Source organism: Cydia strobilella, chromosome 8, assembly GCF_947568885.1.
Source record: "Cydia strobilella chromosome 8, ilCydStro3.1, whole genome shotgun sequence".
Classification (NCBI taxonomy): Eukaryota; Metazoa; Arthropoda; class Insecta; order Lepidoptera; family Tortricidae; genus Cydia; species Cydia strobilella.
The window spans coordinates 12,526,331-12,645,844 of record NC_086048.1 but is presented as its reverse complement, the minus strand read 5'-3'; the positions used below and the strand labels follow the sequence as shown (position 1 = coordinate 12,645,844).

At 38.8% G+C, this 119,514-nt stretch overlaps 2 protein-coding genes across 5 annotated transcripts; one reads left to right on the top strand and one right to left on the bottom strand.

The window, feature by feature from the left end:
* Positions 1 to 3,978: 3,978 nt before the first annotated feature.
* LOC134743649 (U3 small nucleolar RNA-associated protein 18 homolog) lies at positions 3,979 to 17,821 on the bottom strand. The gene is made up of 2 exons (XM_063677229.1): positions 17,616 to 17,821; positions 3,979 to 5,305 (listed from the first exon to the last, which is right to left on the bottom strand). The coding sequence occupies exons 1-2, from the start codon at positions 17,696 to 17,698 to the stop codon at positions 4,012 to 4,014; spliced, it is 1,377 nt and encodes a 458-aa protein (XP_063533299.1). The 5' UTR covers positions 17,699 to 17,821; the 3' UTR covers positions 3,979 to 4,011.
* Positions 17,822 to 18,524: 703 nt separating this feature from the next.
* Positions 18,525 to 111,118, top strand: LOC134743655 (uncharacterized). 4 transcript variants are annotated; one of them, XM_063677236.1, is made up of 9 exons: positions 18,525 to 20,055; positions 48,874 to 48,997; positions 83,902 to 84,040; positions 95,709 to 95,818; positions 100,550 to 104,629; positions 104,839 to 104,944; positions 105,532 to 105,903; positions 107,630 to 107,927; positions 108,570 to 111,118. In XM_063677236.1, the coding sequence occupies exons 1-9, from the start codon at positions 19,139 to 19,141 to the stop codon at positions 108,880 to 108,882; spliced, it is 6,459 nt and encodes a 2,152-aa protein (XP_063533306.1). In that variant the 5' UTR covers positions 18,525 to 19,138; the 3' UTR covers positions 108,883 to 111,118. The 4 variants fall into 4 exon arrangements, with proteins under 4 accessions (XP_063533306.1, XP_063533304.1, XP_063533307.1 ...); XM_063677234.1 differs by having other exon boundaries at positions 95,706 to 95,818; XM_063677237.1 differs by lacking the exon at positions 107,630 to 107,927 and having other exon boundaries at positions 18,528 to 20,055; positions 95,706 to 95,818; positions 108,570 to 108,713.
* The last annotated feature ends 8,396 nt before the right edge of the window (positions 111,119 to 119,514 follow it).

Here is a 119,514-nt window from a genome sequence, read left to right as displayed (position 1 = left end):
TCATCATTGGCCTTTGCGTCTATTGCAGACGATTTATGGTGTAACACCGGAGAGACACCGTTTTTGGTGGCTGAATAGACCGATGCGAGACCGACATGGTCTACCTGAGGTAGACGGTACATATTAATCATAAAATGATACGTAATATCCATATATCCAACGGGAAATACCTCTTTAACCCTTTAACTGCGCCTTTTCATCAGTTGGTATAATTTGTTTAGTTATTGACACAAAATATCAAGGTTTTATCCTCCAACTACGATATACCTTACTGATTTTTTTTGTACAATATACCACAAATCAGTGTTGGCCGAACGCTAATGCCATTAACCATTAAAAATTAACAATTAAAAAGGTTAATGGCCATTAACCATTAGCCATTTAATTCGGATTAAATTTTTGAGACGTTAATGGCCATTGAAGTTAATTCGGATTAACTTTAATTCGGATTAACTTCAATGGCCATTAAAGTTTCAAAAAATTAATTAGAATTACTCTCAAATGCATTAACGTCTAATAAAATTACATTCGTGATATTTTAAAATGCGACAGCAAAATGACCCTGACTGAACCCTGGCAGTAGTAGCAGTACCTACCTACTACCTAGTAGAATTCTGGTTTGGTGCAACACAGACATACGCGGTTTTGGTCATTTAAATCGTCTTGATGAGCACTTCGGAGAGCCGTACCCATGATAGAGCTGATGCTGAACCCTGGCAGTACCTAATGGATCTAAGGTTTGGTGCAACATAGGCACACGCTGTTTTAGTCATCCGACTCGTCTTGATGAGCACTTCGGAGAGCCATACCCATGATAGAGCTGATGCTGAACCCTGGCAGTACCTAATGGATCTAAGGTTTGGTGCAACATAGGCACACGCTGTTTTAGTCATCCTGCCAGGGTTCAGCATCAGCTCCATTATGGGTACTGCTCTCCTAAGTGCTCATCAAGACGAGTCGGGTGACTAAAACAGCGTGTGCCTATGTTGCACCAAACCTTAGATCCACTAGGTACTGCCAGGGTTCAGCATCAGCTCTATCATGGGTACCGCTCTCCTAAGTGCTCATCAAGACGAGTCGGGTGACTAAAACAGCGTGTGCCTATGTTGCACCAAACCTTAGATCCACTAGGTACTGCCAGGGTTCAGCATCAGCTCTATCATGGGTACTGCTCTCCTAAGTGCTCATCAAGACGAGTCGGATGACTAAAACAGCGTGTGCCTATGTTGCACCAAACCTTAGATCCATTAGGTACTGCCAGGGTTCAGCATCAGCTCTATCATGGGTATGGCTCTCCGAAGTGCTCATCAAGACGAGTCGGATGACTAAAACAGCGTGTGCCTATGTTGCACCAAACCTTAGATCCATTAGGTACTGCCAGGGTTCAGCATCAGCTCTATCATGGGTACGGCTCTCCGAAGTGCTCATCAAGACGATTTAAATGACCAAAACCGCGTATGTCTGTGTTGCACCAAACCAGAATTCTACTAGGTAGTAGGTAGGTACTGCTACTACTGCCAGGGTTCAGTCAGGGTCATTTTGCTGTCTCATTTTAAAATATCACGAATGTAATTTTATTAGACGTTAATGCAAATTGAGAGTAATTCTAATTAATTTTTTGAAACTTTAATGGCCATTGAAGTTAATCCGAATTAAAGTTAATCCGAATTAACTTCAATGGCCATTAACGTCTCAAAAATTTAATCCGAATTAACTTTAATCCGAATTAACTTTAATGCAATTGGTTAATGGCGGAACTAATGGTTAATAAAATTGATCAATGGTTAATTAAAATTAACAATTACGGCCAACACTGCCACAAATGATACGTAATATCTTGATATCGAACCCCAAGAAAGCAATATTGAAAATAGTTTCATTTAGTTTTTTTTTTTTTAATATTTTATATGTATATAATTTTTCAATATTACAAAGTGTAATGGAATTGTATTGGATTGTGCTGTTTTGTTTATTATTGGTGTTGATCTATCGATCTAATCGATGATTACGATCACAAATGATAAGGTCACAAATGATAAATGATGATATTATTTTCAAAATTGCTTTCTTGGGGTTCGATATCAAGATATTACGTATCATTTGTGGTATATTATACAAAAAAAATCAGTAAGGTATATCGTAGCTGGAGGATACAACCTTGATATTTTGTGTCAATAACTAAACAAATTATACCAACTGATGAAAAGGCGCAGTTAAAGGGTTAAAGAGGTATTTCCCGTTGGATATATGGGTATTACGTATCATTTTATGATTAATATGTACCGTATCTGCAATATAGTTCCATAAGTCTCGTGAAATAGGTATTGAAGTAGAACTGTGTCACTTTGTAAAATTTAAAAAAATGTTAATGATATTATTTTCAAAATTGCTTTCTTGGGGTTAGACATGAGGATATCACGTATCATTTGTGGTATATTGTACAAAAAAAAATCAGCCATATCGTGTCTGGAGGAGCCCAAACTTGGTATGTTTCGAAAATTCTTTTTGTTTTAATTAAAAAAAAAATGTCCGAAATGTAATGATGTGATATATTTTAGAATCGCCTCTAAAAGCCCTTTCGTATGATACCACACTCGATAGGTTTTGGATTTTTTGTATGAAAAAAAAATTTTTTTCCATACAAAGAAAAAATGTTTTACCACCCCCCAGCGAAATTTTTTTAGGAACTACGGGTCAAAAATTTTGTTTTGACCTCTAGTATGCGTGTGCCAAAACGGCTAACCTGTACATCGATTTGCGGTATTCCTTTGAAATTGGGGTCGAGCGGCTTCCGCTAATATTATACTTTTACGATTCTTCCTGATTTGGATAAAAGCCGCCTGTCAGACTAATCATGGCACGCAATAGTTATTTGTGCAACAAGAGAGGAAAGTTGGTTTTTCTTGCGAGTGTTTATTTCGAGTCCCGAGAAAGCGAAAGATTCTAAGTTGAGCGTAGCGAGGGACTTAAAAACACGAGATGTAAAATAACTTTGCTCTCGTGTTGCACATATAATCTTTCACCTCGGTAGTAAGAACATATTAAAGGTTAAAAAGGTATTTCGAATTACACACAATAATACTAAGAAAATAAATAAAACGAATTTGTAATAGAAGTATGAAGTGGCAGTTCATGGCCTTCACTAAATTAAAAAGCTACTTTGTTTCACTCCCTGGAGTAAGGAGTCGCACTTTCCTCGCTCAGCCCATGCCAATTCAATGGGGTTGGCAACTGTCAAAGGTTTGCAGAGATGGCGCCATGATAGCTTGCCCCTTTTTATATGTCCAGGGCATTAAAAAAACAAAAAATTACACAATTCTAGGGATCGACCGGCCAACCTCATTGGAATGTTGATTTTGCCAATTAAATAAGTAGAATTGTATATCTGGGAGCACGGAAGTGCCCCCGCCAAGTCAAGCAAAACAAAGCGACATCCTTTTCTCGAAGCCATTCAGGCCATTTTCAACATCCTGGAATTTTGTGCTGGCTAAAGCTTGAACCCTGAATTTTTAGTGACATATACGACATAATATGATTTAGATATACTCTCAATAATATTCAATTTGAACTTGTAGTTTGCACGTCAAAGTTCCTTACTTTTGTCACAAAAAATTCAAGTCATTATTTAAAAAACAATCTAACATTGATACGGGTTTAAAGTTTTAACACCCCCTGGCACTGACTAAAATAACTGACTTGGTTTCACACTACATCTCAAAATTTTTGTAGTAGAACTGTGTTGCAAGACTTGCATCTTTTTACATGTAGTGGTTTGATGGGATTGAATTGAAGATTTTCTGCAAACTAATAAGTAGTTGATAAATGAATGACAAAAAAATCGGAAAATGAAGTTCACATCAATGCCTGTTTCCTTTAAGGCACCCTTTTGGACATAAGAGGGTCAGTCTTTGGTCCATGGACAGGGAGCATGTTATGGATGAGGCAATGGGAAGAGAATACAAATGAGCATTATTTGTTTACAAACATTATATTGACAATATTGACATTAAGTTAATAATTTTTGTAATGTTTAAGCCTGTACAGTAGAGCACGCTGCTTGTCATTCCCAACGCCCATGTAACCGCTGTTAGGTGAAAATCTAATACAATTCAAGAGACTAATATCCTTTCCTTGAGTGGGAAAGTTCTGGAAAATCTTATATGAAGGTATGTGCACAAGTTTTGCAGCACTCGGTAGAACATTTGATATGATAGCCATTATCTCTGTACTTGGATTAAATTGGAGACCAGTTATCTTGGTACACAAACTGCTGACAACATGAAATGGCTCCGGGTTATATGTGGTTGACTCTTTCAGCGCTGAAGTTTGATAGATATTTACAATGCCCTCTCCACTGCCCATGGCTATCAGTCTCCCGCATGGACTGGTAGTGATAATGGAACCGTTCACACATCCTTGATCATAGAATTTCCTGTATGATCTAAATGTAGATAAATCCCACATTGTAACCTCACCTTGAACTCCATAACAATACAGTTGGTCACTAGTGCCTGAGAAACATATTGAAACAATGTCTGAATTATTTTTCAAACGTCTGATCAACTCCCTAGATGTTGCTGAGAAAATAAGTACTTCATCAAATCCACCACAAATGGCAATATACTTTCCATCTCTGGACAACTCAAAATTCTTAGTATTTTTTACAAGATTTGGCAGGTCAATAATTTCTGGCACAGCTTTTATAAGATCATAGTAACAGTACTGTCTGTGTCGGCTAGTTGATGTAATAAATGCATGAGTGCCACTGGGAGTGAATCTAGCATTATGAATTTCCCATTGTTTCAACTCAAAACTATGTAGTTTTTTATTTTGGTGTGCTGATAAAGAGAGCAAAGATACAACCCCCGCAGAGCCACCCACCAGTGCAACACTTAGCTTAGGATGAAACTCAACACAATATATGTTAGGGCCTTCATTTTTTGTGTCAGAATTTGCATCTTGAGCCGGCCTTATTTCTAAAACCTTTGGTTTTAACCCTGTACCAGCTTGTATCATCTTTTTGGACTCTAAATGTCCAACTCTGTTTGAAATTTTGTCTGTGTCCTCATCAGCTGTTTTTGGTTTGATTTTTGCCCAACTTGGTGTACCCATCATTGTCTCAAATTTTTGTTTCAGTTTGTCAGCATACTGTGCTTTGCCTTTGAACATGGGATTAGAAGCCACCTGGTTTTGGTCATCATCATCTGTCCATGCAGGTTTCAGGTCCAACTCTGAGTTTGAATCATCTTGAGACTTCAGTTTTTCTGACATATTTTTCGATTTGTGGAAGAGCAAGTGTGATAACCTGTAAATAAAATTGGTATTGGTACAGTTGGTAGGTACAATTTTTAAACTAAGGAAATAATAATGGGTGCTACATGGACAGGAGGCTTAGGGCCTCAACAATAATTATTGCATCAAAAGTATTTATTTATTTTATTTTATTTAATCAGGTAAATACACGGGAATATCAGAAAGAGTGGCCTTACTACAACTTAAATTTGATAACACAAATATCTTTATAATCCAAGTTTATGCCCCCACAAGTAGCGCAAGTGAAGAAGAAGTAGACATTTTCTACAACGATCTAAGAAAGGCTCACACAATGGCTACAGGTACTACGCTATTAATGGGAGATTTTAATGCAAAGATCGGGATACAAGATACAAGACATTTATTGGTAAAAGTTAATGTTTTACAGGTCGGTAAAATAGGTAGGTACATAGTAGGTACAACATTTCTAGAGTGAGTATTTATGTCACTTAAACTTAATAATTATTAAATAAAACATATTTTGAGCAAAGCAGGTTCGTAAACAGTAGACAATAGGGTCGCATATGGCGTAACAAGTCGTCATTTTAATTTATAAGGTATAAATTTGCTTATACATATTAATTAGGAGATAAATTACTTAGGGTTAGTACACGTTTCAACAAATTCGTCGACGCTGTAGCATGCTAAGTCAGTTAACATTGTTTTAAGATTTCGGTCAAACTTTTTATCCGTTTTAGCTAATTTTATTTCCTCAGGTAGCAAGTTATACAATTTTAGGCCTAAGATCCCAAGTGACTTTCGGGCCTTTGCAAGCCTGCACCGCGGGACGATTAGCCGGTTACTTCTACGGGCCAGGGAATGGGTAGCGTATTGATCCACGTTTGCCCTAACGTACTTACATGCGGTTAATATGTAAACACTCGGAAGAGTGAGAATCTTATGGTGTTTAAATAAACTTTTTGCGGGATGATCATATGGCTTTCCGCTAATGATACGAACAGCACGTTTTTGTAATTTGAAAGGCCTTTCGCGGTCAGCCGCCGTCGCCCACAGGTCAGCACCCATAATAAGAACAGAATGAAAATATCCGTAGTACGCTTTTATCACATTTTCATGTGTCAAGGTCGGTGCTATTCTTGAAAGCGCATAGCAAGCGGAAGACAGTTTGTCGCACATACGGTCGATGTGAGGGGACCACGTGAGACCGGAATCCAGGATGAAGCCTAGGTAACTTACCTCTTTAACTTGTGGTACCTCGATGTCATTTAGCTTTATAACTAATTTGTTGTTGATGTTATGTCTAAGCTGGAAATATAAAATATTGGTTTTTTCTAAATTTAATAGCATTCCGTTTGCAGCAAACCATTGAGATATTCGTTGCATAGCAATTTGGACCCTAGAATTCAAAATTTGAAGGTTGTCAGCACTTACCAGGATGCATGTGTCATCGGCATACGTTATGAACTCCAAATCGGGACTTGCCGATGAGATGTCGTTTACCAGGATCAAAAATAGGACATTTCCCATTGTCGATCCCTGCGGTACAGCAATATTACCAACATTTTCTAAGTTCGATTTAGAGTTCATAACGCATGTACTCTGTTTACGGTTATTTAGAAAGGAGCGTATGGTGCCATGAAACTGGCCTCCGACACCATACCTAGATAATTTTTCAAGGAGCAGAGAATGGTCGATCATCTCGAAGGCGCGCGACAGATCGCAAAAAATAGCAGCGGCCTGTCGCCCGGCGTCGAGATGAGACAGCGTCCGCGCCACGACGTCGCGCGTCGCGTCTGTCGTCGACCGCCCCGCTTGATATGCATACTGTTGCTTATTTAATAAACCATTTCCTATGAAGTATCTCATAAGTGACGAACTCATAAGATACTCGAACACTTTAGACATAATGGGTATTAGAGATATTGGTCGGAAACATTTCTCGAGCTCCATTTCGCCCTTCCCCTTATATATGGGTTGTACTTTTATAAGTTTCAATATGTCTGGGTATACTCCGTTAAGTAGGCACTCATTGAATAATAGCAGGAATAATGACACGACCACCGGCGGTAGATAATCCAGCACGCAAGTAGACATGTCATTTATATCTTGGGATTTTTTTCGTTTAATTGTTTTAAATGCATTAACTATTTCAGTTAGAGTATAGGGTTCAAACTGGAATGTAGGCACATACATTGGTAAATAGTTATACAAATAGATAAGAGCAGAGCGATTACACGGCTTTGTTTTGTTTACATTTGTTTGTGTATAGTACCGGTTTAGACGGTCGGCGGCAGCGGCGGCGCGTGCGTTATCGCTCTCACCAGCTGATTTAGAAATAAATACGTTTATGGCACTATTATTCTTATTTGAGTTTTTGCATGTTTCGGAGGCGATTATGCGCCATATGCACCGAGACAAGTTTTCATTCGATCTAGCTATCCGACTGTTTACATATTCACAACGAGTAGTTTTCAGCGTGGACCAATACAGTACTTCCATTTTTTCAAGGGTCGGGCGTATCCCGCTAGCGTTAGGCGCTTTAGATATTTCTAACTTAAGTTTGTGTATTCGGTAACGAATTTGTCGAACCGTTTCGGTAACCCAGGTACTCACATTGTTTTTTACCAACTGTTTTCTAAGTGGGAAACATATGTCAAAATAATGCTTAATTACGTTCATAACTAAACCTATCTTAGCACCAGGACATATATTTTTATCATAAATTTCAACCCAATTATATTGTTCCATATTTAAAATAAAATTATTTATGTTGCTATTTGAAAAGGTTCGCTTTAATACATGATTACTTGTATTCAAGTTATTTTTAATATTTACAGAGACATTTATGCTTACGTGGTCAGACAAGTTAAGCTCAATACAAGATACACTTTGGATGTCAGATTTCGGAACATTAGTAAAGGCGTGATCGATACAAGTGCTAGATAAAGTGCTTATTCTAGTAGGCATATTAATTAATTGTCTAAATCCATATTGTTTGATTATATCATTCATTTTACATGTCTGGCTACATTTTGTCAACAAATCTATGTTCATATCACCGACTAACAAGATCTTGTAATTTTGCATGATTGTCATATTTAATAATTCGGTTAGCTTAGAAAAATATAATTGTACGTCACCGCTAGGAGGTCTGTAAATGCACACCACAATGAGGTCGGCGCCGATGCACTCGACAGCGCAGGTTTCGAAGTGCATCTCAACTGACAGGTTTCCAACAAAAGAAGAAAATGCTATTATGGGTCATCATGGCTATGGGGAAAGGAACAGAAGAGGAGAGCGACTTATAGAACATGCACAAGAGTACCAACTTTCCATAACTAACACCCTCTTCAAAAAAAAGGATAGCCGCAGATGGACATGGGTCACAAAACAAAAAACGAAATTGACTACATTCTGTGTAACAAACAGCACCTAGTAAACAATATAGAGGTATTAAGCAAGATAGAGTTCCCGAGTGACCACAGGCCTATACGAGCGACACTCATACTATCAAGTCAGACGCTAAAAAGAAGAAGCTTTCATATGTTGCATAAAACTCTAAAATCCAGTGACGAAATAAATAACTACTTAAGAGAATTAGACACCAACTTGGACCCCCAAATGGAACCCAATAATGCGCAAGCCTACTACAATATGATAGAAACTGCCATCAAAACAAGCTTAAAGACAGAAGGAAAAACTAATGCAACCAAGGAGAACAAAATATTCAGCAGCCGTACTAAGAAATTAATAAAAAGAAGAACAGAGTTAATTCATACCAAAAATAAAAACAGAGCAATAAGGCATGAGCTTAGCACAATATTTAAGCAAGTTAGCAAATCAATCAGAAAAGATTACAGTAACCACAGAAAAGTTATAATAACCCAAAACCTTAAGAGGTTCAGAAGTACGAAACGTGCCTGGAAAGAACTAAAAACATATAACACATGGATACAAAAACTAAAAGAAGATCGAACTGAAACAAAATCGAGAGAAGATGTAATAGACACCGCAACAAATTTCTACAAAAACCTTTACAAAAGAAGAGAGAGTGATGGACAATCAAAACAAACCAGCTACGACAACACAACTTTCAGAGAAGATCTCTGTATACAGGAGAAAGAAGTGTATAACCACATAAAACTCCTAAAGAATGAAAAAAGTCCAGGCCCTGACTCCATAACTAACGAATCAATAAAAATAGGAGGACCGATACTCCTTAACTACCTAACAAGACTGTTTAATCTAATATTAGACACAGGCGAGATACCTAAGCAGTGGGGAAACTCAGACAATCCTTATATACAAAAAAGGTGACCCCTTGAATATAGGAAATTATAGGCCAATTAGCCTTCTAACTAGCACATACAAGCTATTTACTTCGATCATTCTAAGGAGAATAACCAAAGCAATCGACAATATGCAAGCGGTAGAACAAGCAGGCTTCCGCTCTGGGTTTAGCACTATGGATCACATACACACGTTGGAACAAATATTGGAAAAATACAAAGAGTTTAATGTACCAATTTATATATGCTTCATAGATTACAGCAAGGTCTTCGACACTATAAGCCACAACTCTATATGGAATGCACTGGAATCAGCTCAGGTCAACACTAGATACATCAACATACTCAAAAATGTATACAAAAACTGCACTAGCACAGTGAAACTTGATAGAAGAGGAGAAGAAATAAAAATAGAACGTGGGGTGAGGCAAGGTGACCCTCTCTCACCCAAACTTTTCATCGCTGTGTTAGAAGAAGTATTCAGGAATCTGGACTGGAGAAACACCGGAATAAGGATAAATGGTCGTTACCTAAACCACTTACGATTTGCGGACGACATAGTGCTATTCTCAGAATCCGCCACAAGCCTAGAAAATATGGTAAGGTCACTAACCGAACAAAGCTGTAAAGTTGGACTTGAGATGAATACTAGTAAAACTAAAGTAATGACCAATAGCTATGAAAAACCTATAACTGTGGAAAATAAAACAATTGAGTATGTAAATAGCTACATATATCTAGGAAAGCAGGTATCATTCTCAAAATCAAGCAACGAAGAAGAGGTTACGAGAAGGGCGAATATTACCTGGAATAAGTACTGATCACTAAAAGAAATTCTTAAGGGTGACTACAGCCTGAACCTAAAGAAAGTAGTGAGTGACACATGTCTTCTGCCATGCCTGATCTATGGTTCACAAACATGGGTGTACACAAATAAAGTAAAAGAAAAAATAAGATCAACACAGAGAGCCATGGAAAGGAGTATGATGGGACTCAGGAAGATACAAAAAATAAAACACACAACAATAAGAGAAAAAACAAAGGTTGCTGATGCCCTCACAAGTGCTTTAAAACTTAAATGGGGCTGGGCAGGACATGTAGCCCGAATGACTGACAAAAGGTGGACCAACATAACCACTAAATGGAAAGCACCAGCAGGCAAACGGTCCATAGGAAGACCAAAAAAACGGTGGACAGATGACATAGTCCATACAGCTGGAAAACAATGGATGGAGAAAGCGAAGCAGAGAGATGATTGGATAAAATTGGAGGAGGCCTACACCCAAAGAGGGATCCACATAGAAGATAACATTTAAATTACAAATACAAAAACCATATAAAACTTCTTATGGAATAAAGGGCTATAATAATAATAATAATAAACCCGCAGGGCAGCTTGTGGCGAGCTGTTGGGGAGTAACGACCCCACGGACCCGAGTGCTCCCGAGAGTCGGTCAGGGTCTCCGTCTCCGGCGTGTCTTCGTCGGTCGGAGTGGACCCCAAGGGGACCCGCAGGACTCTCAGCTCTGGCTTGCCTTCATTGGCTGTCCAGAGAGGAGTCGCTAGAGCTATATGCTCCAGGGGTGGAAGTGAAAGATGCATAAGACGCGAGTTGGCACAGTGGCTGGTAACAGCCACTGGGTAGAAAGCGGCGCACACCTCTCGACACCCCTGAGCCGCTCACACCGGTGTTGCTCCTGGTCGTCTTCACGACGGCAGTTTCAGGGGCCCATCTAGTCAGCGGCGAGTCACCGCCTGCCTCGATAACGTGTACAACATTGTTATGGCAGGTGTCCGGACCTCTCAGCAATAGCCCAATCTTTTGACCAGCCAAACTTCAACACCATAACCGGCACTCTTTTCCACTGTTTTTATAATAGCCCCTACGCCTGTTGGAACCGATTTACGGGTATCTATTTGTACCCGTGAATGGGTTCTAGCAGGTGTATTACATAACAGCAAACTTCTCCAAAGGGCCTCTACGTGTTGGATCTGTATCCCCACGCACGCCTATCAAATGAACGGGATGTATATACCCGTGAGTTTATATGAGATACAAATAATAATAATAACCCCCCAAAGGGATCACCTTGCCGTGGTGGGCGGGCTTAAGGGTTGGTGATACTATTATACCAGATCAAAACACCAAGATCACACCCCAATAAGGGAGATACAATGACATTTGCCAATTTCACCTGGGCTTACCCTTCCCAAACCAAGATCCCAACTTTCCTGTCCTTTCTTCTTTTTCCTTTCTGTTCTCTGTCCTTCTTCGTTCTTTATAATAGGTAATGCAGTTAAGATCAAGAAAACTACGTCCAGGGCCGCTGCCCGAGGGTAATCGTCGGGGCGCATCTGGAGCCGTTGCTGGATGCCACAGCATGCGATCCAACGGCGATGTGGAGTTGAGCAGGCGGGCTCCCATCGAACAATCTGTTACAGCCGGTCATCGGGAGCTGAGCAGGCGGGCTACCGATGTAGATGCTACAGCCGATTCAGGTGATGGTATGGAATCTTTGCAAGGTCCTATTTCAGTATCTGGCCGTAATAACAGGACTAGATTTACTCGAGCGAATCCTGATGCAGACAACAAGGACATGCCCGAAGCCATCACCGCCATCTCACATCCCTCATCACCAACTTCATCCATCCATAGCTTATTTCAATCACCCAGCTCATCTCATTACTCTGATAACTATCACCCCTCACAATCATTGCCATCATCACCAGCAACTTCTCTAGCGTCTGTAGATGTTGTGCAGGAGGCATACGCCGTTAATTCTGCACCCACTACAAATACGACGCGTACGCGAAAAAGGTGGACAGAAGAAATGAATAGGTTTATCTGGCGTACATATTTAATCACAAGCAAACTAGAGACACTTCAACGTGGATATTTAGAGCCATTACATAAACAGTTCCAAGAAAAATTCCCCGATATGAATGCATCTAGGCAGAGAGTAGGAGACCAACGCCGAGCAATATTAAGTAATAAATTACTACAACAAACAACTTTGAATGAAATCCGAGTAGAAGTCGAAAGACATTTAGAGACCATAAACGATTTTGATCGAACAAACTCCCTCACCACACAAATGTCCCGTAACCAGCCACTTAGCTCACAATCATTTTACCCCTCACTATGTGTTAGCAACATTCAAACAGGGGGGCGGATGGCATGGTCACCCGACGTTAATGAAATGATCATCAAGTTTTATTTCGAAGTTACTGAAGTAGAAACGAACATGACAGCCTACAGAAAAAAGTTACATAAAAAATTTACATCCCATTTCCCTCAATTATCACACTTATCAGAACAGCGCATAGCTGACCAAAGGAGAGCCATAGTCAATAACAAACTACTAAGCCTAGCGAGAATTGAAACGATTAAGAACCAGGTCAGAACTGAAATAGGAGCGACAGATATACTCGAATGCAATGACACACAAGACGAAGTCCAAACAGCAATGGATAGGTCCATAATTAATGTTGACACACAGAATTCTTTTGAGGGCTTAGATGCCGTACAGCAGGACGAAGGAAGCACACAAACCAATACCGAAACAGAATTGTTAGACCGAACACACACTATAATTAGGACAGACAGACAACAGACGACAAAATTTACTTAATATAGACGAAGAAGAAATTAGGGCAATATTTAGTGAGAACTTAAATAAGTTTAAAAACATAAATCCTACACATAGACCACATATTCCAAAACTAAGAGTATCTCGTAAGCTTACATCAACTGTTAAATACCTAGACAGCACTGTTATACCACAATATATTTCCCATGAGTCAGACTTTAGTTTGGTACAAAGTGTCATATACACTGCAGCATATACAGCAGCTACGTACATAGGAGTAAAACTTGATAGACCACCTGGCATCAATAACACAAGAAAAACTAAAAAACCTAGGTAGCAACTTAGATTAGAATCTAAGATAAGTAAGTACAGGGCAGACATAGGTCGCTTAACGCAGTATATTAGAGGCAATAGAAGTAGGAGAATACTTTTGGCAGTAGAGACAATTAGACACACTTTTCACACACACGCTACATTTGAAAATCCCAACACCGAACCAGAACACTTTTTGGATACACTCAAGCAAAAATTAAATACAGCAGCTAGCAGACTAAAAAGGTACGTAACTTGCACAGATAGAAAAGCGCAAAATGCGCTATTTGAAAACAACGAGAGCAATTTCTACAGGAAAATTTCATCAAACGATTCTACCTACCATAGTCTTCAACAGAGTACAGACACTCCACCTACAGAGACAATACGACAATACTGGGCGGACATATGGGAGAAGCCGATCCTGCACAACGACAACGCCACTTGGATAAACGACGGCAGTGTTGCAGAGAATACATCTGCCATCCCGAGCATGGAATTCGATCACATACCCATCGATACGTTTATACAGGTAATTAAAAGAACACACAACTGGAAATCTCCTGGAACAGATAATATACATAACTTCTGGTACAAAAAACTCACCTATACACACCCGTTTGTTCATAAATTCTTAAACCAGTTTATTCAATCTCCTCACACAATGCCTACATTTATTACACAGGGCCGCACCTACTTGCTACCCAAAGATAATGATACTTCTAACCCTGCAAAATACCGGCCAATTACCTGCTTACAAACCATTTACAAAATCCTAACAGCATGCATCAGTGAAACAATTTATACCCACCTATCACGAAATAGTATACTCAATGAGCAGCAAAAAGGCTGTAGGAAAAATAGCCAGGGGTGTAAAGAGCAATTGATCATAGATGCAGTAGCCATGAACTACGCTTCGAAACGTAAACAAAACTTTCACGCTATGTATATAGATTACCGAAAAGCATTCGACTCAGTACCCCATAGCTGGCTCATATACATTTTAAAACGCTATAAAATTCACCCTTCATTAATTCAATTCCTACAAACAGCTATGAACAATTGGCAGACTACATTAACTTTAAAGCAACAAGAACCATCAATTATTGAACCGATTCGTATTCGTAGAGGCATCTTCCAAGGGGATGCTTTGAGCCCATTGTGGTTCTGTATGGCCTTGAATCCACTGTCTGAACTGTTGGACCAGGCGAAGATAGGTTTCAGACTTAAATACGATGATTCGTATCACACATTATCTCATCTCATGTACGTAGATGACATTAAACTTTTTGCTGATAATATTACAGAATTGTTCCAACTGGCTGATATTACTCAAGAATTTTCTAAGGATATAGGCATGCAATTTGGTGTAGACAAATGCAAAGTTTATTCGATACATAGAGCCCAAATTCAAAGTAACCCTTATACCTTAGACACAGGAGATCAAATAGACCCCATGACCGAGCAAGATGTATATAAATACTTAGGTTTTCATCAATCCGGCCAGATTCATCAAAAGCAGACAAAACAGGAACTCACTCGGAAATTTAAACACAGACTTTCTGGTATCCTAAAATGTCACCTTAATTCAAAAAATACCATAAAAGCCATAAACACTTTCGTCATTCCGGTTGTTACATATTCATTTGGTATAATAAGTTGGGCACAATCAAACATTAAAAACCTGCAACGCATCATCAATACAAACCTAACAAAGCACCGAAAGCATCATCCAAAATCCTGTACTCAAAGACTAACTTTGCCACGGCAAGTAGGAGGAAGAGGCCTGATAGATTTACAGAACTTGCATAATAAACAAATAACGACACTCCGATGCTACTTTCATTCAAAAGCCGAACAATCACAGTTACACACATACACAGTTGAAATAGATAACCGTTATACACCCCTTAACCTACAAGACAGAACCACGCAGAGCAACGAACAAACAGTCAGTGTACAACAGAAAACATCAGACTGGGCACAGAAAGCGCTTCATGGTAGACATATAGCCGATCTCAACCAAGAATTTGTCGACAGAGAATTGTCAAATTCTTGGCTGAAATGAGGCAAACTCTTCCCGGAGACAGAAGCCTTTATGCTAGCCATACAAGACCAGGTCATTGCCACCCGAAATTACAGGAAACACATAACCAAAGAATTAGCCCATCAAAGTGATTCATGTAGACATTGCAATAGTGCCCCGGAAACGATCCAACATATAACAGGAGCATGCAAAACCATAGTTCAGACAGATTATAAACACCGCCACGATCAAGTCGCATCCATAATTCACCAGTACCTAGCTTATAAATACAAATTCGTAGAAAAACAACTACCATATTATAAGTATAAACCATCCATAATCCACGAAAATAGGCAACACAAACTATACTGGGACAGCACAATTATTACCGACCGAACAGTTCACTTTAATAGACCAGACATAACATTCTTTGATAAGACCACAAAAACCATCTTCTTAATTGACATAGCAATCCCGAACACACACAACATCCAGTCCACAATCAATGAAAAATTAGCAAAATATAGAGATTTAGCGATAGAACTCAGGCGCCAGTGGCAAGCCACCACTGTACATATAGTCCCCATAGTAATGTCGACCACAGGAGTTGTCCCTAAAACATTAAGTAACAGCCTGGAAACCCTGCACATGCCAACCCAAATCATACATACCCTCCAAAAAGCTACAATCCTAAACACATGCCGAATAACTAGGAAATTTTTGACTTCATCTACAATAACAGAAAACACCACTTAATAATTATTTCTTATGCTTGGCCGTGGCCCGCATAATAAATATAATACCCCCTAAAAAGGAGAAAAATCAAAACAAAAATAATAATAATAATAATACACACGTGCCACGCTCTATTGGGATCGATCTATCATCACTGACAGGACTATTGTAGCCAATAAGCCTGACATTGTGATAATAGATCGATCGCAGCGCCGGGCCGTGCTCGTCGACATCACCATCCCCCATGATGAGAATCTCGTGAAAGCCGAGAAGGACAAGTCCAGTAAGTACCTAGACTTGGCTCACGAGATAACCGTCATGTGGGATGTTGATTCGACAATCATTGTCCCGATAGTCGTTTCAGCGAACGGTCTCATAGCGAAGAGTCTCGACCAACACCTTGAGAGACTCTCGCTAGGTGGTTGGATCAAGGGTCAGATGCAGAAGGCGGTGATCTTGGACACGGCGCGGATAGTCCGCCGGTTCCTCTCTTTGCGGCCCTGACCACCGGCAGCTTGGGCCCTGCCCCGCTGCTGGCGGCACCCTAGGTTAGGTTTTTTATAATTTGTTTATATGTATTTTGTATTGTTTTGTAAGTGTTTTTATATTTTACTTTTATATGCATATTATAAAAAACCTAACATAAGAAAAAGAATAAATAAAGAGAATAATACACATAATATACAACTTAATTACTAAAGTACCTTTAAACCAGTAAGGTTTGTCTCGGTACACCATCCGCAGTAGATTTGATACAATAATAAAATATAACAACAACATAGGAAAGTTCATAACATGCTCAATTTAAGTAATCTATTATTTAAATTACAACAATCCGACACCGTTTGCACTGAGCGCATATTAACACATTTTTTCCTTATCCTATTGTTCTTCCGGCCGGCCGCTCTGTTCGGACCGGTTCTGCACTTGCTCGAGTACAGGATGCTCCAATTATGTTACGAAATTATTAAATATTATTATACAATAATGTAACTCTGTCTGTAATTTTACGACTAATATTCTTACAGCTGATCCAACAATGCTCTTTTAAGATAGCTTGCAATATTATTAGATGAAATTTCTGCCTTCCATTCAGTTGGGAGTTTATTTATGAGGTCTGGTATTATATATTGCGATGTCCTTCGTCCATAGAAGTTTTTAAATTGAGGTTTCTTTAGCACGCATAGCATGTTTTCATTCTTTGGAGTGCTAATAAAAATAGTAAATTACGCTCGAATTTGAAACATTGCACACTCCAATAGCCAGATACAGAAGTTTTCACCTAACAGTTAATAGTCTCCAAAATATAATTAAATTACTTTCCAAAACTAGTTTTCTTACCCTCAGAAACAACAAAATCGACGTAACCTATAAGTAATTCTAACTTACTTTGATTCTTCGGGATCTTCATCGTTATTCCGCATTTTCTTCATTCGTGCATTCCCACGAGGTTTACTCCAGTTTCTCTTCATCTTTCTGAATTTTATAATCAATTACACAGAATATTCACAGTCAACGAATATGCACGCTGCACGCAAAGAGCATATAATGTAATCAGTATTCAGTTGCTGCACGCTGCATGTATTTTAATTTTTCCATAGACATAGTATACACTTTTCACTCAGAAACTGACACAAGTTGACAGCTACGTTAGTTGACAGTGACACGTAAAGGTAACGTTCAGAAATAATCGATCGTGGCGTACGTGGAAAAAACACTTCTAAAATATTGTAGAAGCATATCTGTTCTATCACATATAGTTGGTCAAGCAAATCTTGTCAGTAAATAAGAACAAAAAAACTATACTCATCCTTTTCTTTTGGGTGCTTATACTAGTGTAAGACAAAGATAGTATGATTATCTCTGTCTACTCGGAAACTTTGACCTCTTGAAAAATAAAATTATCTCATAGCGATACATTTGGAATATATAGTTGGTCAAGCAAATCTTGTCAGTAGAAAAAGGCGCAAAATTCAAATTTTGTATGGGACAATATCCCTTCGCGCCTACGTTTTTAAATTTGCCGCCCTTTTCTACTGACAAGATTTGCTTGACCAACTATATCACGTTTGTTATAATACATAATTCTTCAAATTTGGAACGGTCCGCTTCGACGAGGCTTCGACAACTGTTCCATAGACAAGAGGGTTTTTTCTCGTACGTAACAGATGACGCTACTGAAATTGTCGATAAAGCAGGAAGTGATATGCAGACATTTTTAGTTCTTAATGCGGCCGACAGATGACAATTTATATCAGTGTTGCATCTCTTTTACTCTACCAGTTAATTTTTAATGCAAGAAAGATGTAGAGTTAGCCAACAGATATTCCTAGTATAGAGCTAGTTTCTTCATTCGTTATTCGCCGTGCTTCATTTCAATGTATTGCCGTCTTGTGATGAAATCGTTTTCAAAATGTTTTAAGTGATCGAATATTAGTTATACGGTGTCAAATTGTGTAGTGTTACCGATCAAAACAAAGTTTATGGAAGCCATATAAGTTTGTTGCTCGATTATGAAGCGAACTCTTTTTATTGTGTGACCTTTTTACATCCTTGGATAGTGTGGCAATGGTTTTACTAATGAATAAGAAACAGTTGTAAAAAGTGCTACCTATTTTATTATCTCTACTGAGGGGTCTATTAGGTTTTACAATGGGGCCGATAGGGGCACCCCCATAAAATATTAGGACCGTTCGTTTAGACCATCATAAAAACATCACAGATACGCTTCATGACAATCGAATCGAAACGTTCGGTCGAGGATGGTGCGGCGCCTCCGCGGTACGGAGAGGTCGCGGAGCGATGATCGGAGGCCCGACAGCGATGCTCGGAGCGGCGCCCGCTCCGGAGGGTCGCGTCCAGCGTTCAGCTAGTGAGCAGCCGGCTCGCGCGGAGTGTGATGTGCGTGCGGGATGGCCAGCAAGCCCGCGACTCCGGCGGCCACGCGAGGCGTGCCCGGCGCGCCGCGCGTGCTGGTGTACGTGGCGGACTCGCGCCAGCTAGAGCCCGGCGCCGCGGTGCCCGCCGAGCTGCCGCCGCTGTACCCGCACGACCTGCCCGTCGCGCTGCCCCGCAACGCGCTCTATAGAACGCAGAGCGACGCGGCGGACCGAAACCCGCCCAACACCATCTTCTACAAGCCCTTGAACAATGATGGCAAGCTTAGCACTTATGGCTCAGGTGATAGTTTGGTCCAGAGAACTGATTTCTTTCCTGTCGCTCAACAATTTCTGAAAGAAAGTTTAAAACTTGATGAGAACAAGTCAGTCGAGAGACAAAGTAATATTGTTGTGCGAAGAGACTGTAGTAATAGTTCAATTAATTCAGAAGTCTGTGGTGTAGAAAGTTACAATTCAAGAGTACCATTAGAATCAGGGGAGTTAGCGACATATCAAACCAGATGCCCCGTTCCTGGGGTGTCTGATAATGCTGTGCCGTTGCAACCAATTGTAGTACAGCATGGTTTCAATCAGTTCACGGAGAGTGGCTCGGTGAATAGTGAAGGAAGAAATAGTGACAGAGAATTAGTGGACAAGAGTTTTGTGAACTATCAATTTTTAGAACAAAGTGTATCTCACCAGTCAATAGTGAATCAAAGTATAAGTATATTGAATCAGCAAGTGGGTGTGAGCCGAGTGAGTGAGAGTGAAGGCCCGCAGTTAGTGCGGACACCGGACGGGCTGGTGTTGGCGGTGCTGCCATCGACAGCTCCACAACCAGACTCCTCAGAACTCAGCAGTAGGACTGCGCAAAGTGAATCTTCTCAAACAATTATAGTGCCTTTAGGTTGGAGAAGAATAGTGAGTGGCACATCAGTCCTGTATATAAGGTAAGTTCAGAATTTCATCTTTTCTAGTATAATTTTTTAGGTGCAAGTTGGGTTATCCTTTATTTTTGAATACTCATTTTTCGGCTGTATTGATTCATTTCTTGAGAATGATGAGATGATGAATGAGAGAGGTGGGATAAAAAGCATGCTGCTCTGACTCCAAGTGATGGAAAAAGGGCAAGCCAATGGTAATGGATTAATTTATAGTGCAAGTTTTTCAAGAATTACTGCAGACTCAAGGCGAATTTTTATTATATATACTAATAATTTATTTGTACAATTCCCTTCTACACCTTAAAACTAAATGAAATCAGCAAATTTACTGCTTACAGTTTGGTAATTAATGTTCCTCAGACGATGTTCCTGAGTCAGGGTCCCATTTTGTAGTCTACTATGTAGACCTCAATGACCTTAAAACAGAAACAACATGGAACTGAATTAAACATCATTTAAACAACACAGAATTTGTTGTTTAAAAGAGAATTTGTTGGATTTTATTTGTTCACAATCTTAAAAAACAAATTTATATTGGTACTAATTAGGTAATTTATCATAAATTGCTTACCCTATATCTTAGTTATCAGTACAGAGTAGGGCTCGCGGTCGAATCCGTGTTTCGTTTACACGTTTCGAATACCCGTTTCCGAATAATACGTAAACGGTTTTCTGGCCCGTTCCACACGTTTAATTAAGAAACGTGTAGTTAAGACCCGTGTACACGGATAAACGGGTATTCGAAGATACGTATCTTATTTATCCGTGGCTCCGGACACGTCCTTGACGATAGTAGCGAAGGAACGAACGCCAGCTACAAATGAATAGACAAAAGATTCATGACGAGTTTCTGTCATATTTAACCTTATTCCGTGGGTCATTGAGTCGAAATTCAATAAAACGGTTTAGAAACTCCTTTCTTGAGCATGTAGTTTTTGCTTGCAATAGGTATTAAGAGTATTCACGCTTCTTATCAAAGTATAGTATTTTATATAGCACTTTAAATAGCTACTTTTTTTTACGTTGCGGGTTAGCAATATAATATAAAAACCTGCTAGTACCTATTTAAAAAGAATATTAGAACCATCGAGTTCTGTATGTAGGCAGGAAGTCAAACTAATGTTCGAAATTGGCATTAAGTAAGTATTTATAAAAAAATACAATTTTAACTTGCTTCTTTATTTTAAGTTTAATTTAAGAACATGATATGAAATTGTATTTCTTGTCATATAATGTAGGTAAACCTTATAAAACAAAGTCCCCCGCCGGGTCCGTATGTCTGTCTGTATGTTCGCGATAACCAGACCTCACCTATGAATGAAGTTTTTCTTTGGGAATGTTTGTGTATATTTTGTTAAGGTTTTGTTTAAATTGGTAGAAATATGACGATGTTTGCTAATGAAGTTAGAAAAAATCACGCTGGCTTAATCGAAAACGCTGCCTAATCTATTTGATATCTATGTATGGTGGACTTGTCTCTCTTTCATTGGTCTACAAAAAAGTGCGCGATGGCTGTCTGTCTATATTTTAAGAATAATTAACACATTATTAACTTTTAAAAAAACCGGACAAGTGCGAGTCGGACTCGCCCACCGAAGGTTCCGTACAAATACATCTGTAAAAATTTCAACTGTCTAGCTATCACGGTTCATGATATACAGCCTAGTGAGTGGTGACAGATAAATGGACATTGAACTCTTAGTATGATTAGGCTTCCGAAGTGAATACTTGTTACAGAATGTATTTTATTATGCTTGACTCTCCATGCGAAGCCGGGGCGGGTCGCTATAGTTATTAATAAACACTTTAAATCAACTTGATAAAATTGCACCTTCTCAATAAATTCTAATTGTTTTTACTTTAGGTACCTCTTACCACAGTAAAACGCTTTTTAGTGCGGTGCAGCTACAAAACAATTAAAAACATTTTCTTGTGCAGATGTTTTGACCTTATTACAACGACATAAAGCTTGTAATTGGCGGTGACACTTGTGATAATAGTTTGGGAACCTACATGTTTTCGACGATGACAAACAAAAGGATATTGGAAAACAATGGATGGATGGACCACCGGTCGGCAACGTGCGCATTTAAGTTTATTACCTGAACGCTAGTGCGAAAGTGACCAAAGTGAATTATGAATGATTACCAATTTAAAGATCTATCTTAATGTAATTAGCAATATTTTCGCAAGTTATCCAAGGTAGTATGGGTTTTTATGGTTCTTGGGTAAAATTACTCGATAATCCCGCTTTTGTGTACCTACTTATAACTTTTTTGCGCCGTTGGCAGGTTTGTTGTTTTCGCAAAGCAGTAATAGATCCGAGATAAAAATAACCACCAAATAATTAAACTGTTATTTTTAATTAATATTGTATTCTGTCTGCACACCTATTATTAACGAAAATACTATACCATTATGTAATTATAAAAAAAAACTATGATCGATATCAAATTTTTGTAATTAGCTTAGAAGCAATCGGTTTTATTAAATGATATAAATAGTTTAAAATAAAAATTATGTATCCCTACTATTAAACATAGGAAGATTAGGAAGATGGCTCAGTACCTATGTTTTATCAATACGGTTAAAAACAATTTAAAAAAAAAGTAATTGTGCGGTTTTATGAAACCACGATGCAAGTGAAACTTTTTTCGGATTGTAGGCATTTAACTAAAAAAAATCGGAAATTAATTCGATTTACGGTATTAAAATCGCGGTTTTAATCTTAACTTAATAAATTGGGGCGATAGAATAAAAGCTTCACTTTAAACATCGTACGACAAACGAATTCATCTGAAGTCAACATAATAATAGTGGACCTTGTTACCATTGTACATTGGCTCAAACTGGTTCGGAGTATTTGGACCCGTTCGGAACGGTCTTAAGTACCCGTGTAAACGGAGATACGTGTCTGAGATACGTTTCTTGGGAACGTTCCTTCGAAACGTTTTCGAATCCCGGCGGTTCCGTGTAAACCGGGTTCTTAGTACCGCCGGGCTTAAGAACACGGGTATTCGTATCGGCGTGTAACACGGATACCGGGAGCCCTAGTACAGAGACAAGACAAGTTACCTAATAAGCTTTGCAAAATTATAGACAACCCAAGATAGTGATTACATTATCATTACCTAAATTTAGTATGCAGTATCATGTAATCATAAGAATATACATATTTGTTCACTTCCACAAATATAATAATATTTTAATATTACTTACACATTCAAATCTATAATTCTCACTGTAAGTAACTTCAATAGCACAGACCTTCAAAAAAAAAGGGGCACTGTATGCAATAACATGTACAACAATGACCATATACCTACCACATTATTGTTAAAGATACAAGAATAGGTATTCTTATTGAATAAAATAAGAAAGGACTGCACTTTAGCTGACGCGGAGTTCAGGGCTCATATTTTTTTTATAGAAAGTACTCATCATAAGGAAGGCTCGACTGCACTTTAGCTGACGCGGAGTTCGGGGCTCATATTTTTTTTATAGAAAGTACTCATCATAAGCAATCTCCCCACCAAGTCCTATGGTGCGGAACCCCATAGTTTTCGAGAAAAAAAATGTTAAAGTTGCCATACAAATTTCCCTCAACACGGCTCTGGCGCATTCAGTTGTCAGTACATTCCTAGCTATGCAGTGTAGGACAAGGACATATAGATAGACGATAGGCTGGCGTCAGCTAAAGTGCAGTTGAGCCTAAAAGGGAAAGTAAAATATGGTAGTAGTATGTTGATTCAACTAAAAAAATCCCAGTATAAGTAACTGGTTAATTTGAACAACAATTTTAAAGGGCATAGTAAGCAACCACCATTCCATTACCATTCTCATAATTTTTGGCATGATAACATTTCAAAATCCTTTTCGTTTTAGGATAGCAGAGATCAACATCAAAAAAAAATATTGTATAAGTATACAATGGTGTAAAGTTACACCATCTTATTCCAATGTAACAAGTAGGGAATGCTTTCGGTTATAACGCGGCGCGCTCATTCTTTCTTCCGTGGTTATAACCTTAACCGAAATATTCGGTGATAACCGATTATTTTGTCAAAAATTCATAACCGATTATTGGAAACTCGAATAACGGGTTACGGCCTTACGGCTAATTTATGACTTAAATTCTATGAATTGATCTTCTAATGACTACGAAATCTTACCTTTTTTATCTGTGACTATAACTTTTGTCATTTGTGTACTTTAGTAACGAAATATACCGAATTTACTTGCCCTATTTATGAAATATTTTGAGTGAATATTGTACCACGTCCAAGGTCATATTTTCAATTTTACTATATTTTGTGTGTTTTATTAAAAAACGAAGACTTATACTCACATTCCCTAATAAGGTACCTTTATTTTTGTAATTTTTTGATTACTTGGTTGTAAATTTATAATTTTTTGTCGAAAATAACCGTAACTGATTATAACCGAAACCGGTTATGAACTTTGGTCGGTTATTGCATTCCCTAGTAACAACTTAACAAGGCCAAAAATCTTTGACATTAACAGTTGTCAATTATCATAATTTAAGCAAAGTCATTGTCTTTCTTTTCTGTTTGAAGTCAAGACTTTTGGCACAGAATAAGTAATAGTACTACCATACAGAAAGGAAACTTCCTACAAAACCGAAGTTTGGCAGCGGTTCAGGGACGAATCATGCTGTCCCTTTCTTATGTATGGTACTATCTAGAGGTAGGTATCTATCTATTTAGGGTTGTCAAAATTCAAGTAATTATCTCATCTGTGGTCGTACACGCAAAAGGGCGTCAAGTTCAATGCCCGAAAGGAAGAGTTTCGCACCCCCCTGGTTAGTTACAAAAAGACAAAAGAAAATCGTTTTATCATTGGTTTAATGTTAGATCATCATTATAGCTGTTTCTCTCTATGAATATCTAGTAGAGCTAGGGCTACACTTAGGGTTGCCAACCGTCCCGCTATATGCGGGACGTCCCGTTTCTGGGGCCCTAGAGCATGCGTCCCGCAAGGGGTCCACGCGGGACGCCGATTGTCCCGTTTTCAGACTAGAATAGATTATCAGCACCAAAACGAGCGTTGAATTGCATGTTACAATAATTTTAAAGCGTGTAATTTTACTTGAATATACCGCGAGTAATGTGATCGTAAATGTACCGCTAATCTCTGGATCACAGTTGGCAACCCTAGCTACACTACACAGTATCCAGTAGGGAATGCAGTTGCTAGGAACAGATCGCTTTTTAGCTATTAGACCCCCTGGTGTTACCTAGTCATAATTTTCTTCTTAATTTCTTTGTAATTTTACATGTAAAATGTATTGTTATGGGAGCAATAAAAAATATTTACTCACTCATTCACTTAGGGCAGTGTACCTAATAACAAAATGCTTCTTTGGAAAGGAGTGGGTTTCTTAGTCCCGCGACTCCCGCGTATACCTAGTAGGTCGGTGTAACACCTACTAAAGTTTTTACCTAAAATTCTTAGTCCATAAATAGAGTTAAATTCATTGTTAAATAAAATAGGCACGTATTTCGATGCGATTACTGCCCTTACTTACGAGCATTTCTACCAATATAAATTGAACTTAATAAGACAACCATAAAGCGAATGCATAGTTGCAGAAACCTGTTTGCAACAGCAAATCGAATACGTTTATTGACGTCTCACTACTTGACGAGCACTTGCCATGATAAAACTAAAAACAAAACCCATTCGGTACAAAAATTTGAAGATGACTAAGAAATTATAAGGCTACTTTGTTGTAAATGCAATTTTAAATTTAATTTAATTAAACTTGACTGGTCAAAGTAAATTATTTTTAAGGTGATTGTTGAGCATTTTTTTAAATTGCATTTCCTACCATTTGGTTTAAAATTCCAAGTTTTCGACGGTTTTAAGACGCTGCGTAATACCTACCTAATAGGATGTAGTCTATAGACATGATTAGATAATACACGACACGACACGATGATAGACACACGTTTGAAAGTAATAATAATACTTTAATGGTTGGTAACCTATAGGTACTTGACGAAACATTCGCAGTTCGGCCGAATCCTAACGTAATTTTGCAAGTGTTAAAACAGTGTTAACGGTAGATATACCGTTCTGATCTGATTCCGTGCATGTAGAAATTTGATATTGTATTAACAAAATAGTTAAACACAATGATTCCCCGATAAATAGTTAGTGTTAATGAAGTACGCGACGCGAGCCTCGGATCGAGCGCTAACGTTAAATCAATCCTGCGCAAGTGGACAAACCAGTCGGGCAGCTGGGCGGACGTGGCCCGGCGCAAGTCAGAACCTTCCATAAGCATACATAGGGACAGACGGACAGACAGCGGAAAACGACTTTGTTTTATACTATGTAGTGATGCAGGGTTAAATGTAGAGACTTTAAAAAAATCCAGTCCAGACTTCAAGATGTTTCTGCGCATCAGGTAAATCGTAGAGTCGTTTGGTGTGTTAATTACAGGGAAAATGTCAACATACAAAGAAAAATTTATCAAATAAAGAACATTAAAACCCTCTGCAACTGTGGTGACTTTTTTAGAGAGACTCTACTGATGTGGAGTCTATCAGACCTCATTTTCGATAATTCATTAAAAATAAACTAATGGCAAAATGGTAACTATTGTTTTATCAATCGATTATTCCATTAATAATTTAATAAATTAAATTGTAAAATGGGTTTAAAAACAAAATACATAAGAAAAATATAATAAATTTTAATGAGCTTACAGTTTCTTACAATTTGTATTAAGGCTCACAAAAAAATTATAAAAAAACTAAACAATCAACCATTTCTAGTAAATTCAATAATTTTCCTACTTTTTAACATTGTATTTATACTTGAAAGAAAAATTGAGAAAATCTAAAGACGGAACAAGGTAATAATCAGTCCTGAAGTTGGTACTTATTTTAAAGGTTTTCCCTCGATCAGCCATCTAAAATATAATTATTTATGCGGTTAGGTATCTCAGACACTATAGAAACATTAATATTTTTATGTGTTGACGTCTGACAGACACTGTTCACACTATGGACAAGTACATAATTTTATGAGGTGAGGTCTCATGAAATAAAACTATGGAAACGGATTATATCACGTATATTGAATTTATAATACATCCCGACGTTTCGAACCCTTTACAGCGTTTGTGGTCAACGGGTGACTGAGGAAAAATTACAAAGTGCAAAAATACCCACATACTAAAAATAATGAACAATCATAGACTATAAACTTTAAGTCTGGTTGTACATGCAAAATCGGTTCATAAGGCTAGTTGTACACTACAATTATTTTCAAATAAAGATATATATATATACACGCGATAAAAACTACGCCGGCTCCAACCCTACACCACGGACCCGAGAAGATTTAATTCCTTCCTAAATTGTAGGAGGGTATCCCAATATGGGACCGGCAACAAACTCGGCGGGACACATCTTTTCAGACCCAGAGAGAGGTGAGGTCTGTCAGACCCAGGACTTATTGCTGTACTCACGTCTGTGGGACACCCACAGCTCATATCTCCCGGTGTGTGCACCGCATCGCCACACGGGCATCACTGTCCGATGCCGCAAGTCGTTTTAGGAAGGTAATGAGCGAGACAGAGCTATATCGCGCCATACGCCGACATACCAACAAAAAGTTTATTTGGCGGTGTCTGACAGACCGCACATCAGCCGCAGAGGGTTAACAAGTAAGGTTTCTTATTAACATGCAGTTTTACATCAATGCTTGTAGTAGATGCATATAAAACCCATGCATCGATTTAAGAATATCATTTGTGTTGACAGATGCTGCTCTCTATGTCTGACTAATTTTCTCTATTGGCCTTTCACTACCTTTTCGTGTACTAGCAAAACATTAGGTCATCTAAACCTGCTAGATCCATTATTCCTGTTTTCTATTATTGATAACATGATTCTTACCTATAAGTACTTGAGAGTCTTTAATGGTCCGTCCATTAGTGTTATATGCCAATGTGTTGAAAAACTATTTTCTCGTTTAAATGAGCCGCAACCGCCAACTCTTGCCCCTTGGACATGAAGCTCCAACAGGTCCTAAAAGAAGCTCCTTACGTCCGTCGGCAGTCGGCACCGTCCGCCGGAGACCTGTCTCCCGGGAATATCTCTTGATGCCTGACGATCTGAGACGCGTTTAAGATAACGCACAGTCAATGGCCGGTGGTTCTGGGCCTATCACGAACTTCACGATTCGTGCATCTCTGTCACTAATTAAAGAGCTTTGTTTTCGAATGTCGATGTTTGCGTTAGCCCTCTAACTACAATAAACGATATCTCCAGGGATGGTTGCGCTGGTTCAGGATTTTAAAACAGGAGTTCTATTCTCGGCTTTTGCCAAAAGATTTAAGTATTTTTTTTACCCTAAGCTTATCATCGAATTCCAACACCGTCTTTTTTCCCTTTGGAGTGGTTGGTATCTATGATTTTATTTATATTGCAAGTCCATTATTAGTAATTATGCTGGATTTTGGATACGACAAACACACCGTAGTGCTAAAAATATTGGAATATTATAATATTTAATTGTTCCAGAGTGAATAGTTGCCTTTCCATTAAACATAAAACCATCTCCACGAGCATTCTTTGTGTCAAGCACGATTAGAAAAGAAAGTTACGTATTCATATTTCATAGCGACTATGGGTGTGCCGAGGGAGGCTCTATTGTGCCTGCCTGTGCTCATTACCTGCCTCTTATCTGTCATTGGCAGCACAATGCAAATGCAAACAATGCTGTAAAACTCAGCCTGCCCGGTAATGGTTCCCCGTTAACAAACCATTGACTATAATACTCCTTATTAAAGTAACAAACGGGGTTACAAACGAATTCAATTGGCGCTTTTATGATAAAAAAGGAATAGGTGTTTACAAAGTCATCAGACCTATCAGTGCGACCTTTAAGGACAGAAGTTGTTGTGGTTTTAACATTTAGATTGGGGGCCAAAGGACCCCGAAAAGTCCCTAATCGTTAATAATGCTGTTGAATTAAGTTTGCCAGATAATAGGTCTGTTTACAAACCTTCAGCAACTACATATTAATTAACATACATCGGGGTTATCGATGCGGGAATGTTTGACATTAGCCAAAGAGTAGGTATTGACTTAAAAAAAAAGACTGTACTCTAGCAGGTTTCTACCTAATGAATAATGAATTGAAATTGAAATCATTTACTAGTCTCAGGGCGGGGCACCATTTAACTCAACCCTAGGAACTTCCTCCAGTTTCTTGTTGCCAGCCGTTCACTTTTTGTAGTGTTATACATCCCCATGCCCATCGTGTGTCTCTCCGCCCAATGCTCACATATTTTTAAGCGCTTCCTGAGCGCTCTGATTGAGGGAGCCAGCAGCACCATATCATCAGTGTTGTTGAGGCAAGTACCGCCAATATGTTGAATTAATTATATAAAATAATAAATAAAAAAATAATATTTTAAGGGTTCCGTACCCAAAGGGTAAAACGGGACCCTATTACTAAGACTCTGCTGTCTGTCTGTCTGTCACCAGGCTGTATCTAATGAACCGTGATAGCTAGACAGTTGAAATTTTCACAGATGATGTATTTCTGTTGCCGCCATAACTACAAATACATACTAAAAACAAAATAAAATAAATATTTAAGTGGGGCTCCCATACAAGAAACGTGATTTTTTGCCGTTTTTTTATATTTAAAAAAACTTTGCTACCAAGTGAAACACATTTTTTTCACCACACGTAGCGTATGCTGGGGAAATATTTACTATTAAACATTTCAAATGAAATTCAAATGAACGTTATTTAATACCTATGATCTATGATCCAAAATCATCATTTAAAAGTTAATTCTATTCGCTGACATCAGAAATCAACTCAAAATTTGCGTCAAACTACTTTGCCACTCTTGTGGATAAATTGCGACTTTCTCTTCCGTTTTTGAAAGATAAAGAGGGTCTTTACAAGCTTGTGGTAAAAAAAATAATTGTATCATAGTGTGTATAAAATTCACAGAGAGGTCGTTATTCATTAGGCATAATATGATGTTTTCTCAGACTAACCTAATGTTTATCTCTACTTCGTCTGTTCATAAGTTTTGAGACGCATGTAAACTCAAATAGTTCGATTACTGAAATGTTATACGATCACGTCGATTACATTCATATTTTTATTGAACAACTACACTAATTAATTAGAATAAATTGAGTTTATTTTAAATGGCCTTCTGTGCTTTTAATTATAGTCATTTAATATGTTGGCATTTAAGGGGTGCCGGCACGATCCCGAAAATAGTATGTTTACTAGCGGGAAAGTATCGGAAGTAAAAAAAAAACTAAAAGATGAAATATCAAGTTATACAGCAAAATATTGAGAAACGCTTCGACTATTATGCTGAATAAGCAATATTTAATTACCTTGCCTGTATTGTGGCGGGAAAGATATTTTCATGAGAAGGTAGTATTTTTCCTTATTTTTGAAGAAAACGTGCCAAATTCATAGTGCTGTTATGTAAAGTGATTTAAATGCCAACATATTAAATGACTATAATTAAAAACACAAATTAATTCAATTAATTCAAGTGTAGTTGTTAAATAAAAATATGAATGAATCGTATAACATTTCAGTAATCGAACTATTTGAGTTTACATTCGTCTCAAAACTTATGAACAGACGAGGTAATCTTACTCAAATCATTCCCGCACCGAAAACCCCGATGGTGCCCCGATGTATACATGTTAATTAGGGTAATATACGAATAATATGTGTTAGCTTTTTTGAAGAAAGAAGTTCTATACTAAAATATTTCGAAGTCTTGAGATTGTTGGTCTGAACTCTGACTCTGACCTTTTGGGACGGATGATGTATAAGATTTAATATTTATTTAACGAAAAAACTGTGTACAATATCATGTGCTGTCTGCTGTTTAATAACGGGTACCATCAGGGAGTCCTATTCGCGTTTGCAAAGAGCAGCTGACGAAGACACTATGCATACGGCTTTTGCCTCGTTGATTTACTGCCACTGCAAGATAAAGCCGAAACGAGGTGACGTCAAAAATCTGTTTTCTCTCGGGCCATAAACTCTGTTGGATTTCTCTGGCCTCCTTTGTAATGTATTGCACAATGACTCCGGGATGGTCCGTGCATCTTCGATACTTTACCTACGGCGTATTGTTTCGGCCGGCCGATGGGCGTCGTCGGCATTCTGATCCGATTTACAATTCGTTCCGACTTTCTTTACAATGTTAACAATAAGCCACATGCACAGTATCAAAGCTTTTTGTCATTTTCTTGCCAACCGGCGTGATTTGTTTCAATACTAAATTCTTGAAAGTTAAAATTAAAGAGCCGAACAACGCCTACTTTTACTTGCCTGTTAAATCTCTAAAATGTTTTAGCAAACGGCTTTTTAGTTGAAATATGAACTCTACCTGAGGCGGGCAGTCAGTAAAACTTTACAATGTCCCTAATTTGAGATTTATAGTCCCGCTCAGTGATGAATGGCTATTGTGAAATACGATATTGTGCTCAAGTAAAACAAAGAATACAGTCCTGGCTTGGAATTCAAATCTTTGTTTTTTATAAAATATACACACACGTTAATGATTGTTTGTTTTGATACTAAAATTGTATGATGCATTTAAGGATTTGGAAAATTATTTGTTTGAGAGTTGGTCCCATTATTAACTCTTAAAATTTTTAGACACATTTATAATTGTTTTATTTGAGTATATGTATTTCGTGGCGTTTGCTCTCGAAAAGCGCCTTTTGGTGAAGTGCAGTGAACAGAAGTACTCCAGAACACTTCTGCATTCTGGCAGTGTTTGGGCTAATTGTAATTGTTATGAGACTGCACTATTATAATTGATTATAATTTACACTTTAAAATGTTTTGTGCATTGGTTTTTTAATTTAAATTTATTGTTTTTGAAAATATATAACTATACATAAATAAAACCTTGTTGTTTTGTACAAATAATACCTTACTTCTGCTTATAAAATACAATCTTTATAGGCTCGTTAACGCGTAGCCAACAATGCTTATTTACACTATTGGTACCTATCCAATGTAGCGATACAAAGGTTTTCCTACCTACAATGATCGTTAATAGTTTTAAGATCATACGCGCGTTGACCTCCGCGGCTTCGACGCGGAAATAATTCGAATTACGTAAGCCGAGTCGAGCATTTTATATTGCTCCATTAAATGAGGCACGAGAGGTGGAGACTCGGAGAGCGTCTCACAACAAATAAACGAACTTCTCCGATGATACGGCTATTAGTCTTCCTACTGTGATTGCCACTCGAATTGGAGCCGTTTGGTCGTGACGAGTAATTAATTGTTAATTTATGTACCTACTTGGTATCCATAAAAGAATATGCGAGCCGCTAAATTATGTAGTCAGTTTAGTAACCTCATTCGGACTGCAATAAAACAGACATGATGACGTGAATACTAAAATTTAAACATATAGTAGTCGATATATTTATTACCAAATAAATTATATTTACAATAAGCTAAGTTAAGAAGCGCTGGTGGCCTAGCGGTAAGAGCGTGCAAATTGCAATCCGAAGGTCGCAGATTCAAACCCTGGCTCGTACCAATGAGTTTTTCGGAACTTATGTACGAAATATCATTTGATATTTATTTACCAGTCGCTTTTCGGTGAAGGAAAACATCGTGAGGAAACCGGACTAATTCCAACAAGGCCTAGTTTCCCCTCTGCGTTGGAAGGTCAGATGGCAGTCGCTTTCGTAAAAACTAATTCCTACGCCAATTCTTGGGATTAGTTGCCAAGCGGACCCCAGGCTCCCATGAGCCGTGGCAAAATGCCGGGACAACGCGAGGAAGAAAAAAAAAAGCTAAGTTATACACAGTGTTTTTCTAGTAAGAGTGTATTTTATAATAGCTGTATATATTGGGCAAACATTGCGACAATATGTTGTAACAACCCTTGACACCGGATGCGCTGCTCACATGTTCAGCAGACGGTCGAAGAAACGAAATGTGTGCTCCCATTCTATCTGTTCCCACAGCCAGTAACCGAGGGGATCGAGTCAAGGTTAGCTATGCGAATCTAATAAAAACACAACACAAAAACAAAACGTTGTTACATGTCTCAGTGTTCAAATGTATTTAGGTACTTGGTGATGCGATGCGGCGTTGCGTGCGGCAGGTGTTCGCGATCCTGAACTTATATTCGCATCGTACTGATACTTAGTTGTACGTAGAAACGAGTTTATTTATAGATGTGCCGCACAACCGCACAAAGCAGATAAATAAAAAAAAAGATTGTCGCAGACAAATTACGATAGCGTTTAATAGGCAAAAGGGAATATTAGATTCTAGACTTATTCTAGATTTTTGTAATGTATACTAAGTCTTTTTCTAGGTGTTACTGTTGACTTAATGTTTAAATTAATATAATAATGCATGCTGTGATTGCCTGTAAGTGGGGGATCAATAAAAAATGTGCCCTTTTTGTAACTTAATACTAGTATGTAAATTGTATCTTCTGTTGGTGATCCTAATAAACAAATAAACAAATTAGGTATACATACTTTGTAATTTCATCTATGTGATTTTAAACCACGTATTTAAATCGTTTTTCTGTTTCTTAGTACTATAGTCTTATCAGATTCAGATATTTTTTATTTGCGTGAATTATGGATGGCATTTTAGAGGTTATGTTTTGGCTGTCATAGGTTGGGAAATATTTAAAGTAAAACCGTTTTATAATACTTAGCTGTGAATGTTTTCACTTGATGTTTTCGTGTTTCCGTGTCATCACAAAAACCGGATCGACCAGTCCTCTTCTTAACAAAGTGACTGTACCGAATCGTTCTTCAACTCAAAACTTGTATTTCGACACAAAATTCAAACTCTTAAACAGTGTAGATTATTAAAACAACAAAAGCCTTGAAATGGCTAGGTTATGTTCATAATTCTCAGCAAGCAGCAAGTAGCACAAGTATATCAGTGAAGGTAACGCGTGGCTGTTACGCGTCAGAGCGGCCGTTCACCTGCCAATGTAATTGAACAAAAATGTACACCACTTATGTGTTTAAATACTTAATCCTTGTTAAATGTATCCTGGTCTTTTAACTCAAATGTAACTACAAAACGTTACACTTGATGCCCGACTGACGAAGGGAGCGTAATAATTGTCAAGTGTGCATATGTTTGAACCTTTTAATTTGGCAAGTTCTGTAGCACTATGTTACTACTGTTTTACTGTTACTATTGTGTCCATGAAAAATGATCAATAAGGACATAATGTAGCCTTAAACATACATATACCTGCATACATTCAACTAAACATACGTATGAATGATAATGTAAAACTTGTTGCGGTACGGTACGCAATATTAATAACATGAAACATGAACTGACTTCGTTTGAATTGACTTAATTACATGCTTTTGACACAGGTAAGACATGAAGATCGAAACCCGTTCGTATTGCCGAAGTGGTCCGAAGACAACCGAACAACATCATTTATTCAATACAACTTTCGTGACAATAAGGGTCTCTAAAGTTGTGACAGTAGACGTTTAAGCAAAATACTGACGCGCATTTTGGCACCTTTTGAAGGGTTCCAGAATTAGACGTCCCTTATCGAGCGACCCCGACCCATATCAGCTTTGCTCCCCTCGCATGAATAAATAAAAGCTCAATTTGTAGCTCACTCGTTTACGGACGCATTGATATAAATGCCTCCGGCCTAAAATGGACTGTCATACTTAACCCGCAACTTGAAAGAGCAGTATAAAGAAGTCGCTTTATAGTCTTTTAAGAGCTCTTTTATACTGGCCGTCAACAGGTTATGAAAAATCAATCACCCGCTTTTAGTGGCCAGTCCTGTTCAATTTATTCAATTATGTGATAAGTATTTACGAGGGGCGACTGAAAAGTTCTAAGCCTAAGGTAAGTACTTCGAGGTTGCATATACGTTAATAGCACTGACTACTAAAAAGACCAAAGTAAATTAATTAAAGAAACGAAATGTCATATTTCTTTTATTATTTCTCGAGATATTCAACGATATAGTTTTTCATGTGTGAGTTTTCAACGCATATTACAAAACCTTATTGAGCACCGGGTTGTAATTAAGTTCCTCACGAAAAATAACAAATCACCGCAAAGTATTTTTGAGGAAACGGCTTTTATTTACGGTGTATCTGGACCTTCTTATACTACTGTTAAAAAGTGGAGTTGACTTTTTAAACTTGGACGGGAGTCGATCGAAGATGACTCTTGCTCAGGGCGACCAACATCGCCTGTGACTGAAAAAAACATTGAAAGAGTCTAGAAATTTGTATTAGAGGATCGGAAAATTAAGATTTAGCAAATAGCTAAAACCTTAGGTATTAGGAAAAAAAGGGTTGGAGAAATTTTGGATCAACATTTGCACATGACGAAAGTTAGTGCTCATTGGGTGCCGAAAATGCTGACAGCTTTCGATAAAGAACGTCGTTTCCACACTTGTTAGGCATTTTTAGAATTGTACGAAGATGGTTTAAATGAAGTTTGTTCCCGTATAACGTCATAACGTAGTCCACAATCTATTATGAGACCTAAATTACGTGCCTCGTACACCCTCTCAACCGGCATGTTCATCAACATAACATCCGCTGATATACTGACACCAGCCAGTCCCTGCCTGCTGCCTGCTTGTGTTGTGCCTGCTGCCAAACACAAGGTATTTAGTTTTATTTGGGTTAAGTAATAGGCAGTTTTCTGTGGCTAATGATGCTATTGTGGAGAGATCTTGATTTAGTTTCTCTATAGCACTGTCAATGTCAGCTGGCTTACATGCTTTGCATGCTTAAATATTAAACTTAAAGCATCTGAAGTAATTCATTTGCTTGTTTGTACAAATTTCAATTAGGTTTTACGTGACTTTCAGAAATGCATGTACCTAAGTACGTGCACAGTGGTTGTCAATCAACACTATTGAGGCATTATAAAAATATGAATTCATAAGACTAGTCGAACAGGATCGAAAATAAACAAATATCCGTATCCTCAAGCGTCAACACGTTTTAGCTTATACATATGTTTACACAAACGGGGTGCGGGGTGCATAATAACGTAAAACATGTAAGACAGCCGGGAAGTGCTCGAATATCATGTATCGGGGGTGTTATTGTGTTCGCTAAAAATCCAATAATTGAATCGACTAAAAAACGTATAATAATTGAATCGGATAACAAATTTCATGAGAATCGGTTGAGAAATACGCTAGATATTAAGACCCCTACTCACCTTGCAACAAATAATACAAATATCATGCTATTTTTGATACATTGCGGCTTTTGATCGATCAATTGAATTTGTTGAACCTTCTTAGCCGGCAATGTACCTATCTAATAAAATATTACGCTATTAGTTGCAAATGCCTTTGGATGTCAAAGTTGACATTGGTCTGTCTTAGGAATCAAGTCGCATACACTTGGTAAACTAATAAAAAAACAGACTGTCAGGGAGTTCATTAGAGCCAATATAAGTGTATTCTATTCACGTATAGTGCATGATTGTTAAGGTTCTTGAGATCACTTGTAACTGGTCTAAGAACTTGATCACCCTCGCTCGTGAAATAAACGGGAACGGGAGTAGGTTTGTGTTTACCTCGCGCGGCTCATTCGGTATTAAAAGGGATCGACGTTGACGCGAGCTTTCGTCAAAGTCGGCATTTGGGGGTTTACACCTCCTACTGTGTAACCAAATTATGTTCATTTGCTCACAAATAATGTTAGAGCCAAGGGGTTGAAGCTTTTTGTTATTAATTTCAATTTAAGTTACAAAAGATATCAGTTGGGCTACTGTTACTAAAAAACCGGCCAAGTGCGAGTCGGACTCGCGCACGGAGGGTTCCGTACCATTACGCAAAAAAAAAAACGGCAAAAAAATCACGTTTGTTGTGTGGAAGCCCTACTTAAATATTTATTTTATTCTGTTTTTAGTATTTGCTGTTATAGCGGCAACAGAAATACATCGTCTGTGAAAATTTCAACTGTCTAGCTATCACGTTTCATGAGATACAGCCTGGTGACAGACAGACGGACAGTGGAGTCTTAGTAATAGGGTCCCGTTTTCACCCTTTTGGGTACGGAACCCTAAAAAGGGAAGTCATTAATGCTATGACGGGTGGATTTCATTGTTTTTTAACTAAGAAAATTTCCCGGTCTGGTTTGGCAGATCGACATGATTGCTGATAGACTGATAGTGCTACCCGATGCAACGCACGCAGTGTATTTCTAGACTCAAAATATTGTAAATGTGTGGTGATGGGCGTGCCATCGTGAGTTGGTGAGATGCACTGTGCACATCGTGTGTCTACCTAGTCGGCTCATAAGTTCTGTCACTGGCCTTTAAAATTTAAATTTGGAACTCCTAAAACAAAAACCGTTCTGCATTTGAATTTCGAATCTTTATTAAATATTTGAGTAGTATAATTTTGCAATTTTCTGTTTCCTTCAACATGGAGTGGACGCTTAAAGATAGCCGTACCGCAATAATTGCACTATATCGTTGTGGTCACTCGCCGACTAAAATTTTTAAGCTACTTGAAAATTTAAAATTCTCTCTAAGATTTATCGTACCATAGAAAGATACAGTGAGGTCTCTAGTTTAAATGACAAGAAAAGAAGCGGTCGTCCGCGTACAGCTAGGACTCCAGCGGTTGTACTTACAAGCAATTAGGGCACGCATTGCCAGAAATCCCGCTAGGAAACAAAAAGTTATGGCTCTCCAGATGGGTTTGAGCAAAAACACGGTGAAAAGAGTGCTTAATCAAGACCTGAGACTTCGTGCTTATAAACGAAAAACTGGCCATCTTCTCAATGGTCGGCTTAAAGCTTTAAGGCTTAAAAGATCTAAAGCTTTATTGAAGAAGTACGCTAAAAATAAGCACCGTTGTATACTGTTTTCGGACGAGAAAATTTTTGACATAGAAGAAAACTGTAATAAAGAAAATGATAGAGTGTACGCTCGCAATAGTAAAGAAGCGTCTAATAGCATTCCCCGTATTCAAAGAGGTCATCACCCTTCATCTGTGATGGTTTGGCTGGGAGTTTCTTATACGGGCGTCACTAGTATGCATTTTTGTGAGAAAGGAGTAAAAACTAGTGCCAAAGTGTACCAAGACACGGTGTTGACTAATATTGTGAAACCACTATCCCATACGATGTTTCTAAACCAGCATTGGGTTTTCCAGCAGGACTCTGCTCCAGCCCATATGGCAAAGTCTACACAAGCCTGGCTCGCCTCCAATAAAATCGACTTTATACGGCATGAAGATTGGCCCTCCTCTAGCCCAGATCTTAATCCTTTAGACTATAAAATATGGCAGTATTTAGAGGAAAAGGTGTGCTCAAGACCTCATGCAAATCTAGACTCGCTGAAAAAATCTCTTGCTACGGCAGTGGCCAATATCGACATGAAAGTGGTGCGTGAATCCATTGACGACTGGCCACGAAGACTTCAAGCCTGTGTAGATAATTATGGCGGTCATTTTGAATAAATGTTATACATTTAGATTCTCTAGTTTATAAGCTTTCAAACGCTGTACAAATTATACGGAATAAACTTAAACTTTTGATTTTATTTGATACTATGTATATGACAGAACTTATGAGCCGACTAGGTATAATACTGTCCATACTGCGTCGTGTTCGGTTACAATAGTGTGTCTTAAACGGCCATGTAGTAACACATGACAAATTTTATAGTATACAGGTGTTATGAAATCTGGATACGTTTTTGTTATACAATATGCATTATCACTATTATCAGATTAATCGGATTATTTTGCACAATCGGATAAATTGGATGAAAAAATATAGCACATACACCACCGCTCATAACTATTTAGGCACTCGTAATTTTTTCTATACAATTGTATACAAAATCGACTTTCAGAATTATACCGCTTAGTCGCAGTCGGGTAATAGTTTTTTGTGGAGTTTACTTTGTTAATTTAACAGACATATCGAGCTTCATAATAATGTGCAGAATATTCGTGTACATTGCCTATTTACCAAATGGCAAGCGTAAAAAAATCCATAAAACGTTTTCCAGTACAAAATCGTTTTATTTTGTATGAACTAGTACATAAGGGTTTTTTAAATCGTTGCATAAAGTAAACTCGAAATTTTAAAGGATGTCTTTTGAAAATAGAACTTCATACATTTAGATAAAATATTTCTTGTTTAAGGAGACTCGATTCAATGCAAATGCGTCGCATCTGCTTTGTGATTGGTTGACCGACAAAAACATTTTATTTTATGTTGTAGTAGAAACAATAGCTTCATAAGTCAGAAACGCGCATGTCTTCATATAGCAACAACCATACCCTACGAAAACAGCTTAGCGTTGCTTGTTAGTCTCCATAGGCTACGGTGGCCAAAATCGAGAAAAAACTGGCTTAAAATTGAATTTAGCAAGGAGCAAGTACCAGGGCCTCATGAGTTACGAGGAGGTGTCGTTGACCAACCCGCCGAGGGCGCTGGGCCCGCGGCGGCCGGGACGCGTACGAGTATGAAGGTATCGCAGGCTGCGGCAGCTCGCGTATCTTAGCTGTATACTTTTGGTTTGTTTACCTATATGATTCTACTAGTTGAAAGCATTATTTTTTTGTCTCGTAGAAAAAGTATTGTATACAATAGTGATATAATCAAGCTTTTCAATCTCGTACCTTAACTTAAGCAACTCAGCAAGCTTCGTTGCTTAAACACGGTACTCGACTGAAAAGCTCTCTATTATATCACGATTGTATAAAATACTATTGAGCGGTAGTGTATAAGAATATTTCATTTATTGCATCTGGTTGTTACATTAGGTATTAGGTACGTAGTAGTAATAAGATTCACATGGATCCTGATAGGGCACAGCAATCTAAAAAAATCTAAATCCTTAATCTTAAATCTAAATTATTCTAGGTATGATTAGGTACAGAATATTAATGTCATATTACATAAATTAAGTCTTGTAACAATGGTTAGCCGATTGCATGTAGTTTCAATTTAAAATTTTACATAATATATAGCAGCAGGAAAATAACAAAATAAGACCTTGTTTTGAATGAGTTTCCGACCTAGTTAGATCACGGTTCCAAGTTCCAAGGCACTTGTATTCGCATTTGACATAAAGTGACTCATTCAGAGGAAAACCCTTACGTGACTCAACTTGTTATCGGGTCGCGCTTAGGGTTACCAGTCGACAGGAATTATGGACATGTTGGGTTTTTTATTATTTGTCAGGATTTCTGCGGGGACTGTGGAAAAATCTGAAATGTTTAATAAGAAAATGTATTTTTTAGAAAACTTCATGACTAAAAATACTGCTTAGTTAACAGGCGGCATTGTTCAAATTCGTTAAAAATGCCCTTGTTTAAAATTTAAGAATGCCCGATGGAATGTCAGGAGTCAGGAATTCATTTGGAGGAAGAAAGTTACACGATTTAGTATTGTATCCGGACTATCTGGTAACCCTAACCGGGCCGCGCTTACCCTCTGTTTACATAAACGGCGTAAGCGCAGTCGAACCAGTTCTGCCGAAGGCTCTTTAGTAAGTAAGTACCTTAAGTAGCTGTAGCCCTGTTGATATCCTTAACGTTGTGGTTGTCATATTTGTGAATGAACGTAATTGAAACATAATAATAGCTTTCGTGTGTTGCGGTTGACTTCACTAAAGGCGTAGATGCGTAATTGTCTTGCAGGAGGTAGGGTGGAATATACGATAAACTGTTTACTTAAAAGAGGTAGTACGACGTATAAATAAAAATAATTAATATGGTCGAATCTCAAGGGAGTTTATAAAGGAGCGTTAAAATAAATAGAAATACTTTAAGGTGTCGGTTTTACATATCTTATGTATGCTTTCTTAATACGTCCTGTCATCACGCAAATGTCATAAGTGTCATAACATTTGTGGCTATCTTGCAATTAAAACATCTTTTCGTCGGAAAAAATGATTTCATCGCCCTCATGCCAAGCTAGCAAGTCCCTGCATTTTTCTGGGCATTGTTCATCCATGATTTTTATGTTTTTTGTAGGCCTTCAATCCAAGATCATGTCGTAATATACGACTCATTGATCGTCGGGATATTTTCATATCTTTAGCGAGTTTACTTGCACCTTGGGCTAGTTTTCGCCGAATTCGGCCACGAACGCTTTTAATTATATTTTTGACGCGAACAGGTTTGGGCCTGATTTTTGAAGATCCTGTTTTTTTGAATCGCTTAGTGGTCCGAGATATGAACCTGACATTAATATCAAAATGTTTTAGGACACTTAATCTGCTCAACCCTGTAGATTAAACATTTAGTTAGTGCATTGTCTCACCAATTCGGTGGCCACCAGCCAAGAGTCACCCCACACTATCCAATCCGAGCGGACCATTCTGTCCGCTGGAATGTCTATTGTGAAATATCGCTATTCGCTAGCGTGCTTTTTAAATCATCCCATTTATTTATTATATGAAATTTTCTGAAATTACCAGTAGCTATCGCTCTGTTAATAGTTGTGATTTCAGTTGCATCTAATTTCCGTTTACGACTCGTGATTATCTATCTGATTTAGATTTGATTTCTCAAATACCAATATAGCAGTGTTTACTCCGCAAGGTGTGCTCAAACAGCCAGTTGTGCATTCAAGTACGCTGTACCTAGTTTGCATTTATCATTTATTCTGCGAATTCTGCTAAATCTTTAGAAAGGAAATATCTTAAAAGTAACGACAACCGGTTAATTTAATATATTTGTTATGATTTCAGAAATCTCATAATACCTATGAGATATTTCATATCTTGAAATAACGAGATAAAGTGCCTTGCTAGGGTACCTACCTAGCTAGCTAATGGTAAAGAAATGTTTGGCATACAATTGATTTTGACACGTAATTTTATTCTAAATTTCAAGTTTTGCCTAGCTTAAATAACTAACTATTATGTGTGTATAAAATTAATCGCGTTGGAGCTACAGAAGTGTGACGGTCTGTTTACGACCCAGTTTCTGCCAGGTCAGCGCGAGACGAATCTCCGTCGTTAACACTTTGGACGGGCGTTAACGCTGTTTTAGATCGAGTTATTTTGAGTGCCACTGTTTCTGTTTATGCTGCTCTAGCCTTATTTATAGCTACTTGAACTTATTATACGTTGTAAACGCGGTTGCAAAACGAGGTCTGATATCTCGAAAACGAAAATCAAATTTCTTTATTTGCCTCTCTATCGTTCGAATATGCAAGAGCGGCAGAGAGGCAGATAACGAAATTTTGATTTTCTTTTTACGCGGTAGGCCCACTGTATTGAAAGATTATGACGATTAAGCAATTACAATTAGAGAAGCGATACTCATCTATTTAGTTTCTTTCTATACATTATTAATTTTCTTGGTAGTTGATAGTTAGCTGATTAGAAATAAACAAAACATACTTTAAACAAATAAACACTAAAATGTTATAAAAAGGTGATGCATATGAATGCGTCATTTAAAAGATAAATATTTGCACAAAAACCAAGGATAAAGTTACTTTGATCAACAAATCTTTTTATTTATTTATTTAAACTTTATTGCACAAACACTGAAAAAATGACAAATGGCCGACTTAATGCCTAAAGGCATTCTCTACCAGTCAACCAGCTTCTTCAGCTAAAACTTCGTCAAAACATATCACGAACTTCTAAAGAGGTCAAGACTCAAGACATTCTATCTTTTGTTCTCCGACAAATTTGTTTCTGCACTGGTGATATCAATATCTGCTTCATAATGCTTTTTTTTTGCAATCTGATAGCTTGTTCAGATTCGATAGACTATGCTGGAATGAAGGGATTTAAGGCTTATAGCATATATGACAAGTTGGCGACACAAACTGGCGTAGAGCCAGATTTTACATTAAGTGCCATGAGTATAAACATCTATGGAACGCCATTACCACCTGCTTTCCTGTTTTGAGATATTAAGCATCTTACGAGTACATACAGCGACGAATCCCTATAACTTGTGTAGTAAAATTCTGTAAGTCCTCTTGTAATTAATTTAATACGTACTTATGTATAATTAAAATATTGATTACAAAGTTAATGTGGCTTTTCCACAGAATGTATAAATAACCCTTTGAGGTAGGAGCATATCAACAGCAACTAATTGATATTTTACATTTATGCAATTTGCAATGTGTGAAAGGTAGGCTTCACACTATAGTACATATAGGTATATATGTATACTACTTACTAGCTTCTTTAACGTATAAAATCCGTAATGCAAGTATTTTGCTACAACAGGTTGGTTGTAAGTACAAACACTTCAATTACCCTAAAAAAAGAAACAATGCCGCCTAATTAAAATATCTGGCTGTGCTATTTAATAAATACTTCGGTAAGTACCTGTTCTAATTTAGACAAAACCAAAACAGTTTGAAATCGTTCGCCAGTAGGTATAGCCAATTAGACACGTATCTACTAGAATAATGTTCATCTGTGTTATATTCCCAATTGCTATATTTTCAAAGACTAGATATTGCATAACGAGTTTAGATATCGTAATGAATGCAAATTATCTGTATCTAACAAGTCCAGCCGTACGAGGATAATGCTGTAACGTATTAGTCATATTTGTCAAGGCCGCGAAGTAGTCCCCTTAGTTCTATCATGTCTTGCGTTTTAATATTTTCTTAGAACTCTACATTCATATTATAAGTGCTATTTTATTTTTACATTTTCATAAGAATAATAAATTAGTCATCGATCTGAACTGTACATATTCATATAGGAATTAGGAATTGGCACTTGCATTCATGGATGTTTAAAAAATGTGATCGCCTGATATTCGGCTACCGATTTCGATAAAATTTTAGAAACGATTTGGAATAAAAAAAAAATATACAATTACAACGAGCTTTTAATGCATAATCATATACACATTCATCAGTGTGTTTGAAGACAAGCCAGATCACTTAGCAATTGTAATGTTTTGTTGTCATAAATGTCTATTTGGAAAGTGGCAATTTAAACTAAGAAAACATCGTTTTTTTGGCAGAAATTATGTCCAGATTGCGTGCTAAAAGACGCACGTTGAAAAAGTACTTACATTTTCGTGTCATATTTAATTTACTATTAATAAATAATCCACTATCTGCAATTAACGTTGTTAATTGGGGACGTATTGTACGTTTAGTACGGTTATGTTTTTGGTAATAAATAACCAGTAGTTAGCGAATTCAGTAAACAACAGCATCGGTGAGCGGGCAAGGTGCGAAAGGGTTGACGTGTTGAGTAATTATTATAGGCAGCTGCTATGCATACGTGCACGCTCCCCCAAACGTGCATGCGATTGCTAAATAAATACCCCAATCAAAATGCGCGGACTTCAATAATAATACTTCCTAGTTGTATTGATTTCGGAACTGTTATAAGATAAGTAATAATCATTCGCAGTATCCGCAAGTCTTTATTTCTTACGAATCTATTAGACGCTTTATTTTGCATAGAACTTAATAGGTGGAGAAAATGAGCACTAACGGCTTGCGAAGAAGTGTTCAAGACAATCTATCTAGCTGGCTAGAGCTGGCTAAATTTATGTTACCAGTCAAAGTCAATTGGTCAAATTTTCGGGAAATATGATAGCTTCTTGATTTACTTTATTAGTATCAGTAGTAGTAGTAGTAGTAGTAATAGTAACACATACAGTCAACGTCAGTCATTGGGGTAAAAGCGCACGTCAATGCACATACTGCACTCGATGCACGACCACGAACACCCCGTGCAGCGGTCGAAATCGAAACCTCTCACTACGAACAAAAAAGCTGGTAAACAAAATCTTCATGCGGTTGCGGCTTACCTTTACCGAGCGACCAGACCGTGAACAATCGTGAATTATCATGTGGAGTGCTCACAGACATACACATAAATAGACCTACTCGTACTTTTCAAAACGATCGAGTCACTTTCAAATTTACTTTGAGGGCTTTCCAAGTGAATAATACCGTCACTCAACGGTCAGTGATAAAAAGAGCAAAATTAATAAAAACCTAAATAATAATATAGTAATAATACTAATAATACTTCGAAAACCGTACAACTTTTACTGAGGTCATGTTAAGCTGGTTTGGATGATCATTTTAAGATCATCTACCTCCAGTGTCAGTTTGACGTGCTATTTTTGGGACACCCTGTATATCTATTTTGTAGGAAATTTTATACATTTTTTGCTACGGCCACCGTTTACAAGTTATTTACAAAAAACTATAAAAAGGGACCTTTAAACCCCCTCTACCCGTTAGCTTCACCCTCTACCCCCCGGTACTTTTAGTAAGTATGTTGTTTAATACACCATTCCCTACAACTATGCCAAAATACGCTTATACACGAATTATTTCCCCCGATTGGCAATTTTTGGTGTTCGTTTGGTGAGCTAGTATATACGGAGACCAGTAGGGATTGATAGTCCTTCGTAAGCTTTTGTCATTTTATTCCGCTCTACGGGTTTAGGTGATCTGCTACGACTACGACACGACAATGATTTCCTTCGACTAGTGTCGCTACTCGGATCGGAAGCTTTGTTAGTTGTTCTACTTGATATAAATGTCTGCGTGTCTTTTGAAAGAGGCCGTTTGTTAAGCTAGACGTGTAATAATGCCAGCAACGCTCTGTCATCGTAAACGGATTGTGTTGTTTGCAAATTGTGCTTAATAGCCCATTAGGTGCGCCGTTGATATGTTCGTATCTCGCTTAAACGATGGCTATACGTTCAATATATTACTTCCAAGTGTAATGATTTGGGTTCGTCTTAAGCAAAAGGTTCTACCTACATAGTTCGACTCGACGTAAATCGTATTTATTTTTATACCAATATAGTGAATATAAGGGCTGTACCGTACCCCTAGTGTAAATTTCATTCGATAGCGTGACGTGACGTACGCGTTTGCGTTGTCATTTTGTATTGGATTTAGAGTTTCCATAACGTCCCGCTTGACGCGCTGTTCAAAATCCCATTCAAAAATAGACATAAAGTAAACGCGAACGCATGTCACGTTATCGAGTGAAATTTACACTAGGGGTTCTGGTATAACATGCATTTGACTTCGTTCTCCGTTGAACTTACAAGTCGCAGTATAAAAAATACACCCAAAAGTATAAAAATATAAACAAGTTCGGGAATAGCTGTGTAAGGCCTGTGCCGAAAAAAAACTGTAAGTAAATTTCAAACGGCTGTATTTTTTTTCTCAGCAAGATGACGACGGCTTTCTTACCGCAGTTAAAAGTCCTATTATTAAATTATATATTCCAATATAAATAATTCTGGTTTTACCGGTGAATAGAAATCACTGTGTTCTTTTCCAAATGGCAAGAAAATTTTCAACATCCTCCATGCTTGCTTTCGATTCACTGAAATTTACCTCAAAGTTTCGTCCATTTCATAATAAACAACTAATTTAGTACGTTGTCTGTTGAACAGAGGTCTCGAAGCGGCAGACCTCTAGGAACAAGTGACCGGCGCCTATCAGAAAGATTGTCAATAAAATTTGCGCCCGCCCCCGCATGCCCGTCATTTTTATCGTGAAAATTTACAGTGCGGCTAAAGTGAAACGAACTAATAAACAAACATAGTATATGATTCGTACAAAAGTTTGGATAGCTAAAGTACCCGAAAATTTGCGTTATTAATTTCTAGGCCAAGTCGAAAATCATACAATTTCCTTCGTACAAAAAGTCGCATTTTGTAATAGACGATGAGCAAAGTAAGACCACCATTAAATACGTCCTGCAGTGCCGTTCTTTCGACTATTAATGGGCTCAAAGCAAGAGTTTATTAAAAGAGAAGGATAAAATAAAACAGCCAAAAAACTTTAACAACTCCAGCAGGTGTTGGGATGGTGCAGGTAAATATGAAAAACAACTCCGTAAAAAGCTGCCACCTAATGCGCTAGGGAAAAGCTGCCTACAGAAAATTTAATAATAAAAAAACTGATAAACTAAAAGTAGCTTTATATTCTAGTAATCCAAAAATCCTTATCAATTGCATCAGTTTTTTTTTATTTAAAGTTTACAGTTTTTTTCGGTACACCCTTAAAATGGAAAAAGAAAAAAACAGTTCATTTATGTACATACATATATGGTAAAGGCGAAATTGCTTTAAAGCTTTTGTATGTTTTTATTACCATAGAATTGTCGTCAAGGCGTGTCATCCAGTGGCGGATTAGCCACGTCAGCCGCGTGGCAAAAGTAGCAAATGCCACGGACCCCGCGCGTTTGGGGGCCCCGCGCACGCATTATGGCCGTAAAAAACCCAAGTTTCACTTCGACAAAATTAAAACAATACATGGGCCCCATGATAGAATTTGTAGTAGTAGTAGTAGTAGTAATAGTAGTAGTAAAACTCTTTATTGTATAAAAAGAAACATAAAACAAGAGAAAAACGCATCATTTGTTCAAAGGCGAACTTATCCCTTTCAGGGATCTCTTCCAGTTAACCTTTGAGCAATTGAGGGAGAATTGCTACAGGCTCCGCGCTGGCTTAATCCGGCACTGGTGTCATCATCACCGAAGTACATTTGACAACTCACCGTTCTATTTATCGTTGAATTGAAATATTAAAGTACCTATTCTATAAGCAAAAAAAGGTTCACAAAAACGTGCTACGCGTTTACCCGCTCTAAATACAAATTTATATAAAATAGACCTTCATTGGTTATTGCGTAACAGGGCGAGGTAATGGGTTCTTGAAATTAAATATCGATTGACCGGAGAGCCAGTTGGCCGCATGATTAGTCCGCAGAATCGGCGCTCACGCTTGACTAGGTGCTTTTGCATCGTTCGCTTTTCAGCAAATAATGCCTCCGATCGTTTACACGAATCACTGCCCAGCTCCCCTGCGCCTGTGCCGTGTGTTAACATTGTTTGCTCGAACTCTGGTAAGCATACTAATATGACATTGAGACTCGTAACAACTCTTTAATTGGAGAGCGCGATATTGGTTTATCTGAATTTTGGACACTAACTATTGGAATGCCAATTATTCTGTATTTTTCTGTATTTTATCGTTTTTAAACGCAGGCGACCCGTCTCAATCCTACCAGCATAAGGGTCACCTTAACAACAAAGCGTTATCAGAGATCAAACTTATACTGGACATATGCTTGGTACGTGATGGAATAGTTTGAAAGCGCTGTCAGTGAACGCTCTTTCAATTACAGACTGGTTCACTTAACGCGTTTTTATTAACTTCGATTCTTATTATTATTTATTTAACCTTTATTGCACATTACAAGAAAATATAAATTATTATTGTTAATTCAGAATTTGTTTCGTTTCTTTAACTCATTTTTAATTAATATCCTTATGAGTTATGATCCATTACGCTGCAAGTAATTTGCGTATATATTGCAATAACTTTCTTATCTATTGTTTACGTTTTTTGGTATCTCATGTGGCTCGTTAGTATACAGCTATACATCTATATTGATGTACAGTGCACGAGGCACGAGCACCATAAAAGCGAAAATGTTCTAATTCTTTAACAATAGGATCTTCAGTATGCTTTTTCGGAAGCAGAAAACAGTATAACATACTATCGTACAAGTGGAATGTATTTTATTGATAATACTGGCAATTTGCGAGTATTTCTTGCTCTCATACTTTTTCTGATAATTATGTGTGTGTAATTTAAAAATATTATTCTAAACATGCCTAGGGGCGGGGCGGTTCGTTTGTACCTACATACATAGATTAAGCGCTCCATGGAGCGTGGAGTACGAAGCTGTCTACTTGTCTAGTGTACGCTCATTGCTCTTGAAGGAATAGATAATTTAATGTTATTTTTTGTTTGTTCCAGCCCTAGCGGTACGGCTTTGAGCACGCTGCCGCAACTGAGGGACTACCTACAGACGGCCGGCACTTGCAAGTGCGGCCTGCCTTGCCCTTTACGACCGGAGACCACCTTTAGTTTTGACTCTAAGGTAATAATAGTATAAAATGTGTTTAGACATAAAAAATCAGAGATGACATAAGAAAGTTGTTTTTTTATGTTACTTTTTCTAGGTAATTAATTGTTTCCCTGAACACATGTGTGTGTGACACTTAACTAGTCCAGCTTTTGCACGTATGTGTAAAAACCCGTAATTTTTAAACAATATTCGAGTGGTCTTTGAAATATAATAAATATTAACATATATTTTTTGGACATTGGGTGTTGAAAGCTCTTTAATTGCTTACTGTTTCTATGGTTACTCCAGCTGTCACAAAATTCCAGTTATCGGAATGCTTGCGCCTGTCTCGTACTACTTTTTGCGAGGTGGAAATGATTCCATTTAAGCCCACTGCGGCGTCTGTTTTTTGCAATCAAAACGTCGTTTATATAAATTTATGAGCGTTTATTGCACCTTACATAAAAAGTGGAACCATTCCCGAGGTAAAATTTTATCTGGTTAGAATGACCATGTAGCTGCAAGGCGTCTTCAACGGTAGGGAGATAATTAAGTTTACTATCTTGTTCGTTGTAACGTTTTCACACGGCATTTAAAATACACTGCATTTATCAATCTTCTGAACAATGCCGCGTAACTGCGGCAGTTAGAACACTTGTAATATTAGCATTAGTATAGTCCTCAGAATCGGAGCCTACAAGGTGGATGCAAATATCTGCATATTCATTGCCGTGGATCAACGTGGATTATGTGTTTTACAATTTATCTTTGATATTTTCCTAAATTCAGAATTCGTCAAACTGCCACTCGGAAAAAGTATGACTGATTCTGATGAAGTCCTGTTCTGATTCGTCTGGTAAAAATATTATTTTGGACCCATAAAAATATGTAGTAAATCATTGTTCGTGGCGTGCCTCTTAAAACAGACATAGAATCTATTACCTTTGGACTATAGGTCATTGATTGTCACCTGTCATTGATTTCATCTACGTATTCTACTTTGATAAAAGCTCTTATCAACATGCCTCTGTTGAAAAGATGGCATCCTGACGTTCGACAGCCTTATTATTTCTATAGATAGTTCACACGTTGTTAGTCACTTCTATTGTTAGGAATCAAGATTCAAGGTATGGTATATCTATTGAAGTTCCTTTGAAGTAGTGTCAAATACTGGCAGATTTTAGCAATAATTTACTTAGGATTGATGTACTTACTCTTAGTTGCTAAAACGGTATATATTATATATGTTACATATTGACAGCTGTTTACTAAATTACACAAATCAATCAATTGACTTTAGGTATTACTATTAAACACCTACATTCATTAACTTCCATTAATTTATTCAATGAAATGTTGCATTTTTACCGAATGAAGAGTGGATAGCGGAACGAACAGAGGCAGAGGCGAGGCAAATTAATGTACTTGACAATAATTATCATGTCAAGGAGACAACGATCGGTAATAAAATTGCTTATGCCTATCTCACCCTGTATTGAAGGTTTAAATCCAATACTAACATAATTACTGTCACAATTAAGTGTCTCTCTTCATTAATAATGAATACCTAATAAAGGAAAACAAACAAATGTACATTTTACTGCTTTAAAAGCAATGTTGCATTTGTAATAATTATGAGTCAGTAGTAGTTGTTTTTTTTTGCGTACACGACAATGTTGCAGACGAAGGTTATAGTGTTAATGTGTAATTATGCGTTTCACTTGGCTCAATACATTGATTTCCGTATGATAAGGCCCCGTACGCACTACCGGGGCGGTTGTGATTAACCGCTTAGTGCGTATAAGCGCCGCGGTGGCGGTTTTTCATATTTTGATCGACCGCGCGGCTAGCCGCCTCCGCGGTTAACCGCTAGAGCGTATGTTGGCAATAAATAACTATAATTATGTCGTGATTTCGACTGATTTTACTTAACGTGTTTTTGATAACGCATAAATATGTATGTTAAAAACAAAAGCAAAACGAAACCTAATAAAAGACTCATACAATGTCAATATTCAATATAAAGAGAAAATACATGGACGAACTGATTAAGTTTTAAATGCCTCAATCTAGTACAATAGTTATGTTAAGTAGTACCCAATAATTAACTCACCCAATGATTGGTTACGCATGTATATGCTAAACGTATGTTGAAAGTTGAAATTGAATTGCTAATAAAATATTCTGTGTCCTTGGTACCAGTAACAATGTAAAGAAACAAACAAAACAGAATTTTGAAGAAGCCACGCCACGAGTAGTACCGCGATTGCGACAAGCGATTTCATTTTTATAGCTTCAATTTGCTTTGCAATACAAAAGCTACATTTCAAATTCAGGTCTCGATTCAACTCACAGCGCTGAGCGTCTAGATAGGTCTATGGAATGGTATCCCATCCATCGCCGACAGAACGAAAGGATACGAGAGGGTCGATCCGTCTGAATGTGAAATCGAGATCTCGCAGAGTGCATCTCAAGACGAATGCTCGGGACAAAGAGGAATCGATGCGGGCGCAGAGGCGGGGCAGGGGGGACAGTGCAGCGACCTCCCCCCTCTGGGCCGTGCAATTTGTACATTTCAAGTGCACACAAAGGCGAGGCGAGGAGGTCGCAGCAAGCTTTGACAGAATTAACTTGTCCGTCGCACGAATGCGAAGGCCCACCTTTATTGGATCGCGCGGACAAACGAGAAGGAATTTTAGATGCATGCAATTTCGAGCCGGAGCGTTAGACACTTCACGCTTCGCTGCACTTTAATTCACTGAGTGTTGGACGTCAATCCTTATTTCGCAACGTGTAGAAAAACACTGTTCACTGTTTGGCTAATGGAGGGAAATAGCCGCAAATGTTCACGCTTCGTTTTACACGTGCGCTAAAATCCAGTAAAAGGAGAATGCACGAATCGAAGACGCGAATGCGGAGACTATAAAATTAGCAAAAGTTTAATTATTATTCATTATTGTCGGATTAAGGGCCAGTTGCACCAAACCATCGGTTACCGTTAAAGCGCTCTCTGCTGACTGCTGAGGTGCTGAGTGACGTTGATCAGTCCGCTAATTGTGGTTGGTACAACTGGCCCTAAGTTATTAAAATTATACCTAATAGGACATATTTTACTAAATGGATCGGAATCTGAAGGATCCGGCCTAATAGAGGATTATTTTGATTGCAATAACAAAATTGTTATCGATATGATCTGTCAGTATCAAATGTGAGGTTTCGGGTTTAAGAAATGTTACTTTTGACACTGACAGATCATGTCCATAACAAAACCCAGTTCTAATTATAACCGGTTATTTCAATTAGAATAAGCCTCCTGTAAAAATTTTAGATCTTATTATCAAATTCAAATCGTTTATTTACCAAATATTTTACAAGTTGACATCACAGGTTGAACAAAAAATAATAAATTAGATTTTACAATTAAGTTAATATCCATCGGCCCCAAACTAGGCGCAGCCTGTATCTCGGGAACCGGGTAAATACAATTTACTGAGAAATTTTAACAATACTGAGTATGATGGCCGTTGATTGAACGAGAGATATCAAATATGAACTATAAATTAATTGAACTACAAAAAAGTGCATGCAGGAAAATATATGCAAACAAAAAAAAAAAATACAATCAAAATAAAGCATTCAGGAGAGACATGCGTGAGGGGATTTTTTTTTTTTTAGGCGTGGTGTGTGTGTGTGTGTGTGTGTGTGTGTGTGTGTGTGTGTGAGTGTGTGTGTGTGTATACGCTACCTAAGTATGAATAATTTCTTCTGTCTGATTGTAAGACTGAGAAAGAAGCCATTTCTTAGTTTTCGATTTTAAGATAGAGAAAGAGAAGTCATCAAAGTTACATAATTTAGAAACCCTATTGTAGACTGTAGGGTGTAGGAAGAATGGAAAGCGTTTAGCGAAAGCAGTATTAACTCGAGGACAACAGACAGTCAGGTGATTAAGACGTTTTTGTCGTCGTCTTACGTGGTCTACTGAAGCTACAGCAGTTCGATGAGATTCAGTAACAGCTTTTACTACGAAAAGTTGACGAACTCTGAGAACTGATGATTCTCCGTACAACTCGTCGGTGGGATAACGGAAAGGTTTCCTCAGCATTACCTTCAGTACAGCTCGCTGCGCCCGTTCAACCTCTATCATTGCAGTTTTGGCAGCGCCACCCCAGGCCGCAATACAATACTGAATAATAGATTGGCAGAGTGCAAAATATACTAACTTTAAAATATCTCGGGATGCCCCACCCCTTATAAGCTTCATAACGTAAATTACTTTTCTAACCCTGCTAGACAGTGTTTTAATGTGTTGTCTAAAGGACAGCTTTTGGTCAATCATCACTCCGAGATACTTGACCGTCTCAGCACGTTCAATGGAGTCGCATAAACCGTGACTGGAAGAGAATGCCAAAGTGTTACAAGAGAGAGGTGCTGATGAAAGCGTTTTATAAAAAGTTAAAAATTTAGTTTTTTTGGTATTCAAGGTGAGTAAATTATTATCCAACCAGTCCGCTACACGTGACATACCAATTTCTGCCATAGAGGTTACCTCAGCCCACGAACGCCCACTGAAGAGGGCCACAGTGTCATCAGCGTAACATATAAACTCTGTGTTCTGCAGCTGGATTGAGAGAATGTCATTCATATAAATAAGAAAGAGCGTTGGCCCAAGGATGCTTCCCTGTGGGACACCGAAATTAATGGGCAACTCGCTACTTATTGTATCGCTGACTCTGATATGCTGTCTGCGATTTGTGAGGTAGCTTTTGAACCATCCCAACGCCGAACCTCTTATGCCAATGTGTTCAAGTTTTTTAAGAAGAATCGGCGCTGAGACGGTATCGAAGGCTTTAGCCAGATCAAGAAAGACCCCAATACAGTGTCTTCCCTGATCGAGCTGCTTTGCAATTAGGTCCGACAATAGTGTGACGGCATTTTCGGTAGACCTACCCCGTCTAAACCCAAATTGTCTGTTAGATAGAAGGTTATATTTTTCCAAGAAATTTGTAAGGCGTTTGTTGACCACTTTTTCCAACAATTTAGAAAAAATGCAGAGGAGGGATATCGGACGGTAGTGGTCGGGATTATTTTTCTGGCCAGATTTGAAAATAGGGGATACCGCGGACCTCTTCCAAGCCTCAGGGAATGAGCCTGAGCGTAAACTTAAATTGAAAATATGTGCAAGGGGAGAACAAACGAATTCACTGATACCTTTTATCAGGGCAGGCATATATCCATCTGGCCCAGGCGCACTCTCATTTTTTAAGTCTTTTATGAGACAACTTACTTCATGAGGATCAGTTGGGGTAAGAAAAAAGGATTGAGCGGGGATTTTACTTTGTGTACAAGATGACGCGAGATTTTGCTGAGTAGTATTGAGCCTCTTCAAGATCTGATCAGCTAAATTTTCACCTATCGATGCAAAATGACTATTACACAAATTGAGAGATTCCTGACTTGTTGTAGAAATTTTTGTAAGTTCACTGGCATCAGAGTTGCGTTTTGGATATTCACAAATTCTCTTAATAGACTTCCAAAGTTTTTTTGGGTTATTGCTATTGCGGGTAAGCTCTCTGTTGTCATATTCATTTTTGATATTACGCAGCAGTTGGCCGTAAAAGTTCCTGTAACGAATATATTTAGCTTTAAGAATTTGGTTGTCGGGATTCCGTCTTACCTGTAAGTGAAGGCTATCGCGATGTCTCATACATCTTATTAAACCCGCCGTCATCCACGGCTTTAAGTTGAACCGGCTACGGCTAAGTTTGACCACATTGGTGTGTTTTACCACTGCGCTGGAAATTATATTATCGAATAATGTAACAGCACTGTTTACATCTTCGCAGCTTGTTACAGGCGCCCAGTCGGTATCGCGTAGCTCTGCAGAGATTTCTTGGATGTTCATCCGGCAAGTATTACGGTCACGGTTGCGACCACTGATGGGACGTGACACATTGACTATTGTTAGGTCGTGATCAGTTATTGCACTTTTGCATACCATACCTGTAGCACTGTGATCGGTTTTGATGAAAATGTGGTCCAGGCACGCCCTACCCCTGGTGGGGGCCGTGATCGCTGGTATCAGCCCATGGGAAGCCATCAGGGCAAGGTAGTCACCTGTTATAGTGCTCCGAGCCTCTGAGAGCAAATCAATGTTTAAGTCTCCTGCAACAATTATGGAGGAGCTGTTACTTACGCTCCTTAACGCAAAGTCGAGGGAACGGTTAAATGCCTCAAAATCAGATAGAGACGGCGAGCGATATATTCCTAAAACAGAGACGTTCTGGACTCGGACAAGCAAAAAGTCAGCCCCCAACGCAGGCGGTTCGTGAACAGCGGCGCACAGCGAGCTACGTACGTAAATGGCAACACCACAGCTTTTATTCAGATGATTAGTTGTGTGAAACGAATTGTAACCTGGGAGTTGATTAATAATTGAGCCATCGTGAAGCCAACACTCAGTCAGTATAATTATGTCAAAATTCGTATTAAAACGTTTAAGTGCAACGGAAAAATCATTGAAATTATGTTGAATGCTTCTTATGTTAAAACAAAGTAATTTAAAATTACCATTTGATAAAACCTGGGAACATGATTCAATGCTGTTATATGAGTGACATTGAATGGTAAAGGAATTATCCAAATGAGACCCTAAGTCATCGTTGAATGTGAATATCAAAACAAACTAAGTAAAGCGCGATGATGTAATCATCGTTTTGTGTATTAACACTTTTTGCTGGGTGGCTTAAATAGGCTACCATATTTAATCGTGTCATTTATAACCAGAAGTGTGTCATAAAACCAATTGTTTGTGTCGTGCTTGCATAACGACATAACGTAATGCTATTTAAACCGTGATTTATGTTAATAATTTCAAAATAGGAAAATAGATAAGTAATTGCGACTTTAATAACCGTCTATTCTAATGTAGCAACATTTGTATTATACATGAGAACAGAATTTTATCTGCAAATGATCTATCACAGAGCGCTTAAAACACAGACTAACATACTTATGCAGGCAGTCCGCGGCGCGCGGCCGACAACACATCGTTACCACTGGATCACGCATGCATATGTATTCGTTACAACCAATTTATGATGTTGTTTGAATGCCAGTTAATATTAACGCAGACAAGTTAGTGATAAAGACTGATAGTTGCCATAGAAAGTTCATAACGCCTTGCATTAGCGAGGTGTCATTTTCTATATATTTTCTATGACGCTGTGATTTGAGGCCGAAGAAGTCTCGGTAAGTGGCCCGTGGTGGCGCCATCTATAAAAATGACGAGGAATACGACTTGTATTGATTAACAGTCTATATTACTTAATGGTATTTGATATTACGAACTCTATATCCGGATTAATGACGCAACTTTTGAATTGAATCAGACACATCTAGTTCAATTGGGACTAGGGATTTGATTGCTGCCTATGGTGGTCCCGCTTATCGACATGCGTGCATTCGTTACATTCTGCATGACTATGACACAAAATATTTATTAATATCTAATAGAGTTCTAACCGGTTAACTATATTCGGCATTAAAGTTCTTTATAACATACTTTGGTACCGTTTTTTATAAAACGCCTCATAATTTTTTTAAATTGTTTTTTAAAAAACGCAACTTTTTTGTTGTAAATCATGTAATAAACACATGACTTAAAAACATATTTGTAATGGAGTTATTTATAAACGCGCTACAAGCCTCAACTAGCTGGTAATAGTTTTTTTTAATCTGTCATTTTGTCTTATTTGTAAGAAAAGTATAAAACATAAATTAACTAATTGAGGCTTGGAAAGTGTTATGAATAAGGAGGTAAGGCTTTGCTTTAAGATTTACATTCGTGTAGGTTTTTACAGTAACCTAAAGTCAATTTTTTTATTCCGTAGACTAAAAAGACATTTCATGTGTGGCTAGTTTTTTACGTCTTATAAATATAAGACATCTTATAAATAAAGGACGTTAAAAACTAGCAACATGACATTTGACACTTATACACACTGACACCTATAAATATAACACGTAAAAAACTAGTAACACATGAAATGTCTTTTTTTTTTTTTTTATGATGAATAGGCAGGCGTTTGACCACGATCCCACCTGATGGTAAGTGATGATGTGGTCTACGGTGGAGCACGCTTACCTATGCGATACCTATTAACTCTTGCCTTGAAGAGCCCCAAATTGTACTCATGCGGAAACACAGATTCGGGCAGGGCGTTCCACTCCTTGGCAGTTCGCATAAGAAATGTGGAAGCAAAACGTTTCGTGCGTATTTTTGGAGTTCCTACCATGAAGCGATGCCGGAGTGCCGTTTGTCTTGTGGTCCGATGGTAAAAATGGGACGGAGGAATAAGGTTGTGCAGTTCCTCGGCACACTCCGAAATGTATCCTATAAAATATCGACAGGCTGGCAACCTTGCGACGATGCTCCAGACTTTGGAGTCGAGCATTCGTCAGATTGCTGTCATTGACATTGTGATTTTAGTCTACGGAATAAAAAAATAGACTATAGTCGTACACATCTTTGTATGTTATTGTTACCGCAATTTTGTCTACTTATGACATAAAAGTAAAGCTCCTTTACAAACAGAGTTTCATTATTCACATACCAAGCCAGTAATCCGCTTACATACTTACTTGCAGTATGAGTGGTGCGGAGCACTCGTGTCTCTCCAGGCTTGCATTGTTAACATACATTTCATTTGATATGATGATTTCAATGTAAGTTACACTTTCTTTCAACTGCTGCAAACCCTTTTTAAATATTGTCTCTTTCTAATGATGTTAAAATGACAGATAGGGACAAACGATTATCAATGGTTTGTTAGAGTTGACAGACGTCTATGAAAAATGCCATTAGGTACAAGGGCAGAAATATATATACATTCCCAAAGTTTCAAAAAATATGTGTACGCTCTTACACCTTAGACAATAAAGTCGTGTTCACATATTTATGAACCATTTGTCTGGATCGATATTCTTGTCTTCGACTGTACTACGTCATTCCGCCTTGTTTTGGGTTTGCCTTTGCATCTCGACCAGGGACGGAAGTCGATGATTATCATCCATATGTCATCCTTTTTTTTTATTGTATAAAATTGTGCGTTTTATCGCAAGTGATAAGCTTTTGAAACAGCTATGGATAGCTATCGGTATTAGAACGAAGCGTACACCCACTCCACGTAGTTGACAAGGCTCGTTTTGTAGCGATTATCTTGTTACATGCGTTTACACGATGGTTCGTGGTTGTTCCCCATAGAGAGCACTTCACGTAACATTCTAGCGATTCGTTCGTTTAAGTCTATTCATTTTCTCTTTTTAAAACTCTGTTTGAAAACATGGCTTATAGTGACACAAACAGATAAGAATTGGGCCTTCTCACCTATTAAATAGTACAAATTAATTATTTACATAATGTCTTGGTTTGCTAAAAGTTCTAAGAATTGTCTATACATATATAGTAACTTTAATAAATGGTAGGTTGGTTAAATGGATCTTATCCTTTAGCTATTTGCGTCTGTTGGCAAAGTTGTTGTCAAATAACAGAAAACAGACGTCAGTCTGGATACCTCAACTAGCAAATTGATATCTGTCATTAATTCAATCAATATGTATTCCGTCTATAAATAGGCAGTTAACCAACAAGCGATAAATATAGCTAGTGTTATAAGTTATAAAGGTACGATTCCAATTATACCACCACGTGTGATGCTCCGCTGAGCCTGGCTATAATAACTCGCGACTCGCGAGCGTTTTGTATTATTATTGGTTTCATAATTCAACCTGCTTTTCTATATAATATGTATCTGAGTCGTTACCTATTAGTTCAACTGATTATTCTGGGCGCTTTATTGAGTTTTTTTTCCTTCCTAAATAGACAAAAAGTTGTCGACCTTCTTTTTTCATAAGCTTGGATTGAGGCTTAAAACCGATGACATTGGCAATGAAAACGAGCGAAGATTATGTGACAAGGGTGAGTAAAGTTATGGTTCGCGTCAGTAACGACTCGTGGAGCACGGCTGCAAGCGCCCGCAGGTTCGATACCATCGCATCCTGGCCTGCATTCCAGTTGCTTACCAATCACGAGCTAGAGGAAAGCTCAAGAAGACCACTACAAGTGCAAACGTGAACTGCACATGGTTGTTATGGATTTTGAGGTCATGTTATACTGTTTCTCCTAAGAGCGGCGCTCGCGCAGCGAATGGGAAAAATATCACAACACGGCCTGGCTGCTGTGACGTTTATGGACCATTACCCGCTACGGACGACCATCCAGATTACTCGCCACTACAACTCACAGATATCTAGGCAACTGTCTTACCTTACGTCATACAATTCTTTTAAAATCAAGCACACAAATCTATCGACAATAATAAATAGTCTATTGTTATATAACTGTATTACTACTTATAATTTATTTATGCTGTTAAGCGATAAACCCATAAAATACCTTCTAATATTTAAAGATTACTTACCACGTTCATACATGTCCTAGTTATTATTCGTTAGTCTTTATTCTATTACTTTGACATTTGTTGCCAGATAAATCAGGTACCTACAAAATGTTAATACATACACGATTCCCAATTAATCCGTCTCGATTGTTGCCACGGGCCACGGATGTTGTGTAGTCTGTCTGAGAACAAAGAACCGTTCCGCGTGGCAACAAGTGACATTTAAGCGATCGATCGAGGTCGTGATCCTTGTATTCGCTGTCGCTGATTGAAAGTTGCGATGTACAGCTCGGTTTGGGCATCATTTATTTGAGCCACTCCGGCACAGTATATATAGGACAATGGCAGTGACATATCTTCGGCCGTTTAGTGATTCTCTCGACATCATGAGCGACGTTCAATTCTCCTACCTTTTACTAATCCAGATTAATCCCTTATAACGGTGCCCATGTAACGTCTTTCCACTTTGTTTGCACAAAGGTACTATAAATAAAACCATGTTATAGTTTAGCATCCCTGCATAGTGCATACCTACCTACATAATTGTATATATACAACACATGGGTATAGCCTAAAAATTTCGCTGACTATACGTACATGCGCAACCAAAGATAAACCAAAAAAAAAAGATAAATATTTGTTGATTTAAAGATAGACTTCTCTTAAAATAAGTCTACACTGACTGAGTTGACTCATTAAGTTGAGTTAGGTACTGAATGTGAACTTTTCGCACTCAAGCAAGCAGGTTAACGATTTCTCCTCGAGGGTTTTCTAATGGTGACATATCAAAACGCCAACCGCAAGCGCTGGGAGAAAGTTGCAAATTATACCGCTTATTTACCTAACCCTTACGTTAGGAATTGTAGAATATATATCAAAATGGAAAGTACTCCGCTAATAAGCCACACAGCTTTTGAGCATATAAATGTACATTTATCAGTGAAAAAAAAAGGTTAACAGCTTTCTCTTTGTATATTTTTCCATACCTAAGGGAATTTTATGACGGATGTGTGAACTTTTATCCACGAGAAGGAACAATAAATGTGTTGTCGTAAGATTATGGTGTTTATGCCAAGTTTATGACGATAATTATGGGTGAAAATTACGCATTACCTTCTGTTATTAATTTGATAATGAAACACATACACACACGGAACAGGAACAGTATAGGAACCCTTAGTTATACCAAAACCACATTTTTATTCACACGAGCATAGTCTGTCAGAGTTCAAATATAATTAATATAAATTAAATAAAAAAAAATTATATATAAAGACTGTACTTTAAAAATCATAACATAATAAAAACAAGTTCATTTATATTGAACTGTAGTTTATTAATACAGTTACCTTAATAGGATATTGTATGTCGCTACTAACTAGTAAATGTTTAGTCGGTTTCTAAACGCCTACTTTCCCACCGCCGGTGAAAGTGCGCTCGCGCAGGGCCGCACGTAACATTCCGATAGGGAACATAACGCTTTGAAATTGTTATGAATCGTTACAAGTTTTAGGCTTAGGTATACTTTACTCGCGAGTGTTCTGAAAAGCAGCGCTATGCCCCCATGGATGAGGACTATTTGTAAAACCTAAAGGGTAAGCCCAAGCACCCGTAGTAGGTAGAACCACTTGATTTTGGCCGTATTGCGATGATTGTTTTTAAACGTACGCTTTACTATTTTTCTATTGTCGTAACTCCATGACGGCGCTATAAATATACAGAAAGTAATGCTCTGAGATGCCTGCTATCTTATAACCATTCAACATTGGTTCATAAAAAAGACGCCATCATGAATATTATCGAAACAAATTATCGCCGATGAGCGTAACTTACAGCTTATAAGTAGTATACAATTAATTGTAGTCTCTATTAAAATAATTTATTTTATAATTTTAGTTTAGTTATGTTTTATGTGTATAATGGAAACATACTCATTAACCATACCTATTGAACCATAATAGCGTTCTAAACTTCAGTAATAGTATTAGTAACCATCTGCCACATGCATAAATTATTCTTTCGGCTAATTTAAAGGGGTTAGTACCCACATACACTATCTGTCAGTCAACACGTGCATATGGCACAGCACAATATATGTATTCACCGACGCTCGCGACACGCTCTGCCGCTCCGATGGCGATGGCGATACAGAGATAGCTAACCGAGCTCGCTTTGTCTACAATCTACAAGCTTTGTTTATTGACCATTGTGAGCCCTGAGATCAGCTCCCGATGTGGAATGGAGTCGTATACCATCCTCGAAGGGACAATAGCTATAACGCAGCTAATACTCCGTACATCCTTAGTGCCTTTTTCTTTTAAACGGCAGTAAAATGCACAATCAGTTGTAGGTGTTGTCCGACTCTCTGAACTCGCTTATTCACTTTGACAGTACAATATTATGCTGTTAGCACGCATTGTGTTTTCAATGTTTTCATTCGCCCTCTTTGCTTACTATTCTTACCAGTAGGATGTGGTTTATGGGGCAATTGAACCCGTATGTGGGTTTGCTATTGTATATCAATCATGGTATTGACACTTTGACGGCTGACTAGCCAACTCGTTAAGATTTACTATGCACATGTTATCTGAGTAGTTCGATTAATTAGCATTGTTAACAGCAAAGAGTGTTAATAATTGTCGACCGAATAAAGACGCCAAATATACCATGGCAATTATTGTTTTTTTAAACCGCTTTAACTCTCGTTCAAATTATAATCGCTTCATTCTAAAAACCAAAGTATATGTTATCATTGTACTAGATAACTAGACAAAAATATCCACATCATACACATACACTTAGAGTTACTCCCCATTCCATTGCTATTTTACACATAACGCACAAACAGCTTGAAGTTAAACCGCGTAACGACTCGTACGACAAATAATCCAAATCTAACCACATGTATGGGGATTTCACATCCCCTCATCTTCCTCCCTTAACCAGGTCAAGGCCGTCGATATTCAATAGCACAAATAGCAATACAAGTTACAACCCTCACCCCTGCAGGATGATACTATTACCGGTTTCGAGTGGGGTAAACATAAACATGACGCTCTATAGTCAAAACAACACCTATTTATTGGATATTGTTTACTGTCCATTGATCGTTTACACTCGACAAAATTTGGAGAAGTCAGATAAGTGACATACTATTCGATAAATGGAAATAATTATGTACCTACATAGCAGTGTTGGCCGAACGTTAATGCAATTGACCATTAAAAATTACACATTGAAAAGGTTAATTAAAATTAACCACTAACAATTGAAGAAAAATTTATTATCAATTGCATTGCACATTAATTTGCATTTATAATAATTTATTTCAGAAAACTAACAAAAGGAATAAATAAAATCAATAAATAAAAATAAAATATTATTTATTCAGGTATCAACCCATTACATTAAAATAAATAATACATGCCATGCTGTAAATTGTTATAATTAATACATGCCAACTATATTAAATTTAAATATTCTAAACTAAACTAAAATTAAAGCTAGAACGAAGCTATGGTTATTGGCTCACAAATCATTAAAAAATTAAATAAATTTTTAATGTAAATTAAAAATGTGATTGATAATTAACAATTAACAAGAATAAATATCGTAATTTTATAAAAGGCGTCCAATGGATCAAAGATCTGCAAGACTGAACTTGTATAAGTTTTTAGTATATATTAAGTACTCATCCTCCTTATGAACCCTGGCAGTACCTAGTGGAACTCAGGTTTGGTTTGGTGCAACAGCGCGTGCCTAGATTGCACCAAACCTGAGTTTCATTATGTACAGCCAGGGTTCAGCATCAGCTCTGTCTTGGGTACTGCTCTCATAAGTGATCATCAAGACGTGTCGGATAACCAAAACGGCGTGTGTCTATGTTGCACCAAACCTGAGTTCCACTAGGTACTGCCAGGCTTCAGAGTCTTTTGTTGAATCTCTTTTAAAAATATCACGATATTTTATAAGTAACTGAAGCTTGTATTAATATGCTCATTTTTATTTATAATTTTAGTAGTTCCAATCAATAGTAAACATTAATTATTAGTTTATAAAAAAAAAAACATTTAATTCCATTAAACGTTAATACAATTGAGAGTAATTCTAATTAATATTTTGAAACTTTAGTGCCATTAAATAGGCAATCAGATTGACGATCAATATATGTTACTAGCTGTTGCCCGCGACTTCGTACGCGTGGATTTGTATGTTGGTGGTTATATATTTTAAATGAGCATAGAACATTATGCAGCAAAAGAAATCAGTAGGGACGGTTAATGATTTGTTAATAATTATACAGCGCATGAAATTTGTCTTTTACAAAGTACGAAGTTTCAAGCCCCTAACTGAAAAAAAAAAATCTCGATATAATCCCTCGCAACACTTTCAGATTTTCAAGTCTATCTATTTAAAAAAAAAGTTCGCTCCTGATACAAACTTTTCAAACACGGTGCAATCAGTTTTCGTCTATTTTAATATAATGCCCTTTTACCAAGTTTCATGTTCCTAGCTAAAACGAAAACTTGTACTACATATAAACTTACATCCCCTTTTTAACACCCTTAGGGGTAGAATTATTAAGAACGTTGAAAAACTTTTTTTTTAAATATTATGCAATGCCTTTCTAAGAAGTTTCAATAAGCATTTGTAATGGATTCAAATTTTCAACCCGTTTTTAACCCTTTTAGGGGATGAATATTTAAAAACGCATAAATTAATTTTCTTGTATTCTAATAATATGCCTTTATACAAAGACTGGAGTCCTGTACTCAAAAAAAGGTTTGATCTCCATACAAACTTTCAACCTCTTTTTTACCACTTTGGGGGATGAATTTTCAAAAATGCTGAAATAAGTTTTCTTCCCTTTTAATTAAATACCTTTCTACGAAGTTTCAAGTACCTAGCTTAAGATAAAATTAGGACCCCTACAAATTTTCTACCCCTTTTTAACCACTTACGGGATGAATTTTTAAAAACGCTGAAATACTTTTCTTGCATTCTAATAATATGCCTTTATACAAAGATTCAAGTCCCGCACTCAAAGAAATGTTTGATCTCCATACAAACTTTCAGCCCCCTTTTCATCACCTTGGGGGATGAGTTTTCAATAAAATCAGTTTTCTACTCTTTTAATGATATACCTCTTTACGAAGTTTCTAATTCCTAGCTTAAAATAAAATTTGAACCCTATACAAACTTTCAAACCCTTTTCAACCCCTTTAAGGGGTAAATTTTTAAAATCGCTGAAATCACTTTTCTTCTATGCTAATAATATACCTTTATACAAAGATTCCAGTCCCGCACTCAATAAAATGTTTGATCTCCATACAAACTTTCAACCCCCTTTTCACCACCTTAAGGGATGAATTTAAAAAAAAAACGCTGAAATTACTTTTCTAGTATTTTAATAATATGCCTTTATACAAAGTTTCAAGTCCCGCACTCAAAAAAATTTATGATCTCCATACAAACTTTCAACCCCTTTTTCACCACCTTAGGGGATGAATTTTGAAAAACCCCTTCTCAGTGGATACTAACGTCATAAAAGCTATCTATTGTGAAAAATTCAGCTCTCTAGGTCCAACGGTTTGGGCTGGGCGTTGATTTAAGTGAGTCAGTTAGTCAGGACTTTTACGTTTATATATATAGATTAAACGTCTCAAAAATTCAATTATAATGAACTTTAATTAAATTGATGCGTAATGCAATTGATTAACTGCGAAATTAATGGTTAGTTCGAATTAACGATTACGGCCAAGACAACACTGCTACATAGGTAGATGTTGTAGATTGTACACCATGAATTATTAAACGAACTTACTTGAATACGTACCTAAACTTTTTCAGTTTGCACACTGCGTATTATTTATTGCTCTATTTTGTGTAGGTACAGTATGTACCTATTAGTCAAAAATAGAAGCAAGTAAATAACTTTGTAGCAGAAAAAACCCAACATTCAACATACCTAAATGCTGAATCAAGTATAAGGTTAGTTTTTAATCTTTGTTCAAAATGCAAATTCATTTATGATTTCAGACGAGGTAAAACGTAAATAAACGTCTCTTTAGTAAATACATACAAGCGCTGGTGGCCTAGCGGTAAGAGCGTGACTTTCAATCCGGAGATCGCGGGTTCAAACCCCGGCTCGTACCAATGAGTTTTTCAGAACGTATGTACGAAATATCATTTGATATTTACCAGTTGCTTTACGGAGTTTACGGTGAAGGAAAACACCGTGAGGAAACCGGACTAATCCCAATAAGGCCTAGTTTCCCCTCTAGGTTGGAAGGTCAAATGGCAGTCGCTTTCGTAAAAACTAGTACCTTCAATTCTTGGGATTAGTTGTCAAGTCGACCGCAGGCGCCGCGAGCCGTGGCGTGGCAAAAATGCCAGGATAACGCGGAACGCGAGGAAGAAGAATGAAGGAAATACTTGAATTAACCAGAATGACTTATCTATTGTAAGGTTAGATTGCGAGATGACATGGCGCGGACGACACTAATCTCATTCATTTGTCGTCACTCATCGCGGACCTTGCGCGTGTGCTGACCCGACCCGAATACGGCGACCTTTGCTGGGGACTTCACTGCCACGACGTAGCTGTCTAATCTAAGTAAATTTTGATCAATCAATTGGTTTTCCATACAGAGAAGTAATGCGAGCCGGTGTTCTGTCTAGATCAGCATTTCCCAAACTATGGACCGAGCGAATATTGAGTGGGCCCTGAAGCTTCTACAAAATTTGAGCGTTACCAATAATACCTATTTTATGCCAATTTTAAACCGGCCAAGAGTTGGGCTCCAAAAAACTTTAGGAACTGGTCTAGATAAAAAAAATGGTTGCGTTGTGCTTTTTTTCTCGGCTATTTCCTCGTACAAAATTAAACCTAACGAAAGAATAGTCAGCCATTTCTATTAATGCAAAATCATTTATAATATGTAACAAGGTCAAGCTGTCCACCGATTGTAGCTAGCCCGACCCAAATACGGCGACATCGCTTGCTCGCAAACTTATTATATTAATCATAATCAAGAAATTGTGAGCAAATATAACTTTCAATTTTGAGTCCGATTATGGATTATTTATTTTTCCAAAACTAGTGTATGAAGTTTTAGGTCATACTGAGCAATTTTACTATGGTACCAAACCCGAAATGATAAAAAAGCAATTGGTTGTTTCATAAATTTTGGTAGTTCATATGTGGATGTTTTTTATGGTAGCCAAAATTTTTTTGTGCGATTTCGGGGTTGGTCTTATGGTAGAAGTTGTTCAGTATGACATATATTCTTTATTGTATTCAATTCAAGCAACATGGCTCATAAAAGCTTTGAAAAATAAAAACTTAATATATGACCTACGTATTCACCACGCAAAGTTTAAAACTCCGTATAATTTCGCATATCGATAGAATAACGTAGAATTATTGTCTTTTGAAAATGGTTAAATTAACAAGTATTGGTCCGCGAGCCAGGCGAAAATTTCGTCAATCATCGCCTTCCTCGCGAAAACTCGTATAGTGGTTAACGGCTATTTAAGATGCACCCTAGTGGAAGTCAGCTGCCGCTCCGTTGGTGGGTTGAGGAATGGCAGCCACCGAAACACGTAAAAAAAAAAAATGTTTTTAGTCATCGCCTTCCTCTTGATACTTTGTCAGATGGTAGTTTAGGTGCTATTGATAGTAAAACCAATCGTCAGCCGGTTGTATCGCGGTGGAAACATCGTCAGCTGGTCACATGAACTTGTAAAAAAAAAAAATGTTTTTAGTCATCGCCTTCCTCTTGATACTTTGTCAGATGGTAGTTTAGGTGCTATTGATAGTAAAACCAATCGTCAGCCGGTTGTATCGCGGTGGAAACACCGTCAGCTGGTCACATGAACTTGTAAAAAAAAAAATGTTTTCAGTCATCGCCTTCCTCTTGATACTTTGTCAGATGGTAGTTTAGGTGCTATTGATAGTAAAACCAATCGTCAGCTGGTTGTATCGCGGTGGAAACACCGTCAGCTGGTCACATGAACTTGTAAAAAAAAAAAATGTTTTCAGTCATCGCCTTCCTCTTGATACTTTGTCAGATGGTAGTTTTGGTGCTATTGTTAGTAAAAACAATCGTCAGCCGGTTGTATCGCGGTGGAAACACCGTCAGCTGGTCACATGAAAATTTAAAAAAAAAGTTTCAGTCATCGCCTCCCGTTTGATACTTTGTCAGATGATAGTTTAGGATCTGTTGTGAATAAAAATAATCGTCAGCCGGCTGTATCGCGGTGGAAACACCGTCAGCTGGTCACATGAACTTGTAAAAAAAAAAAATGTTTTTAGTCATCGCCTTCCTCTTGATACTTTGTCAGATGGTAGTTTAGGTGCTATTGATAGTAAAACCAATCGTCAGCCGGTTGTATCGCGGTGGAAACACCGTCAGCTGGTCACATGAACTTGTAAAAAAAAAAAATGTTTTCAGTCATCGCCTTCCTCTTGATACTTTGTCAGATGGTAGTTTTGGTGCTATTGTTAGTAAAAACAATCGTCAGCCGGTTGTATCGCGGTGGAAACATCGTCAGCTGGTCACATGAACTTGTAAAAAAAAAAACTGTTTTCAGTCATCGCCTTCCTCTTGATACTTTGTCAGATGGTAGTTTTGGTGCTATTGTTAGTAAAAACAATCGTCAGCCGGTTGTATCGCGGTGGAAACATCGTCAGCTGGTCACATGAACTTGTAAAAAAAAAACTGTTTTCAGTCATCGCCTTCCTCTTGATACTTTGTCAGATGGTAGTTTAGGTGCTATTGTTAGTAAAAACAGTCGTCAGCCGGTTGTATCGCGGTGGAAACACCGTCAGCTGGTCACATGAACATATAAAAAAAATTGTTTTCAGTCATGGCCTCCCGTCCCGTTGATTGATACTTTGTCAGATGCTGCTGTGTTGCTGCTGCACAAAAAACTGTTTTAGGTGCAGAGCAGGCATGAGTTTCAATAAAATTTTAGTTAATTTACTTTCATATATTTAGTGATAGCATATCAGTAGTGTGTTAGTGCCGGTTCTAGACCAAAACTTTTCCGCTAGGGGACGACACTAAATCTAATAAAAAATACTGCAAAAATGGAAAATATATCCACCTGGTGCATCAAAACATTCAAAGTATTTAAGATGCACCCTAGTGGAAGTCAGCTGCCGCTCCGTTGGTGGGTTGAGGACTCCCGGTTGATACTTTGTCAGGTGGTAGTTTAGGTGTTTAGGTGGTCAGTGAACTTGTAAACTTGTGAACTTGTTGGTTGATGTTAAAATAAATGTATTTTCTTAGTTTCTTTCTTTCTTTCTTTAAAAAAAATTGTTTTCAGTCATTGCCTCCCGTTTGATACTTTGTCAGATGATAGTTTAGGTGCTGTTGTGAATAAAAATAATCATTAGCTGGCTGTATCGCGGTGGAAACACCGTCAGCTGGTCACATGAATTTGTAAAATGCTAATTTACTCATTGTTATCCTTATACATAGTAATTTATTAATCTCATGAAAAAGATCGTTAACTATTTATAAGCATTTGGGTATACATATTTTCATTCCTTTTGCTTGATACCCTCTAGCCACAAAGACGATAAAGAAATTAAAAGTAAAAAACGTTGAAACTTCATTCCCCTCCAATTCATTTCTATCCATTCCTTCCAATATTTTCGGAGAAAAAAATGAATCAAAGGACCACGGTGGGTACGTATTTTACCGGTCAACTAATTAATCTAATTCTGGTTGTTTAAATAAATTTAAATGAGTACTAAAATAAATAGATTAGCAACTAAAACGGAGCTAAGTTATACATATAAATATGAGTAGTGTTTTAATGCTGTTACAGCTTTTGTTTGTTTTCAGAAAGGTAACAAGTATTTATTTGGCAACTGAATTATTATAGGTACTGAATTATTATTGGAGACCATTTATGAAGCACATTTTAAAAATAAATCGTCTATCTATTAATTCAAAAATGAAGTTGTTTTAAGTCATGGGTAAATGTTGTTGTTGTTGTTGTTTGTTGTTGTTGTCCTATGGTACCCCATCGGTACAAAGGGCCTTCGTGAGACGTCGCCATCCGCTCCTGTCCTGCGCCTCGCGCTTCGCGTCCCTCCAACTCAGTCCTGCTGCCCGCAGCTCAGCGTCGATTGTGCGCTGCCACGTGCAGGGGTCGGAAACCGGTATTTGCTCCATACAAAAATACCGGTATTATTACGTTCTTTTTCGTTCTTTTGTTTATAATTTCATTTTTAATGGGACATTTTAATAATGCAAAATTGTTTCCTAAATACATGATTCAGTCCTACGTAATGAGCATAAAACAATTCAAAATATTGGGCTATTTCGGGGTTTAAAAAAAATACCGATTCCGAGCCCTGGCCACGTGTGCGCCGGCCGGCCCTGTCGCTTGCTCCCGTGCGGCTTCCACTTGTAAGCAATCCTGGCCGTGTTGTCATCTGGTCTTCGGAGGGTGTGCCCTATCCACTTCCACTTCCGTTTCGCGATTTCTTGTTTGACCGGGACTTGGTGGCATCGATTCCATAGATCCTTGTTGCTGGAAATGGGAATCCTTGTCGAAGGAATGGATCTTAAGCACTTGGTAAATGAGAAAATTAAAAAATAAAGTTTTTCAAACTATATCGTGTTATATATCAAATGAAAGAACTCATTGTGAGAATCTCAAATATTTTTTGAAGTGAAACTTCTTATGGCACTTCCAACTGACAGCGTTAAACGTTTAACGCTACCATACATAATAATTTAATTTATACCATACATAATATACATACATATACCAGGCGAACATAACTATGAACATACAAATACAAGAGTGTGACCAGTAAGTTGAATAGGGTAATTTCCCGAAAGTAGGGTAATTGATGCTCTTCTTAATAAATCAAGAATAAATCGCTACCATAGATAATTTAATTTTATACTCTATTATTAACTCACTAAAGTTAACTTTCGCTCGACCAGCACGGTGTCTCATCTCCCTCTCTCTCTGTGTATACTTGTTTGATACATACATGTACCAGGCTAACATAACTATAAAGGAGGTTTAAGAATTATATAACTGGAGAGGTGACAGATAAAAATGCCAATAGATAATTTATACCAACGAGTAAAGTAAGTATAATAGGTAAAGAGAGCACTTGAAGCATTTTATGGAAACTGATTTGAAAGCGCCATCTTTGATTTTATTCTGAAACTAAGTATATATGTGTGCGTGCACAACTACATATGCATACATACGTGTACTTTCGTCCCACATAATATTAGGTCTACTTGGCCAGTTTACAAGTACCATTTTTTGTTTGTAACAAAAAACTTTTATTGATTGCAAGATATCAAACAAAAAAAATTACTTGTAAACCGCCCAAGTAGTCCTAATATTATGTAAAAAAGATTTAAAAGAGTTGAATGAATATAACAAAACCATAATAGTAAAGGAAGTATTTTTATTGCTTTTCAATTTGGTATACAAAGATAGTACCTAATAAGAGCAGGTGTACCAGGTTGTCCCATAATGACCTGGACTGACCCATTTCTGCGCGACATGTCATGACATGTTATGCACTATTGGATAGCAATGTCCAAAATTGAGTACCGAAGTGTCATAAAATTCCTGTTTAAAGAAGGATTATCTCCCGCTCAAATCAAAGATCGTTTAGATGGCGTATTCGGCGAGTCTTCTCCTTCTTATAGCACCGTAAAAAACTGGGTAAACGAGTTTCGATTTGGTCGGGAAGCTGTCGAAGATCTGGGACATGATGGAAGACCAGTGGAGGTCCTCACTTCTGAAAATATCAACAGCGTCCAAGAGGAAGTTTTAAGTGATCGCCGCCTAAAGATCAGAGAAATAGCAGCAAGACTAGGGCTTTCTAAGAGCACCGTCCACCGCATAATTCACGATCATCTTCACATGAGTAAGGTCAGTGCAAGGTGGGTACCTAAACTTCTATCAGCTGTTCAGAAAGAAGAACGCGTGAAATGTGCCTCTAAATTTTTGGAGCTCTGTGGCGAAAACCCTAAAAGCATAATTAAACGGCTGGTAACTGGAGACGAAACAATGGTGCTTTATTATGATCCCGAGAGCAAACGCGAGTCGATTGAGTGGCGTTTTAAAAACGAAAAGCCCCCTATTAAAGCGAAGGTGCACCAGTCCACCAAAAAGCTGATGTGCACAATCTTTTGGGATGGCCATGGTATCCTGATTGTCGATTTTAAAGAACGTAATACCGTTATAAATGGCTCTTATAAATTTTTCAATATATTTGTACATTCTTATACGATGGCCCAGCGTAGGCCAGTCCAAGGGACGCAGCTATGCGGTGGAATGAGATATCAATATCACTTGCTCGCTCTCGCTCTAACGCATAAATGCGTCCCTTGGACTCCCTCGTGACCTTGTAGATACTACTACTTTCCGAATCAGAAAATAGATATTTTGTCAGCGCATAAGGTGGTAAAGATTGACAACTAACTGAACTAACGGATTAGCGTCTTTAACATTTCATACAAGTTATATGGGTCGAAATGGAAGTTTAATTTACGATTACTCCTGAGATATTAATTTAAATTGTATGGTGTAAGGGACCTTTGTAATCTGTATGAAATGCTTAATATAACTGACGTATTTAATTTGGTAATTATTATTAATACTGTATCCGTGTAAATAGCTTTGCAAATACCACATACTATGAAATCTTTTTGTAGTAAAGATAAGAATGGGTATAGTAAGTTATCCTTAAAAGATAGACATACACCATCGCGGACTTTTTTGTAGAGCAATCAAAGAGAGATCTTTCCACCATACATTGTTTTGTTATATCTCAAACGGGTTGGGCAGCGTTTTCGATTAAATGTGTTAGCCAGCGTGATTTTTTTCTGACTTGATTACCAAATATCGTCATATTACAACCAATTTACACAAAACCTTAACAAATTATACGACTTAACCTTCCTCAAGAATCACTCTATTCATAGGTGAAAACCGCATAAAAATCCGTTCAGTAGTTTTCACTGAAATTATTACGATATACTTACTGCTCGCTTAATACTTTGATAAAATACAAGCCTATAGTTGCAACCGCTGTGTGGCGCTGTCTTCGTGCACGGTCCCAATAACCATTATTCGATAAATTGTCCTTGAAATGAATAATGTGCTGATTTTATAACGTTTTCAAGGCAAAATCATATTTTTCTGCCTTAATTTTGATTTGAATTCTTTTTGCATACCTACCTACATCAAGCCTTTTAAGGCCATCCCGCCTCTCTCTAATTTTGACCGGCGGCGCTCATATCTAATCAGTAGGCCGAGCACATGATTGACGCGACAGTATCTCGCCGCGAAATAGACTACCCGTCTTTTACTAACTGTATGAATTAAAGAGGGACGAGTAGTCTATGTCGCGGCGAGATACTCTCGCGCCAATCATGTGCTAGCCCGGCTGATCACGTCTATTTTTGCATTAGCATATTATTACACTGTCATCGGACATAAAGAAGTAATTTAAATTTCAACTGAATCAGATCACGGTTGTTCCTAAAGGTAGGTATTTTAGTTTTTCGTAAATAACTCGTAACATCATATAGCAAATTTATATACAATTTTCCATAAAAAGTTTCTGAACACTCACTTGGATCAAATATCTGGACCCAAAGAGGGAACAGTGGCTTGGTAGAAAATAGGTGGCTGACCGAGCCAATTTTGATTCACAACAGCACCTAAGCTATAATCTGACAAAGTATCAAACGGGAGGCGATGACTGAAAAAAATTTTTTTTTTTTGACAAGTTCATGTGACCAGCTGACGGTGTTTCCACCGCGATACAACCGGCTGACGATTGTTTTTATTCACAACAGCACCTAAACTATCATCTGACAAAGTATCGAACGGGAGGCGATGACTAAAAACAATTTTTTTTTACAAGTTCATGTGACCAGCTGACGGTGTTTCCACCGCGATACAACCGGCTGACGATTATTTTTAATCACAACAGAAGCTAAACTATCATCAGTAGGGTGCATCTTAAATAGGCGTTAACCACTATACGAGTTTTCGCGAGGAAGGTGATTGATCACGGAAACTGTTCGTGGCTCGCGGTCTATAATGAATTAATGCCTCAACTTAATAGTTAATAACCACCAGGTGGGGTTCGTTCACCAGACTTAGTTAATTCGGTCGTTAATTATATTAAATAGTCAGTTTAAATTTAAGGAACGTAAGGACATTGTATCCATGTCTGTTGAACGGACTATAGAACTAAGTGCAGTAGAATGGGAGCAATTTTAAGATAAAGCGGATGATACCTGTATTATTGTACAAGCGGATAATTTCAACAATTTAAAGTACAAACTCTGTCACGTGACAAGTTTAATCGAAAAATGGTTCTCTGCAAATGGCATGTTAATTAATCTTGACAAGACAAATATTGTTCATTTTCGACTATAAAATACAAATACAAATAAACTGAATATTGTAGTAAATGACACCTAAATCCCACAAGTAGACACTGTGAAATACCTAGGCTACCAAATCGACTCAGGACTAACGTGGGCCCCGCACATACAATCCACCTGCGACAGACTTGCCTCAGCCTGTTTTGCGCTGTCCCGAATAGCACCCAGTTTATCTATTGAGAACTTAAAGACCGCCTACTATGGATATTTCCGCGCAATACTTTCTCAAGGTGTCGATCTTTGGGGTACAGCTGCTGATCGAGATAGACTGCTTAGAATGCAGAAACGCGCCCTTCGTATTATTGATGGCAAACCCGTTGACTATCCTGCACAATCTCTGTTTAAAAAACACAAGATATTAACGCTACCGTGTATATATATACTGACCGCATGTACGTATGTCAGAACAAATATGCACTTGTATAAATCCAGTGGATCTACCCGCAGTGGCCCAGCCCGCAGGTTGCCTATTCTTCTCGCCCCTAAATGCAGGCTCGCGAAGTCACGAAAGTCACTAAATATTATGGGACCAAAGCTTTATAACTCAGTACCGACCGATATAAAAGAATCGAAAAGTGACACAATATTTAACAAAAAGCTAAAATCGTTACTTGTAGAAAAGGCTTACTACTCGATCGACGAATTCATGATGTCTATGCGAAATGATCATTGATTCCATATCGTAACTTCCTCTAAACATTTATATTAACCTATTATTGTGTATAATAATTTTATCTTTATTTTATTCTTAAGAATTTGTGACTTGTAAAATGTACTTTATTTTACCAATAAAGATCTGTATATCTGTAAAGATGTAACACTTTAAACTCTCACGTTTTGTACACATAATTAATGTCATTACCGGGTCTAACGCGATTAAATTTCATTATTTTACCTTTTATTTCGACGTTTCAACTAGGTTTACAGTTAAAGATAAAGATGTGTTTATTTGTACAAATGTAGTGATGAACATAGGTGGACGGTAATTTTGGATGCGTACATTTCACTTAAAGAAGCATGCAAATTTTTCTTACTAGCTACGTACTATAACTAATAAGTTATACAATAATAACATCATCGGGATACAGATCATACATGATTTCATTTCTACCTACGGTTTTACAATATTACTATTACATAAAATTATTTATTCAATTACAGATGTGAAATATTCATTAATTTTATAATAGCATTCCAATTCTACTGCATCGTTCAACAGGCATGGATACAATGACCTTACGTTCCTTAAATTTTAAATGACTATTTAATATCAGTTTAATGTCAGCGATGCGCACAGGGCCGCAAGAGAGAAATTTCACGAGTGGACACTCTGTGGTAGACCGGAAGTGGGCAGGTTATTTAATGAGATGTGTGAAACGCGAAGAATATTCAAATCTCGCTTAAAATGGTGCCAGGACCATCAAACCCAAATAAAAATGAATATTCTAGCTTCACAGCACTCCAAAAAGGACTTCCGGTCATTTTGGAACGCCACAAACAACATGAAGTTTCGACCTTCGTGCCCTGTGAGTGTTAATGGCAAAACTGACACCAAAGACATAGCTAACACTTTTAAAGATCATTTCGTTGTCAAATCACCTCTTGTGCGGTCGCAGGATGAGATGAACGGTGCTGAGGTCAACGTGAAACCTGGACCGGGATACTCTGCTAAGGATGTAGCAGAGGCTATTAAATCTATCACCCGAGGCAAATCCCCAGGACACGATGGCCTCAGCATCGAACACCTTCAAAATGCGGGTCCCCATATCTCGAGAGTGTTAGCTTTGTTTTATACGCTGTGTGTAAGGCACTGTTATCTGCCCGAGGATATGATGAAAACTGTAGTTATTCCTGTACCCAAAAATAAAACTGGAGATTTGTCCGACACCAATAACTACAGGCCTATATCCCTTGCGACTATTATTGCTAAGGTATTTGATAGTGTGCTTAATGTACAATTAAATAAGTACGTGAGCCTTAACCCCAACCAGTTTGGTTTTCGACCAGGGTTATCAACGGAAAGTGCAATACTGTGCCTTAAGCACACTGTCAATTACTATTTAAACAGAAAGACGCCAGTTTATGCGTGCTTCTTAGACCTGTCTAAGGCTTTTGACCTGGTTTCCTACAATATCCTATGGAAAAAACTAGAAGCCATTAAATTACCTAATGAGACCATACAAATCCTGAGGTACTGGTATGGAAATCAGGTCAATAGCGTTAGATGGTCAAGTACCTTATCGGACCCGTATCGGTTGGAGTGTGGGGTGAGACAGGGGGGGTTTGACCTCGCCCACACTTTTTAACCTTTACGTAAATGAGCTTCTCGAGGCGCTCGGCAAAATCATGTCGGCTGCCATATCGACACAGTTTGTCTGAATAATTTGAGTTATGCAGACGATATGGTTTTGTTGAGCGCGTCGGCTTGTGGTTTGCGAAAACTTTAATGTATTTGCGAGACCTACGCCATCCATCATGGGCTAAAATATAATGTGGGTAAAACGCAATACATGGTGTTTGAACCTACTGGGTATCGGATACCCAAGGTACCTCCCATCAACCTGAGTGGTACTCCACTGGAAAGGGTGAGGGCTTTTAAATATTTAGGCCATGTTGTCACCTCAGACCTAAAAGACAACATGGATATCGAGCGTGAACGGAGGGCCCTGTCGGTGAGGGCAAACATGATTGCGCGTAAGTTTGCGCGATGTACTAGGGAGGTGAAATTAACTCTCTTTAGAGCATATTGCACTTCCCTCTATACGTGCAGCTTATGGACATACTACACGCAGCGGGCCTATGGGGCTCTCCGGGTCCAATATAACAACGCGTTCCGGGTCCTGGTGGGGCTGCCTCGCTTCTGCAGCGCGTCAGGGATGTTTGCTGAAGCACGCATAGATTGCTTTTATACGACTATGCGCAAACGATGCACATCCCTGGTGCGCCGGGTGCGGGCCAGCCCCAACCCCATCCTGCGGTTGATAGCCGAGAGGTTTGACTGCCCATATATGAGGCACTGTGAGGACATGCATGTTTCTAGAAGTACTTATTATGTATAAGCTACTTGGGTATGTACTTCTAGAAACATAAGTCAGTTCATTTCAATATTGTTTATTTTTTATTATTTATTGTAATGTTAATTTTTGTGATAATAATTATTCTGTATATATAGTGATAGATGTAAGCATTAACATAGCTATAAGTACTTACTAACACAAGCTATATGAGTCTGTAAAGTTACTCGAAATAAAAATGATTTATTATTTATTATTTAATATAATTAACGACCGAATTAACTAGGTCTGGTGAACGAACTTCCCACCTGGTGGTTATTAAGTTGAGGCATTGATTCATTATTAGTTCAGTAATACATAAAATATCAATATCAAAATCATTCAATAAAGTTCTATCTGTAAATATTTTCCTCTAATACATTGAATGTTTTAATGCACCAGGTGGATATACTTTCCATTTTTGCAGTATTTTTCATTAGATTAGTGTTGTCCCCTAGCAGAAAAGTTTTGGTCTAGAACCGGCACAAACACACTACTGATATGCTATCACTTTTTACAAGTTCATGTGACCAGCTGACGGTGTTTCCACCGCGATACAACCGGCTGACGATTGTTTTTACTAACAATAGCACCAAAACTACCATCTGACAAAGTATCAAGAGGAAGGCGATGACTGAAAACAGTTTTTTTTTTTACAAGTTCATGTGACCAGCTGACGATGTTTCCACCGCGATACAACCGGCTGACGATTGTTTTTACTAACAATAGCACCAAAACTACCATCTGACAAAGTATCAAGAGGAAGGCGATGACTGAAAACATTTTTTTTTTTTACAAGTTCATGTGACCAGCTGACGGTGTTTCCACCGCGATACAACCGGCTGACGATTGGTTTTACTATCAATAGCACCTAAACTACCATCTGACAAAGTATCAAGAGGAAGGCGATGACTGAAAACATTTTTTTTTTTACAAGTTCATGTGACCAGCTGACGGTGTTTCCACCGCGATACAAGCGGCTGACGATTGGTTTTACTATCAATAGCACCTAAACTACCATCTGACAAAGTATCAAGAGGAAGGCGATGACTAAAAACATTTTTTTTTTTTACAAGTTCATGTGACCAGCTGACGATGTTTCCACCGCGATACAACCGGCTGACGATTGGTTTTACTATCAATAGCACCTAAACTACCATCTGACAAAGTATCAAGAGGAAGGCGATGACTAAAAACATTTTTTTTTTTTACGTGTTTCGGTGGCTGCCATTCCTCAACCCACCAACGGAGCGGCAGCTGACTTCCACTAGGGTGCATCTTAAATAGCCGTTAACCACTATACGAGTTTTCGCGAGGAAGGCGATGATTGACGAAATTTTCGCCTGGCTCGCGGTCTATATGATTGTGGGTTGACGCGGTGCGGTGCGGACGGCGCTAATCTCATTTGTCGTCACTCATCGCAGATCTTGCGTGGGTACTAGCCCGACCCGAATACGGCGACCTCAGGCAGGGAACGTCACGGCTACACATACCTACCTACCAAAGAGGATATAATATTATGATGATGATGATGATGATCCTTCCGGCCGATTTCGACCATGGCGACCACTTCGACTCCTAGCAACTAGGAGCTAACTGTTACAGTTAGCACGGCGCTCGTGCGCCCGAATATGGCTGACGGGAAACCGTCAACGCCCTCTATACGAGAGTACGCCAAAGGTACTGGCGCCATCTGATCGAGAGTCAAATTTTCGTGATTTTCGAGGCACGTTTTTTTCCATAGACTATCCATCTATTACGGAGTTATATCTATCTTTGATACTACATTATAACATTCATAGTAGGGTAAGTAAGCGCATTGAGTATGCACTTTTGTCTCAGGCGATGCCGCTTGGCACTATTGTTTCTTAGGTCAAACAAAGCTGATTTATATCAAAAATTAATTCCTCGTCCCTAAATTATACGAAAATGATATATATAACTTGCCCTAGTTGCTAAGAACAGGAAGAAATATAACTGTGCATAGATTGGACCTAGGGAGCCGACCCTTTCGGGGTATGCACGGTACGATCTCGTGGCTACCGGGCCAAATCAGCTTTGTTTGACCTAAGGAACAATCGTGCCAAGCGGCATCGCCTGAGACTAAAGTGCATACTGCTCCATACATTTACTATCTTTACTTACCCTACTATTTATAATCGATTTCAATATGATTTGCTCATTCCCCGAAACACTTATGTTTTCGACTTCCCGATTTAATATCCCGATGAGGAACCTGTATATATAGGTACGAGTATGTCGCTAGTTAAGAGCTACCAGGCCAGTTGCCTGTTACCGTAGTAGTAACGTGCTAATTTTATTTTAGGTTGTAGGTATGGGAAGTTTAATAGTTGTCTGCTGAGTTACGTCAATCGTCGATTGTTACAATGCATTTGCAATGCGACTCGCCCTTTGTTTACCATCACCAGACAGCAGACAGACATAAAAAACCAGAAAACATCGATTGTGTAGGTAATATCTTTATTATTGCATCGCAGATGTTTACCGATGCACACATAGACAGCTTTGCAGGTATTTTACGCAAAAGAGTGGCATCCTTAGTGAAGAGGTTGCGGGGCAGCCCAAACAGCATACTAAACACCATTGCAGATAATGCAGATCGATGTGAGGGGCGCTTCCAGAAGCACTGGTTACATTGCTCACTAGGTTACGTATGATTGTTTTTGACTGAGTTATTATAATTATGTATTAATTGAAGGTACTAAAACTAGCTCTAAATAAACTTTTATTACTAACAACTATGGACATTATGTTTCCGAAATAAATTATTTGAATTAAATTGAATTATTCACTATTTGATATAATTGTAAAGGAAGGAGAAAACAGTTAAAAGGGGACGTCGAAAAGGTTTTGTATGGTCGGATTGCCTGCTCACATTTTCCCCTTAAAGCAATTTACACGATGCTCAAATTACCCACTGATTCAATATTCTGGAACAGCTTAATCCTTAATGTAATTAGCAGCGACACTGCCAAATAGCAACTTTAGAGCGATGCACTCGGGCCGAGGGGGAGAGACAGGTTGTTCAGATACAAGCAAGTTTGGCAGAAGTAAATCTACTGATCAACTTCTTAAAATCGCATCTCTCCTCTCCTCCAACGCAGCGAAATAAGATCTCTCCCCCATTGATAACAAGGTTGCTTTTGAGATTACGCGGTCAATTGAGATGCGAGGTTTAGAAGGTAAACAATGGAAATGTTCCCGTTAATTATTGGCTCGCTCCCGACGATGCGTCGACAAATTACCGGGTGACATTTAGTCGCCACACACAAACAAAACGACCGCACAGTTGGTCTATAGGGATCGCATTGCTCTTCCTAGCTACAGTACCGGCCAATAATATATCATGTTTCATGATATATTATTCCTCCATGTTTTTACGGTATATCTTTTTTTATATATTTGTGAGTGATTTCCACCTCACTGCTTTAGGTAGTCTAGTAGTATTCCTTTGTACGAGTGATGAGAAACATTGGCCTCATAGTAGCGATTTTTAAGTAGTATGCTGTCTCCTATTGTAATTCACAGTATTTCATTGCAGTATTCATCATATGTTTGTATTAAATGACTAGTAAAATATGCAATGTACAAACTAACCTATATTTTTTCTCTATATAAGCTCATACAAAAACACTCAAAGCTGATATATTATTGGCCGGTACTGTATATCTATTTGAAACAACTTTGCCAACTACATTATTATCAGGTTAGTGCGCATGTGTTAGGTAATCTACTCACGAGCATCAATTAAAACTGATCACTCTGATGAATGACATTACTAAAACAACCTGACCCGCTTTCATGTCTATTAAGTTTTATTACCTTCTGTAGATTTAAGATTCGTTTTGTAAACACGCTATTTATTTGACGTACTCGTAGTATTGGCGACACGGAGAAAATGGGTATCTATTACCACTAGAGGTTGGGTTTTAGTTTGAAGAGACTTCAAAGTCGTCGTTTAATTTACCTCCGGTTTAATCAAGTAAGTTTATTAGGCCTCAGAAAGCCCGGGCTTAGCATTCGGCTATAATAATAACATAATGTAATTGGGCATAGTTAGACCAAAACGGAAGCTCTATAATTTAATTTTAATAATTGAAGCCGTAATAACTTGAGGTTCTAGGAACTATGAGGTTCTCATAAAGTACCTACCTACTTGTTTGCTTTGTGTGCGGTAGTCGTTTTTTGCTACACCGAACACTTGTTTATCCGCCGCCAAGGTCGTAGCTCACTTAAGTCCACAGATGGTAAACGATGTCATATTGGAATGACTTGTAAGTACTTACACATGATGCATGCGGAGTATTAATTAGAGCTCGGTCATTAGTTGACACGTGACACGTTGGGTATAGGCGTTGTAGCCGCATCCATCTCGTGGATTGGTTTCATATTGAAATGAATGGCATTGTGTTGTGCAGTGGGCTTATCGGTATACCCAGGCATTCCCATTTAGCCGGATTTGCCATTAGCCCCTCTTTGACAAGACATTGTTATGAATGCCCGAGCCAATTGGGCTTGCCGCAGGCTGTATTGTAAGTACATGTTACCCTGTATTTGACTTCAATGGATTTAAATGTAACAATATTCACAATGTTGAAGAAACATGATGATAACACACTTTCTTTTGCGCAATTATCTTTGTATGCTTATGTAGTTTTTTTTTTCTCTGAGGCGCGATATCTTTGTCTGTATTTAGATAGCGAAATTGGAGCAAGTTGAAAGTAGAGACATGTAATATAATTTTCTTTGAGTACATATTTAAAAAAGTGGATGGAATTAATTTTTATGATAGATAGACGAAATTCCTAAACAACATTTGTTAGAAATGAGTCTGAGACAGTGATTGAAATCTATGACAGCATAAACTAAGTAAGACATATTTTGTGAAGACGATTGATTGAGTAACGTCGCTCGAATGCGAGGTGAACCCTGACATACCGCCTTAACTGTTCATCGGGAATGTTAAACACACGCTGTGCCACTTTTGAAGTGTCGTCGTAAATCACCCACCGGCCCCGGCCGCGTCAACTCCGCAGTTACTTAAGACCCGTAAGCGGCAATTTCCTCGTTTTGTACAAATCTTTACATGCAGCTGTGTCAGCGGGTGAGCTGGGAGCAATTTGCGTGTGCAGCCGTGCACAGTGAGCGTCCGCCTATAATGAATTGCGGACGTGTTCACAGATCGTGCACAACAGCCTCGCAATACCCATCCTGAACTCCTATCTCGACAACCCTTTATTTACGAATATCAACTCTACTTTCCTGATCACAAGGCTGCGTCTCCTATACAGAATTGGGTTAGATTGGAGTTCGTGAAAGTTACAGGTAATGGTACATTAATGCCTGCAAACCAGGCTGAGCTCGTTGCATAGTTGCATTATGCACTGCGCTTAATCGCTCCCAGCCCACTCATAAATTAATAGTTGACACGCAATGCCCTATGCATTAGTGTGGCTGCAGTACCTAAACCAATGGCTTAGTTGAAGATGCTACTGGCTGATTTGTTCGAATTGCGTTTTCATGATAACGTCATTTAGCGTATTGTTTCACTTTGAAATATCGTAGCATCAGGCGTTGAAACTTCGAAACAATTTTTAAGTTCCGCCTATTTACTACATATGTAAATACATAGAACAAGAAATTAAAAACAGAGTCGGAGTCCATATCAACCTCTTTATCATCAATATGCAATTTAAACCAATCGGCCGGAAATATCGAACACTAAATTGCCTGCAAAACGCCACTCTACATGACGAAAACTTTCAATACGTGGTGATTGCAGTAAATATGCTAGCGGCGAGTTAACATGAAACCAGGAAACGGCGACTCGATGACGGGTGTTGGTTATATAACGCGATACTGACTAGCTGAATGCCAGTGTACCGGCTAAAAACGACTTAAGTTACAACCCAGTAACATGCACATAAGTCCTTTTTGAAAGCGTTGGAATGGTACATTGACTACAGCGATTAGCTACGCTCTGGAATATGCACATGGTCTGTTTCGATTGTGCAAGTTAATCTGCATCTACATGGATATTATAAAGGGGAAAAGATTATAGGTTTGATAGAGGTGAGGTGGTATCAGAAATCACTCAATGTAGTCATATACTCGTACTTAAGACAGGCACAGTGTGTTTAAGTTTCACCAAGTTTGATGATTACTTATTTGAGCAATTTGAACATGACTGCATTAATTTAAATTACAGCCATAAATTAAGAGTCCATTGTCCAGTTGTTTAACATTACTCTGTTATGTGCACTAAACATTTTAGACTTTTTAGAGGAAGGAACCACATATTCATACGTCTATTTATTTAGCGAGTTTTCTGAATAAACGTTTGTTTTGTTATTTAAAAATGATTATTTCAACATTTGACGCCGAATGTTTGCACTACTATTTTTGGGATTTTTACTTCTGAGACAAATTAACGGAAGAATTTAATAATTTGTTGGTTTAAGTGATCACATTTGGTATACGTACAAGTTAGTACCAAAAACTTACGAACACCATTTTTTTCATTCAGCAGCATACAAGTGAGAAAAATCTGTCAATCAACTCATCTATCATACTTGTCGTTGATCTGTGTATTTCTAGTCTGCAACGACAGCGTATATACAATCCGGATATATACGCAATAAATATACTAAGCAACCACGGAAAACTCTCATCAATCATTTTCCGAGAGATTTTTTCCAATCGGGGCTCCCGACCGTTGATAAGGGAGCTGAATGTGTTCACTTTTCATATTACAATCTCTTAACCGGTAGTTACCTTTATTGGAAAAAAATAAAATAACTTTCAAACAGTTGGTGGCCCCTGACAAAAAATGTTTTTTTTTTTTTTTTTTTTTCAGGGGCCCCTTATCATCACTGAATGATTAAAAACCACTTCTCTGTACAATGTCATTAAAGTCAATCGTTCACCTTGTGAATTATTGTCCGCAGGTGGTAAGCAAGCCGTATCAAGCGGCATCGGGCGCGGAGCTGACCAAGTTGTGCAACCACAAGCGGAAACTGCTGGCGACGCTGCAGGCCCGAGCGCAGTCGCCCTCCACGTCGCCGCCCATAGCGGACCAGAAGAAAGGTAAACCGTTGAAATTTTATATAGGCCCAGAGTATTGAACAACAAGAACTAAAGAGTTGTTTACGTAACATAGGTATACTTGACACCGTTTTTCCATCTATCCAAGGGTTGTCCAAAATAATGAAGTGCTGAAACAATCGCATGGTTTCTATAAACTTCACTATGGAATTTATATGAAAAACAGAACAAATGACGTTACGGACAAATTACTTAATGGTTAAAAGTACTACTCTTTACAGATGTATCCGATTTATTACATAGGATTGTGTCAAGAAATAACGGCTGTCTACGTTTTTCAAATAATTTTGTGGTGCTTTATTTCATATATATATATATTTTAATACAATCAACTTCCCTAATATTTAATGGTCTGTATACACATGTTTGTGTCAGACGTTTTTGAACGCCTCTTGTTGTGTCAGAAAAGTTAGAAACTGAATTATACCTGTAATTTTTAGAGTTAAAACTGTGTTTGTTCTTGTAAAGTTTAACCTACACTAAACATACTGTTTTAAACAATTGCTAGTTACCATCGTAAACACTGTTAACTGACCATTTGCATACCTTACTGCAACGAGATAAGGTTTACCAATGGCAAGTTAAGGGTGTTGCTCATTGACAAATAACGTGTCAAATGCTAGTTATTGATATTGCATTACAAACTTGTAGACTGAGCATGCGAAAATAATAATAAAAAAACCCCTTTAAAATATAGCGCAATCGATTCTCCTATCGATTCTGAACAAACTGTTTTTAGGTTTTCAGTGGGTCATGAAACACCGTGTATATATATATAATTGCACTTACATTTATCTATTTACAGGATCTCTTAAAGCAGTATATGATATGAAATGCTCCTACTTGTCGATTTTTACCGGGAATTATAATTTATAACTTTCATTAAACTACCAACACAAAAGGTCATCACGATACTATATCTAATGATAAATACACAAGGTACGTGAGCGTGACATTACTTTACAACCCATACATTTTGTGTTCATTATGTTTGTTTACCCTCACCCTGCCGTTAATACCGTTGGTTCAACTTTAATCTATCGCTGTAATTAATTTTACTTAAGTCTCATTGATACTTAAAGTTGAACTAATCGCTCCGGCGTAGCTTTGCCGGGTAAACAAATTACTTTGCGAAACTCAATCTGCAATTTGACGGGCAAACAAGGAGAAATGAGAGAACAATAAACAAATTATTATTCATGTCATAAGGAAGGAGCGTGGGATGAGAAGAAAATTGTTGTCGAAATAACAAGAGGGTGAATTGTGTTTAGTAGATGCTCGGCATTGGCAGAGTGCGTTTATTTCGAGTAGTCCATCTTCAAAATAAAGGTAACATCAACGATACTATAGAAGTCTGACTGGAGCTAAAAAACCGGACAAGTGCGAGTCGGACTCGCCCACCGAGGGTTCCGTACTTGTTAGTATTTGTTGTTATAGTGGCAACAGAAATACATCATCTGTGAAAATTTTAGCTGTCTAGCTATCACGGTTCATGAGATACATCCTGGTGACAGACAGACAGACGGACGGACAGACGGACAGAGGATCCTTAGTAATAGGGTCCCGTTTTCACCTTTTGGGTACGGAACTCTAAAAATGACCCCACTTGAATTGGGCCCGAGCGACAACTGTACAGCGTAACGTAGACTCAACTGTAACGTCTGTAACGTAAAATATTGTAATGCCGCGCAAGAGGTTTGAGATATAGAATTTTATTTTTGCCAATCAAAACTTCTATTAACTATTCACAACTTTTTGTTAAATAGCGGGAAATTGTGTATTGCGTTGCGGGCCGGGTATATTTATGGAGCAGTGATAATGGCATGCGTCAGACATATGGACCGTTTTTTTCAAGTCAATAATGTACTGAGAGCTTGGTCTATTCCGTCATTGACTAACATGCGTCAGCTGCGCGCTAAATAGATAACAAGTGGTGCTACAAATGCTAGTCTGGATTAGGAGGGACCGGGACAAGCATTCACTGCTTCCGAGTTCCGAGATTCATCGAGTGTGACATGAGCATTTACTTCGTATACTTTTGATGTATGCCTTTGCTCATGCTGCCCCCGCTGCCGTTATAGACCGCGAGCCAGGCGCAAATTTCGTCAGTCATCACCTCCCGGGCGAAAACTCGTATAGCGGTTAACGGCTATGTATGATGAACCCTCGTGAACGTTAGCTGCCGCTCCGTTGGTGGGTTGAGGAATGGCAGCCACCGAAACGCGTAACACGGTGTTTCCACCGCGATACAACCGGCTGACGATTGCTTTTATTAACAATAGCATCTAAACTATCATCTGACAAAGTATCAAACGGGAGGCGATGACGCCGATGACTGAAAAGAATTTTCTTTTTTACATGTTCATGTGACCACCTGACGGTCTTTCCACAGCGATACAATCGGCTGACGATTTTGTTTATTCACAATAGCATCTGAACTATCGCCTGACAAAGTATCAAGCAGGAGGCAATGACTAAATTTTTTTTATAGACTTTATTTGCTGCCATTCTTCAACCCACCGGAGCGGCAGCTGACGTTCACGAGGGTTCATCATACATAGCCGTTAACAACTATACGAGTTTCAGCCCGGGAGGCGATTGGTCATGGAAATCTGTTCCTGGCCCGCGGTCTATTATGTTGCCACAAGTCATGATCGACCGCAGTGAATATTTACTTATACACTGCTCAGACCAGTCTCAACAGCTGCTCCTTTGAATTTTCCCGAAAAGCCGTCCATGATGGGAACCTCAGGCAGCGGCAGGACTGGCAGGACCATGAGCTAGAAAGTGTTACCATGTCCTCGGCCCAGCACGCTTCCCTGCCCAACCTGCTCCTAACGTCAACCTAAGTGCAAATGCCGTCTCATATAATTATGTCCTAGACGACTGAGATAGTTTACTGTCATTGTCCCTACATTGTGGCATCGGTATTCATGCCCGGCCGACTCGCGTATTCTTAGCCTTATTTCATTTCCGCCATCCGACTGTCGCTTTATTCTTTGCATTGGAAAAGAAGAAATAGTGCAGAATAGAGTCTGTTCGTGAAAGCTTTTGAAATATGTTTCCAATTCTTGCCTAGAGGAACTTTAGACTTAGGTAAACCGATGTGATGAATAGCTTTGATATTTTATATGTTTATCTTTACACATAAAACACCTTTTCTATTTTACGCTGACATTAAAGGTAAGCTGTGAACAGCGTGTTTTTCTTGTTAAGTCCGCTTCTTAGACATATTGGTCGGGCTAATGACAGCTCCTCTTCAGGGAATTGACATTCCTTCTATCTAAGAAAAATAAAATGCCCCGTACAAATGACCCATTATGGATATTCTTAGAACCCATGTGCAAAAGGACAAAAGTGTGCAAATACGTCACAAAATGACCCGTAAACAATTACGACTCTTCTTATTGTGCCGTTTTCTCGACGTTTTATTTAGGTTTTTCTTTTTACGCTGTGGCTTTAATCGGCCTCGAAGTCATAACACGTAACGTAATACGTTTGACCCATATAAGCAATTGAAAACAAAATAAAGGTACTTTATTGTGCAAATGAGATTAGTTCTAAGCTAGGAAAGTACTTTGTCTTAAAGTTGGTTTGAAGTAAATTTAATCTAAATGAAAAGTTAACGTCAGTTGTATCAATCCTTTTATTTCATCTTCGTATTTAATAGTAGTTAGTCGGGTAAAGATTCATCTAACAGAAGCTTCGCCGGGAGCATTATTATCCGATTAGCGGCGGGCCCGGCATTCCGGGCGCAATCTCCGCGCGGCTCTCTTCATCCAATTACACCAGTGTGAACTGGCAGGATTAGTCGGCCCGGCTGCCGGTACGGTAACGAAGCGCACCGGATGCGAGCCGGAAACCGCTGCCCACTTCACTGAGATTCATCTAACATTCGCCGGGAGCATTATTATCAGACAGGCAACGCGCGCGGCTTTCTGGGCGAAATCTTCAGGCGGTTCCCTGAGCCAGAAGGCGAAAAATCTCCTTACATGATCATGTTTTTCTAAGAGGCGTTGATATTAGTAGACGTGGAAAAAACATATGTAATTCTTGACTATATTATCCACGAATTAATAAACTAGTGGATGTGAAATGACTCCTATTTAGTATGAAAACCACTGTCGCTAAACTCACACATTCATAGCCACGTTAAAATACGTCACACACTTACAAAATTGCTCTGATTCGTAGCAACTTTCCATACCAAAAAGTTATTACCGGTGGACATTTCTCTAACGAATATCAACTGTAGGCTACATGAGTGACGGTTTAAATTATAATGTCAAAGCTATATGACATACGACTCTTTCATTATCTCATTCATCTCACAAAAGCTCGCTCAACGTTCACCTAATACAACTACTCAACACCAGATGGCGTTATTTTATATAATTTTAAAATCACTTACTTATTACAGGCGAGAAAAGGGCTAAAAAACCAGTATAAGTAAGGTCTAATTACGCATGGTTTGTTACGGATCTCACGGTCACGTTACACTGGTGTTTTCGAGACCTCTACACGCCTGCGAGTAGCTAACCGTTGGAACTTCTTTCCATTCGACGATATAGGGAGGGGACAGTGTAATCGGAGTGTTTTATCGATATTTGTGTGTTCAGTTAGGTATTGATATTTCATTACCGTATGTTTTAACACATTTAGATGATACTTTATTTATGATTATAATATATGTAGTGATAATCGTGATTGTATGAAAAATAATATGTAGTACAGTACAACAAATATCTAACTAGAAATTTGTTTCTTATTAATTGACCAACTAGGTTGTTAATGTGAACATTAAATATATCTTAAAGTCAAACAGATAAAATCATAGTTCTTTAAAGGTCTATTAACTCGGTATTGCTGTTATTTTGTGATCACAAATCTGCAATTACTTACATAGGTAAGTATTCGTCTTTAACAATATATTTACTTGTAGCAGCATTTAAGGCCAATCTAGACGGGACAACCTGATTAAATTGTCAAATTAATTGTATGGTGTGAAAGCATACATGAAACTGGCTCATCGATCCCACTTGATTTGATTGTAAGATTGTGACCTATCAAATCAGGAAGGGGGGCGGCAAAATTCCAATATTTCACGCTAGTTTGCGTGGTACGGAACACTTTTTATTAATTAAGTGAGCCCGAATGTCACTAATAATTACTAAATTAGTAACTAAGTTTTAGGCGTGTGGACGCTAGATGAGATGTATGGCAATTTTATCCCCAGAAATCTTTCTCTAAGAAATGCTCCTAGCAAATGGTGCTATATTTTTGCGGAAACTAATTTTCTTGCCCAGTAGCATTGACCCATTTATTTTTAATATCGGCATCTTGTGGTAACCTACAATAATTAATAATAAAGAAATAGAAAATATAAAACGTTTATTCATGGCACATTGCATGCATTGTACGCATAAGTGCATTAAGTACCTAGTCTAATTATATTAACGATGAAAATATGATGGGTGTAAAAAACAAAAACGTATGTAAAGGAATACGAAGGTTTGAAAGGTTGCCATGAAATGACCCCGACTTAACTTAGTGCTTGATGACCAGAGCTGCCATATTTACTAAGACATTGATTATCCCAAATAATAATTAGAAACGTGTCTAAAATAATAATTTATTACCGAACTACCAAACATCAAACTTGAAATATCGTAACTTTAACTTTATCAATATAAATATCGACATTGCGCAGCATCTGAGTAGCGAAGTTATTTGACATTTAGGATAGCGAATATTCCAGATAAACGTAAAGAATAGTGACAAAGGATTGTGAACTCTAAGTTCTAACTGATAAAATATAGATTTACTTAACGAACATTCGTAAATAATGCAATAGAAACAGATTTTTCGTATTTATCGGATTATATTTAAATAAATAACCACCGGTGATAGGAAATACCTCCACGTGAAAGATTTTTTAAACCGCTGTGATTTCTGCAGCTTAATACTGCACAATACGGCATTTTAAATTTAATTATCAATTTTTGTTAGACGAGCGTACGTACGACGTGAATGTCATTCGAGCATGAAGTTTACACAACAACTGAGCATAGTCTGTGCATAAAGTGAGTCGGTCGCTACTAACTGTCGGATAGACGGGAACGCCCACTTGCCATCTCCATCCTACTCCGTGATATTATCTTTAATAACATAGCTTCCGATACACGAATTATGACACTTCGCTCGATACAATTAATTCCCAAAGTAACCTCTAACTCGGACTTTTAATCCAACTTTACTCGGTTATTTATTATGTGATACTATAACCAAAAAAAGAAGAAAAAACCATCTTAACTTAAATAGTAATTTCATAGCTTTCGAATTTCGATATTGTAAGGTAACGTTTTTAAAATAAATAAAAACCGATAAAATTCGATCAAAATTGACACTTGGCGTGCATTATCTTTCCCGTTCTTTCTTGCGAAATGTGACAGTGACAGCGGCAAACCGATGGAACGGCCTTCATCCAATTACACCAGTTTGAACCGGTAGGATTAGCCGGCCTGGCTGCCGGCACGATGAGGCGGCGCGCCGGATCTTAGTTGGAAACCACTCATCTTCACCGGGAGCATTAGATATCATCAAAAGAATCGCACTTTTAAATATATAATTAAAAGTAATCAGGATACACTAACCCCTTTTCCAATTACATGAGACGTGGACGTGTGTAAACCAAACAAGATTTACATGAACCGGCCCGCAATGCGAGCTCTGGTAAATTGCTGGCCTTACTAAGCTGCAGTAATTAACAACATCCGGAGGCAATGTTAAGATCTTTTACTACATACGCAAAAACCTTTGCTGTTTGACTGCAATATACGGAGTGTTCTATAATCAATTTCTTTAAACTCCTGTGGAGGACGGCAAATTGAAGTATGTGCAGAGTTTTTTTTCGTAGGTTGTTACAGTGTCCCACTGCTGGGCAACGGCCTTCCCCCTTGATCTTCACGACTCCCGTTGCTGTGCTTTTCCGGCCAGTTTCTGGTGAAGGTGTCTAGGTCGTACCGCCATATCCGCCTGCGCTTATCTTGCGGCATCCACTTGGTTCATTTATTAAAAGTTGGTATTTATATTTATAAAAATAAAACAAGAACTAATAATAAATATCGCCTAAATTACACTAAAATTGCTAACTAGGAATATATTGTTTATTAATTTGTAAGCGTCTATCTAAATCAATCATCGTATCTATCGTATTTTAAGCTCTGTTTTTATAAACCAGATACTGTCACTAAAATCACAGTCCGATTTGCCAATTTATTATTGTAGGTTTACATATGTAATTAAATACTTCACTATGTCCTGTACAAGTGTACATATGTACAGATGCCGATCACTGTGAAAAATTTGTTTAGTAAAAATGTACTGATTGATTTATTCACAGTATCATGTATAATGGTTAAAAGGGTTATGTATCGCTATCAGCCGACCGCGATCTCACTCATCTACATATATGTAGTACTTTATTACTTCCTACAGTCAATATCTAACAAGATATCCGTTGGCGTACTAAGATTTTTTGCCACCCGATCGTGCGATTTTAATGACGTACCTACGCACGACTGTGCGACAATTTACAGTACATATGGCCCTTTAAACTTTCGACATATGCACGAAAAGTGCTCATTCCCGCACTAGTGCGAAAAAGTAGCACCATATGTAAGTACTGTAATAGTACATTTCGATGCTAGTGCGGAAAGTATGTCATTACTTCACGAGTACCGAGATATCTTGCCACGAGCCGTAGGCGAGTGGCAAGACTCGGGACGAGTGAAGAATGACATATCCGCACGTGTATCGAACGACGTTTTTTTTAATACAGTTGCGAAAAAATAAGAAAAGCAACAAGTAAGGAATGGAATTCGAAACTTGTATATTATTAATTCTGTGACATCATTGACATTGACATTATGAAGAGGTGTTTTTCTAGCTTTTATTCGACTATAATAGATTTTGTTATTATTATTGAACCCACTTCAATGAAAGTTTTTTTTCAAATGCATGTTCTATCAGACAGAAACAATTGTAAATATTAAAACATTGTACTATTATTACCTAAATATCGTTATTTACGACTATTTGTGCATCGTATATTTATAAAAACAATATCGAATGTTGCCTTTGGAAACTTAAAACATTCTTGCTGTAAGAAAATACGTCTCTTCTTTGACAGGCGTTCCGTTCCATTCAGACAACTTATTAAGAACGGTTTTACAACATTAAAAAATAAACGTGTTAATACTTATAATGATTAAGAGGTAAGTAATAAAATATGAAATATGCATATTTTTCGTATTCTTACATTAACAGTAGGTTTTTATGTTGATTACGACGTTTAAAGGAAACTAATATTAACACTCATCAATAAGTAGTCATGAATTGGAACAAATAAAAATTTAAAAAAATTGGAAAAGTAAATAGCACTAGTTCGCGAAAACCAACTTTCCTCACGCTAAACAGCCACGAAAAGTAGCACTTTTTGAGCAACTGTATTAAAAAACAATATTAAGTGCAGGGCCTTGCTCCGTTTGCCTATTTGTGGATACTTGGATAGGTACATATCTATTTAGTAAATCCATACATGTAAAACATATAAAGATCATGCACGATAAAAACAGGGCCATGCACGATCTGGTTTAGTTTTGTAATAACTGGTAATTTAGAAGCATCTCTTTTATTTTAATAATCCGTGGATATGAAATAAATACAATACCTACAATGAAATAAAAACACAACGGTATTCAAATGAGCGTGTGTAAGTTTTCGACTTTATATTTTTCATAATTGTACCTATATTTTTTAGTCCAACTTTGTTGATCTAATGTCATATCATGGTCTTAATATTGCAATTTAGTTTATTTATACACACTTACACATAACAACATAAGCGCTAGAGAAAAGTTTACAAACCACGCCGCTATCTACTTCCAAGGCACTAACTAAAGCAACACTGAAAAGTGGTTGGTCGGGGGGTAGTTGTTTCTTGTAACAAAGAGGGTAGAACGATCTCTTTGTTGTTAAGTGGCAGCCGGCGGGGCAAGGGGTGCGGGGATGCATTTAGTGCATGAATAGCGGGTAACTGCACTTCGTCACTGCGGGAGGAACAACCTGCGCCCGACACCCGCACCCCCGCCACTTGCTAACGCCTCAAACATTTATTTAGACTTTGATTAAACTGAACTGTTTCAATAAAGGATTTATATCCCGGGTATTAAAATAATAGGTCAATATGACTTGCTGGGGGTCCCTTTGTTTCCCATAAAGTTTTAAGTCATAATGTATCGTTTGTCATATATGATCATATATGTCCTAAAACTGAAACCGTTAACTTTCAGGATTTTCGTAAGGTTATCCTCTATAGATAGGAGGTTAGGTTTGGATTATGGCAACCCTGAAAAGTTACGCGTTTCTAAACCAAACAAATTATGACTAACGAAAATGCGTACAAACAATACATAATGTATTACTTAAAACTTTATGGGAAACAATAGAGACCCGACTTGCAAATTATGTGACTAGCTTAAGCACACCTAATAGGTACGTAGTTTTGTCATACCAATGATTTAATGACCAATATATAATAACCAATTACAGATTAATTGCAGATGGCATAATGACTATACCTCCGTTTTTTTAATGGAATGTAAAAAACAAGAGATTAAATCAACCGATCATTGAATCAACCCGAGGAATAACAAATAAAATATACTCGTGCTTGCAAAAATAAAAACACGATTCGTATAATTACACTCCTTGTTAACCCCTGCCTACGAATTTCTATAAGCGGTCCCACGGTTGCCGTTCGGGCGCCACTCATTAAGACCCAGTTTTATCCCCCTCGCTTGCTCACCTTAATGTTGTTTTCGAGCTTTTAAACAACTGATTACTGATGATTAAACAACGACCTTTCATTAATTACACTTATAGAAACATTTTCTCATAATTGCTTTGTAAAAGAAATAAAAATAGTGACGAAGAACGTTAAGAAGATAATGTTTGGGAACGGCATTACTGGACTTGGACCGGCCGAGTAGTAAATCGGGAAGTCTACACGGCGAGCCACAGAATTGCGTAATTACCGTAAAGGAAGTCGCCCGTTTAGAGCAAACAAAAACGCTGGCGACTCGATCGGTGGCAACAAAGGGACGTAATTTGAAACAATCGGCGGTGGTGCAGAGCCGCCTGGCGTGGGCGCGCACCCTCCGACTATTGATCTGACGACTCGCGCCACCCCAGCGCCCCACGTCTCGCCCGTCAGGCGGACTCCCGCACGCCGCCCACAACCCGTATTTTAATTGCAAATCTGCCAGATAATGTGCAAATAGATAACGGTATTATATTCGGCTCGCTGACTAATTCTGAAGCGCTATCGAGTTACAAGCACGATATACTTTCAAGCGCTCGTGTCTAGCTTGAGTGCGATCTAACGGTGTATTGTATTAACGACGTTTTAGCTATCTTTATGAAAATGAAAAATGTTCTGCTAAGATACACATTACAGTACTTACATATCTTCAAACTTAATCTTAATACAAAGGAGATTGAACGTTCCCACTCGGAGTCACACGGGCTATCCTTGGGTTCGTTTAATACACAAATGGGTCGATGATTGGATGCTCTCTCCTCTTCCGATTTGTTGTGGAACCGCTTATTTTCCATTTCCCCCGTCCAAAATCTGGGGCGTTCGCAGTTTCCTTCGGAAATGAATCTCGATAAGGGTATATTATAATAGATTTTGTTATCTTTCTCAATTGAGACGATTTAATAACTTAAGCTTTTTCTTTTCAATTATAAGATTTCAATTTTTATGATATTTGACACGATTTGATTTATTCTTTTGGTTTATTTTAAGTGATTATTCTTTTACAACATTTATTAATAAGTACGTTATAGTGGGTCTTTAATACGTATGCAAATTTTTTAGTAGAGGTCGGGGCTATTTCTTTTTAATTACCGAGCTGTCTGGAGAGCGGGACAAAGTCACGCGGTCGGTCCCACTCAATAACGTCATTGCGACAACTCTTTGTGCCCGCAATCTATGGCTCGCTCATTTCGCATTTAGGCCATTCTTGTACGAGCGGCCGCTGATCTCATTATTTATTGACATCGGTGTTTATTGATGACGTTGTGTTTATTGTATTGTGTGATGATAGTGAGATGATTGTTATCAATTTTATTATGTACAGAAGGGTACAAATAAGACAATACATATTTTGTACTACTGGACGCGTTTAATTCGTTAAGGGTTTGTTGATTGTTGTTATACTTATGTAATGAATGACTAATGATGAATGTTTACAAAATTTTAGAAGACTATAATCCTTGTATTATGACATTAGAGCAAGCAATTTTAGGAGCTTTGGTGTGGACTGGTGGCCCAGTTAACGAATAAAATAGGGGCTAGTTTTAAAAGGTGTGACTCAACTGTATATTTTAATGAGTTTATTGTATAAATGTTGGTTCTAAACATAGGCCGTTCCTTGGTTCTCACGAATTTGTAGGACATGTTAAGCTGATGAGTAACTGGAATTACAACAGTTTATTTACAGTACATAACCAGTAATCAATTACATATGAATATTTATAATAAAGATAAATATTTTTAATTAATATTTTTTGTATGTTTCAGCAGTCGGTACGGAGTTGAACGCCCTGAAGAAGAAGATGAAGAAGCGAGCGTTTCCGAACATGAGCGTGTCGCAGCTCATGGTGCAGCGCGAGCGACCCCTTGCGGACTTCAAAGTATGCACTCCATTTCTTATTCATATGTACTTCAGCTTTATACATTTAGAATTGGTTACTGGCGTTGAGCGCGCGTACAATGTAAATTAGTTTTCGGATAGCTTTGATATAGGATGAATCGGATAGATAATTGATATTGCATGGGTGCAAGAATGTTAACTGAAGAACAAAAATGTTATGGTAAATTTTAACTGTAGTAAGCAAATTGTACAACATTAAGATTTTTTGTCGTGCAGTAAGAAAATAGTTTGTCAAATTAACGAGGTAGAAACTAGATATATTATTATACTCCTATATAATTATTGATTATCGTCGTTGCGCTTTCCAAAGCTGATGTTATGTGCTCGATTTTTAATTGACAAATAGTTACCTAGCAACGAAACACATAAGGGCATAGTACAGTAGTTATAGACATGAAACCGAGCGACCAGGGGTAAGAGAAAGACATATTCATGTATTGACAGGTTAATGTATGGCAGCATAATCCTTTTTCTCTTTCACTCTTATAAATTTCGGTATTTCGCCGTCGCTTCCTACCTATGCTGCCATAACCCGACCATGAAAAAAAAACCCGGTCGGTGATAAGGACAAAGCAGGGACCTCTATTTTCTCTTTCCTCTTATAGGAATCGCAATAAGACTATCTTTCTCTATCAAAGAGTGTCAGGCCCTAAGGGTAACCTTTGACATTTAATTAACCTTTTCGACGCCGTGTCAAACACAAAAGCTGTCACTCGGACGCCACGTCACCGAAGTGTCAAAACTGAAATTGAACTTTATGCACATGCACGTATATGTCTATGTTGCTCTGTGGTCTGTGACGGATTAATCCGTCTTTGGCGTTGGACCTGCGGTGCCGATATATCGGTCATTGGCGTTCAAAAGGTTAAAATCCCACACATATAAAATGTATATCAAATTTATTATTATATCAAATTTGGTAAGCGCAGCGACGTCATGTGTTTATTCAAATTCTGTATGTCGGTTTTCGATAAGGTTTTGTCAAACTGTGTGTTGTGTTTTTCGTTCTTTTGTTTATAATTTCATTTTTATGGGACGTTTTAATAATGCAAAATTGTTTCCTAAAAACATGATTCAGTCCTACGTAATGAGCATAAAAAAATTCAAAATATTGGGCTATTTCGGGGTTTTTAAAAAATACCGGTTCCGAGCCCTGTATCAAATTAACCGACGGCTAAAAACGGCATGTCCGATGTTTTATCACAAACGCCGATTTATGATGTTTAGGCTCTGGTAACACTATTCCTGATCCGTTATTCTCATCTGAATCAACTTGTAAGGCAAACACACTGAAGCACGTGAAAGGACTTTAATACATAGGTAATGTTCCTGCTGTTCTTAGTTCTGTCATCTCATCTCAGCTACCTTAAATGAGATAATTTCCGTATAGAATGAACATGGATTCCGTATGGATGTTCCGGGTTTGTATAAACCCGGAACTAAGCCTGTCTTAGCGCCACTTGCACCATCCCACTAACCCGGGGTTAACTGGCTAAATCGTTAACCCGGTGTCAAATTGTACTGGTAACCATGGTAACTCCAGGTTTAACCCGTTAACCCCGGGTTAGTGAATGGTGCAAGTGGCCTGTAGTATTTTGCAGTTCCACGTACTAATACTTACGAGTCGAAATACGCCATTTTGAAAAATATCAAAAACGGAATAAACGATTCGACAGGCTGACGGAAAGACAACCAGGTCCAACCAGACATACGATTTTTTATGCCTTAACTGAAACGGAGACAGTTTGCTGCGCGCTCGTTCGGCAATAAATTGGCGTAGACCGGTATTGACAATGACCGTGTCACAGTTTTTGGTACGCTCGTCTTCCTCGCACTTCAACGCGCACTCCATTCCCTGTGCATAGTTCGTTCATTCCGCCTCGATGCCTGCCTTTTCTGTTATGCATAAGGCATATCTCGCAGTCTTAGTTCAGCGATCACGGAAAAGGAAATTTTAAAAGAACGAGATGAAGAAGTTTCAGCTCAAAAATGACCCCACGGGAATTGCGCCGCGAGCGACTCAACTGTGCAGCGCGCATGTGGACAACGTCAAATATTGTAATACCGCGCAAGAGAATGTGACATATATAATTTTATTTTAAATAGATCCCACATCGCATTTATAGATTTAGAGAAAGCATTTGACAAGATAGACTGGATAAAGATGATGAACATTATGAAAACAATAGGCATAGATTATAGAGACAGACGAATTATACATGCATTCTATAAGGAACAGGAAACTATAGTAGAAATAGGACAGGAAAAAGGAAAGGCGAAAGTAAGACAGGGAGTGCGTCAGGGTTGTCCACTCTCGCCACTAATTTTTAATATATTCATTGAAACCGCCATCAGAAAAATTGTTGAACTAGAAAAGGGGGGTGTAAAACTTAACGGAGAAAGGTTTTATTTCGTTAGGTTTGCAGATGACATAGCAGCCATAGCAGAAAATTCTATAGAACTTGAACAGCTTGTAACGGAAATGGACCACATATTTACAGAATTTGGACTTAAAATCAACATCAATAAAACAAAAACATTAATAACATCCAAGCACAATAACAAAATAGATCCTATAAAAATCAGAAATACAGTCATTGAGCAAGTAAAAAGTTTTAAATACTTAGGAAGCATTATAACATGCAACTCCAGATGCACTTCGGATATCGTCACACGCATAGCCATGGCTAAGAAAGCTTTCAACACCAAAAAACACCTATTTAAAGCAAAGATATCTCGAAACATTAGAAAGCGATTTATCAAGACCTATGTCTGGAGTATAGCGTTATATGGTAGCGAGACGTGGACATTAACCCAGCGTGATAGAGACAGACTAAGCGCTTTTGAAATGTGGACATGGAGAAGAATGGAAGGTATAAGCTGGAAGGAGAGGAAAACGAATGCAGAAGTGTTGGACTTGGTAGGTGAGAAGCGATCTCTGCTGAGAATGATTGAAAACAGAAGGGGAATCATGTTGGGGCACCTGATACGTCACGATACTTACATAAAGGCTATAATAGAAGGAAGAATAGAAAAAAGCAGAGGCAGAGGAAGACCGAGACGTGCGTTTTTGGACCAAGCCAAAGAGAAAATCAACGTAGTGACGTATCAGGAGCTCAAAACAGCGGCAGAAGGAAGAACGGAGTGGCGGTTACTCCACCGACAAGAGCCAGGCTCTTAAGAGTTATGATGATGAGATAAATAAATATTATAATGACATTCTTACACAAATTGACCACGTAATGTTGATCGCATAAAACAACCGCGCGCTTAAAACTCTTGATCAGTCACACCTTTTTTTATAGCTATATATATATATATTTTAATGTTAAGATGATGATTGAGAATGTTAAGATGGATGTGTGGCGTGACGAGAATGGATAGGATAAGGAGTGAGTATAGAGGAAGCCTGAAAGTTGCACCCATAACCGAAAAAGTAAGGGCAAATCGTCTAGCGTGGTACGGGCATGTGATACGGAGAGACATGTGACGAGAAAGGTATTACGAATGAGTGTGGAGGGAGGTACGAGGATAGGAAAACCGAGGAAAAGATGGATGGACTGTGCGAGAGATGATATAATCGCATGAAACGAACGCAAGTGAATGATGAGATGACGGGCGACAGAGAGGTATGGGACCCAAAGTGAATGGGACAAGGGCAAGCGAATGATGAGGCATGATGATACTTTTTAATGTTGGGTAATATTCGAAGCTGCGGGGTAGGTATATATATTTATGGAGAAGGGATATCTTTCAGTGATATGTGTCAGATAAGTGTCAGTCATATGGACTGTTTTTAGAAGTCAATTGAGAGCTTCGTCTTTATATGTAGGTATATTATTTGCGTCGCTGCTGGTGACTATGCTAAATAGAAACAAAGATTTACAAGAGTACTTTAGCAGCCTACCTAAAAGATCGTAGTTTCCTTCTCTTTGTTTCGTATAGCAGCATATGTCGTTGCAGAAAGCGCCCTCCCGAGATCAAAGTGTGCAGCACATTAAATATTCATAGCGGCAATAAGTGCCGGCCCGCTGCCAGCCTTTACTGTCTATTATGAATATTTTGCGATTCCATTTCCGTTCAGACCTTGGCAATGATTTTATAAGAATATGATCTGATTTTGTATTTGTTAGTGTGTACTTGACTTGCAACAATGTTATACTTTGTAAATTGGAAGGTATTTACAATATACAATAAAATTTTGCGAACGCTAAAACGGTGACAGTCGGTTTGGTGCAACCCGACCTTAGTCACTAGATGAACTTGAAATGTTGTTAGTATATTTACGAGTAGATTCAACGGAAGCTTAAAAGGTTATGTTAAATAAGCAACTTATTGAACATTTTTTTATGAAAATCTAGCAAGTCACTAGAATTTTCGTTTTTAATGAAATGTAAGCGATAAGGCATGATATCGAGAAAAATGTTTGAGTCATCAACATAATCAACAATAACAAGAATATTGATAAAATTGGGGACTTACTGTTTCATACGGTAGGCGCCCGGTTATTATCATATAGCCTAGTATATACCCAATTGCTTTCAGCCAACTACGCTCGGTATAATTCCTTATATTTCATTAAAATGTCGAATGAAGCTCCTGGTGTTAGCTCCGGCTCCGCGCACGCCTCCCAAATGTCCGGAACACCATCGATCCGTGTACGGAAAAAACATTCAGTTTTTAAAATGTTTTATGTCATTCTCGCTTTCAGGACCACGAGAACGAGCACAACCGCACCGTGTCGCCCGGGCTCGCGGGTGCGCGCGGTGCCGCGCCCGCGCCTGCGCCGCCCTACTCGCACCCCACCGCCCCCGGCCCCGCCCCCGCCCCGCACGACGACAAGCACGAGCACGTGCAGCGCCCCTCGCACTACCTCACCGTCAACAGCGGCTGGATCACGCAGCAGCAGGAAACGCTCGACCCCACGAAACAAAATCAACCATCTGGCATTCAAAATTCTCTCAACGTCGGCATGCCCGTCTTGGGAACCAACGGCCAGATCATAGGCGTTAACACCGGCTACAACAAACATCCCAACTTTAAAAACGTCGCGGGCGTGATGCAGCCGAGCCAGGAACAGAAGGAGGAAAAGAAGGAGCACAGTTCACCGCAGCAGAAACCGCCGGCGAAGGAGGACGAGTCGCAAATATTCTGCGGGCTCAACCAGCCGCTGACGCCCGAGGTCATGCAGAAGATCAACGAGCAGCAGCAGCTGTTCATACAGCAGAATCAAAAGCAGATAGAGATGGCTATGAAGGGTTATAGAACGCAACTTGCGGAGTCCGCGAACCAAAACAAGCTCCAGGGGCAGAACCAGTACGTGCCGCAGGGGCAGCTGGTGATACAGAACGGTGCCGTAATCAAGACCAACCCGGCGAAGACGCCGCCCTGGCAAGTCAAGAGGACCGACGCCGCGCCCAACCCCATGTCGAGTCCCAGCCCCAAACCTCCCAAGTTAGACAATATGGACTATGAGGACCCACCCATGAACATATCAGATGAAGCCTCGACTGTTAAGAATAACTACGTCAATAATGATGCCATAAACCCGGCCATGTGCCCTCGCGTTCCTCCGCTGCCTCAGCACTACAACATGATGAGCCAGCAGTGGCCACACGCCGAAATGAACAAGAAAAAGTTGAAAAATAACAACAAGAGCTCTAAAAAGAAGAACAACGCCACCGAAAACAAAATAATAACGTTCAACAATGGCATGCGGCTCGTCCAGGAATCTAAAGTAAAATCGTGCGAGGACATGTCCGGCAACAGCGTGCCGTCCTTCATGGACGACCCCAACGGCTACCTGGCGCAACAGACGGTGCTGCTCAACAACACGATATCCAGACAAGTCGGCATCAACTCCTCCTTCGACGGCGGCCAGTACGAGAACGCCAACAACTGCTACCCTAACAACCAGCCGGATAAATCGTTTAAGACATTAAATAAATCGTGCGACATGAACGTCTACAGAAGCAACATGGTCCCCAACGCGTCCCCCTCCCCCAATAATACCCCCGACAGCAGCGTACTATCCGATAAAACCCAGGACGCTGCACAGTGCTGCAAGGGATGCAACGTGTACAAGGGGAACGGCGCAGACTTCTCCGAGAACCAGATGCGAGTAAAATACATGAAGCACAATATGCACAGGATGGAGATAGACGGCAACCGCGGCGACGCACGCCTCGCGCCCAGCCCCAGCCACTTCGACGACAACCCCGTCTCCTCCTCCACCTTCCTCGAGCGCAGCCCCGCACACGAAACCCAGCCCATCCAGGCCGGCACCATTAGCACCAGCAACGGCTCGCCATCCGAGAAGCTCCCCCCGCCCGAACCTTCCCCCACCTCCTCCAACAGCTCCCGCAACACTGACACTCCCCACAGTAACGGCAGCGGCGGCTCTCAGTTCCCCCCCACCTGCACATTCCCCGTACAGAGCCCGGCCTACTCCGGCGTCGGCTCCTACAGAGACAGCAGCCACCCCACCCACCCCACGCCCGGCGGCCAGCCCTACCAGTACCACTCCCCGGGCCCGCCCGCCTCACAATCCATCACCGGCACTCAGATGATGCATTTCATATCGAACCACAACGTTAATAAAAATCTCATGGAAGTGGACAACATATCAATGGTCGGCGTCAAGCCCGGGTTGAAACTCCCGCAGGAGATATTTAGGGTAGAGTCGAGGAAGAGGATAGAGAATTCCATGCCGGGCTATTGTCCACCTCCGCACTTAGGCGGCGGGCCGGCGCACTCGCTCGTACAATCATGTTACGTACAAACATTTGTCACGACTATGGCCAGCGGCTTCTCGGTTACAAGAGACACTGTAACATCCGTGCTAGCCGGAAAAGCCAACACCGCCACAACCTCCATCAACGCGTCTCAGATAAACTTTATCAGACCGCCGCCGCCGCCCAGCGTTAACTTGGCCACCACCTACGCGATACCGAACAACCAGCCGGATCCGTTCATAAATTCAGTGAACTTACCGACCAGCTACCCCCTGCACATAGCGGGCACGACGGCACAAAACATGATATCGAAATCGCCTCTAGAGATGGTCCAGAACGTTATCGGCAACGGGCCCGTGAAACCTGAAACTAGCGGCTCGACGACGCCGATACAATTGAATAGGAGACCGTGCCCACCCACGACGCCCGGCCAGATCTTGATATCGTCGACCGGACAGATCATCGTCTCTAATAATCAAATGCCGCCGCCGCCGCCGAAGACCACGACGGTGGCCTCGCCCATACAGGGATCGAGTACTAACGTCACCGCCTCCGTCGCCCAACTCGTGCCGGCGGCCGGCCCGTCAGTCGTCAACCAGGTCGTCGTCAACACGCTGCCGACGCCATTCGTGATACAACCCCCCATGATGGCGGTGGACGGGCAGGTGGTGCAGCCCAACACGATGCTGCCTCAGATCGTCGCCGGCGGGCTGGTCCCCGGCCAGTCTCCCAACGAGAGCCCGCGCCAAATAGACGTCAACAAAGGCGGCCCCGGCTTCATGCCGGGCGTCGCCATGTTGTCCCCGGAGAGCTTGAAGAAGAGAAATAAGAAAAAGAAGACTAGCGCGAGCATAACTAACGTCTTACAAATAACAGCGCCCCAACAAAACTCCAACAATATTATGGTGCATCACACCTCGCCGCAGCAGAGCTCCAGCCCACAGTTCTCCCCCAGAGGCTTCCAGCTGTCGCCCAACAACAACATATCGCCGGCGCCCATGCTGCAAGCCTTGACGATCTTGCCCGGCAAGTCAGGCACCCCCGCTCACATAGTCATGAACGGCCAGGGCAACTCGAGCAACTTCGGATCTCAACAAATCATAGCCAACACGTCCCCGTCGCAACAGATTAACTTACTTCAACCGGTGAACTTAATAAACAACGCGAGCAACGTAATGTCCAACTTCCCCGCGTTCCAGCAGTTCATAGTGCCAAATATCGGCGGAATGGTGATGACAGCGGACGGGACGATCATCCAGGATAACTCGAATGGTATGCCGATGCAGCTACAGTTGCAGACGGTTAACGGGCAAAATGTGTTGACTCCCGTCCAGAATCCTGGCGTTTTCGCCGCCGGCGCAAATGGCGGAGTCGTCATCAGGGCGCAAAATCAACAGGGAAAGATCATACAGTCGCAGCACAGCCCCGGTGCGCAGTTCCTCTCCCCCAACAACCAAGTTATGATGAACAGCCCCAACTTCAACGGGCAGCTCAGTCCGCTCCTAGCGAACTTGAGCCCGACGAACGTCGCCTTCAACGCGCAGCAGGTCCGGCCCGGGAACGTCCAGCAGGAATTTATCCAGACGAACCAGATGGGGCAGACGCTGATGGTGCCGCTATCCCCGAAGCAGTCGCTCGCGCCGACCAACAGGACTAACACGTTCGTCCAGCAGAACACCACCATAGTCCAGCAGCAGACCACGCTGGTGTCCAACTCCCAGACGCACTCGTCGATCGCGCTCGGCGGCGGCTCGCGTTTGAGCATCGACCCGAACGTGCTGCTAGCCTCGAAGCAAATTCAGAAGCGCAACTTCGACCCGCCGTCGTCGCCCGAAAAGGAGGATAAGTTCGCCAAGTTCCAGGGCGACTCTCGCTTCGGTGGGGCGGTGCCGGAGCGCGCGCACTCGGTGTCGACGCAGACGCTGCTGGCGCGCAAGTCGCCGGGCGGGTCGCCCCCCGACACCACCACGCACTCCCCCGCCGACCCCGCGCGCTCCCCGCGCTACCCCTCCCGCCCCGACACCACAACCGCCGAGCCCGACGACCCTGCCGCCTCGGTGAGTCTCGACACTGCTTTAGTAAGTTCGAGGTCAAGTTTGAACAAGCTTAAATAATCATTGTCCATACCTGTATTAATTAGCTTGCTTACCGGATCTCCTTTCAAACCGACCCAGGATACAACACTTCTGCTTCTGTATCATTGTTTTTATCTTTAGTCAAAGAAATAACATCTGAATGTTTTATAATGAACCGTTTGTGATTCCAGGCGATGGTGCAGTGCGTGTCGAGCAGCGAGCAGGACATGGCCGAGTCCCGCGACCACGTGTGGTCGGCTCCCAGGCCTGATTTCAGCCCCGACACCGATGCGCAAAGTAAGATACTCATAAATCCCCTAACCACGCTAAGTTTTTCATAGGAGCACCATACTTGATTTAGCTTGATTTGTGGTAGGACTTATTGACAGGCAGTTTAAGTCTTAAAATAGTTTTGGCTTAAGCATTTGGGAATATAGTTATTTATTTAGAACAACTGCTGAAAGTTGCAGTTGAGCTAGAACTACAATACTTTCATCGACGGAATGGCCGTTCTGCCAAATTAAAAGTAGATTTCTACGTCACATGGCTAGAATAATTTATTAGAAACCAAATTTCAATACGTCGCAAATCCTTGATGACTGTCCCGTTCATACTACGAATTACTTTATAAGAATTTACATCTTATACCTTTAAACGAGCAATTCTTGTATATATCTATATATATTTATATATTTCGGGGATCTCGGAAACGGCTCTAACGATTTCAATGAAATTTGCTATATGGGGGTTTTCGGGGGCGAAAAATCGATCTAGCTAGGTCTTATCTCTGGGAAAACGCGCAGTTTTGAGTTTTTATATGTTTTACGAGCAAAGCTCGGTCTCCCAGATATTTACAATTACAGAAGACCATGTTGCATTTTCAGATGTAATGTCAAACTTGCCGCTAATGCGACAGAACCGCAACCATAACCCCGTGGAGTCCACCGAAATGCATTACAACCAGAACGCCACCCCGCCCGCCAACCAGCAGAATCTCATGCCCCTCACCACCAACTATTATGAGCGCACGCACACCTATAAGAGGAAAAACGACTTCGGGGACGGCTCCTCTTACAGAACCGACAAAATGATGCGGACTACCTACGGAATGGTCCACGGTCTACCCAAGGAGGACTATGACATGGGGCTGGCCTCCCCCGACAAGCAAGTGAGGCACTTCCCACCCTCCGGAACCAGTTCCGACTCGTCCGCCATCCAGAAAGTATTTGACAGACACAATCTAGGTTCTGGAAATGGTAAGTAGTACTTTCTGTTCTGTGTATATCCTTTCTCGCTACGCTTACGATCCTTGGCTAATTAAACTATACAATCCAATTCTTAGATATTTTACCCATCAGCTTGAGTGTCGGCAACACTTGTGACTCTATTTAAATGAGATCTTGAAGCCCTTTTTCGCGAATATGAAGGTGTCCAACAACTTACATCTTAATTACAAATGTTTCCCTTATTACTAATTCTTTATTATCCCTAACTTTTCAGTCTTGCACTAAATAAATTGGAAACCAAAAAAAAAGAACAAAAACTAATTTTACATGTAAAAAGGGCTTTCAAATTAACTTGTTAACAATTTGAAACAAGAACCGTTGCCACAATTTACTAATTTATCCGGAACCATCTCATGCTTTGGTCACAGCTAACAAAATTCTAAATTGATCATTATGTTGTGTCTTGTATTGGATTTGGATTGACTGACGCCTACGTACTCGAAATTGGTGGACATCACGTGTATAATAGACGTGTGTTGATAATACATAGGTACTGACGTGTATTGGTATATTTCAGCTTCTACATAATGCGATACTGTATTGGTCATTGGTTTTCTTTTGGTTGGGTTAATACAAGATACAGCTGTTAATAGAGGGTGTACTGGAAACTAATCAGAATATAAGCGACGTGCAGCGTCCAACGTTCCCACCCGGCTTTCTGTCGCTTTCCATTGCACCACACTCGAACAAGTAACAAAATTGGCTCACAGATTGGGATCCCATTACTAACGCATCATTGTAAAGCCATCATCATTTCATCTGTTCATCATTGTAAGTAAAGCACAATTTTCATATTACTGTTCTTCTTTGGTGTGGGAAAATGTACATTATTTACAAATCTGCTTCACTTATTGTACACTTATAGTACAGTATATATTGTTACCTCTAGTTTGTGATTAACAGATGATGTTTACCTTTACACGATAATTATAAAACATTAGAAAAGTCCTCATTCTCATGCAGAATCATACTGTTGGGCGGCGTGTTTTAAATATCGACTTTATTCTGTTTGCGTTAAGGCAGAAAAAATAAAAAGTATCATCACAAACTACATGTAATTTGTCTGTAAGTTTGCACTTGTGATTTAATTACTGGAAGTGTTACAAAGTCGGATTTTTAATTGATCAGTGGCATGTTTTAGTTGGTCGTGCAAGATTAATTGAAAGTTGTATTTGCAGTTAATAGATTAAATGATATTTTTATTGAAGAATGAAACTTGTATCATTATTCAAGATATATAATTCTTCTTACGTCGCAAAGAAAGTTGTAACATATTTTCAAATAGGTATTACAACGTCTGTAAGTTTTAAAATTATTTTCGGTTTATCTTGTCGGATCGAATGAATCGAATCGAACGTCACCGTTGAGACTTGCACATTTTTCAATGATCGTTCTACTGGGATTGAAAATCCGATTATTTACTGCACAAAACTATGTTACTGCAAATGTATCTAACACTGAAATTCTTGTCGCCACTGCTGTTCTAAAATATTTTCTCGTATATACCTTATCAAATTGTGTAAAGTTAGCACCTCGCTTCTATCGAATGGACTATTTATGTGAATTATGTGTAATGTAATTTTGTCATTATCAACGTCGTACTCCTCTCGCATGTGTATAAATTTAGTCGACGTACTTATCGGTGTCGGGCGAGCGGGGACGGGCGAACGCGGGCTAACTGTGACAATATCGGTAGATAACAAGAGCGGGGAGGAGTCGGACGGCTCGGCCCCGGCCCCGGCCCCGGGCCCCGGCTCGGGCGACACGTCGGAGACGGGCGTCGGGCGGTCGTTCGCGGCGGGCGAGCTGGTGTGGGGCCCGGTGCGGGGCTACGCGTCGTGGCCCGGCAAGCTGCGACGCCGCGCGCCCGACGGCCGCTGGCTGGTGCGCTGGTTCGGCGCCGAGCGGCCCGCCGCGCTGCTGCCCGACCAGGCGCTGCTCACGCTCTCCGAGGGGCTGGAGGCGCACCACGCCGCGCGCACCAAGCATCGGAAGTGAGTCGACGGGATACGAGGAATGGAATGGAACCCTTGCACCGTCAACGACATGAATATGCGAGCATATTCGAATGCGGACAAAATACAACAATTGTGAAGCTATAAACGTATTACTTGACGGCGCGCGACGCGATCGTTGTGACCGCCGCGTACGCTGTCATTATTAACGTGGATCGTTTGTGTCCTTGGCGCTGAAAGGGTTGAGCGGGGTCGACGACGAAAGATAAACTTTGTCTACGTTTCATTGTATACTGTTATTAGTATCTCGCTTCTTTTTCCGCGCGTTTCGGTCTCGCCGCGCACTAAAAATTCTGCTTGACTTTACTCTCGTCACTTAATTATTTGAAAATTATTATGCGATTATAATGAAGCTCCTATCCGAAAAAATAAAACACTCATACTTACATGCAGTGAACACCCAATCGTGCCCGTCATGTGACCATGAAAATTTATAAAAGCGAAATACTAAAATTCAGTGCTGGAAAACTAATAATTTGTTTTTAAACTTAACTGTGTGAATTCTATTAATGTAAAATTAACCCAACCCAAAAGATTTCGCGAGTAACGTGCTGAAAATGCCACTTGACTTTTCTCACATATTGATTAAATATTAAATGACTATTTTATATATCAAAACAGGAGTAGAAAACTAAACACGCTGCTCGAGAACGCGATCCAAGAGGCGATGGCCGAACTGGACAAGAAGAGCGAGTCCGCCTCTGCCTCCGCCTCGGACGCGGGGCCCTCGTCCCCGGCGGAGTCGGAGGCGGCGGCCGGCCACGGAGACGGCGAGGGCGAGGGCGAGGGCAAGGGCGAGGGCGAGGGCGAGGGCGAGCGCGACGGCCACGCGGGCCGGAGGCGGCGGCGCGAGCGGCCGCGCAGCCAAGACAAGCACAGGAAGGGTAAAGCGGCCGCCGCTAAACCCGACACCCGACTGCGGAGCTCGCGATGACATACGAAACATCACATTTATTTTATTATTTGTGCGGGCATATTTTGGGTTGTAAAAGTTTCTCTTAAAGGCCCCTTCACACTCGTGCGCGAATCGCGGTGCGAAGCCGCGAACGCGAATGTGGAGCGGGCGTCGCAGATCTGCGAAATCGACTGAAGGGGGCTTAAGATATATATGATAAAATGCAAAAGATTGTCCCGATTTGACTGTAGACCTTTATGATGTCCAATGACAAGAAAATATTGGTAGGTGGTAAACCCGACAGATGTCACACCGCGGAGTTCGAACGTTACTGTTTAAGCTTCCCGATGTGTAATAGATTTGTATGTCTACAATTTAGTATATACTTCTTAAATACATCACATAGTCAATGTCATCAATGTGTAGGAATAGTTAGTAAAATTATGTTGTGATTGTACAAACGGTATCTGTACAATTTTTGTTTTCGACGTGTCTAGAGTGTTATTACTGACCAGAGATTATCTACCATTCCGTACCTTTATTAATAAATATTGTATATATCCTTGTAATCTCTTTGTTGAAATACTTTTATTTGAGAGTATAGTATGTTGGATTGAACTAAATTTGGACAGAAAGAAAGAGTTCCTGGCATGAAATTTATCTATATTTTGGTATTTACTTAACAATGACCTATATGAAAGTGATTTATTAAAGTAAAAATAAAACGTAGGTACGTATAGAGCAGCAGTGGTTGTGAACCACGGCCGCTAGAGTAAGCCACGACTAGGTTCGTCTAGTAATCTTCGATATCAACAATAATAATACTATGAGTACACCCCCGTCATCGATGTATTGTACAAGTTTAGTGTACTGTAAATGTATTAAGAAAGTAAATCGCTATATACCGTGTAAATTTTTATGTGTGTTGTTAGAAAGTAATAAGTGAAACATGATTTCTAGTCAAAATATTGAGCATATTAAATGTAGATTTTATAGACGAGGTAATTGACAATAACACTGGCCTGCGTTTGTTGACGCGATCAACATTATTTCGGTTACATAATGAGTAAGTACAGTACATGATTATGATTTACAATTTGTTTGCGTTGGTGACCTCACGTTTGTTAAGCTCAAGTGATAGTTATTGAGAGCCGTTTGATTTCTTTTGAACACGCTACATTTTACATATTACACAAACCTCGTTTCGTGGTACCATGCCTCAATATTCAATTTTAATAAAACCTTTACATGTTTCCTGTCTCTATATGACACCAAAATAGGGGTATTATGATATCCAAATAAATATAATACGATGGTACGTGTTAATTTTGCTACTATACACTTATTATTATAAATGATAACTTTATTAAGTTTCCCATACTTACAAGTTTTTTCATGTAATTATTTTTTATAATCGTGGTCTGAAACAAGGTCTTGATTTTTCTAATTATTTAAATAGAGCAGTTGAGGAAGAAAGGTAGTCACTTGGAACGGCACAACAAACTTACAATTATTTGAAGTAAACCTCCCGTAGCTTAAATGCTCAAGATTCCGTTGGCAGCTGCGGCCTCGTCGCACGCACACGCACAGGACTATCTCACCCACAATACCTACATACATGGCATCACAATGAACACATATCCTTACCTAACCTTGTCATCCTCTTGAGTTAACGTAAAATAAGATATCACTGTAAGTGTCGCTTAATTTATAAGTATTTGTTTTGTGGTGCAAGGGAGATTATGTTAAAACATTTCTAAAATGCTTTTTAAACACATTCAAGTAATATAATGAAAGATTTTTAAAACTAGGTATAATTAATGTTAACTATAGGTAGGTCATGTCATACCATGGATCCACTTGATAGGTAATTTGTTATGGATAGTCATTGTTAGATTATTATCAATGTGCAAAATTACTTTGTGATTTCTAAACATGTCCGATAAAATTATATATCAAGGAATTATCTCATAGCTTACTTACTGTTTTTTATAATATCGTATTTTAACCTTAGAGATTCCACTTAAAATTGAAATAAGAAATGTCACTTCAGATGCCGACATGTATTTAATGTTGAATGGGAAATGTTTATTAGGTATATTGATAGTCGGAGCCTCCCGCGAGATGGTATTATGTACATAATCTTACTGTAGTTATGTATAGTATTTTATTTCAATGAGAATTAATGTTTTATAGACTAATATACAACATAAGATTATTTATTTGTTTTGCTGTGTACATATTTTTTTCAATAAAATGTACCTGTTTTATTTAAGTTGATTTTTGATTTACTCCATGTCCATCCCTAATAATATAAAAGTTAGCGCAAGAGCCTAGACGTGGACAAGGACTATACTGCGAATCTTAAGCGTAGCGAGCGATTTAACCCTTAAATGCATAGTGATGTATGTATGTACACAACAAAAAACATATAATTTTATGCATAATTAGGTAAACTCTATTTGGTCCTGTATAATTATTTTGATCGTAAATTAATACACTTTCCTTCGTTTTATTGAAATTTGCGCAGTATTTAAGTTTAAAAAAATTACATTTCTTTTAACACGAAATGGCGGAAAATTGGGAAAATTTAATGATTTTTAATATGTAATTTAGGCGGTTTTTTCGGGGTTTGTAATTATTTATATTTAAAATCTTTATTATAGGTATATTACAAATAGTATAAATTTCTAATGGTAGTAAAATTTTTTATATCTTTTACCAATAATTGTATAAATTTACATAAATTATTATTTACCCTATGTAAATTCTAATACTGGTTAAGCAGTGAAAATCGATGTTTTAATTTATATTTTTATTTTTCCTAGAATCAGTAAACAATTATGTAAGACATATACTAATTTCAGGCAAAAAGAAAAAATCATGCATTTAAGGGTTAAATAGGCAGCTACTACTAGTGGCTCTGTGAGCTGTAGACCTCGCGAGCATAGCTTAAGATAAGATGGATGTGTAGAGCTGTCCTGCCGACTAACCACCAAAAGATCAGTAGATTCGTAATGTAAAGTAACCTAGAGGGCGCAGCGGAGTGAATGTTTATTGTTAAAAAAGAATAGAAATTAAATTTAAATTCTTGTTTGAGACTTTGACAAGGCACTAATATTTTGCAGACATTAATTGTCATGTGCTCGTGGCATCCGTAACCTCTTGTTTTGAAAAAAAAAAATTCAGATAATTTAGCTGAGATACCTACATGGTTCAAACCTCGACGGGTGCCAATTTTTTAAATTAATTTTTACGTTATTTTTCAAGTTAAACGTATGTTATTCTTATTATCAATTGAGTGTCCCGAATTCTTCTACCGATAACTACAAAAACGCTTCTATTGATAGCTTAATGCTGTCGGCGTGCGAGTCACGTTTTTGAGTAGGTAACTAAATTTTACATTTACTACGGAGAAAACGTGTAATTTTAATCACATTTTTCTATCTCGCCAATCAGTCCTGTTACGTTTAAGAGGGTAGAATAGCTACAGACAATAGGTACTTTTTTCATACAATTTCCATTTCGGGAGAAAACAATTTCCACTAACTAAATCTTAACAAATGATGTGTGATTTTGATGTTGATCGCTTCAGCATAATATATATTCTAGGTTTGTAAATTTCGCTTTAAAAATAATTGTGGCTTTTTAGTAGGTACCATTAGTTGAACCCTATGCAACTATTGATACTGGATAGGAATGGAATCGATTGGCATAAAAAATAGCATGTGAAAAATAAAAGTTTTCAATTTCATACAAACTGTATGGGAAAAGTTTTCCTCGATAGGCTGTATCAGGGATACAGCCGCAGTGGTTGATGTGAAACGTGGCGTAGAAGTTATTGCGAAGACCGCATAGGGCCGCTTAGGGACCTCATAGCGTAAAGCAGGCGTCCTGGAAGGTAAGACTTAAATGTTGGGCTTTGCCCTATCTTACAGTGAAAAGGTTGTAGGGAAGGGAAAAAGGCGCCGCAGGCGCCCTGTACGTAAGGCGCGCTTTTGAATGTCGGGCTTCGCTCGACCCTACAGTGTGAAGCCTGTGTAAAAGAGCGTGCTTCGCACGCTTGAATGTCGCGCTTCGCCCGACCTTACAGTGTAGAGGGCGCCACAGGCGCCCTGTATGTAATCTTTACAATATAAAAGGCCCCCCAGGAGCCATGTATAAAAAGCGCGCGAAGCTGAATATCAGGCTTTACCCGACCCTATATTGTAAAGCCTGTAGGTAAGAGCGCATTTGAGCTTTTATGCCTTAATTTTCACACATCAAACAGCGCCTCAAACAAACGCAGTCGTGAAATTCCTGTAAAAATGCCACATTTTAACTCTTTTCCAGCTTTTTATAGTACCGCATATTTTATTTTTATAATATTTCAAAAAGATCTATCAAATGAACTCAATTGTATAGAAATGGACTGATGAGTAATTATTAAATAAACACTGCAAATACGGGTCATTTTAGCTCCGAATGCGTCGTTTCTAGCGCAGTATCAGCGCCATATATGTCAGCAGCACATGCAGTTCCGAGTAATGGCTACTTTCCTTGATACAATGATATCGAAATCATTCATAATATACCGCCACCCGCCATAACACTTTTTCGTTAATACCGGTTTTCCGAGCCCCTCTACGGGTTTTTAAAGACGTGCATCTTCGTTTCACGTCAAAAAAGGTTGTCAAAAATGACCCTTTTCTCGAATCCTGTAGGTACCTATGTTTTTTCCAAAATCTGTAAACCTCAATCTTCATTAATTTGAAATTGAGGGAAGGTTTAAGACCATTTTCGCGTAGCAGCACGGGATCTGGTAGCTGCCCTCACTGACCCAAACCAACCTGTATACCTGGCTGATTTTTGAATTTCTAAAAGTATTGTAATGCTTAGTATTGGAGATATGTTAAAGGGAGCCACACGAAATCAAGCGCTAGAAACTCTAAAAACCGCACAAGTGCGGGTCGGACTCGCCCACCGAGGGTTCCGTACGTTTTAGTATTTGTTGTTATAGCGGCAACAGAAATACATCATTTGTAAAAATTTCGGTTCATTAGATACAGCCTGGAGACAGACAGACGGACAGAGGAGTCTTAGTAATAGGGTCTCGTTTTTACCCTTTGGGTACGGAACCCTAAAAATCGGCCCGTTTTGACCTCACGATGTCACCACCTATCGAGCAAATTAGGTAGGTACTACTTAGTTAGGTCACCTGTGTTAAGTGACATCTTTGTTATTATTAAACAACTTCACCATGTTGTTTGACATGGATAGTGTAAAGACACAAACAGGCGTTGAGTAATATTTTCTCAATTTTTTATTGAATTTTTCAATAATATTATTGAATAATTGGCTCCATAAACCCGCTCAGACAAACGAATCTATACTACATAAACCTCAAAGTTTATGGTGCAAGAAATCTACGTATTTTAAAAGAAAAACTATAAATACAATTGTATGAAGTTCGGAATAAGGAGAACCACCCGTATGCCTCCGCCGTTCAGAACACTTTAGAAAATTAAAATAACAAAAATAAAACATATTTTTAGGGCTGGTAAAATAAAAGCTTGTAAAAATGAAACGAATACGCTTAGCCCGCGCTTGATCAATCAATTTCAAAATAGAAAAAAAAAAAAAAACTACGAAATTTAAGTGTAAAAAGCATAATACAAAAAGTTATGTAGCAGCATACAATTACTGGGGATCGAACCAGGGACCACCCGGTGCAAACGAAAAAAGCGAATGTTCGCAAAACACACCACGAAACGCTTACCTAAGCTGACGAAATTCAGCTACTCATTCTCGAGTAAAAACTAAACATCTAAATACCGCCAGAACCAGCAATACTAAATTTCTGCATTTTTCGACATTTAATCTGTAAACATATCTTAAAAAGAAAATACTGTTATGATATCGATACGACTATTTGTTGAGGCGCGAGCTATCACGTCTCCGCCATTTTGAAAAATTTCCAAAAACCGGATCGACAAAAAAATTCTGTTTAGTCATAGAATATGGTCACAAAATTTCACGAGAATCGGTTGTGAATTGCGACCTGTAGAGGAGAACATCCGGACATACAAAAGCAAAATGCGCGAGTCAAACCGTAGACCTTCGCTACGCTTCGGTCAACAATAATACTAATGTTGCACACTGCACTGTGTTTCAAACTACCTACCGGTAAAAAATAACCAGTAAAGCCTTAACCTTTTTGACGCCGTGTCAAACACAAAAACTGTCATCCAGCGCCATGTCACCGAAGTGTCAAAACTGAAATTGAACTTTATGCATATGCATGTAGGTCTATGTTGCACTGTGGTCTATGACCGATTAATCGGTCTTTAGCGTTGAACCTACGGTGCCTATATATCGGTCATAGGCGTCCAAAAGGTTAATATTGAATTAGGTGCTACTCAAAGTGTCATTCACTCGCCGAAATTAAGCAAGATTAATAGGGAATATTACGCGAAACTGCGCAGGGGGCGCCATGGCTACCACAATCTGAGGGTCTATCGCGAAACAAGAAAATCGAAGTTTCGTTATCTAACATCTCTGTCACTCTTGCTCATTCGAGCGACAAAGAGGCAGATAGCGAAATTTCGGATTCGCGTTTCCCGGTAGGTCCTCTGTAAACAAACCGCCTTGATGCATCAATGTCATACTTTATTATCTCTGAAAACTTGTCAAAATAATAGTAATTATAGTTTGACATGCGTGAATTAATATAATGTAATTTAATAATATGATTTATTTTAGTATGTAAGTGCTTTGGTTTAGAACTGTAAACTTGCATATTTGGAAATAAATAAAATAAATAAATAAATAAAAACCTGTTAAAGGTACAGTATGTATAAGTTACTCTATGGTTTACTAAAAAGGCTAGTGCTGCACTCTGGTGGCAGAACATTGTAGTAATATTCCCTATTGTCGCGCTTCGCGTATTTCACCTGTTTCAAGATTCGTAGATTGTTGCCCTATATAGGAAGACGACATTACGCTTAGCGTTTTTTTTAAGAAGGCTAAAAGTTATTGTTAGTTTCGTTAGATGTCCCGACCAACAATGCCAGTCAAGACTAACAGCGCTTAGCGTTTACAGAGGACGACGCAGAGTGGCGCCACTGATGGTATAGTCGACAGGAGGTCGCCAGCCTCCGACGCAAAAAGCCATAGATGGCACACATAACCATTTCTTAAACAGTGTTTATTTCTTATTATGAAATCAAATATTTTTTTATTTATTTGAAACAACAATCTTAAAATTAACAGATATTAAATACCTATATGACATAGTTTTGTAACTTGTTGTCTCAATTAGGATACCACTCGGCATGTGTCGGAGCACATAGTGCAACGACGCTGATTTTCAGTGGACCCATAAACTTAAAACCTAAACCTTAAATTTAGAAATAAAATATGTTACAACATAAGTGGGAGTCGGACACGTCCACCGAGGGTTCCGTACTTTTTAGTATTTGTTGTTATAGCGGCAACAGAATACATTATCTGTGAAAATTTCAACTGTCTAGTTATCACGGTTCTTGACATGTATCTGGCAGGCTGTAGCCTGGTGACAGGCAGACGGACAGTGGAGTCTTAGTAATAGGGTCCCGTTTTTACCCTTTGGGTACGGAACCCTAAAAAGCAATGCGGAGTAGGTAGTCTTCAAAACAATAGCCAGCCAAAAAACAAAATTTGAATTATTCTTAAAACAGGTAGAATGTGAACAGGAGATGAATGGAGAATCTAATTATGCAACATGAACTTTAAACCACAATAGACACAGGCGACTAGGAGTTATAAAGACGAGTTTTGAAGAAGAACTTGTGGGTTCAATATTTATTTTTGACGAGACGAATTTTTTGTCCTATAGTAGCTAACTACAACACCAGTACTAGGTGTTAAGTTTAAGATAAAGAAAGCTACACCGGCTTTAACCCTACACCTCCTTTAATCCTACAAACATTAAAATTAAAATATATAAAATATTAAAATATAGGTAAGTACCTATGCACCTATGTACCTAGTGCATGTGCCCTGGCATAATACATATGCACCTAACATTTCTCTATCCTGGTACACTATTTTATGCACCAATTTTCAGTTAGTAGAGTTCAGAGCTGTCGTTATTTAGTGGTCGATTCAAGACGATAAATAAGCGAGTAATGTGCTTGTTTTGATGGGCTTACTTCCCGAACTGACGTAGAAAGCCAATTTAGTGCGGCACGGCCAGCGTAGGTTGATCCGGCTGTATTGTTGCAACCAACTTTAAGATAACAATGTGCCCAATGAACGGAGATAAGGGTTAAGCTGCAAAAATAGGTTTATATATATATTATAAATGAAATTCTATAGCAATATAGCCAATATCCATAACCAGCCACATAGCCCAGTCCGCTGGACAGGGGTCGCACCACCCGCACGGCTGCTACCTTCCGCGCATAGCCAGAGCAGTGCTAGTTCAGAATTTAAATTAAAGGCGTTTTTGGACAAAATCTTCTGTCGGATAGCTAATTAGCCATAGCTACTTTGCCAAAGACTAGTCATAATTATACCTAGCTTTTGTTTCATGTAAACTGACATACTATAAAAAAGTACCTACTTAAAAACATAGTGGGAAGCAAAATTATGTCTTTATCCTACCCGGTACCCGGTAGGACTGGGGGTGTATTTTTGTAAAGTGGCTGCACAGTAAACAAATTCCGCTTGGCAAGTTTAAACATCTCAGCCGTTGCGGGCCCTATGGGCCGTGAAGTTATTGCCTTGTGCGGGTGCAAACGCTTGCTAAATGGGGCGAGTCGAGGGCCCGGGGGCCAGTGTATGGTGATCTAGCTGTCTTTATTTATAGCTCTTATTTTATTGGGGCAACAGAGATGGAGATATATATATATACTAATCTCAAAATTCACAGTACCTAGTAGTTAAATTCACAGTAGTAGGTCCTCAGGTCCGCCGTGCATTTTGTTCGTATTAATAAGCGTTTGGGTAGGTAAGTGTTGAATGAAATCCTGGCTTGTGCCAATGAGATTTTACTCTTTTTTACTCTTTCGGGATTTACCTACGTACGTAAATCCCGAGGAAGTAGGTAGTAAGGTACGAAAAAACCTGAGGAATCCTGCACCTTTATTTTCAAATAAATTTGTAATTTGTGTGATGCCCCAAGCCGATAGTGTGGTCTGGTATTACGTGATGGGATAGTGTGGGGATTATAACTAGCCTTGTACAATGAGAGGAGGCTTGGATCCAGCAGTAGGTATATAGACTGATGATGAGTTCATTTCATACGTTCCGTTCCGCTGGTTCGCCCAAGAGCTCTATTCGCCCGCGCTCGGCCCACCGATGGGAATGCAGCCTTCCCGACTTATTGACGGCGACGGAACGATTCGTTGCTATTAAACTGTATCGTTTTGTTAAAAATGAATCGCTATTTTCCGAATACCACTCACTTTACGTAAGAGAAAAGGAAAATAGCAGGTAGGTATATAAACTCATTGTTAAATCTCGCCACGCTTTCCATAATAGTTACTATACTTATACCAATGTTATAAATGTATAATAGGGAAGTATTGAAATATAATACAAATTAACTGATTTGACTTTGTAAAATATCATATTAATAGTTTTAAGGGCATAGGTAATTGGAACAATTTTGCAGTATTTGTACTGAGATATATTTCCATATATTATGTTTTACGCCACGTACACGAATGGCAGCACAAAAACGTATTTGTTTCACGTTAGGTATGTGTCCATTCCGCGTTCCGCGAGATCTCTCTTGTCTTGTCTCCTTCCATTTCACGAGATCCTAGACAAGATGCAAAACTGCCTCCCATTCCAACATTGAACGAGACTCGAGGCCGCACATAACAAACCTAATATTTAATACCGCCACTGGTGAATTAGATGACATCCCTCCTAACTGAAATGCATGCAAAAAACGCCAGTTTTGCAAGCCGACCGTCAGCTCGCTACTTTAATGCCGCGGTATTACTTTATTCATGCCGGGATACGGCATGTTGTCGGATGCTTTTGATGCCCCGCAAGTTTGCACGACAAACAAACAGCAACTAGCGTCCTAGAGCCTGCCTGCAATATGTCCGGATTAAACAATAATGCTGTTGCTATCCTGCTTGGTAAAACTCGGATATTTAGCAAGCGACGACGCGGTTTCTGCAAATAGTTTAATAGGAATGTGTACAACGTTATGTTAGGGTGAATATTAGCTGTTATTTTTAAAATACTAACTTCAAAACTGTTTGCTGTCGTCATAAACGTTACGTTTTGGGCAAATACAAAATGTACCGGATGTCAAAGGCGTGGCAGTTAAGTTTCGTACCTAGCTGCATCACAGGAAGTACGCTGGCTATAATTGGGTTGCAAGTGTAAGTACAAAGCTAAGTGGGTCAATAACCAGTTGATAAATTTTAGGGGATTGCGCTAAACTTTGCCTTGTGATCGTGAGTTTTACGCAGTCGCCTTACAACGGCTGGCGATTCGGTGCCAATACTCGTAGATAAATATGACATTTTGACCGATGTTTTTAACACTATAAGTTTTGCTGAATGAAATAACAAATAATAGCGATTAAAAATATATTCTCAGAATTATTTTATTTGTCGTTGGAATTACTTCTTTTCAAAAGTGTTCAGAAGAAAAAAGCTGTCAACCTTCTGTCTGTCACTTTGCACA

Bases quoted from the DNA above. Each gene is read 5' to 3' on its own strand.
- LOC134743649 (XM_063677229.1), bottom strand. From the start codon at position 17,698: ATGAAGAGAAACTGGAGTAAACCTCGTGGGAATGCACGAATGAAGAAA. The intron at 5,306-17,615 runs GTAAGTTAGAAT...TTTTATTTACAG, and splicing joins GAAGATCCCGAAGAATCAAA to GTTATCACACTTGCTCTTCC.
- LOC134743655 (XM_063677234.1), top strand. From the start codon at position 19,139: ATGGCCAGCAAGCCCGCGACTCCGGCGGCCACGCGAGGCGTGCCCGGC. The intron at 84,041-95,705 runs GTAAACCGTTGA...TGTATGTTTCAG, and splicing joins CATAGCGGACCAGAAGAAAG to CAGTCGGTACGGAGTTGAAC. The intron at 95,819-100,549 runs GTATGCACTCCA...TCTCGCTTTCAG, and splicing joins GACCCCTTGCGGACTTCAAA to GACCACGAGAACGAGCACAA.